The sequence below is a fragment of the Battus philenor genome, unplaced genomic scaffold (assembly GCF_028537555.1).
Source record: "Battus philenor isolate CCGP_79_NKW_IND1 unplaced genomic scaffold, ilBatPhil1.0.hap1 SCAF_4, whole genome shotgun sequence".
NCBI lineage: Eukaryota > Metazoa > Arthropoda > Insecta > Lepidoptera > Papilionidae > Battus > Battus philenor.
The window spans coordinates 13,254-157,432 of NW_027181704.1; the positions used below are offsets into that span (position 1 = coordinate 13,254).

Here is a 144,179-nt window from a genome sequence, read left to right on the forward strand (position 1 = left end):
CACGTGAAGAACGTGAGCAAGAAGGCACAGGGCCTCTATCGTCAGCTGTGCAGGGCTGCGAAGGTATCTTGGGGTCTGAACTCGGAGGTGATCAGAACGATGTATCTGGCGGTGCTGGAGCCGACGATTTTGTATGCAGCGAGTGCATGGGCGCCGGCGGCTAGGAAGCTGCTGGTCCGCAGGCAGTTGGGCGCGGTCCAGCGGGGCTTCGCGCAGAAGATCGCGAGGACCCACAGGACCGCGTCCCTGCACTCGGCCCTTATACTTGCCGGGTTGCTTCCCCTGGACCTTCGGGTCCAAGAAGCAGCCCGCTTATTTGAAATAAGAAAGGGTCATTCCCGGCAGGTGGTAAAGGACCGAGACCTGGAGGTACCGGTTAGCTACCTGAGACTACCGCACCCGTCTGGTCAAGTTGGTGTGGAGTTCTCCTGTCTGGGGGAAAGTGCGGAGGAAGTCCGACTTGCCACCGCGGCTGCCGATCTGGTAATTTATACCGACGGCAGCCGCATAGAGGATAAGGTGGGTGCGGCGTTCTGCGTCAAGCGGGGCGCCGTAGAGTCATACACAAAGAAACTCAAGTTGGGCAACTTCTGCACCGTATACCAGGCAGAGCTGCTGGCTCTAGCTGAGGCAACAGGGTACGCGGCCGGCGAGTCGGCGCAAGTCTGCGCCGTACTGAGCGACTCGCGGTCCGCTCTCGAAACTGTCGCAAGATCGGACACCCTCCATCCCTTAGCGTTAAGAGTGAAGGAGAATGTAATGAAAGCGAGAGAGAAAGGGAAGGATGTAAGGTTGTTCTGGGTGAAAGCGCACGCGGGGATGGAGGGGAACGAGAGGGCGGACCAGCTGGCCAAGGAAGCGGCCCTGAAGAGTAAAAGACGACCAGAGTACGAGAGATGCCCTGTTTCATTCGTCAAGCGGCAACTGAGACTGGAGTCGCTCGACGAATGGAACAGGAGGTATGTGGAAGGAACGACGGCTTCGGTAACGAGGATGTTTTTCCCGGACGCCGTCTCAGCCTACCGCGTGCTCCGCAGCATCGAGGTGGACGCGGTCTCGGCCCAGCTCTTCACGGGGCACGGGGGGTTCTCTGAGTACCTTCATAGGTTCAAGCTCAAGGAGGACCCCTCGTGCTTCTGTGAACCGGGCGTGGGCCAGACCGTGATCCACCTTGTGGCCCGGTGTCCCGCATTCGGGGGACTCCGGCTCGACTTCGAGTGCCGGTCTGGTGTTCAGGTCAAAGAAGACACGATACCCTCCCTGATAGGCGATAAAGCTACTAGGCAGGATTTTGTATATTATTGTAAAACAATAGTTAAAAAGATTATAGAAATAAATAAAACCTAGGTATAAGATAAAAGACTGTTATAAAATAAATAATAAATGTGCAAATATGTGATACCTAGAAAATAAGATATACAAAATAAAAAAAGGGATGAAAGAAGAGTAGTATAGAAGGGCACAAAAGAAAGAAATATAGCATGAAAGACAGACTAAAAGAATATGTGATGAAAGACTGATGAGTATGAAAATAAAAAAAAATATATGTGAAAAAATTACTGTAACAAAAGACCCTGTCCCACAAAAAGATAGGGGTACGAGAGACCCCCAATAGCGGGGGTCATAAAAAAAAAAAAAAAAAAAAACCTAACCTAACCTAACCTAACCTAACCTAACCTAACCTAACCTAACCTAACCTAACCTAACCTAACCTAACCTAACCTAACCTAACCTAACCTAACCTAACCTAACCTAACCTAACCTAACCTAACCTAACCTAACCTAACCTAACCTAACCTTCAATCTGAAGCTTGACAGGTCCCGAGGCACGGACGTCAAGCGGACCACACGGCAGTACACTACCCGTAGGGCAGACTGGGGCGAGTTCCATCGAACTGTCGCCCGGCTGCTATCGGATCGCTGCCTGACGTCTGCCGAGGTGAATCAAATCACCGAGGAGGGGGCGTTGGACAGCATGGTCGGTCGGTACGTGGAAACCGTGAGGGACGCTTGCGAGTTGGTCCTGCCGAAGGCCTCCAAGCGGAAGAGGACGGAATTGCCCTGGTGGTCCGAACAGCTCTCTCTCCTCAAGGCGGATGTCCTGAGGAAGAAGAGAAGGATCAGGGCCGCGAGGCCGGCTCGTAAGGAGCTGGTCTGGCGCGAGTACTGCGACGCGAAGGAGGCATACCGTCTCGAGGCGAGGCGCGCTCAGACCCATAGCTGGAAGCGTTTCTGTGAGAGGCAGGATCGCGAGACCATGTGGGACGGGATCCACCGTGTGATGCGTCGCACGGAGGTGAGGCGAGAGGACGTCCCCCTCGTCCAGTCAGGCAAAGTGCTGGACGCAGCGGGATCAGCCAGGTTGCTGGCGGAGGTTTTCTTCCCGGAGGATGACCCCGGGAAGGACAATGCGGACCACAGAACTGTAAGAGCAAAGGCCAATGAAGTCAATTCGGGGGACCATGACGGAACATGTGATCCCCCGTTTACGATGGAGGAGCTCCGATGGTCCGTATCGACCTTCAATGCCAAGAAGGCACCTGGCTCTGACGGACTCACCGCGGACATCTGCCGAGCGGCCGTCGCCGTGGACCCCGTTCTGTACCTCGCGCTCTCCAACCGGTGTCTCGCTCTTTCCCACTTCCCCACGAGATGGAAGGAGGCAGTGGTCGTAGCGTTGCGGAAGCCGGACAAGGAGGACTACACGCACCCGAAATCCTACAGGCCCATCGGACTCTTGCCGATTTTCGGCAAGGTCCTAGAAAAAATGATGGTCCGTAGGATCCGGTGGTACACTGCACCGTATGTCAGCAGCCACCAATACGGCTTTATGCCGCAGAGGTGTACCGAGGACTCCCTGTATGTCCTGATCCAGCATCTGCGAACTCGGTTGAAGGAGAAGGAGATCGCAGTGCTGGTATCATTGGACATAGAGGGAGCCTTCGATAACGCCTGGTGGCCTGCTATACGGTGCAGACTGGCAGAAACTCGCTGCCCCGTGAATCTGCGGCGCCTTGCTGACAGCTATCTTAGCAATCGCAAGGTGTCCGTACGGTACGCGGGGGCAGAGTGGGCCAGAGAGACCACCAAGGGGTGCGTGCAGGGATCCGTAGGCGGCCCAACCTTCTGGACCCTCCTCATTAACCCTCTCTTGGAGGAGGTGGTAAAGACCGGGACACACTGCCAGGCGTTCGCAGACGACGTCGTGCTGGTCTTCTCGGGGCAGAAGGCCCAGGACATCTCGAGTCGGGCTAATGCCGTTCTCGCCCATGTTCATGAATGGGGAGTCAGGAACAAGCTGAGGTTTGCACCACACAAAACAAAGGTGATGGTGCTTACCAATAAGCAAAAGTTCGACTACCCATTACTGAGCATGGGGGGCGAGCCGCTTAGCCGGACTGGGGAAGTCCGGATACTAGGCCTCACAATTGACGATAGGCTCACGTTCAACACTCACGTGAAGAACGTGAGCAAGAAGGCACAGGGCCTCTATCGTCAGCTGTGTAGAGCCGCGAAGGTATCTTGGGGTCTGAACTCGGAGGTGATCAGAACGATGTATCTGGCGGTACTGGAGCCGACGATTTTGTATGCAGCGAGTGCATGGGCGCCGGCGGCTAGGAAGCTGCTGGTCCGCAGGCAGTTGGACGCGGTCCAGCGGGGCTTCGCGCAGAAGATTGCGAGGACCCACAGGACCGCGTCCCTGCACTCGGCCCTTATACTTGCCGGGTTGCTTCCTCTGGACCTTCGGGTCCAAGAAGCAGCCCGCTTATTTGAAATAAGAAAGGGTCATTCCCGGCAGGTGGTAGGGGACCGAGACCTGGAGGTACCGGTCAGCTACCTGAGACTACCGCACCCGTCTGGTCAAGTTGGTGTGGAGTTCTCCTGTCTGGGGGAAAGTGCGGAAGAAGTCCGACTTGCCACCGCGGCTGCCGACTTGGTAATTTATACCGACGGCAGCCGCATAGAGGACAAGGTGGGTGCGGCGTTCTGCGTCAAGCGGGGCGCCGCAGAGCTGTTCACGAAAAAGCTCAAGTTGGGCAACTTCTGCACCGTATACCAGGCAGAGCTGCTGGCTCTGGCTGAGGCAACAGGGCACGCGGCCAACGAGTCGGCGCAAGTCTGCGCCGTACTTAGCGACTCGCGGTCCGCCCTCGAAACTGTCGCAAGACCTGACACCCTCCATCCTTTAGCGTTAAGAGTGAAGGATAATGTTATGAAAGTGAGAGAAAAAGGGAAGGATGTAAGGTTGTTTTGGGTGAAAGCGCACGCGGGGATGGAGGGGAATGAGAGGGCGGACCAGCTGGCCAAGGAAGCGGCCCTGAAGAGTAAAAGACGACCGGAATATGAGAGATGCCCTGTTTCATTCGTCAAGAGGCAACTGAGACAGCAGTCGCTTGACGAATGGAACAGGAGGTATGTAGAAGGAACGACGGCTTCGGTGACGAGGATGTTCTTCCCGGACGCCGTCTCAGCCCACCGCGTGCTCCGCAGCATCGAGGTGGACACGGTCTTGGTTCAGCTCTTCACGGGGCACGGGGGGTTCTCTGAGTACCTTCACAGGTTCAAGCTCAAGGAGGACCCCTCGTGCTTCTGTGAACCGGGCGTGGACCAGACCGTGATCCACCTTGTGGCCCGGTGTCCCGCATTCGGGGGACTCCGGCTCGACTTCGAGTGCCGGTCTGGTGTTCAGGTCAAAGAAGACACGATACCCTCCCTGATAGGCGATAAAGCTACTAGGCAGGATTTTGTATATTATTGTAAAACAATAGTTAAAAAGATTATAGAAATAAATAAAACCTAGGTATAAGATAAAAGACTGTTATAAAATAAATAATAAATGTGCAAATATGTGATACCTAGAAAATAAGATATACAAAATAAAAAAAGGGATGAAAGAAGAGTAGTATAGAAGGGCACAAAAGAAAGAAATATAGCATGAAAGACAGACTAAAAGAATATGTGATGAAAGACTGATGAGTATGAAAATAAAAAAATATATGTGAAAAAATTACTGTAACAAAAGACCCTGTCCCACAAAAAGATAGGGGTACGAGAGACCCCCAATAGCGGGGGTCATTATGAAAAAAAAAAAAAAAAAACCTAACCAGTCCGCCGTACGCTCCCGAGCAGAACGCACGCTCCCACGTGGCCTAGATCGCTCAAAATAGATCGATAAATCAAAAAGTGTCAGTAAAAGTGCTCGAAAATTAGTGAAAATAGTGTCAAAAAAAGCGCGTTCACAGCCCGAACGCTTTGACACCAAAAAAGTGTAAATTGGACATAATTTGGATTTTTAAACACAAAAACAAAAATTACAGTGAGCAAGTAAGAAAAGAAAAAATTAAAACGCTGCACGATTTTCAGTGGGAAATCGTGTAACGGCAACTGTGGCGAGGTGCGCCGTACCAAGGCCTCTCGTTTGACACCTTTTTTGGATTTTTACGACCACAGACGGAGGAGCTGCAGCCGTAGTAAGGGAATTCCAACTGGAAAACATAAAGAAAACCGGTTGGAACCTTACTTCGAGAATACCAGCGAACATCCGGGGCCTTTTAAGGGTCCGAGGACCGCGGAGGTTGCAGCCGGGAGCCGGGAGCGACCTGGACTTAGCATAAGTAAGATAGCCGCCGAGTATTACACGCATTTACAAAGCGTAATATTAAATAAATAAAGTGGTGGGTAATTACATTTTCTTTTTAGCCCACCACAAGGTTAAATTCCCTTTATAAATACTAGAAATTAAAATACTCGGCGGCTGTCACTGGGAGTGAGGTCTTTTTGACCTATCCCATAGTTTTAAGATTAGCATTATAAGTAGAATTAGACAATAGTTGCTGTTTATAACAAAGCACCTTAATAAAAATAAGCGGACGGTAGAAGGTAAAAAACATAAAACCGAGCCAGATTCGCGCCGCCGCGGCCGTAGCAAAACATCTGGTGCGCGCCTGAGCGCCGCGGAAAGGGATAGACCTACCGGGCGGCGCAACCGTCTCTCTCGCACGCGCACGCTTTGTCGTGCGCAGTTGCCGAACTTCGGGCGCGCCCCTGCGGCCGCGGGCGAGGTCAGCGAGCCGGGAGACGTTGCCGTCCGCACCGCGCGAGCGACGCGCCGTGCGTAGCAATAATAATTAATATTACAGGGAGTTAAACGGCGCGCCGCGCGGGGTAATAAATTTTACGACCGGTCTTTGTTATAGACAGCAACTGCAATAGAATAGGGGCCCTATTGCCTTAGTTTAAGAGTCTTTTTGCCTTGTTGCACTAGAGTTAAGTTGACATTATTGTTTACATTTTTAAATTTTGAACTGTAAGACTAAGTATTAAATACTTTAAACTTTTAATAACGGACGAAGTATATAATACTTCAATTTTAAATTAGAACAATTTAGGACTAAGTATATAATACTTTATTTTTGAAATTTTTAAATTTTTAAATTTTTAATTTTGATTTTAATTTTTAATTTAGAACATTTTAATTATTTACATTTTTGAATTTTAAAATTTTTAAAATTTTTACACTTCAGACGAGTACCCCTACCATGTACCGGACCCCCACAAAGACCACCGACGCGGGCGAGGTGAGCCAGGCAGGCGCCAGCCAGGCGTGCAGGGTGAGCACCTCGCCCATTAAGAGCGTCCGGAGGAGTGTGGGGGAATGGGAGGGACAAGGGAAGAAGCCCAGGACCTCTCCCCGCAGCGTCGCGCCGGCCGTCAAACCGAGGACGCGTGCGGTGCCGAAAGCGGTGGAGCCGACACCTGCTCCTGCGGCGGCCGGGCAATCCCCGAAAGGGGACAAGCCGGCGTCCGCAGATCGAGTGAAGGAGGCGCGAGCGTGCCTAACTAAGGCAAAACTGCACTTGGGCAGCTCGCGCAACCTGAAGACCGAAATAAAGGAGCAGGTAATCAACGCGATAAATCGGCTCTACGAGCTTTACAAGGAGGCGGAGCTCGCAAACAGGGGACGAACCCAGGACCCAAAAGGGGGTCCAGTAGAGGAGCCGGCGAGTGGGGCAAACCGGGTGGAAGTAGAAGTAAAGGACCCACCCGCAAACCCCCCGCCGGCGACCCATTGCGAGCTCCTAAAGAAACTAGAAAGCCACGCGAGACTCCTTGAAGCCAATACCAAGGAATTGGAGGGCTTGAGGGAGTCTTTCGTGGCTACAAAAACAACAATACAAGAAAAGGGGAAGCCTCCCGGCACGTACGCGAGCGTGGCGGCCGCCCCGGCAAAAAGGCCGCCACCGGGGTGCGAACCTAAGCACTCGGTGGCGGTCTCGTCGGGGACCGACACGGGCGAGCAGGTTCTGGGCAAAATTCGAAAGGCCCTAAACGCCACCCAGACCGGCATAAGGGTCGACCGGATCCGCAGGGTGCGGGACGGTCGCGTCATCCTGGGCTGCGGCTCAGAGGCCGAGCTGGAGAGGGTGCGTGAGGGGCTGAGGAGAGCAGGGAAGGACCTGAGCCTTGCCGAAGTGAAAAACAAGGATCCGCTGGTGCTGCTCAGAGACGTGATGGCCTATAACACGAATGAAGAAATAGTAAAGGCCATCAAAAACCAGAATAAACATCTGCTGGTAGACGTCTCTGAGGAGGATCAGCGGGCGGAGGTAAGGTTCAGGAGGAGGGCGCGAAATGTGCAGACGATCCACGTGGTCATGCGCGTGTCGCCTGCTCTCTGGGGACGACTGACGGCTGCGGGCTACATGCACGTGGACCTCCAGCGAGTGCGGGTGCAGGACCACTCCCCGCTAGTCCAGTGCACTCGGTGCCTGGGTTACGGCCACACCAAACGGCACTGCGCGGAAAGCGAAGACCGCTGCAGCCATTGTGGTGGCCGGCACCTACGCGCCGAGTGTCCGGATCGGCAAGCCGGGAAACCTCCCGCCTGCCGGAACTGCCGACAAGCTAAGGCAGACCGGTGGGACCACGGCGCATTCGACGAAGACTGTCCTGTGCGGAGAAAGTGGGACACCATTGCACGGGCGTCCGTAGCTTATTGCTAAGGGCACCCAGGTGACCCACCGCACTCTCCGCGCAGGGCACCACCAGTACCGCGTGGCGCAGCTTAACCTGCAAAGGTCCGAGCTCGCTACAGCCGAGCTGATATGCGAAGCGCCGAAGAGAGGCTGGGCGTTCGCATTGGTCCAGGAGCCGTATATCGGCGCTATTGGCGAGATGAGGCACTACCCAGGGACAAGGGTGGTACAATGTGTCGCGCGAGGCAACGGGGAGGTTGTCAAGGCGGCCATTGTGCTATTCGACGACACCATCGATATCACTCAATGTCCCCAACTCACGTCTGGCAACGTTGCCGTGGCCAGGCTGAGGACTGGGGCTTGGGAGATAGGGGTGGTGTCCGTCTACCTGGAGCCTAATACGCCCGTCGGACCATACCTGGACCGGATCGGCTCGGCCGTGGAGGGCTTGGGGACTGCCAACGTGGTGCTGGGTGGCGACGTCAATGCGCATAACACCTGGTGGGGTAGCCGGTCCACGGACCGAAGGGGAGTTGAGATCGCAGCCGCCCTCGACCAACTGGGGGTGCACGTGTTGAACCAGGGGTCTGAGCCGACGTTTGATACGTATCGGGGCGGTAAGCACTACTCCAGTCGCGTCGACATTACTGCTTGCTCGACCACCCTGCTCGATCGAGCGGTGGGCTGGAGCCTCGTGGACGACATATCCTCGTCGGATCACAGGGCAATTGTGTTCAATCTGAAGCTTGACAGGTCCCGAGGTACGGACGTCAAGCGGACCACACGGCAGTACACTACCCGTAGGGCAGACTGGGGCGAGTTCCATCGAACTGTCGCCCGGCTGCTATCGGATCGCTGCCTGACGTCTGCCGAGGTAAATCAAATCACCGAGGAGGGGGCGTTGGACAGCATGGTCGGTCGGTACGTGGAAACCGTGAGGGACGCTTGCGAGTTGGTCCTGCCGAAGGCCTCCAAGCGGAAGAGGACGGAATTGCCCTGGTGGTCCGAACAGCTCTCTCTCCTCAAGGCGGATGTCCTGAGGAAGAAGAGAAGGATCAGGGCCGCGAGGCCGGCTCGTAAGGAGCTGGTCTGGCGCGAGTACTGCGACGCGAAGGAGGCATACCGTCTCGAGGCGAGGCGCGCTCAGACCCATAGCTGGAAGCGTTTCTGTGAGAGGCAGGATCGCGAGACCATGTGGGACGGGATCCACCGTGTGATGCGTCGCACGGAGGTGAGGCGAGAGGACGTCCCCCTCGTCCAGTCAGGCAAAGTGCTGGACGCAGCGGGATCAGCCAGGTTGCTGGCGGAGGTTTTCTTCCCGGAGGATGACCCCGGGAAGGACAATGCGGACCACAGAACTGTAAGAGCAAAGGCCAATGAAGTCAATTCGGGGGACCATGACGGAACATGTGATCCCCCGTTTACGATGGAGGAGCTCCGATGGTCCGTATCGACCTTCAATGCCAAGAAGGCACCTGGCTCTGACGGACTCACCGCGGACATCTGCCGAGCGGCCGTCGCCGTGGACCCCGTTCTGTACCTCGCGCTCTCCAACCGGTGTCTCGCTCTTTCCCACTTCCCCACGAGATGGAAGGAGGCAGTGGTCGTAGCGTTGCGGAAGCCGGACAAGGAGGACTACACGCACCCGAAATCCTACAGGCCCATCGGACTCTTGCCGATTTTCGGCAAGGTCCTAGAAAAAATGATGGTCCGTAGGATCCGGTGGTACACTGCACCGTATGTCAGCAGCCACCAATACGGCTTTATGCCGCAGAGGTGTACCGAGGACTCCCTGTATGTCCTGATCCAGCATCTGCGAACTCGGTTGAAGGAGAAGGAGATCGCAGTGCTGGTATCATTGGACATAGAGGGAGCCTTCGATAACGCCTGGTGGCCTGCTATACGGTGCAGACTGGCAGAAACTCGCTGCCCCGTGAATCTGCGGCGCCTTGCTGACAGCTATCTTAGCAATCGCAAGGTGTCCGTACGGTACGCGGGGGCAGAGTGGGCCAGAGAGACCACCAAGGGGTGCGTGCAGGGATCCGTAGGCGGCCCAACCTTCTGGACCCTCCTCATTAACCCTCTCTTGGAGGAGGTGGTAAAGACCGGGACACACTGCCAGGCGTTCGCAGACGACGTCGTGCTGGTCTTCTCGGGGCAGAAGGCCCAGGACATCTCGAGTCGGGCTAATGCCGTTCTCGCCCATGTTCATGAATGGGGAGTCAGGAACAAGCTGAGGTTTGCACCACACAAAACAAAGGTGATGGTGCTTACCAATAAGCAAAAGTTCGACTACCCATTACTGAGCATGGGGGGCGAGCCGCTTAGCCGGACTGGGGAAGTCCGGATACTAGGCCTCACAATTGACGATAGGCTCACGTTCAACACTCACGTGAAGAACGTGAGCAAGAAGGCACAGGGCCTCTATCGTCAGCTGTGTAGAGCCGCGAAGGTATCTTGGGGTCTGAACTCGGAGGTGATCAGAACGATGTATCTGGCGGTACTGGAGCCGACGATTTTGTATGCAGCGAGTGCATGGGCGCCGGCGGCTAGGAAGCTGCTGGTCCGCAGGCAGTTGGACGCGGTCCAGCGGGGCTTCGCGCAGAAGATTGCGAGGACCCACAGGACCGCGTCCCTGCACTCGGCCCTTATACTTGCCGGGTTGCTTCCTCTGGACCTTCGGGTCCAAGAAGCAGCCCGCTTATTTGAAATAAGAAAGGGTCATTCCCGGCAGGTGGTAGGGGACCGAGACCTGGAGGTACCGGTCAGCTACCTGAGACTACCGCACCCGTCTGGTCAAGTTGGTGTGGAGTTCTCCTGTCTGGGGGAAAGTGCGGAAGAAGTCCGACTTGCCACCGCGGCTGCCGACTTGGTAATTTATACCGACGGCAGCCGCATAGAGGACAAGGTGGGTGCGGCGTTCTGCGTCAAGCGGGGCGCCGCAGAGCTGTTCACGAAAAAGCTCAAGTTGGGCAACTTCTGCACCGTATACCAGGCAGAGCTGCTGGCTCTGGCTGAGGCAACAGGGCACGCGGCCAACGAGTCGGCGCAAGTCTGCGCCGTACTTAGCGACTCGCGGTCCGCCCTCGAAACTGTCGCAAGACCTGACACCCTCCATCCTTTAGCGTTAAGAGTGAAGGATAATGTTATGAAAGTGAGAGAAAAAGGGAAGGATGTAAGGTTGTTTTGGGTGAAAGCGCACGCGGGGATGGAGGGGAATGAGAGGGCGGACCAGCTGGCCAAGGAAGCGGCCCTGAAGAGTAAAAGACGACCGGAATATGAGAGATGCCCTGTTTCATTCGTCAAGAGGCAACTGAGACAGCAGTCGCTTGACGAATGGAACAGGAGGTATGTAGAAGGAACGACGGCTTCGGTGACGAGGATGTTCTTCCCGGACGCCGTCTCAGCCCACCGCGTGCTCCGCAGCATCGAGGTGGACACGGTCTTGGTTCAGCTCTTCACGGGGCACGGGGGGTTCTCTGAGTACCTTCACAGGTTCAAGCTCAAGGAGGACCCCTCGTGCTTCTGTGAACCGGGCGTGGACCAGACCGTGATCCACCTTGTGGCCCGGTGTCCCGCATTCGGGGGACTCCGGCTCGACTTCGAGTGCCGGTCTGGTGTTCAGGTCAAAGAAGACACGATACCCTCCCTGATAGGCGATAAAGCTACTAGGCAGGATTTTGTATATTATTGTAAAACAATAGTTAAAAAGATTATAGAAATAAATAAAACCTAGGTATAAGATAAAAGACTGTTATAAAATAAATAATAAATGTGCAAATATGTGATACCTAGAAAATAAGATATACAAAATAAAAAAAGGGATGAAAGAAGAGTAGTATAGAAGGGCACAAAAGAAAGAAATATAGCATGAAAGACAGACTAAAAGAATATGTGATGAAAGACTGATGAGTATGAAAATAAAAAAATATATGTGAAAAAATTACTGTAACAAAAGACCCTGTCCCACAAAAAGATAGGGGTACGAGAGACCCCCAATAGCGGGGGTCATAAAAAAAAAAAAAAAAAAAAAAAAAAAACCTAACCTAACCTAACCTAACCTAACCTAACTGTAACCTAACCTAACCTAACCTAACCTAACCTAACCTAACCTAACCTAACCTAACCTAACCTAACCTAACCTAACCTAACCTAACCTAACCTAACCTAACCTAACCTAACCTAACCTAACCTAACCGTGTGATGCGTCGCACGGAGGTGAGGCGAGAGGACGTCCCCCTCGTCCAGTCAGGCAAAGTGCTGGACGCAGCGGGATCAGCCAGGTTGCTGGCGGAGGTTTTCTTCCCGGAGGATGACCCCGGGAAGGACAATGCGGACCACAGAACTGTAAGAGCAAAGGCCAATGAAGTCAATTCGGGGGACCATGACGGAACATGTGATCCCCCGTTTACGATGGAGGAGCTCCGATGGTCCGTATCGACCTTCAATGCCAAGAAGGCACCTGGCTCTGACGGACTCACCGCGGACATCTGCCGAGCGGCCGTCGCCGTGGACCCCGTTCTGTACCTCGCGCTCTCCAACCGGTGTCTCGCTCTTTCCCACTTCCCCACGAGATGGAAGGAGGCAGTGGTCGTAGCGTTGCGGAAGCCGGACAAGGAGGACTACACGCACCCGAAATCCTACAGGCCCATCGGACTCTTGCCGATTTTCGGCAAGGTCCTAGAAAAAATGATGGTCCGTAGGATCCGGTGGTACACTGCACCGTATGTCAGCAGCCACCAATACGGCTTTATGCCGCAGAGGTGTACCGAGGACTCCCTGTATGTCCTGATCCAGCATCTGCGAACTCGGTTGAAGGAGAAGGAGATCGCAGTGCTGGTATCATTGGACATAGAGGGAGCCTTCGATAACGCCTGGTGGCCTGCTATACGGTGCAGACTGGCAGAAACTCGCTGCCCCGTGAATCTGCGGCGCCTTGCTGACAGCTATCTTAGCAATCGCAAGGTGTCCGTACGGTACGCGGGGGCAGAGTGGGCCAGAGAGACCACCAAGGGGTGCGTGCAGGGATCCGTAGGCGGCCCAACCTTCTGGACCCTCCTCATTAACCCTCTCTTGGAGGAGGTGGTAAAGACCGGGACACACTGCCAGGCGTTCGCAGACGACGTCGTGCTGGTCTTCTCGGGGCAGAAGGCCCAGGACATCTCGAGTCGGGCTAATGCCGTTCTCGCCCATGTTCATGAATGGGGAGTCAGGAACAAGCTGAGGTTTGCACCACACAAAACAAAGGTGATGGTGCTTACCAATAAGCAAAAGTTCGACTACCCATTACTGAGCATGGGGGGCGAGCCGCTTAGCCGGACTGGGGAAGTCCGGATACTAGGCCTCACAATTGACGATAGGCTCACGTTCAACACTCACGTGAAGAACGTGAGCAAGAAGGCACAGGGCCTCTATCGTCAGCTGTGTAGAGCCGCGAAGGTATCTTGGGGTCTGAACTCGGAGGTGATCAGAACGATGTATCTGGCGGTACTGGAGCCGACGATTTTGTATGCAGCGAGTGCATGGGCGCCGGCGGCTAGGAAGCTGCTGGTCCGCAGGCAGTTGGACGCGGTCCAGCGGGGCTTCGCGCAGAAGATTGCGAGGACCCACAGGACCGCGTCCCTGCACTCGGCCCTTATACTTGCCGGGTTGCTTCCTCTGGACCTTCGGGTCCAAGAAGCAGCCCGCTTATTTGAAATAAGAAAGGGTCATTCCCGGCAGGTGGTAGGGGACCGAGACCTGGAGGTACCGGTCAGCTACCTGAGACTACCGCACCCGTCTGGTCAAGTTGGTGTGGAGTTCTCCTGTCTGGGGGAAAGTGCGGAAGAAGTCCGACTTGCCACCGCGGCTGCCGACTTGGTAATTTATACCGACGGCAGCCGCATAGAGGACAAGGTGGGTGCGGCGTTCTGCGTCAAGCGGGGCGCCGCAGAGCTGTTCACGAAAAAGCTCAAGTTGGGCAACTTCTGCACCGTATACCAGGCAGAGCTGCTGGCTCTGGCTGAGGCAACAGGGCACGCGGCCAACGAGTCGGCGCAAGTCTGCGCCGTACTTAGCGACTCGCGGTCCGCCCTCGAAACTGTCGCAAGACCTGACACCCTCCATCCTTTAGCGTTAAGAGTGAAGGATAATGTTATGAAAGTGAGAGAAAAAGGGAAGGATGTAAGGTTGTTTTGGGTGAAAGCGCACGCGGGGATGGAGGGGAATGAGAGGGCGGACCAGCTGGCCAAGGAAGCGGCCCTGAAGAGTAAAAGACGACCGGAATATGAGAGATGCCCTGTTTCATTCGTCAAGAGGCAACTGAGACAGCAGTCGCTTGACGAATGGAACAGGAGGTATGTAGAAGGAACGACGGCTTCGGTGACGAGGATGTTCTTCCCGGACGCCGTCTCAGCCCACCGCGTGCTCCGCAGCATCGAGGTGGACACGGTCTTGGTTCAGCTCTTCACGGGGCACGGGGGGTTCTCTGAGTACCTTCACAGGTTCAAGCTCAAGGAGGACCCCTCGTGCTTCTGTGAACCGGGCGTGGACCAGACCGTGATCCACCTTGTGGCCCGGTGTCCCGCATTCGGGGGACTCCGGCTCGACTTCGAGTGCCGGTCTGGTGTTCAGGTCAAAGAAGACACGATACCCTCCCTGATAGGCGATAAAGCTACTAGGCAGGATTTTGTATATTATTGTAAAACAATAGTTAAAAAGATTATAGAAATAAATAAAACCTAGGTATAAGATAAAAGACTGTTATAAAATAAATAATAAATGTGCAAATATGTGATACCTAGAAAATAAGATATACAAAATAAAAAAAGGGATGAAAGAAGAGTAGTATAGAAGGGCACAAAAGAAAGAAATATAGCATGAAAGACAGACTAAAAGAATATGTGATGAAAGACTGATGAGTATGAAAATAAAAAAATATATGTGAAAAAATTACTGTAACAAAAGACCCTGTCCCACAAAAAGATAGGGGTACGAGAGACCCCCAATAGCGGGGGTCATAAAAAAAAAAAAAAAAAAAAAAAAAAAAACCTAACCTAACCTAACCTAACCTAACCTAACCTAACCTAACCTAACCTAACCTAACCTAACCTAACCTAACCTAACCTAACCTAACCTAACCTAACCTAACCTAACCTAACCTAACCTAACCTAACCAGTCCTGCGCACGCTCCCGAGCCGAACGCACCGGTCCGTAACGCTTTACCGCACAAATTGCAAGTTTAAATTAGTTTAAATTAGTTTTGAGTGGGTTATAGTGTGAAAAATCTATCAAGTGATACATGAAAAAATCCGCCAATTAACACCGAACAAAAATCCGTGAAAAGTTTTAAAATCGGAATTTAATTGGATTTTTAAGAAGCAAAAGTTCGAATTAAGTGCGGAATAGTGAAAAAACTAAAAGGACCCGCCGCGCGCGAATAAGCGCTGTAACACAAACTTTTTGAATTGCTATCTTGTGCGCGCTTGCGTAAGCTTTACGAGCGTATTAACAAAAAATTTTTTGGATAAAAACTCGAAAAGTTATAGAAGAAAAAACAAATTCCAATTGGAAATTATCCAATTGGAAACAGTCGTCGAAGCCGGACACCCACTGCTAAGCGAGGCAGAGGGGTCGAGGGGTGCAGCCGGGAGCCTGACAACGCCGATAACGCGGGACAATATAAATTAGACAAGGTAGCCGCCGGGATTTGATTTCAAAATTAAAAATTTATAAGTGGTGGGTAGAAGTGAAAGACTGTCACGGACCCTGCGCAAATTAGCAGGGTACCATTTTTTAGGGCCCACAAAAGGGTAGACTATCACAAAACAAGAAAATCTCCACCCACCACAAAGGTCAAAATCAGATCATAAGATCGATAATAAAACAAAATTGGCTCGTATTAAAATAATAATCATACTCGGCGGCTGCCACTGAGATTGAGGTTTTCTTGACCCATCTCATAGATTTAAGAACTAGGTTAATTAGTTAGTTAAGTAGTTGCAGAAGATATAGCAGGGAAGTCTAAATAAAAAAGAGCGGGCGGTAGACGTTAAAATACATTAAAACGAATCAATTTTGCGCCGCCGCGGCCGTAACAAAACATCTGGCGCGCACCTGGACGCCGCGGACAAGGACAGCGACACCGGGCGGCGCGACCGTCTCTCTTGCACGCGTTGCGTTGCATCGGGAGCGCGCCGGCTGCGCGGACGAGGTCAACGACCCCGGGCGGCGCACCTGTCCGCATCGCGCGAGCCGCCGAGCCGTGCGTAATATAACGTAATAATAAAAGTTGAGATTTCCTTGCTATATACTGTAACATTAATCTAGTGGCCCTATTGCCTTAGGATAAGACGACAAAGCCCTATTGCACTAAGATTAAGTTTACTTTATAATTGACAAATTATTAAATTAGTTAAGCGGCCCTATTGCCTTAGGATAAGACGACAAAGCCCTATTGCACTAAGATTAAGTTTACTTTATAATTGACAAATAATTAAAGTAGTAAACGGCCCTATTGCCTTAGGATAAGAAGCGAAGTGACTACCTATCGCACTAGGGTAGATTAAAACAGACAAAGCGATAACCTAACCAAAAGAAATAAAGAAGCAGGCAGATTAAGTCATTACATTCAGTTTACATTATATTAAGTTGCCCCCGCCGCCCGCGCGTCGCACGTCACCCCTCACCACCGGGCCGCGCGCGCGTGCCGCGCCGCACCTGTGCCGGCGGTCAAGGCCGAGCGCTCGAGTGGAGCAATTAAGTAATTAAGAAGTCATAAAAAAAGAATTGCATAACGTTGACAAAAAAAAAGTAAACAAACTACAGGAAATTACAAAAAGTTATAGTGAAACTAAATAATAGGAGTCTAATTCCATTAGGTTATAAGATAGTTTATATATAAAAGATCGCCCTTTTGCACTAGGTTAGGACTTATTTAAATATTTAGAAGATAGAACTTATTTTATACATTGAGTTGACATATAATTATTAAATTTTAAATTATACAGACGCGTATCCCTATTAGAAATGATTAGGACCCCCACAAAGACCACCGACGCGGGCGAGGTGAGCCAGGCAGGCGCCAGCCAGGCGTGCCGGGTGAGCACCTCGCCCACTAGAAGCGTCCGGAGGAGTGTGGGGGAGTGGGAAGGGCAGGTAAAAAAGCCCGGGACCTCTCCCCGTAGCGTCGTGCCGGCCGTGAAAGTAAAGGCGCGTACGTTGCCGAAAGCGGTGGAGCCGACACCTGCTCCCGCGGCGGCCGGGCAATCCCCGAAAGGGGACAAACCGGCTTCCGCGGACCGGATGAAGGAGGCGCGAGCGTGCCTAACAAAGGCGAAATTGCACCTGGGCAGCTCGCGCAACCTAAAAACGGAGATAAAAGAGCAGGTGATATTAGCCATTAATCGGCTCTACGAATTGTTTAAGGAGGCTGAGCTCGCACATAGAGAGAGAACCCAGGACCCAAAAGGGGGTCCAGTAGAGCAGCCGGCGAGCGGGGCGAAACGGGTGGAAGCAGTAGTGAAGGATCCACCCGCAAACCCCCTGCCGGCGAGCCAGTGCGAGCTCCTTAAGAAATTAGACAGCCACGCGAGACTCCTTGAAGCCAATACCAAAGAATTGGAGGGCTTGAGGGAGTCTCTAGTGGCTGCAAAAGTACAAGAAAAAGTGAAGCCTCCCGGCACGTACGCGAGCGTGGCGGCCGGCCCGGCAAAAAGGCCGCCACCGGGGTGCGAACCTAAGCACTCGGTGGCGGTCTCGTCGGGGACCGACACGGGCGAGCAGGTCCTGGGAAAAATACGGAAAGCTCTAAACGCCACCCAGACCGGCATAAGGGTCGACCGGATCCGCAGGGTGCGGGACGGTCGGGTCATCCTGGGCTGCGGCTCAGAGGTCGAGCTGGAGAGGGTGCGTGAGGGGCTGAGGAGGGCAGGCAAGGACCTGAGCCTAGCAGAGGTCAAAAACAAGGACCCACTGGTGCTGCTCAGAGACGTAATGGCCTATAATACTAACGAAGAAATAGTAAAGGCCATTAAGACCCAAAATAAACACCTGCTGGTCGACGTCTCTGAGGAGGATCAGAGGGCGGAGGTAAGGTTCAGGAGGAGGGCGCGAAATGTGCAGACGATCCATGTGGTCATGCGCGTGTCGCCTGCGCTCTGGGGACGGCTGACGGCTGCGGGCTACATGCACGTGGACCTCCAGCGAGTGCGGGTGCATGATCACTCCCCGCTAGTCCAGTGCACTCGGTGCCTAGGTTACGGCCACACCAAACGGCATTGCGCGGAGAGCGAAGACCGCTGCAGCCATTGTGGTGGCCGGCACCTACGCGCCGAGTGTCCGGATCGGCAAGCCGGGAAACCTCCCGCCTGCCGGAACTGCCGACTAGCTAAGGCAGACCGGTGGGACCACGGCGCATTTGACGAAGACTGTCCTGTGCGGAGAAAGTGGGACACCATAGCACGGGCGTCCGTAGCCTATTGCTAAGGGCACCCAGGTGACCCACCGCACTCTCCGCGCAGGGCACCACCAGTACCGCGTGGCGCAGCTTAACCTGCAAAGGTCCGAGCTCGCTACGGCCGAGCTGATATGCGAAGCGCCGAAGAGAGGCTGGGCGTTCGCATTGGTCCAGGAGCCGTATATCGGCGCTATTGGCGAGATGAGGCACTACCCAGGGACAAGGGTGGTACAATGTGTCGCGCGAGGCAACGGGGAGGTTGTCAAGGCGGCCATTGTGCTATTCGACGACACCATCGATATCACTCAATGTCCCCAACTCACGTCTGGCAACGTTGCCGTGGCCAGGCTGAGGACTGGGGCTTGGGAGATAGGGGTGGTGTCCGTCTACCTGGAGCCTAATACGCCCGTCGGACCATACCTGGACCGAATCGGCTCGGCCGTGGAGGGCTTGGGGACTGCCAACGTGGTACTGGGTGGCGACGTCAATGCGCATAACACCTGGTGGGGTAGCCGGTCCACGGACCGAAGGGGGGAGGAGGTCGCAGCCGCCCTCGACCAACTGGGGGTGCACGTGTTGAACCAAGGGTCTGAGCCGACGTTTGATACGTATCGGGGCGGTAAGCATTACTCCAGTCGCGTCGACATTACTGCTTGCTCGACCACCCTGCTCGACCGAGCGGTGGGCTGGAGCCTCGTGGACGACATATCCTCGTCGGACCACAGGGCAATTGTGTTCAATCTGAAGTTTGAGAAGTCCCGAGGCACGGACGTCAAGCGGACCACACGGCAGTACACTACCCGTAGGGCAGACTGGGGCGAGTTCCATCGAACTGTCGCCCGGCTGCTATCGGATCGCTGCCTGACGTCTACCGAGGTGAATCAGATCACCGAGGAGGGGGCGTTGGACAGCATGGTCGGTCGGTATGTGGAAACCGTGAGGGACGCTTGCGAGTTGGTCCTGCCGAAGGTCTCCAAGCGGAAGAGGACAGAATTGCCCTGGTGGTCCGAACAGCTCTCTCTCCTCAAGGCGGATGTCTTGAGGAAGAAGAGAAGGATCAGGGCCGCGAGGCCGGCTCGTAAGGAGCTGGTCTGGCGCGAGTACTGCGACGCGAAGGAGGCATACCGCCTCGAGGCGAGGCGCGCTCAGACCCATAGCTGGAAGCGTTTCTGTGAGAGACAGGATCGCGAGACCATGTGGGACGGGATCCACCGTGTGATGCGTCGCACGGAGGTGAGGCGAGAGGACGTCCCCCTCGTCCAGTCAGGTAAAGTGCTGGACGCAGCGGGATCAGCCAGGCTGCTGGCGGAGGTTTTCTTCCCGGAGGACGACCCCGGGAAGGACAATGCGGACCACAGAACTGTAAGAGCTAAAGCCGATGAAGTCAATTCGGGGGACCATGACGGAACATGCGATCCCCCGTTTACGATGGAGGAGCTCCGATGGTCCGTATCGACCTTCAACGCCAAGAAGGCACCTGGCTCTGACGGACTCACCGCGGACATCTGCCGAGCGGCCGTCGCCGTGGACCCCGTTCTGTACCTCGCGCTCTCCAACCGGTGTCTCGCGCTTTCCCACTTCCCCACGAGATGGAAAGAGGCAGTGGTCGTAGCGTTGCGGAAGCCGGACAAGGAGGACTACACGCACCCGAAATCCTACAGGCCCATCGGACTTCTGCCGATTCTCGGCAAGGTCCTTGAGAAAATGATGGTCCGTAGGATCCGGTGGTACACTGCACCGTATATCAGTAGCCACCAATACGGCTTCATGCCGCAGAGGTGTACCGAAAACTCCCTGTATGACCTGATCCAGCATCTGCGAACCCGGCTGAAGGAGAAGGAGATCGCGGTGCTGGTATCATTGGACATAGAGGGAGCCTTCGATAACGCCTGGTGGCCTGCTATACGGTGCAGACTGGCAGAAACTCGCTGCCCCGCGAATCTGCGGCGCCTTGTCGACAGCTATTTTAGCGATCGCAAGGTGTCCGTACGGTACGCGGGGGCAGAGTGGGCCAGAGAGACCACCAAGGGGTGCGTGCAGGGATCCGTAGGCGGCCCAACCTTCTGGACCCTCCTCATCAACCCTCTCCTGGAGGAGGTGGCAAAGACCGGGACACACTGCCAGGCGTTCGCAGATGACGTCGTGCTGGTCTTCTCGGGGCAGAAGGCCCAGGACATCTCGAGTCGGGCCAATGCCGTTCTCGCCCGTGTTCATGAATGGGGGGTCAGGAACAAGCTGAGGTTCGCACCACACAAAACAAAGGTGATGGTGCTAACCAATAAGCTGAAGTTCGACTACCCATTACTGAGCATGGGAGGTGAGCCGCTTGGCCGGACTGGGGAGGTCCGGATACTTGGCCTCACAGTTGACGATAGGCTCACGTTCAACAGTCACGTGAAGAACGTGAGCAAGAAGGCACAGGGCCTCTATCGTCAGCTGTGTAGGGCTGCGAAGGTATCTTGGGGTCTGAACTCGGAGGTGATCAGAACGATGTATCTGGCGGTGCTGGAGCCGACGATTTTGTATGCAGCGAGTGCATGGGCGCCGGCGGCTAGGAAGCTGCTGGTCCGCAGGCAGTTGGGCGCGGTCCAGCGGGGCTTCGCGCAGAAGATCGCGAGGACCCACAGGACCGCGTCCCTGCACTCGGCCCTTATACTTGCCGGGTTGCTTCCCCTGGACCTTCGGGTCCAAGAAGCAGCCCGCTTATTTGAAATAAGAAAGGGTCATTCCCGGCAGGTGGTAAAGGACCGAGACCTGGAGGTACCGGTCAGCTACCTGAGACTACCACACCCGTCTGGTCAAGTTGGTGTGGAGTTCTCCTGTCTGGGGGAAAGTGCGGAGGAAGTCCGACTTGCCACCGCGGCTGCCGATCTGGTAATTTATACCGACGGCAGCCGCATAGAGGATAAGGTGGGTGCGGCGTTCTGCGTCAAGCGGGGCGCCGTAGAGTCATACACAAAGAAACTCAAGTTGGGCAACTTCTGCACCGTATACCAGGCAGAGCTGCTGGCTCTAGCTGAGGCAACAGGGTACGCGGCCGGCGAGTCGGCGCAAGTCTGCGCCGTACTGAGCGACTCGCGGTCCGCTCTCGAAACTGTCGCAAGATCGGACACCCTCCATCCCTTAGCGTTAAGAGTGAAGGAGAATGTGATGAAAGTGAGAGAAAAAGGGAAGGATGTAAGGTTGTATTGGGTGAAAGCGCACGCGGGGATGGAGGGGAACGAGAGGGCGGACCAGCTTGCCAAGGAAGCGGCCCTGAAGAGTAAAAGACGACCAGAATATGAGAGATGCCCTGTTTCATTCGTCAAGCGGCAACTGAGACAGGAGTCGCTCGACGAATGGAACAGGAGGTATGTAGAAGGAACGACGGCTTCGGTAACGAGGATGTTTTTCCCGGACGCCGCCTCAGCTTACCGCGTGCTCCGCAGCATCGAGGTGGACGCGGTCTCGGCCCAGCTCTTCACGGGGCACGGGGGGTTCTCTGAGTACCTTTATAGGTTTAAGCTCAAGGAGGACCCCTCGTGCTTCTGTGAACCGGGCGTGGGCCAGACCGTGATCCACCTTGTGGCCCGGTGTCCCGCATTCGGGGGACTCCGGTACGACTTCGAGTGCCGGTCTGGCGTGCAAATCAGGGAGGACTCGATTGCCTCCCTGATAGGCGGGGAATTCAAAAGTACATTCTTAACCCTCTGTAAAGAAATAGTCAAAAAAGCTACAAGCATTAACAAAACGCAAACATAATAAACAAATAGAAAATAGAAAATAAAGTGACAAAATGAAACATAAACCTGTGATAAATGAAAAATAATTATAGAGTAAGAAATTTATTGTAAAATATTAATAAATTGTTATTATTGTAAAATAAAAAAGGTAACATAAAAACATAAAATGGAATTAGTAATAAGAAAAGAGGAAAGAATGAAAGTTGAATAGAGCAAATGAGAAAGAAAGATGAATTGTTGAATGAAAGATAGAAAACAGACTGAAAGAAATGATAATGTAAAGAAAGAAAGACGAGTAAGAAAATAAAAACGTATGTGAAAAATATTGCTGAAAAGGTCCCTGTCCCAAAAATCAGATAGGGGTACGAGAGGCCCCCAATAGCGGGGGTCATATAAAAAAAAAAAAAAAAAAAAAAAAAAAAAAAAAAAAAAAAAAAAAAAACCTAACCTAACCTAACCTAACCCAGTCCGCGCCGCGCTCCCGAGCAATACACACGCTCCCACGTGCCCGAGATCGTTCCGTAAAGTTAGAAAAATTAGTAAAAGTGGTATAAAGTTAAGTAATATAGAAGTGTTATATATAGAAAAAAGCGCGCTTTTACGAGGAATCGATGTAATCGAATCGGTGCAAAGAAAATAAAAATCGGATTATAAACCGATTTTTAATTAAGAAAACAACGAATTAGACGCGGAGTGCGGCAACGAGAAAAGTGCGAACGCTGCAAATATTTGAGTGTAAAAGTGTGTAACGGCGACTGCAGAAAGTTGCGGAATTGTCCCCTCTACATCCCTGTGTAAATTTCATATTTTTAGTACAATAATTAGTGAAGTTATTAATTTTTAAAGCAGTTTTTCCTCAAGTTTTTACAAGAAATCAACGTTAAGTGCCCAAAAATAGTGGATAATAGTGGAAAATAGTGCAAAATTTTATTCAGCGTGCTACATCCTGTCCTAGGCTAGAGTTTAAGTGCCCTCACAACCAGCTAGAGGCAACCACCTGGCCAGGGCAGACGAAAATCTCAAAACCACGTGGCCACGAGGTACTGGATCCGGAGCCATCAGCGACCAAAACGATACATCACTGAAAAGGGGACACTGCGACGATTCTAAAACCGTGCGGACATTAAAGATAAGTGCATGCGTTGTTAAGTTATAGAGCGGCAAAGTTTGACAAAATTGACATTTGTTGCTAAGGCCAAAACTAATTAAATTCTTTGTAGTAAAAATCGCAAAAATAGTTCAAATTCATTTTCTAGTAACACTTTATTAAATTAGATTCTCAAACTAAATTATTTCAAAGGCACAACAAAGGTCAATTTACATTTCATATTACGCGAAAATAAAAAATTGTCAAAAATTTGCTTCTCTATAGTAAGTAAGCAAGAGCAGTGGTTTTTAAACCCTCTCTAATAGTTATAAGATTTTTATACGGTAAATTTGTAGTGTTTCACAAACTATTTAGGCGACATGGTGGTAAACAAGGGCGATGACGTACCGGCGAGTGGCCGAGCGATAACAACGAGAAAGGTAAATGTATCGCCCGCAATTGTAGATAATGGTGCCGGGGAAAGCACATCAGCACAGGGGAACAAGCCCGGTACCTCCTCCGAGCAGGTCAGTCCTGTTCAAAAACCCGAACAAGTAAAAAGGAGACGCATAGTGCCGGACAAGCCTGCAAAGGGTTTGCTTGTGGGGCAAGGGGCTGAAGAAACCCCGAAAGTGGTCAACCCAGCTCAGACGGATAGGGTCAAGGAGGCCAGAGCGTGCTTAAATAAAGCGAAGCTTAATTTAGGCATCTCTCGCAACCTAAAGACGGAAATTAAGGAGGAAGTGACCCGGGCATTGGATAAGTTATACCAGCTTGTTAAAGAGGCCGAAACTGACAGACTGAAGGCCAGTGGACATTATAGGACTGCGAGCTCGACCGCCGGGCAGACGAGCGAGATAGTAGGGAGGAAAGAGGAAGAGGAAGCCTCCCTTACTGCACCCCCGAGTGTCGGGCGGCCGGAGTCGCAGCCGCAACCACACACCGCGGAGCTCTTTAAAAGACTTGAGGAGCATGGGAAACTTTTGGCGGCTAACACCAAGGAGGTAGAAAGCCTCAAGGAGTCTCTCCATGCTATGATAGTTAACAAGGAGCAACCACTGGCAAAAGGCACATATGCAAGTGTAGCCGCCGTACCGGCAAAAGGACCGCCACCGGGGGTCGAAAAAACACACTCGGTCGCGGTCTCGTCGGGAACGGCAACGGGAGAGGAGGTGCTCAGTAAAATAAGAAAGGCACTTGACGCCACAAAAACAGGTATAAGAGTAGACAAAGTGCGAAAGGTACGGGATGGCAAGGTGATACTGGGATGTAGCACGGAAGCTGAATTGGCGAAAGTTCGCGAAAGATTAAGAACAGGGAAAGATCTTAATCTTAACCTCGAGGAACTGAAGAGCAAAGATCCTCTGGTCATTCTCAGGGACGTCATGGCATACAACACGAATGAGGACATAATAAGGGCCATTAAATCCCAAAATCAACATCTTTTAGGAGACGTACCTGAGAAGGAGCAGAGGATAGAGGTTAGGTATAGAAAGGGAACACGGAACGCGCTAACGACGCACGTAATACTCCGAGTGTCGCCGAAGGTATGGAGCCGTTTGACCGACACGGGTCTAGTGCACGTGGACCTCCAGCGGGTGCGCGTGTATGACCACTCACCACTGGTACAATGCACTCGCTGCCTCGGATACGGACACAGTAAAAGACTGTGTACTGAGACCGAGGACAGATGCGGCCACTGCGGAGGTCGTCATCATAGAAACGAGTGTACAGACAGGCAAGCTGGGAAAGCACCCACCTGTCGAAACTGCTGCAAAGCAAAAATAGATCGACAGGACCACGGGGCATTTGACGCCGACTGTCCAGTAAGGAGGCGTTGGGACACCATTACACGGGCATCCATAGCTTATTGCTAAAGGCACCCAGGTGACTCAACGCACCCAACATGCTGGGCTCCACCAGTATCATGTTGTGCAGCAAAATTTGCAACGATCTGAGCTTGCCACGGCCGAGTTGATTAGCGAGGCGCCGAAGAGGGGATGGGCGATCGCGCTGGTTCAGGAACCTTATATCGGAGCTATAGGCGAGATGCGGCATTATCCAGGGACTAGGATAGTACAATGTGTCGCCCGGGACGCAGGCGAAGTGGTCAAGGCGGCCATTGTACTATTCGACGATGCGATTGATATCATCCAATGTCCCCAACTCACGACGGCTAACATCGCTGTTGCTAAGTTGCGAACTGGGGCGTGGGAGATAGCAATCGTATCAGTCTATCTGGAACCAAATGTCGCAGTCGGACCTTACCTGGACCAAATTAGCTTGGCGGTGGAAGACTTGGGGATGGATAATGTGTTACTGGGAGGAGACGTCAATGCCCGCAACACGGAATGGGGCTGCCAAAGTGCAGACCAAAGGGGTATAGAAGTGGCGGCAACATTGGACCAGCTGGAGCTCCACTTGCTAAATAAGGGGTCTGAGCCGACCTTCGACACGTACAGGGGCGGGAGACATTATTCGAGTCGCGTCGACGTAACCGCGTGCTCAACCGCTCTCCTCGACCGGGTGGAGAACTGGAATCTTGCTGATGATATAACATCTTCTGACCACAGGGCAATCGTGTTTCACTTGAAACTTGTGAGGTCCCAAGGTATAGACGTCAGGCGAACCACACGGAAGTTCAACACCCGTAGGGCAGACTGGGAAGAATTCAATACGACTCTAACCCGGCTGCTAACTGACAGCTGCCTGACGACCGCCGAGGTGAATGAGATCACTGAAAAGGGGGCGTTGGACAGCTTTGTTGGTCGGTACATGGACACCGTGGGGGAAGCCTGCGAGCTGATCTTGCCAAAGGTCTCCAAGCGGAAAGGGGCACAGCTGCCCTGGTGGTCTGAGAATCTCACCCTCCTCAAGAAAGACGTGGCGAGAAAAAAGAGACGAATAAGAAACGCGAGGCCGGCCCGGAAGGAGCTGGTTGTACGCGAATACGTCGAAGCGAAAGAAGCTTACCGCCTTGAGGCAAAGGCGGCTCAGACCTCCAGTTGGAAACAGTTTTGTGAGAAACAAGATAGAGAGTCAATGTGGGATGGGATATACCGCGTGATTCGCCGCACGCAGACAATGCGCGAGGACGTCCTCCTCGTCCAGTCCAATAAAGTGCTGGATGCAGAGGGGTCAGCCAGGCTGCTGGCAGAGGTTTTCTTCCCGGAAGACAACCCCGGGGAGGACAATGCGGACCACCAAATTGTAAGAGTTAAATCCGATGAAATCAACGCGGAGAGTGGTGGCGAAACCCTCGACCCTCCGTTTACGATGGAGGAACTCCGATGGTCCGTGTCAACCTCAAATGCCAAGAAGGCACCGGGCGCAGACGGACTCACTGCGGACATCTGCAGGGCGGCCATTGACGCGGACCCAGTCCTATTTTTGGCTCTCTCAAATAGATGTCTCGCGCTTTCCCACTTCCCCACGAGGTGGAAGGAAGCGGTTGTCGTGGCTTTCCGGAAGCCCGACAAAGAGGACTATACGCACCCGAAATCTTATAGGCCGATCGGACTTCTACCTATCATAGGGAAAATGTTCGAAAAGATCATGGTCAAAAGAATCCGGTGGTACACTGCGCCTTATATCAGTAGCCATCAATATGGCTTTATGCCGCAGAGATGTACCGAGGACTCCCTGTATAACCTGACCCAGCACCTGCGAGCTCGCTTGGAGGAGAAGGAGATTGTAGTGTTGGTGTCACTGGATATAGAGGGAGCCTTCGATAACGCTTGGTGGCCTGCTATAAGGTGTAGACTGGCAGAAACGCGCTGCCCCGTGAATCTGCGGCGCCTTGTCGATAGCTACTTTAGCGACCGCAAGGTGTCCGTACGGTACGCGGGGGCGGAGTGGGCCAGAGAGACCACCAAGGGGTGCGTGCAAGGGTCTGTGGGGGGTCCGGCCTTCTGGACCCTCCTCATTAACCCCCTCCTGGAAGAGGTGATAAAGGGCGGGACATACTGCCAAGCGTTCGCAGATGACATTGTGCTGGTCTTCTCGGGGCAGAAGGCTCAGGACATCTCGAGTAAGGCCAATGAGGTTCTCGCTCATATTCATGAATGGGGAGTCAAGAACAAGCTGCGGTTTGCACCTCACAAAACAAAGGTGATGGTGCTAACCAATAAGCTTAAATACGACACCCCATTACTGACTATGGGAGGCGAGCAACTCGGTCATACAAGGGAAGTCCGGATACTAGGTATCACGATTGACGATAGACTGACGTACAACAGCCACGTCAAAAATGTCTGTAGGAAGGCCGAGGGCCTCTATCGTCAATTGTGCAGGGCCGCGAAGGTATCTTGGGGCCTGAATTCCGAGGTGATCAGGACAATGTATCTGGCGGTGTTGGAGCCAGTGATTTTGTATGGAGCGAGTGCATGGGCGCCAGCAGCTAGGAAGCTGACGGTTCGCAGGCAGCTTGAGGCGGTGCAGCGGGGGTTCGCGCGAAAAATAGCGAAAACCCACCGTACCGCTTCACTGCACTCGGCCCTTATACTCGCCGGGCTGCTCCCCTTGGACCTCCGAGTCCAGGAGGCGGCAGAGCTGTTCGCGGTAAAACGTGGGCACTCCCGGCGGATAGTAGGCGACCGAGAACTGGAGACACCAGAAAGCTTCCTGAGACTACCACACCCGTCTGTTCAAATTGGTGTGGAGTTCTCATGCCTGGGAGAAAGTGCGGAGGAAGTCCAACTTGCCACCGCGGCTGTCGATCTGGTTATTTACACCGATGGCAGTCGCATAGACGACAAAGTGGGAGCGGCGTTCACTGTCACGCGGAACGCCGCAGAGTTAAAAACCAAAAAGCTCAAGTTGGGTAACTTCTGCACCGTATACCAGGCAGAGCTGTTGGCCTTAGAGGAAGCAACAAGGCACGCGGCCAACGAGTCGGCGCAATCGTGTGCCATTATGAGCGACTCGCGATCCGCCCTCGAAACTCTCGCACAACCGGACACCCTCCATCCCCTAGCGTTTAGAGTGAAAGAGAATATAATGAAAGCGAGAGAGAAAGGAAAGAATGTGAAACTATTTTGGGTGAAAGCGCACGCGGGGATGGTGGGCAACGAGAGGGCGGACCAGCTGGCCAAGGATGCGGCCTTAAAAAGCAAGAAGAGACCAGAGTATGAGAGGTGCCCCGTTTCCTTCGTCAAGCGACAACTCAGGTTGGATACGCTTGACGAATGGAACCGGAGGTATGCGGAAGGCAACACGGCTTCAACAACGAGGATTTTCTTCCCGAACGCAGATATAGCATATCGAGTCCTCCGAAGTATTCAGATGGACACAGTTCTGGTCCAGATGTTCACGGGGCACGGGGGATTCTCGGAGTACCTGCACAGGTTTAAACTCAAAGAGAGTCCTTCGTGCCTTTGTGATCCTGCGGTGGACCAGACTGTGTTGCATCTAATCACCTGCTGCCCAAGGTATGGTAGATTGAAGTATGACTGCGAAATGGCAATGGGCGTTGACATACAGAAGAACACCATCTCCTCTATCATAGACGACGCATAGAGCCGTCCCGTATTTCTAGAATTTGCAGCAAAAATAATTAAAAAAGCCACAAAAGAAAATAAAGTCAGTCAGTAACAAAAATTAAACGTAAATAGGAAACAGATATTATCAGACAAATAAGTATAAACAACTGTAAAATAAATAGAGTAAGTAGAAAATAAGTAAAATGGTTAAAATTCGAAATGCATTGTAAATATAAGGTAAACATAGATAGGAACAAACATAAGTATAGAAATAAGAAATATTATTTAAGCATAGACTAAGTGAAATATTATAATTAGCATAAGAAATAAATAAATAGCGATGTAAAAACAAAAATAACCATACTTTAAGCGTAAGCAACATATATTAAATTAAATGTATAAAATTAAGATAGATAAATGATAAAACAGAGCCGGCGGTGGGGGGTTTTAGTCAGTAAGAGTCTGACACTGTCTGGGCCCTCCATTCCCAGACGTCCATTCGAGGATTTCCCCCCGCCGCCTAGAAATTGTAAACTAGAATAAAAAAGGCTCTGACCATGTTAGAGGTACTTTTGCATTGTATAATTTAAAAAAAAAAAAAAAAAAAAACCTAACCTAACCTAACCTAACCTAACCTAACCTAACCTAACCTAACCTAACCTAACCTAACCTAACCTAACCTAACCCGCGTCGACATTACTGCTTGCTCGACCACCCTGCTCGACCGAGCGGTGGGCTGGAGCCTCGTGGACGACATATCCTCGTCGGACCACAGGGCAATTGTGTTCAATCTGAAGTTTGAGAGGTCCCGAGGCACGGACGTCAAGCGGACCACACGGCAGTACACTACCCGTAGGGCAGACTGGGGCGAGTTCCATCGAACTGTCGCCCGGCTGCTATCGGATCGCTGCCTGACGTCTACCGAGGTGAATCAGATCACCGAGGAGGGGGCGTTGGACAGCATGGTCGGTCGGTATGTGGAAACCGTGAGGGACGCTTGCGAGTTGGTCCTGCCGAAGGTCTCCAAGCGGAAGAGGACGGAATTGCCCTGGTGGTCCGAACAGCTCTCTCTCCTCAAGGCGGATGTCTTGAGGAAGAAGAGAAGGATCAGGGCCGCGAGGCCGGCTCGTAAGGAGCTGGTCTGGCGCGAGTACTGCGACGCGAAGGAGGCATACCGCCTCGAGGCGAGGCGCGCTCAGACCCATAGCTGGAAGCGTTTCTGTGAGAGACAGGATCGCGAGACCATGTGGGACGGGATCCACCGTGTGATGCGTCGCACGGAGGTGAGGCGAGAGGACGTCCCCCTCGTCCAGTCAGGTAAAGTGCTGGACGCAGCGGGATCAGCCAGGCTGCTGGCGGAGGTTTTCTTCCCGGAGGACGACCCCGGGAAGGACAATGCGGACCACAGAACTGTAAGAGCTAAAGCCGATGAAGTCAATTCGGGGGACCATGACGGAACATGCGATCCCCCGTTTACGATGGAGGAGCTCCGATGGTCCGTATCGACCTTCAACGCCAAGAAGGCACCTGGCTCTGACGGACATCTGCCGAGCGGCCGTCGCCGTGGACCCCGTTCTGTACCTCGCGCTCTCCAACCGGTGTCTCGCGCTTTCCCGCTTCCCCACGAGATGGAAGGAGGCAGTGGTCGTAGCGTTGCGGAAGCCGGACAAGGAGGACTACACGCACCCGAAATCCTACAGGCCCATCGGACTCTTGCCGATTCTCGGCAAGGTCCTAGAGAAAATGATGGTCCGAAGGATCCGGTGGTACACTGCGCCGTATATCAGTAGCCACCAATACGGCTTCATGCCGCAGAGGTGTACCGAAGACTCCCTGTATGACCTGATCCAGCATCTGCGAACTCGGCTGAAGGAGAAGGAGATCGCAGTGCTGGTAATCATTGGACATAGAGGGAGCCTTCGATAACGCCTGGTGGCCTGCTATACGGTGCAGACTGGCAGAAACTCGCTGCCCCGCGAATCTGCGGCGCCTTGTCGACAGCTATTTTAGCGATCGCAAGGTGTCCGTACGGTACGCGGGGGCAGAGTGGGCCAGAGAGACCACCAAGGGGTGCGTGCAGGGATCCGTAGGCGGCCCAACCTTCTGGACCCTCCTCATCAACCCTCTCCTGGAGGAGGTGGCAAAGACCGGGACACACTGCCAGGCGTTCGCAGATGACGTCGTGCTGGTCTTCTCGGGGCAGAAGGCCCAGGACATCTCGAGTCGGGCCAATGCCGTTCTCGCCCGTGTTCATGAATGGGGGGTCAGGAACAAGCTGAGGTTCGCACCACACAAAACAAAGGTGATGGTGTTAACCAATAAGCTGAAGTTCGACTACCCATTACTGAGCATGGGAGGTAAGCCGCTTGGCCGGACTGGGGAGGTCCGGATACTTGGCCTCACAGTTGACGATAGGCTCACGTTCAACAGTCATGTGAAGAACGTGAGCAAGAAGGCACAGGGCCTCTATCGTCAGCTGTGCAGGGCTGCGAAGGTATCTTGGGGTCTGAACTCGGAGGTGATCAGAACGATGTATCTGGCGGTGCTGGAGCCGACGATTTTGTATGCAGCGAGTGCATGGGCGCCGGCGGCTAGGAAGCTGCTGGTCCGCAGGCAGCTGGACGCGGTCCAGCGGGGCTTCGCGCAGAAGATCGCGAGGACCCACAGGACCGCGTCCCTGCACTCGGCCCTTATACTTGCCGGGTTGCTTCCCCTGGACCTTCGGGTCCAAGAAGCAGCCCGCTTATTTGAAATAAGAAAGGGTCATTCCCGGCAGGTGGTAGGGGACCGAGACCTGGAGGTACCGGTCAGCTACCTGAGACTACCGCACCCGTCTGGTCAAGTTGGTGTGGAGTTCTCCTGTCTGGGGGAAAGTGCGGAGGAAGTCCGACTTGCCACCGCGGCTGCCGACTTGGTAATTTATACCGACGGCAGCCGCATAGAGGATAAGGTGGGTGCGGCGTTCTGCGTCAAGCGGGGCGCCGTAGAGTCATACACAAAGAAACTCAAGTTGGGCAACTTCTGCACCGTATACCAGGCAGAGCTGCTGGCTCTAGCTGAGGCAACAGGGTACGCGGCCGGCGAGTCAGCGCAAGCCTGCGCCATATTGAGCGACTCGCGGTCCGCCCTCGAAACTGTCGCAAGATCGGACACCCTCCACCCCTTAGCGTTAAGAGTGAAGGAGAATGTGATGAAAGTGAGAGAAAAAGGGAAGGATGTAAGGTTGTATTGGGTGAAAGCGCACGCGGGGATGGAGGGGAACGAGAGGGCGGACCAGCTGGCCAAGGAAGCGGCCCTGAAGAGTAAAAGACGACCAGAATATGAGAGATGCCCTGTTTCATTCGTCAAGCGGCAACTGAGACAGGAGTCGCTCGAAGAATGGAACAGGAGGTATGTAGAAGGAACGACGGCTTCGGTAACGAAGATGTTTTTCCCGGACGCCGTCTCAGCCCACCGCGTGCTCCGCAGCATCGAGGTGGACGCGGTCTTGGTCCAGCTCTTCACGGGGCACGGGGGGTTCTCTGAGTACCTTCATAGGTTTAAGCTCAAGGAGGACCCCTCGTGCTTCTGTGAACCGGGCGTGGACCAGACCGTGATCCACCTTGTGGCCCGGTGTCCCGCATTCGGCGGACTCCGGTTCGGCTTCGAGTGCCGGTCTGGAATTCAAGTCAGGGAGGAGACAATACCCTCCCTGATAGGCGGAGAATATAAAGAATCATTCCTATCCCTTTGCAGAGATATAGCGGAAAGTGCAATGAAAAGAAACAAAACGTAAATATAGGAAATAAATAAATAAATATATATTAAAAAATTAAAACAGAAAATATAATTATTAACTATTAAAATATATAAATCTGTAATAAAAATTATTATTGTATAAGAAACAAAAATGTGAAATAAGAATAAAAAAAAGCTATTGAAAATGTAAAAAGCAAGGGAAGAATGATAGATGATCAGAACAAAAGAGAAAGACAGACGAATTGTGGCATGAAAGATTAGAACAGAAAGAAAGATTATGTGAAGAATGAAAGAAAAGAGAATGAAAATAAAATAACTAAGTGAAAAAATTTAATGCTTGTAAAGTCCCTATCCCAACATAAATAGGGGTACGAGAGGCCCCCAATAGCGGGGGTATTAAAAAAAAATAAAAAAAAATAACCCAACCCAACCCAACCCAACCCAACCCAACCCAACAAAAAAAACATGCCCATAGAGCGCTCGCGTTTTATAACTGCACTGGTTGCCCGCTTCTAAACCTTAAGTACGTAAATAGTGTAATTCGAGATGAAACAAAATGTTCGCAAAAGAAGCCGCCCATGGGCCGCTCGCGTTTAATAACTGCCGCCCCTGCACTGGCTGGCCGCTTCTAGGCCTAAAATGTGTGAAATAGGTTTATTCGAGATTAAACAAAACGTTGCTGAAAAAAAGTTGTCCATAGGTCAATTTGCTTAATAAGCGTATTATTGTTTTGTAAGAAACTGTTATTATCACATTGATTAAAACAAAATGTAGTAATTGATAGCGTTTTATTAGCATTTTATATATTAATTGTTAGCATTTACTAAATAATTATTTATTTGTTTTATTGCAGGAACAAGCAGTCGTTCAACTATAGTTTTTCTATGAGAAGCTTCATTACAGACTTATAGTTCCCTTAACTATAAATTTAAACCCTAACTATATAACAAAATAACTGCTACACGTTGTAATACGCTCGCATCATCATAAACAGTTTAATTATAAGTACAGTTTAAATTCGTAAATCATGACCAATAATAATAATTACGATCAAATCTTTTCATTTTGACTTTTTATTTACTTTACAATTTTTAGATATTCCTTATACGATGGTAATTTGCTTTAAATTTAACGGCAGTTGTATAACTATTTATCAATTCTATGAATGTTATATTGAACAGTAGATTTGATGATTTGAATTTACTGTTTTACTGTTCCTATAAATTTACACAGACGATAGTTACAGAGCTTGAGTCTTATTTTTGGATGATAATCTACTTTGGTTCCAAAGTATGCCCACCGTGTTTTAGGTGATGGATTTTACAAATTGTGAACTAAAAAGATTTGTGTCGTTGAGTTTTACCAGTAAGCGGGGTCGGTTCGCAGGGATTCATAATGGTTTTTATAATATTTTTTCATCAGCTCGGATGAACACAAATTGTAATTTAAAAGAGAAATATTATGTAAGAAAAAGGAGATTTTTCACACTATTTTGAATGTGACTTTATTATTTTCTTTTGACTTTGACTCTTTTTTGACTTTTGCAACTGACTCTGGCAAATGTATAGGCTTTTGGGAGATGAGCAGGTGCACGCGTGCTGTGGAACATCCCGCACGCAGAGCAACCTAGTTAATAAAAAGAAGGAATAGAAATAAAGAAAAAACAAGCAATTAAAATGTAAATAAACATGAAAATGTAAATTTAAGGATAGTAGTAAAGAATGAGAAAGAGACGAAGACGAAAAAATACGCTGAATGGGAAAGGTTGATGGAATTTGTGAAGTACTTCCTACTATTTCCTGAGCAAGATCATGCGAAAAACTAAAAAAAAAGAAGATAGAACAAAGGTGAAAACTCGGGGCGTGCGAGAGGCCAGAGAAGGGAGCCAAGAAAAAAAGTAATATATTATTATACCTTACATAAGGTTCAGATTAATTTGAAACTATAGTTTCAAATTGATCTGAACCTTTTAGGTAACTATCTTGTACATCTGTGTTAAACTGACTGGTCGCGTGCGGGTTAGTAATGTTTTATGTTACCACCCTTTAAGTGGACTTTATTTGCGGGGCGGTTGTGCAAATTACGCGGTATGAAATATTATGTTCTACAATTTGTTACAACAGGAAAGAGAATAGTAAGATAGGAAGACAAGGGCCAAGGAACTCACCATGTCAACATTAAATCCTTATTCTCAGAGTGTTGAGAGCGGCGCGAAACTCGATTCTCGTTCTAGCACTAATTGTTTGTTTTACAGAAAATAAAACACACGCGGCGTGGATGCGGTTATTATCCAGGTTTGCGAAACAATAATGGCTGGCGGAATAAAGTTTTGTCGCGGTTTTTAACCTATGCGTCAATGTTGCCACTACACAGCACAGCTTGTTCCCTCGGCGTATTGATGCGTGAGTGGGAAAGGGATGGGAACATAGGAAATGACAAACTGACAGCTACATAGGTATTTAATAAATTTCGCGTGTGAAATATGAATGCGAAAAAGTAAATGTATTGATAATTAGAATAATTGCACATAGAATAAGAATAGAACGGCGTAAACACTGACTCTATATATTAGGCTTAGGTTTGTTGCCGTCTTGAATGGATGTTTCATTTAATCTCTGTACGAATTTATTAATTTTCTTTTCTTTTACGTTAATGTTGCCTAGTGACGTCTAAAATAATATTTGCCGGACTCAATTTCGAGTTTCGCATTCCGTAAATTATATTACAGAAAATTCACTAGACGGTGCTTACTACGATATTGGATAGAACTTCATACAGTTGCTAGCGACACAACTAGATGGCGTTATCCTCAACATGCGTTGTGCGGAAGAGTCAACGTTGTACAATATTTCTTGCTTTTTGATTGGCTGCAATTTTGTGTTATTTTTGGTTAAATATTGTATTCATAGTTTTAAGATTTCGTATTGTCACTATCTCCAAGGCAGCCCTAGGAATAAATCCCACAAAGTAGTATCGATGAAAACATAAGAGTACGTTTGATCTTTTTTATTTCCCTGCCGGTCGCGTGTAAGCGCACCGGCTGACGACTCGACTGGAGTTTTAATTCCAGTAAGTAAAATAACTAGTAACATAAGCAACTATCAGTTAATAGCAAGCTATCCGGAACCAAGGGAGTCATATAAATAAATAAGTTCCTTGAGGAATAAAGTAAGTCGCATGGGCTGCGTTGTTTCATTTGACAGCTGTTAGGACTGAGTAGGGGTGACTTACATTGCGCCGCGCGTGCGCAGTCGTTATTGTTGTTATTTATAGCGGACTCGTCCCTCGCTTAAAAATAAATACAATATATTTACACTATTTATTCATTACACGTACACCTATAAACTTCGACAGTAACATGAACACAAACAACAACAAAAAAATAAGGAATCCCGCGCGGCGAGGTAGTCTCGCTGCACCCGCGGCACTTGCTCACGCGACTCAACTTTGTTGTTCTTCTTCTTTTCAGCCGATGGGACGCGCGCTGCAAAGCCCAGGCCTCCCGCAAAGATCGCCGCGATCGCCGGTCCCGCGCTGCTCGCGTCAACTGCCCGCGACTTTAACTTCGTCGTTGCTCCGCCCAGTGGCGGCGCCCGCCGCACTTTAGAATCTTTCGACCCAAACGGCTGTTGGTTTTTTTCTACGTAACTATGTTTAGTTACGGTTTCGTCCCGTATGTTAAACCTTTCAGCGCTCACCGCTTGTATACGGTGCCGTATACAAGTGTATAGTAGCAGTGCCTACCACTCGGGCGTTGCTTTAATTATATATTAGTGGTAAAAATTCGGCATTTGTAGCGAGAGAGCATTGTTTTAACTACTCTGATAATATGGTTGACTTTTGGAAACTAATATTGGATTAATTCTTACAATGTAATAAAGATTTGTTGACCATTAAAGTCATCAGCTTGTAAGCGCCAGATCCAGATGCGAGAGTGAGCCAGATCGCAGACCTTTTATTGAACGTACGCTACTGCAGGCCGCGTGCGGTGCCGGCGCTGCGGGAGTCGATGTGCCAGGTAGTTATGAGCTCGAAAACTCACTTGCGGATCAAATATCCACGACATTAGTGAATGAACCGTCACCATCCACGGCACTCGGGCCGAGTACTTGGCAACCAGGCGTGATTTTTACCGACCTCTCGGATCCTAGTAATGTTTATTATATTAAAATTAAAATAACAACAACTTAAAGTCGTGCACATTTTCAAACATTCGTTTGTATTTAATCAACATTCTTTATAAAAAAATACCGTGTTGATATAGTTTTAAATACTTGTGAAGTTTTATTCTAACACCACTACAATATTTTTTTTATTTTTATGATTACCATTATTATCATCGCCTCGTCATCACCATCACTATCACAATCATACCTGTCGCACACGGGTCGGGCAGCCACGTCCCCTCAAACAAATTTTGAAGCCGTCTGAACAATTTCATTTTAATTTCCTCCCGTCGAATATCGTCGTTGCTCGTTATTCCTTCTAGTGCGTAACACAGTGCTGCTGCACGCTGCGTGCATGCTGCTTATGTAACTAGTTATGTTTTAAGACCAACAGCTCAAGTGTGCCAGAGATGAGTGTTAACATTATACAAAAACACCGCTTCTTTTTGTTTTCTTTTTATATTTATTTAACTTGTATAATGTGGTTTAATGTTTCTTATATACAAAATATGGGATAAAAAACCGAGAGATATTGATGATATATTACTTGACAACTGAAATTACGAAGAAAATATGACACGTTGGTTGAGCAGTGCAAGCGGAGCACGTCGGCCGAGGGGCATTTGCGACAAAGGACACGTCTGCAAACATTCGTTTGCGTTCGTTCGGGGAGCAACTAAAACAACAAGGCGAGTAGTGATCATGAGTTTAATTAGTCGCGTCAAAACTTACGTAACAATCGTTAAACAGAATGCGACGGCGCTTTACATATAAAAATAGATTCCTTAACATCAGTCACTAGCCTAGGAGGAGAACGTTTCATAAATGCAGATTAGAGTTATGATATGAAACTAGTCGGAGCACCATTGTACGACGTCCGCCAACACCCGCCAACGTCCGCTCACCGCGCACGCTTCTGTTCACATTCAATCATTCTTGTCCTTTAATTAAAGAATTAGCTCGTCTGCTGCAGGCGAGCTTCGGGTGGGTGTAGGCGGACTGCGCGAGCGCACGGCGCTCGAGGAACAGATCGGTTTGCGCACAAACGTCCGCGCGCCGACGCCGCGCACGCGCAGATTCCTGCTATATACATACATACACAACACTTGTACATGCGCGCCACGTCGCGCCACGTCGCCAGGTTAAGGCAAATCATTCTTACAACACCTATCTAAAGTATAGAGTTCGACGGAGGTGCGCGGTTCACACGCGCACACACCCCCGCCTTCCACTAAATAACACTTCACACAATCACAATACCGGCACTCATAAACTTTATTTAAAAATATAACAAGTTCACTTCAGCTTTCACAGAATATATTTACAGGGTGCAGTCGTCTTCACAGCGGCGTCGCACAGTCAATGGAATGCTTGGGGTTGCCGCGGGGGTCGCGCCGGGGTCGCGCCGGGGCTTGCGGCGGGCCGTGCTAGGGGCCGCGCGGCGGCGGGCGCAGGCGCGGGGCGTGACGTCACACGTCCGTGTGCCGCGCGACGCCGCCCGGCTCCTCCGCCTCCGAGTCCTCGATCTCGCAGAGGTGCGCGGACAGGTCGCTGCACGAGCCCGCGCCGCCCAGCAGCGAGTGCCGCTCCTCTGCTGAACATACGCAAGTTGCGATGAGCGCTCGACGCGACTTCGAGAAAGCGAAACGTTTTCTCGGTCGAGTCGCGTGCGCCCGGTTGTGTGGACCTACCGAGCATGGTGATGAGGCTGGCGGCGTCCGGGTCGCGGCGCATGCGCAGCGGAGTGCACTCCGGCGCCGGCAGGTACTCGTCCGGGTGCAGCAGGTACGATGACGCTGTAGATCAATAAATGTATGTCATATTCTTATCCCCATCTTTTATATGAGCCACTAACGTAGCGATCGCAACGCGTCAGGAATTGAGTGTATTGTGAGGGGGTGGCGGGGGTAGTACCGTCGGTGTAGCGCAGCGTGTCGGCGTCACGGTCGAGGTCATCGGCCGCGGAGTCGGTGTCTGTGAGCGCGGCGGGGCGGGCGCGTGCGCGGCGCGGGGAGCGGTGCGCGCGCGGGGTGCGCGGCGGCGGTGAGGGCGAGGGCGTAGCGCGCTCGGCCGGCGACGGCGCATCGGAGGAGTCGGGCCGCTCGGAGCCGGCCACCTCGCTGATGCCGGGCAGCCCGCCGCCGCCGCACCAGTCCGAGCAGTCCCAGTGGTAGCCGCCCACCAGGTGCGGAGAGCCCGACACCGCCGCGGGTGCCGCTCGGACGCCGCTCGTGTTCCGGCCGGTAGCTCCGCCGCCCGAGCTGCGCTTGGAGCCTTTCAGGTCTGGTATAAATATTGACATAATGATTATCAGAAACTATTGTACAAATGTAGATAGACGTCACGTGTGATAATTAACACAATTACACGCATAAAAAATAAATCAGCCCCGTGTTTCGGCGCAGACGTCGGCCTACCGTTGTAAATCTTGTTGTCGACGAAGGTATGCAGGTGCATCTGCTCGGACCAGGGCTTGCGGTCGGGAGCGTCGATATTGAGGTTGCGTAGATAGTCGGGCGGGATGCCCTCCAGCTCGTCGCCGGCCGAGCCGTAACTGCGCAGCGTGTCGATGTTGTTGAGCGGCGGCGGGTCGGCGCAGGAGGCAGGCCGCTCACGGCGTACGGCGTCCAGGTTGGACAGCTTGCAGCGCGGCGGCGGCACCTTGTCCAGCGCGCTGTTAAGCGGCGCGTCGCAGTCGCGGCGGGCACGAGCGCGTGCGGCTCGCCGCCGTAACGCCGCCGGCGCCGCGCACGCCGCCAGCAACGCCAGCGCCACCAGCGGGCCCGCGGCCAGCGGCCAGCGCGCGCGCACCGCCCATCGCCACGCGTCGCGCAGTGCTCGCGCCCCGCCCGCCTCGCCCGCCACCACCGCGTCCGAGTACAGCGGGTTGCCGCAGTTCATGCCTGGCGACCGACGACCCAAGGGTTTACATGACAATCGCTATAAGCTTTTCATTCGTTCCATTCTCGAATTATTCATACGCGAGAGCTGAACGAATCAAAACTGTTACCACAAACGACAAAAAGAATTATTTATTTGTATGGAAGATTATAGAGAAGTTAAACTGCGGACGATTGCAAGACTACTCGTAGCGTTACATCGGGCTACTGATATAAAGTCAAATATATTTAACGACGTTGCCGAACAAAACTTAGGGTTGGGCACGTCGTCGCCGAACGAACGGTGGCCGTAAAGGACGCATCGCGCTGCCTGCAGGGGCTTCGAAAGTTATTATCCGCTCGCACAATATAAATAATTTGCCTTCTCAGTCAGTGGATGCATTAGCTACACAAATGTGCATTGTGACCAAGAGCCCGAAGGGTTTTTAAGCCACAGAATCAACGTAATGTGATAAAGGAGTCTGACAGCCAGGTCTCTTGCGTCTCCACATGTTGGTAAGACTCTAGGTGAAACGAGCAGTGTGTGCAAGTGGTGTGCGCGAGAATGCTGACCGGTTTTGTCGGGCGGGCACAGGCAGCGGAAGGAGCCGGGCTCGTTGAGGCAGGTGGCGCCGTTGAGGCAGGGCTCGCCCGCGCACTCGTCGATGTCATACTCGCAGCGCGGGCCGTAGTAGCCCCGGCAGCGGCACGACGGGCCGCGCTCGCCGTCCTCGCAGGCACCGCCGTGCGCGCACACGCCCGCCGCGCACCAGCGCCCGCGCTCGCAGCGCACGCCCGTCAGCCCCGCGGCGCACGCGCAGCGGAACGCTCCTCGCTCGCGCGAGCAGTAGCCGCCGTGCAGGCACGGCTGCGCGGCGCACGGGTCTGTGTCCAGCTCACACAGGCGGCCTGCGAAGCGCGCGTGGCACGTGCACGCGAACGCTTCGGTCCCGGCGTCGAGCTCCGCGTCGCGCTCGGCCGGCGCCGCCAGCGGCCGACACGTGCCGCCGTTGAGACACGGGTACGCGTCGCAGGCGGCCGGCGACGGCAGCGCGGGACACGCGGCACCGGGGCGCGCGCGCACGCGCCGCGTGAGCTGCACGCGCCCGTCCTCCGACGTGCCGCCCTCCTCCAGCGGCAGCGCGCTGTTGCCGATCTTCAGGTCGGCGATGCACCCGTGGAATCCGTAAGTAACCTTGTTACAATACTTGTGCTTAGTATTTTCGGTGCCAAAATATCGTAAAACAATGACCGTAGTTAGCAGTGCTTCTCTATTTGATTTGATTTGAATTAACCTGTATATACAGAAGCATCGGGAGACAATCACTTAATTTTGTATAAGAAAGTCGTTATATGACCGGCGCTATACTGCTGACGATAAAGGGCGGGTTGCGTGGCACGATACCGCGCTCAGTCTGCGCGCAACACCGCCCACATAGCGTTTTAGTTATGTCCCGGTGGGATCACATTTGCCGTCGTCCGTCAGAACTATTTGTGCTTTGTCACGTCCAACCTTTTGGAGCTTTAGGAAAGACAAAAACGTATTTCTATTCGGCGTAGACAGACCTGGCGAAGAATTTTAAACCCGCGACTTTTAACACTATGCAGACAAATGAAAGTATAACATCCGCTGACATAAGCTCCTACGGCATGACGAGAAAAATTATATTGGAAGGCGAGATTTGCAAAGTCAACAAAATTCTGACACTTTTACGTGCCGCGCAGCTGCCGCAAACTATTTATGTTCCAAGTATTTTTCTCTGAAAAAGTATTATTTTAATAATTGCTTTCAGTACTGTGAAGCAATATTCTAACATGGACTAAATGATTAAACCTAACATGCAATAGGATGACGTGCGTGCATAAAAATAGAGATCCGCGCATAACCATAACAAAAGACTGAGAAACAAACGAAAAATTATTTATGACTGTTCATCGTCGCCTCCTTTCTCTAAGCATAAATATAGAATAAAACTGGCGCCCCGGTCTATTGCCAGCACTCTCTATATATTATAGTTCGATTACCTGCTCTGGAGCCAGGGCGTAGGCGTGTCGCAGTAGTGCCGCGCCCACCAACACGCGGTCGCGGCGCGCGTCCAACACCTGGTCGCGTGGCGGGGCCTGCGCGCGCGCCGATCGCCTGTCCACGGAAAGACGCACGGCCGCTCCGCGCCGCTCCACGCGCACGCGGTGCCACTCGCCATCCGCCACCTCACCGCCCGCGCGCAGCGCCACGGCGCCCGCCCCAAGCTCCATGCGGAACTGCACGAATCCCTCTACCACCTCCAGCACCACGTACTCCACGCGCCCCGCCGCGTGTAGGAGAATGCCGCGCGAGCGCCGCGTGCGGAACCGCAGCGATAGCGTCAACTCGTCCTCCAACAGCCGCTCACCGTCGACCACTCCGCGGTCCAGCCGGTACACCAGGTACCCGTCGCCCGGGAAGAACGTCACGAGTGGCGGGGGCCGGCACTCGTCGGGCACGTCGTCGTCGCAGCAGCGGTAGCCCGGCGGCGCGGGCACGGACTCGCAGCGCGCGGCCCCGCACTCGGCGCACGCAGCTACCGCGCGCTCGCAGCGCTCGCCGTCGTAACCGGGCGCACATACGCACGCGGCGCGCAGCCGGTGTGGCGCCACCACCAGCGCGAACACGTCGCTGGCGACGGCGCGCGCGCCCTGGCCCTGCAACTGCACGCGTTCGGCGCACGCGCCGTGCACGCAGCCGCCGCAAGTCGCGCGCACCATCTCTTCCACCACCAGGCCCGCGCTCTTTTCCAACCGCACCAGGTGCGCGTGCAGCCCGCGCCGCAGCGCCTCCGCTGAGAGGAAGCCGCTGCCGTCACCGGAGCGCACCGCGAAAGCGACATCGAGGTCCTGCGCGACCTGGCGCACGCTTCGTAATGGGCGCGGCGACTCCGGTTCGAAGGGTGCGTCAGATGGCTGCACACCCACTATCACCACATCGCTCGGCTTGCATTTGGTCGCTTCCTGGACGGCGCGGACGAATCCCTTGCGATGACTAAGCACGAAGTCATGGTCGGTCACTTCCCGGAACCGGATGACGATAGCCTGAGCCAGCATTTCGTCCGACACGAGCACCACTGTGACGTGCACTACGGCGAACCCGAGGAACTTGCCGTCGTCGACGGTCACGTTGAGACGGTACTCGCCAACGTCTATGCGAGGTGCGGCGCGCAGCGTACCCAGCGCCGCGTCGATCTCGAAGAGGTCCGTGGACGGGTAGGGCGCGCCGTCCACAGGCGCCAGCGCGTAGGACAGGGTGTCGTAGGCGTCCCGATCTGAAGCGAACACGCGCCCTATGACTCCGCCCGGGAACTCGTCCAGATAAGAGTTGACGACTATTTCGAGCGGCGTGACCACCGGCGGGTGATGCGACTCCTCGATGACTTTGATGTACACCCACGCGTCCGAGAACAGCGGCGGCGTGCCATTGTCGAACACGCGCACTTGCAGTATGTAGCGGTCCTTGATGCGGTGGTTAAAGCGCGTGGCCGAGCGCAGGTAGCCGTCTTGTTCCAAACGGAATGCCCCCATCTCGTTGCCCGATTGGAAGTCGAAAGTAAAGGGCGCAGCGTTAGGCGCAGTGTCGGCATCCTCCACCTCGAACTTTAGAATCGTGTGACCCAGCGGCTTGTCCTCTTGCACCACCGCGGTGTAATTGGTCTGCGCGAAGAGCGGCGGGTTGTCGTTGGCGTCGAGCACCTCGACGTTGAGGAAGGCGGTGCTCTCGAGGGACGGTTGGCCACGGTCGCGCGCGCGCAGCTCCAGCACGTAGGCGGGCGTCGCCTCGCGGTCCAGCGGCGCGGCTAGCGACACGTGGCCGGTGTCCGCGTCCACGGCGAAGCGCGCGTCGCGGTCTCCGCGCACGATGCTATAGGTGACGCGGCCGTTGGCGCCCGCGTCGGCGTCGTCCGCCACCACCTGCAGTACGGGCGCGCCGGGCGCCGCGTCCTCGCGCACTTGTGCGCCGTACGATGTCTGCGAAAACACGGGCGCGTTGTCGTTCCCGTCCAGCACCGTGATGTTGACGGTGGCGTGATCGCTGAGCGGAGGCGTGCCGCCATCTACGGCCTGCACCGTCAGGAAGTACTCTTTCCTGCGTTCGAAGTCTAGTGGGCGCGCGATGGTGAGAGCGCCCGACGAGCGGTCCAGCGCGAAGTCGTCGCGGTCGTCGCCGGCCACGAGCGAGTAGTAGACGTCGGCGTTGACGCCGGTGTCCCGCGAGGTGGCGCGCACGCGCAACAGCTCGGTACCGACGGCGTGCAGCTCGGGCGCGCTGGCGCGGTACTGCTTGAGCTCGAACTCGGGTGGGTTGTCGTTGACGTCGGCGACGGTGAGACGCACGGTGGCGGTGGCGGAGCGCGGTGGGCTGCCCGCGTCCACGGCGCGCACGCGCACGCGGTGTTCAGCGCGAGATTCGCGATCCAGCGCCGCGCGCAGCCGAATGATGCCGCTGTCGCTGGTTAGCTCGAACGCGTCGCCGCCCTCGTGCTCGTCGTCCTCTACGAACGAGTAGTGAACCAGGCTGTTCTCTCCCAGGTCTGCGTCCGTCGCGTGCACCTGCAATGAGAGGGGGTCACTACACATGCCGCCGACGAGAAGTGGAGGAGTGTGCCCGTGCAGGGGAGCGCGACGGTCTCACCTTGGCGACGAGGGTGCCGACGTCCGCATCCTCGGGCAGCGTGACGCTGTAGGTGTCGGTCGAGAAGCGCGGTGCATTATCGTTGACGTCGTCGAGCGCGACTTCGAGCTCAGTACTACACTCCCACTCGGGCCGGTCGCGGTCCTGCGCGTGCGCCACAAGCTTGTACTCGGCGACCGTTTCGCGATCCAAGTCTTCGGCGACCGTAATTACTCCGGTTTCCTTTGTGAATGTAGAATACAAATATAAATAGGAGTGGTGGACAGCTGGTGAACGATGGTTAGTTCGAGATGGGGCCATACCTTGTCGATGGCGAAGTGTTGCGCGTTGTCGCCGGTGAGGTAGAAGCGCGCGCGGGCGTTGTGCGGCTCGTCGGCGTCGTGCACGCGCAGGGCGGCCACGCGTGCACCGCGCGCGGCGGCTTCGGGCACGCGCGCGCGCATGCGGTGTTGCACGCAGTACGGCGGGTTGTCTGCCGCGGCATATACACTTTGTTACTAATTAATGCATTTGCCTCATGACGGTTGCCTCAGTCATAGTATTTCATTAAGAAATTCTTCTTATAACTTATTCAAGTTTTAACTAAAATTTTGAAAATTGGATCATCGTCAAAAACGAATAACAAAGGACATCGCGCACGTCGGCATTCGCCGCTCCACGTCTATTAATAATAATAATAAAGCCCTTTATTCCGAAATTAGTACTTACAAAATAATCTATTGCTACACATTTTAAAACTAAATTTATTTTTAAAATATGTCTCTAATTTCAGTGTGCCTGTTGGCATAGGCCTCCTCCAAAAACTTCCATTGACTTCTGTCGTTTGCAACCCTTCTCCATTTTACACCCGCAGTCAGTTTTAAATCATCTTCCCATCCTATTTTTTGTCTTCCTCGATTTCTTTTTCCGTCTCTCGGGTACCATTCTGTTATGGCCTTGCTCCATTTCCCATTCTTGTCACGAATCATGTGACCGGTCCATCGCCACTTTTGCTGGTCTATTCTTTTTAATATATCCGTCAGTTTAGTCTTCGATTTTACAATGGTATTTCTGATCCGATCTTGTCTTCGTATGCCTGTCATACTTCGCTCCATTGCTCTTTGACATATGGCTAGTTTTTCCCTGAGCGATCTGGTTAATGACCAAGTTTCGCATCCATAAGTTAGACAAGGTAGTATGCATGTGTTAAAGGTTTTTCTTTTTATTGCCATTCCAAGGTCTTTAGACAGCATTATTTCCTTTAGGGCCCAGTACTTTCTCCATGCCATAGCTATCCTCAGATTTATCTCTTTTGTATTTTGTTCCTCGGTAGAGATAACCTGCCCTAGGTATATGTATCTTTAACATATTCGAGGTATTCATGTCCAATTTTTATGTTCCTCTGTTGATTATTAGTCATAATTTTCGTTTTTGGGGCGTTCATTTTTAATCCGACTTTCTGACTTTCCTTATTTAGACCTTGGATCATGATCTCTAAATTATCGGCTTTTTCCTCGAGGAGGACTAATTCGTCTGCAAACCTGAGGTGGTTCAATCTTTTACCGTTTATATTTAAACCATAATTTTCCCAGTCCAATTTCCTGAAAATATTCTCAAGAACTGCGGAGAACAGTTTGGGTGAGAGTGGGTCTCCCTGCCTAACTCTATTCTCAATGTTAAATTCGCTGCCCAAGGACTCTAATTGGATTCTAGCTTTACTGTTCGAATAGATATTTGCTATGATATTTATATATACTGCCGGTACTCCTTATTGTTTAAGTGCCTCCCATATGTACTCGTGTTTTATACTATCGAAGGCCTTGGCATAATCTATAAAGGCGATATATAGGGTTTTGTTGTATTCATTGTATTTTTCCAGGACTTGTTTAACTGTGTGGATGTGGTCTATCGTCGAAAACCCTTTTCTAAAGCCCGCCTGTTCGATCGGTTGCTGCTCATCTAGCATTGGGGTGATTCTATTAAGTATAACTTTTGCAAACACCTTGTATACGTTTGACATTAGGCTTATTGGCCTGTAGTTTCCAATGTCTTCTTTATCTCCCTTTTTGTACAGTAATATTATATGGAATTCTGTCCATTGTTCTGGGATACAGCCGCTTGTCAAGATCTCATAGAATATTTTGGTTAAAACTGGTGCTAGCTCTTCCATTGTTCCTTTCATTAATTCGTTTGTTATTTTATCTGGCCCTGGTGCCTTGCCCATCTTTTGCTTGCAATGGCCTTCTCCACTTCTTTTGGAAGAATACTGGGGATGGTTTCTTCGTCGTCTGTATTACTACAGTTTCGATTTTTGGGTGTTTCTGGTTCTTGTTTTGCGTATAACTGTCGGTAGAAATCTGTGGCTATGTCTTTAATAGTTTTTCTCTTCGCAGTGGTCTTCGACCTCTTTCCAGTCTTGGTATCCACTCTTTGCCTTTCTCTTTTAATTCATTTAATGCTTTTTCAACTCCTCCTGTTTTTAATATCTGGAATCAGTTTTATGTTTTCTTTCCCTATTTGGTTGAATATTAATTCCTTTCTTTCATTTATTAGTTCTAGAGTTTGGTTGCTAAGTTGATACTTGTTGTGGGTTTGGTTTTCACTAGTGGTCATATATTTTTGTAGTTGTTTTCCAAGGAGACTATACTTTTCCCTTACATCAATTTTGCCGCTGTTTACTACGTTTTCCAAGTCTTCTAGATAATTTTTGCTGCAGCTGCTATAGTCTACTTTGAGCTGTTCTGTCACCAAGTTTTTAATATGGGGTATTTGGGATTTTGTATTGGGATATTTGGGTATTTTCTGAGAGAGCTTCTTACCATACGATGATTTGTTGAAATTGAGAGTAGATATGACTGTGGTGTCTGTAATTGCTTTAGGGTAGCTACTTATTACAAAGTCAATCTCGTTTTTGTATGCTCCATCTGGGGAGATCCAAAACCACTTATTCTTGTTCTTTTTCTTAAAAATTGAGTTCATCAAGGTTAAGTTATGTTCCATGAGAAAGCTGATTAACTTCTCTCCGTTTTTACTTCTTTTTCCTTGTCCGTACTTTCCAAGAACATATTCTTCGTTGTTTTGCCTGCCACCCACCTGAACGTTAAATTCTCCCATCAAGATTATGTGCTTATCTATGTTAGTTTTCACTCTTAGTGAAACTTCCTCGTAAAACGCGTCTACTACTGATTGTTCCGCTTGTTCCGTAGGCGCATATACTTGCATTATTGTCCATTGCTTCTTGTATCCTGGGAATTTTATGATCAGTAATGCCAGCTTTTCAGAGATCCCGATCAGGTCCTGTATATATTGTTTCAGGGGTTTCTTGATTATGAAGCCCAATCCTCGTTGGCCTACCGTTTCTCCCTTTTGAAATAGAATGTAATTTTTATGCTCTTCAATTCTTTCTCCTAGCCTTCTCATTTCACTTATACCCAGTATGTCAAATTTTATCTCCTCCAGCACTTTTTCCAATTCCATCAGGCTTTCATGTGTCCTGAGGGTTCTCACGTTTAGGGTAGCTATATTGAATATTTGACATCTTTTGATTTGGAGAATCGGGGGCTCTACAGGGCCATTTTGATTTGTGTTTAGTTGCGTTTGTGTCTGTAAACTGCATGATATGTTGTCGTTGTTGTTATTTGTGTTTGGAGGGTTTCGGTCTACTTCTCCCACGGTGACCGGCCGGATTGGGATGCTGTTTTTGTTAGTTAGTTTTGACAGAGTTGTGGTTTTTCTAGTGTTTTGGTTCCAGGTGCCTATGCCCGTCGCTAGTTTTTTGTTGTTTCACCAGGTGAGGCTGATCTCCCACTGTTAACGTATTTAAGTATGCTTGGTTTCATTATTTCTTTTGTTAAACTGCCTGCCTGTGGTAGTACAGATTCATTTTCTATTTTTGTCTAATGTTTTTCTCACTACAAGTTTATCATAGTTTATGTAAGCAATATTTCCTTTCTGTCTCTCTTCCTTAACTTGTCCCTGAAGTTGCTTCCTCGTTTCCAATACTTCTTTGGGGAAGTCCTCATTTACATATAACCCTGCTGGGAATTTCGACTTATTTTTCAATATTGTGTGTTTTTTCCAAGTAGTTGTGATGGTGACAACAACCGGGCGGTTTTTGTTTTTGACCTTTTGGCCTATTCTGTATATATTGCTTATCTCTTGGCTATCCATATGTGTTCCGGTTTTAATTATGATTTCTTTAATGTAGTTAACTAACTCGTTTTCTGTTTTACCCATTTTGTCTATTCCGTAGAATAATAGATTGTACTTCCTCTTATCTTTTTCAATCCAGTTAAATTTTTGTTTCAAAGTTGCTACTTTAGTTTTTAGAGCTTCGTTTTCTTCTGTGAGGTTTTTCAATTTTATATCTATTCCTTCCATAACGCTTTTCGTCACTGCTGTTGTTATTTCCAGAGTTTGTTGTTTCATCTTCTCCTCCATTATCTCTAATAATAATTCTATGTTTACATCCATATTTAGGGTAAATTCAACTTTTGCAGTGGCAACACTAGTTTTGGTAGGTTTTGAAATTTGATGCTGGCAACACCACAAGTGACTATTTAATACGTTTGTCACTATTTAATGACAGATGACAGATGTTCTCTTGTCTATGTTGTGATCGTGATTATAACTTTTTAGGTTAGAACTTGCCGAATGGAATTCGTTTTTTTTCTTGCCGAAGCTTCTATATTGCACTTTGTTCACTTACAGTTATTAATTATTTGTGTTTCTGTGGTATTTTTGTGACTCGACATAATTGTTCAAGCACTATTTATCACTGGTTTAAATATTTTAATTGCGGAGCTTCGTGACGTACTTGTTTACAGTATGGACACCGGAACCGGAATCTCACGTCTATTATGTGCTATCAATTTAATATTTTCAATTAAGATAACTAACGATATTTTCAGTGTTTCTTTAACACGTTGGGTGCCACGTGGTTTCATAGCGATTTCCCCGTCAAGTCGCGTGCGCAATACTGGCAAATTAGAATATACTCGATGGAAATTTTAGAACGCATTAGCGTCAATATTTTGCGGCGTATTGTTCATTTCATTATTACATTATTTCAATAAAATGTTCCATTAAAATGTTCAAGTCGGTCGCCGGTGACTGACGCAGTACTCAACGTGTTGACGATGTTTTTTCAGCCTTCAGTTGTGCGTCACAACCGCAGCTGCGTTCGTCTGTACGAAGCGGTTCGGTGAGCAATTTATCAATTAAGTCATTGCCCACTGCGTGTTCAAAGAAAAAGTTCGCACGTTTGAAATGAGTTAACAAATTGCGGTATAACCTTTTCGTGATTATAATGACGATAGAAATGCAAGCACCGTTGCACTAGGTGGAACATCTTTCAGGAAATATTGAAGAATTTCTCAAAAACGAAAAGAAATGAAGGTAATCAAAAGGTACCGTTGACGTCGAGCACGGTGAGCCGCACGCGCGTGTAGGCGGTGAACTTGCCGTCGGTGGTGGCCACGCGGAGGTCGTAGGCGGGCGTGCGCTCGCGGTCCAGCGCGCGCGCCACGTACAGCTCGGCGCCGCCAGCCGCCGCTCGCAGCTGGAACCGCGCGCCCTCGTCGCCATCAGCCACGAAGTAGGCACGCGGCGAGCCCGCAGCACCACCCGCCGTGCCGCTCCCCGGCGCGTCCGCGTCCGCCACGCGCAACCGCACCGCCACTGTGCCCGCCGCCGCGTCCTCGCGCACCTGCCGCGAAGCGCTTTGGCGATTAAAATAAATACACGACCGAGGTCGCGGGGCACGAGCGCCCTTTGGTATATTGACGAAAACAAAATAGAGTAGCGTCCCGTTTCAGCTGTACCTCGGCCTCGTAGATGTCCTGCTGGAAGGCGGGCGGGCAGTCGTCGTAGTCGAGCAGGCGCACGACGAGAGTGCCCCGCGAGGAACGCGGCGGCGCGCCCGCATCGCTCGCCAACAGAGGCACGCGGTACTCGGCGCGCGCCTCGCGATCCAGCGCGCGTGTCGTCCGCACCCACCCGCTCTCCGCCTCCACCGCGAACGGCAACTCCTCCGCCGCGCCCTCCTCCGTGCTGTCCTCCATGCCCTCCGCCGCACCCAGCGAGAACCGCACTTCGCCGTTGGAACCGGAATCCAGGTCATCGGCCATTACTATACATCACAAACTAATATTCTAAACATAACTGATATTCTAAATTAATTTGCTTGCGGGAGAAGGTGCGTGCGGAAGAAAACAAAAGTTAGATTGCGCAGAAGGATACCTATAAATTGTTGACTTACACTGAACCACGTAAGAGTTGGGCGGCGTGTTCTCGGCGAGATGCACCACGTAGGGCTGCGAATGGAAGGTGGGCGCGTGTTCGTTAACGTCCAGCACGCGCAGCCGGGTGCTCACCATGACGGCCGGCGCCGGGCTGCCCGCGCCCTCCGCGATCACGCCTACACACACCGCACGTATAATTGCATCGAGCGCTCCGGTGCACTATGGTGCGGTGCGCAGGACAGAGGAGGCGGGGGCAGCGTACCTATGTAGTGGTCGGCGGCGGTCTCGCGGTCCAGCGGCGCGGCCAGCACCAGGCGACCGGCCGCGTCCACCGCGAACAGGTCGCGTGACGGGGCGTCGGCCAGCCGGTAGCGCGGCGCGGGTTCGCCCGGCGCACCCGGCTCGGCCAGCTCTGCCACCAGCGTGCCGGGCGGCGCGTCCTCGCGCAGGAACAGCTCGGGCGGCGGGCGCTTGAGGCGCGGCGCAGGCCCGGGGCCCAGCACGTGCACGGACACGGGCGCCTCGCCCACCAGCCCGCCGGCGTCGCGCGCTCGCACCCACAGCTGCAGCGTGCGCCCGCCTGCGCGCACAGCTGCCGTTAAGCGAAGCTAGGGTCGCCCGGTGAAATTTACGGCACCGCGAATCATCAGACTACGCCCACGACTCGAAACGCAATTGCATCGAACAACTCGGACGTTATATATGACGTAAGCGAAGATAGCGGTCCTGCCGTTACATGTCAGCACATTTACAATCGTCATGGTAAATAATATAATTCTAGTTCGAGGGATGTCCTAAACGAAAGTATTTTCTGTCGTAAAAGCGGTAGCGGCCGCAGTGAGCGGGCTATTTCGGACGATTGGCAGCTTTCCTCGAGTGAACCCTGGCTTGCGCTGTGACTCGTCTAAACTAAAATAAGCTCCCGGGAAATCCCCTTAACTTTAAGATCCATCTTTCGGAGGGGGTTAATATCTTAAGGGAGTAGGCTGAGAGAGCATTACTTCTCCATTCGGCAGTCGGGTTTTTTCTTGTCCTAGGTAGGACAAGAAAAAACCCGACGCGAATCCAATAATAGTAGTAGGTAGGTAGGGTAGGTACCCTACCTACCTACTACTATTATTGGATTATGAGAAGGGTGGCATGGTAGAATATGTCTCCCCTTTGAGGATAAAGAAACTTTACAGAAGCCGAGATGGGACGATTTGATTTCCGAGGCCAGGCGAGGCGTATACGCGTCGATATCGGGAAGGCTGTCGGCGGCGGGTCTTACCGAAGGCGGAGGCGTTGCGCGCGAAGGAGAGGGCGCCGGTGAGCGCGTCCAGGGCGAAGAGGCCGGAGGCGTCTGAACGCAGGTCTCCGTCGTAGAGCGAGTAGGTAAGGCGCGCGTCGGCGGGCGCGTCGGCGTCGTGAGCGTGTAGCGTGAGGAAAGGCAGCGCGGGCGCGCGGTCGGCACGTGGCGCGGCGCGGTACTCGCGCAGAGGGAAGACGGGCGCGCAGTCGTTCAGGTCAGCCACGCGCACGCGCACGGTCGTGTGCGCCAGCCGGCCGCCGCCGTCCGCCGCCATCACCGGCACCTCCCATTCGGCGCGGCGCTCGCGGTCCAGCGGCACGCGCGCCGTGAGCGCTCCGCTGCGCGCGTCCACCGCGAACGTGTCGCGCAGGCGCGCCGACGGAATGGAATACGTGAGCGCGCCGTACTCGCCGGCGTCTTCGTCGTACGCCTTCACCTGCGCGCCGCGTGTTCGGTTACAGTTCAGTGTGCAGCGCAGCAGTCAACATCAATCAATTTATAGATATTGCGGTACAACATTCAGGGTTAGGCACGGCACCAAATGACCGGTGGCCGTAAAAGAATATCATGCTGATTCTGATGTAGGAAGAGAACCATCTAAATAAGACTTATACCTATAAAATTGTTGTAGGAGGGATCCTACAACAATTTTATACAGCTTTTATTGTAGGATCGCATAATATTTGTGCAAAAGACGTAACAACTTGTTTGCAACATTTAACACTTGGATTATATAATTATTGACTAAAGTTACGTTCATAACTATTGAACGTTCTATTTTAAACCGCGTTGAAATGGATCGATGGACAATGCATATTGGATGTGAGTTGCGTACCGTGGTGAGCAGCAGCGGCGGCGGCTGGTTCTCGAGCGCGCGCGCCTCGTGCACGCGGTGCGGGAAGCGCGGCGCGGCGCGGTTGGCGGGCGCCAGCGCGAGCTTGACGCGCGCGAAGCTGGCGTGTGCGCCGTCCGACACGGAGACGTTGAGCGAGCGTCGCGCCAGCGCGGGCACGGCCACCAGCGCGCGGGGCTCGGCCAGCGCCAGCAGCCCGCTGGCGGCGTCCAGAGCGAAGGCGCGCCTCTCCGCCGCGTCACCGGCCAGCGCGTAGCGGAGGCGTGCGGCGTCGCGCGCGTCCGGGTCCCAAGCGGCCACGCGCGCCAGCACCGTACCGCGCGACGCCTCCTCCGACACCAGCGCCGTCAGCACGGCGCGCTCCATGCGCGGCGCATTGTCGTTCACGTCGTCCACTGCGGGAACACAACACACTCGCGATCCGGGCCCTGCTCGCCCCGCGCTGACTCACAGTCAACCGCTCAGCGTACCAGCGATGAAACATGTTTCACTCTGAACACATTAGCTGATTATAATTTAGTGAAAACATTTTTGCTACAAATTGAGAGAAACAACCACGATGGCATCTTTTATTTGATAACATATATTTCTTTGTTCATGACGACTCGTTTTAATTACTACACGTAATGTGCTGAGTACAAAATGATGATCTCGACGTAAAGTCAGCCGGGTGAGATTTCTTTGGTACATCGCCATACATGTTCTGTAAGGAAGTGCGGTGACACGAGAAAAAACGATAGGTGGTCAGAAATAACTACAAATTGATTTATTTTTGCAAGAAAAGATCAAGAATTAGACTGGCCAAGAGATATAGTATTGACACCATGAAAGCTGCTAGAAATTCATAATCAAGGTCGGCCAGATATAGACAACTCTGAAATAAGACGGAGGAGACAGTGAGAACACCGTGTAGTGAGAGGTGTATAGAAGAGGTGACGCACCGGTGATGAAGATATGCGCGGTGGTGAGAAGCGCGGGGCGACCGCCGTCGCTGGCCGTGACCAGCAAGTGGTACTCGGCGCGCGTCTCGCGGTCCAGCGCGCCGGCCACGCGCACCGCGCCGCTCGCCGCCTCCACGCTGAAGGGCAGCACCTCGCCCGCCGCCTCCCCCGCAGCGCCCCACCACGACAGAGCGTACGTCACGTTGCCGTTGGCACCTGCGGGGAGAGCTAATGTTCAAAACGCTGGCACTTCTGTCACTTTAATTCTAGGAACACTTTATGCAATATATAATATTATTTTTTACGGAAAAACACATCTACTGTCTTTTGGGGAACGTTTTGTTTACGTTCTGGTAAAATACGTTCATAACACTCAAAACTGTTTTTAATTGTTTGACAGATGGTCAAGACACATCATCATTATTGTCTATACTCTGCAATATGTCCAAACCTGAATAAATTTTTGAAAGTGCATTTTGTATTCCCTCTGAAAATAAAACTTTCTCTTCTAATTGTTATTCCTCATCGTAGATAGGATTATTCTGTAACTCGATCAGATCTTCATTGCTGAGAGGATCGTCGTGCGTTGCTATAAGTTCTACTAGATCTTCTACCGCGACATCTTCAAGTTCAGACCCCTCAATCATTGCAGCAATGTCTTCAAGCACTTGTCTCTGCATCTGGACAATTCTTCTAGGTGCTTCCACTACATCTGGCCAAAGATTACGCCACACCCCATTCATACAACTCATTTTAACTTCCTTCCAAGCCTCTTGTATGTTGTGAATAGACTTCATAATGTTGTATGACTTCCACCACTCTCGCATAGACTGTCTTCCTTCCCCGTCAGTTTCATGAATTAGTTGGCTAAAAGTGCGGCGATGGTAATAAGTTTTGAAGTTTGCTATTGCTCCCTGGTTCATAGGTTATAATATTGACGTAGTGTTTGGTGGAAGGAACTTCACGTACACTTTTAAGTCTCTGGGCGTATCAAGTGAGGTTGGATGTCCTGGAGCATTGTCTAAGAATAATATAACTTTAGGTTAAGCCCATTTCTGTCACAGTATGATTTGACTGATGGGCAAAAACTATTAGAATACCATTCTAGAAAAATTTCCCGTGTAACCCACGCCTTTCTGTTTGATCGCCACACAACGAGTAGACTTGTCTTGTCTGTGCCTCGCATTGCACGGGGTGTTTCTGAATGGTACACTAGTAAAGGTTTTAGTTTGAAATCACCAGTGGCATTACCACCCAGCAGAAGTGTTAGTCGACCTTTCGCAGCTTTGAAACCACTGGCTTGACGTTCTTCCTTAGAAATGCATGTTCGATATGGCATTTTTTCCAGTAAAGTCCGGTCTCATCAACATTGAAGATGAGACAAGCAGGAATTATCTCTCGTCTAATGAACTCTTGAAACTTGTCTGGAAACTCAGCTGCAGCTTGAATGTCAGCGCTGGCCGCCTCGCCTGTTATGTGGATATTGTGAAGATTAGAACGCTGCTTGAACCGATGGAACCAGCCTATGCTGGCAGCAAAAGACTGAGTGGCACTCGCTTTTTCTTCTTTTGTTTTCAACATCTCATACCAACATTTTGCTTTTGTGTATATCAGATCTTGACTTAGTGGTGTGTTCTTGTTATTCAAATCTTCGATCCACACTGACAGTAATTTCTCCATTCTTTCTAAGATAGATGATCTCGAACGAGAAAGTTTTGTTGCACTTATAGATGTTGAACTTTCGCAGGTGATTTTAATTTTTTCTCGATTTTTATAAATCGTTCTCACAGTCGATTCTGAGAGTCCAAAATCTCTCCCAACAATTGTTGCTTTGCCTCCATTTTCCATTCTTCTTAACACTTTCATCTTCAATTCCAAAGTGACGTTTTTACGCTCTTTTTTCTTTACAGGCAGCATTTTTAACGCAGGGTTAAAATATGTATGTATCTTAAATAAATGTTAAAACACAACTGCCAGCCGACCGAACTAACATCACGGAACAAATCAACAAACGAACGAGGAAATCTCCGTACAATAAAGTCGAAGGACTGGGAATTCCCGATTCTTCAAAGAAAATATTCAGAGGAAGCGGGAATCTCGCGACCTTAGAGAAGTTGATGACTACATCATATTTATACGCACTCTTTCGCGTAATTCGAGGCATTTGAGCGCAAAATTTGCAATTCGCGTTATAGTGAAACTGCGTATAACGGGGTCGCGTAAAGCGGGGTATTACTGTACTCCGCATGACGACAGTGCAGTGTTGTTTGGACTAAGCGAAAGTATACTGTGTTAAAGTAGGGTGATCATCTAATTTATAAATAAAGGACTCCTCGTAGATCAGTGGTGTTTCATTTCGAGTCGGAACCTACGGTACGTAACAATACTTTGAGAACTGTTGGTAATTACATATTTCATTTACGTCGACACGTTACCGACTGAATGCTTTGCCTACACGTGAGAATAATTGAAACAAGCACTGGCCTATATTAGCTTACTATCTAAAACATACGACTTTGTTTTGTAAATCGTTAACCACCCGATTTTATGATATACTAGCTGACCCGGCGAACTTCGTACCGCCTAACAGACAATGTATGTCGATTCGTCAACATAAACACGGCCATTACCGATAGTCAACAATTGCTTCGAGAAATCATCAGCAGATAGGTCGTTCAACAATGCAACTCTCATATTTACAGACAGTTGAAGTTTCTTTACAAATCGCCACAGATTTGATGCTTTGAGGCAAGCGTTTATTTTGTCGGCAGCAGTAGATCTTGGAATGACTGGTAGTGTTTGTCGGAAATCGCCAGATAATAAAATCATTGCACCACCAAAACATCTCGAGTCATTGCGCAGATCTTTTAATGTTCAGTCTAGTGCTTCCAATGCGCGTTTGTGCGCCATTGTGCATTCGTCCCATATGATTATTTTTGATGCTACTAAAACTTTGGCCATTGCGGAGTGTTTGGAAATGTTACATGTCGGTTGTTCAGTAGTTTGAAGGTTTAACGGCAATTTTAATGCTGAGTGAGCCGTACGGCATCCGTCTAACGATGTGGCCGCTATTCCAGAAGAAGCAATTGCTACCGCAATTTCGGATCTCGCACGTACAGTGGCCAAAATCAATAATTTCCGCCCCAATTGAAGTCATTTGGAAATAGACATTGTATTTTTGAGTGTTCGCTAGAAAATATCGTGGTTCTAGTGTTTCGCCATAAAGCAGGGAACGCAATGGCTCTGGTGGCGGGACCAATGATGGCAATGTCGCTTTACCGCTAAAGGAAGACAAACCAGGCGTTTCACCAGCAAAACCTCAATGCGCCACAATGCTGGCAAACAACGTCCATAGCACCAATGCAAACTAAACGATGCGAGCTGTAGTCAATGGTGCAATCATATAGAAACGCTGCTAGATTCAAATCAATACTTGAACCATGTCTTCGCAGTTTTTTTGCACTTCGAAGATTATTCCTCTGTTCATCTGTACGATAAGCTCGACTATTTCTCGTTTCTAACCTTGGTGTTTCACGGGCCGCCTCTCTTTGCTCTTGTGTTTGAGCAGCACGAATTAAGGCTCTTCTTTGTTCCATACTAGCGCGGCGCTCTTGTCGTGCAATTTCTCGTTCTTCGTCAGATAATTGACTCGCGTTATTCCGTTGCCTAATTGCATTACGGCTCCGCTGGGAAAGATTAGACCTTCTAGGACGCGGCATTGTTATTAATAGTAATACTGAATATGCGCTCGCACAAAACATCATAGACAACCTATAAAAAGACATTTACACTTTTGTTAACCTATAGAATAAATCTTAGGTATTATTTTCGGAAATAAAAAAATTGAATTAATACATAATTTACACAAATTAATGTCTAAAACAGACAAATATAACAGTACCTGAACTTTCGAGACATTTTACACAAAATAAATTTCTGAACGCACACATGAATAGTTGTTACAATATTTGACAGGATTGGACAACAAATGTTTGACATGTAATAAACAAATAAGCATTTATTGAAATGATTAAGTATTCATTACACATATCGAGTTTTCATTGTTTTTAAGATGTGTTCTGCTATTCGGGGCGGAGACAAATCTTCCGAATCAATAACCATGAAAATTTACTAAGCAGATCTCGAGTTATAATTTTTGTAACAAACCCGTCTTTGTTATATATATATATTTACATATATATATATATTTATATATATATATATTTATATATAGATATATATATGTACAGAGAGACAGTACAGATAAGATTTTTAGACAGTACAGATTTATTTTTAGCAACCAATCCACGCGGGGTGGCGGAAAGGCGAAAATGAGAGTTTCGCTTCCACAACTCGCAGACACGAGTACATAGGAGTTAAACATGAAGATATAGTCGGGGAGGGCTGGAAAACAATGTTTAATTACTTAACATTACTATTGAATAGCCCGTTTTTTTCATTAATTCAATGCTAGTATTAATATATCGATGTTAATAATAAGTAGCAAGTTGTGATGAGCGGCTGACCGGTATCGTTGTCGGCGGCGCGCACGCGCAGCACGAGGTCGCCTGGCTCCGCTGCCTCGGACACAGCGGCGCGGTACTCGTCATGCGCGAACTCGGGCGCACAGTCGTTGACGTCGAGCACGTGCACGCTGACGGCCACGTCCGCAAAGGTGCCGCTCACGCCGTCCGTGGCGCGTACCACCAGCCGGTGCTCACGCGCCGCCTCGTAGTCCAGGGCGCCGCGCGCCACCACCGCGCCTGCGGGACACACCGGCTGTAGCGGCTGCAGCGGCTGCCTGGTGGCTGCTACTCAAGCGTTAATGGAAAAGCGTGCGTAATGAGCGGCGGGTGATCGCGGGTGGTCGCGGGTGACGGCTACTCACATGGAGCGTTCCCTCCCTCGGGCGCTGCGGGACAAAACGCACGCGTTAGTAAACGTTTGGTTCCAGTTCGGTTCACATGAACTGTCGCCACGGGTTCGAGGATTCCTTGCGGATGTGTCGGACCGATACGGTCGATACGGCGAATGTCAACAAAAATAACGATTCGAACCTGTATCGAAGTGCACCTCGAAGAGATGTGCGGGCCCATGCTGCAGCGTGTAGATGAGCGCGCGCCCGAGCGGCGAGTGCGCGCGCAGTGCCGGCTGCAGCGCGCGCGGCGCCGGGCCCTCGCGCACGGTGAGCGCGTAATGCGCGCGCGCCCATCGCGGGGCGCCACCGCCGCCCCACACGCGCACAGACACCTCCGCCTCCGCGCCGCACGCGGGCGTGCCTGCGCACATATACACACATGCTCATTACGTGTTCTCTGCAGCATTGAACAAAAATGTTGAAATTATATACAAATAATCATTAATTAATATACATATACCGCCATCTATTGGAACATAGATTGTATAGTGTTCCTACCGTCATTGTTATAAACTGAAATGTAGGTATGTTTCTGAACGTAAATAAAAAGTTAGTTCTGTTCGAATCTCACAACCGGCGTTTTATTATAGGTTATGGGCCCAGTCGAGTTATAAAATAAACTGTTTTTCTCGCGAAAAGACTTGCACAAGCGTGCCGATTAGTCTTCGCAGATTGAGAACTATACGTTTTGTGAACTGTGAGTTGTGATATATAGTTAAAAATTAAAAATGGCAAATAGTTATATCGTGAACGTGCCTAAGCTGAAAGGTCGGGAGAACTACACAGAGTGGGCTTTCGCAGCGGAGAATTTTCTCGTGTTGGAGGGAACTTTTGATTACATCAAAGTTACTAAACCCGAAGAAGCCGCAGCCGACTTAAAAACTAAGGCGAAACTGATTTTAACTATTGATCCATCTCTTTATGTACATATAAAAGAATCTAAGACTACTAAGGAGTTATGGGAGAAACTCAAAAATTTGTTTGATGATTCGGGTTTCACCAGAAGAATCAGTCTGTTGAGGACTTTGATTTCTATACGTCTAGAAAATTCTACATCCATGACTTCGTATGTCACTCAAATAATTGAAACTAGTCAAAAGTTAAGTGGATCTGGTTTTAAAATCAACGATGAATGGGTCGGATCGCTACTTCTAGCAGGATTATCCGAAAAATATTCACCGATGATAATGGCGATTGAACATTCAGGGATTTCGATTACCGCGGACGCCATTAAAACTAAGTTATTGGATTTGGAGGAAGGCAGTGGCGACGTGAGTGGAGCATTTGCGAGTTTCCGTAAAAACTGTAAGGTTGGCAGCCTTGTCAAAAAGGGGCAAGTGTCAGACTCAAATGTGTCAAAGTCAAAATTGAAGGTTATAAAATGCTACAAGTGCAAACAAACAGGACATTATCGCAATCAGTGCACCAGTTCCGATAAAGATTCAGAAAATAACAAGTCTTGTAAACGTAAACAATCAAACGCATTTAGTGCTGTGTTTTTAAATGGTGCCTTCTCCAAAAATGACTGGTATATTGACTCCGGAGCGAGTGCACATTTAACCGCCAATGAACACTGGCTCACAAATGTTTCTGTTGAGCATTCGATCAAAGAAATTGTGGTCGCGAATAAAGAAAAGGTGTCGGTGAAATGTTCTGGTGACGTATCAATAACAACTTTAACAGATAACTGCGAGTATGATATAGTTGTTGAAGGTGTATTGTGTGTTCCTAGTTTGACCACTAACCTAATTTCTGTGAGTCAACTAATTGCTAAAGGCAATAGAGTACTGTTTAACAACAGTGGCTGTGAGATTTATAATAAATGTGGTGAATTAGTTGGTACTGCTACATTACTAAATGGTGTCTACAAGCTAAGAATGCCTGAAGTATTGATGGCAGCTATGATGAATTCGAGCGATATTTGGCTTGGCCATGTCAATAGCAACTATCTAAATAGAATGGAGAATGCAGTGGAAGGAATCACACTAGATAAAAAGGCAAATATTTCAAAATTGTCTTGTAGGGTGTGTTGTGAAGGTAAGCAAAGCCGCTTACCTTTTCCACAGAATGGCTATAGAAGTAAAGAACTTCTGCATACTGTTCATACAGATGTATGTGGACCGTTCAATGCTTCGATTGGAGGATCCAAATATTTTATATTATTTGTTGATGATTATAGCCGCATGATATACATCTATTTTATGAGAAACAAAAGTGAAGCTTTTAGTTGTTTTAAAAGATATAAAATTCTTGTAGAAAACCAACTTAACAAGAAAATAAAAATTTTAAGAAGCGATAGTGGTAGAGAATTCTGTAATAAAGAATTTGATGATCATCTCAAGTATTCTGGGATAATTCATCAAAGAAGTAATCCTTACACGCCCGAACAGAATGGCTTGGCAGAGTGCTTTAATCGTACTGTAGTAGAGAAAGCTAGATGTTTATTATTTGATGCTAAACTTGATGAACAATTTTGGGCTGAAGCATCTAACACTGCAGTCTATTTACAAAACAGGACTGTGTCATCAACTCTAAATGGGAAGACTCCATTTGAGTTATGGACACAAGAAAAGCCAGACATTAGCCATTTGAGATTTTTTGGGAGCATTGTGATGATACATATTCCTAAGGAAAAAAGAATGAAATGGGATAAAAAGGCTGAAAGAGGAATTCTTGTAGGATATCCAGATGATGTGAAAGGATACCGTGTTTACAATCTGAAAACTAAGCAGATTACAACCAGCAGAGATGTCATCATTGTTGAAAAACCACTAGTAGCTGATGAAGTTTCTGTTCCAATCCAAGAAATACCTGCAGACTCCTTAGAGGTATATGAAGATTCAGTGGGGGTTTTTTCAGATTGCTCTGAAAATGAAGATATCCTTGATGAGACATATGTACCAGAAGAGGACTCTTCTGATAGCTCTATGGAAAGTATTGTAAGTGTCGGTAGAAGAGATGTTGCATGTAGGCAGAGACGACAACCTGACAGGTATGGGCTTTCTAATGCTTGCATCGGTCATAATATAGAAGATAATAGTGAAATTTCGCTTGATGAGGCTCTAAAAGGACCTGAAAAAGAGCAATGGTTAGAGGCTGTTCGTGATGAGTTACAATGCTTTGATAGTAACAATGCGTGGGAACTTGTTGATATGCCTAGAGACAAAACCATAGTACAATGTAGATGGGTTTTGCGTAAGAAGTGTGACAGTGAGAACAATGTAAGATATCGTGCCAGGCTAGTTGCCAAGGGTTTTTCTCAAAAGTATGGGGTAGATTACACGGAGACATTTTCACCTGTTGTTAGACATACTACCCTACGACTATTGTTTTCATTGTCAGTACTATTGGAACTTCATGTTACACATCTAGATGTAAAAACTGCATTTCTCAATGGTGATTTGGAGGAAACTATTTATATGCAAAAACCAGATTATTATGATGTTGCTGGTAGCTCTAATAAAATATTAAAATTAAATAAGGCCATCTATGGTCTGAAACAGGCTTCAAGGGCCTGGAATAAGAAGGTAGACAGTTGTTTGTTAAAAATAGGTTATTGTAAATCAAAGTTGGAACCATGCATGTATATAAAAAATGTTGATAATTTTAAGACTATTGTTACAGTATATGTCGATGACTTTTTTATATTCTCAAATTGTAAGAGAGAAACTGAAGAACTTAAGAATGTATTGTCAAATCAATTTCAAATTAAAGATTTAGGTCAAGTAAAACAATGTTTGGGAATGAACGTTAATTTTGACAAAATAAATAAGTCAGTTACTTTAAGTCAAGAGAATTATATTAATACTTTGTTAAGAAAGTTTAATATGACAGATTGTAAGGCTGTTGATACACCTATGGAGAGTAAATTAAGTGTGAAAGACAAACAAAATATTAATAACCAAGTACCTTATCAACAGCTCATAGGGAGCTTGATGTATCTATCTGTTTTAACTAGACCAGACATAACTTATGCGGTTAGCTATTTAAGTCAATTTAATCATTGTCACACTAGTGAGCATTGGGGTTATGCTAAAAGGGTTTTAAAATATTTAAAAGGGACTATATAATATAAACTATGGTATAAAATATTGTGCAAATGGAAGTTCTGAGATAAAAGGTTTTGTTGATGCTGATTGGGCAAACAATCGTTTGGATAGACGGTCTTATACTGGGTTTTGTTTTGTACTTGCCAATGGTATAATATCTTGGCAATGCAAGAAACAGAAAACTGTGGCTCTATCAAGTTGTGAAGCTGAGTACATGGCTCTCTCAGTCTTGTAAAGAAGCCATTTATTTGCGGGCTTTACAGTTTGAAATAACAAATAAAATGTATAGTTTTTGTTTATACAATGACAATCAGAGTGCACAGAAGCTGTCAATAAATCCTGTGTTTCATAATAGGTCTAAACACATTGACGTGAAATATCACTTTACTAGAGAATGTGTTTCCAATAATATTATTCAATTAAAATATTTGTCGACAGCTGATATGCCTGCTGATATGCTCACAAAGAGTTTGTGTTCTAAAAAGCATCACACTTTTATGAATGTATTAGGTATAGTTGTAATATAGATAGTTCAGTTAACATATTGTCATTATGTGATTATTTGATGTAGTGGGGGTGTTGAAATTATATACAAATAATCATTAATTAATATACATATACCGCCATCTATTGGAACATAGATTGTATAGTGTTCCTACCGTCATTGTTATAAACTGAAATGTAGGTATGTTTCTGAACGTAAATAAAAAGTTAGTTCTGTTCGAATCTCACAACCGGCGTTTTATTATAACAAAACTATAAAAAAGTGTGCAAGTTAGCTAATTGCGACAATTGTTACGATTTGAAAATCATTTCACTGATGTTCCCCGAAAAATGAAAGACGACCTTCGTATAATGAATAAATATTCAATTAAATTATATATCGGTCATTCTGATCCAACAACTTTTGCCATATTCTGGTAGTTGCTGCATTTCATGCTCATAAACAGTTTGCTCTTTGCTGGCAAAAAACTGATCCGGGTGAATTTCGACGTGCTCATTTGAGGTACAGATTTTATCGTCCAAAAATTTTTGCAGTGACCGGAACAAATAATAACCCGAAGGGGCCATATCTACAGAATATGGTGGGTACACAAAGCTGTAAAAGCTTTTGGCGACTGACCCAACTTGTATGAGGCCCTGCATTATCTTGGTGAAACTTTTACCTACACTACACCTTTTCTGTTGAAGCGCATCATTCAGTTTGTCCAGCTGACGACAGTAGATTTCCTAATTAATTGTTGTGTTATCTGGTAGAAGCACAAAAAAGTGACTGCTTTTAAATCCCACCCAATATGCATTGCCTTTTTTGATGGATATCAGCTTTTGTAATGCTTTGAGCCGGGTATATACAACCCATTTATCGTGACGTTAGAAGAGTGAAGCACGAGTTGACGTCTCAACGCGACGACACATATTTCTCTCCGTGGGGAACCCATATATCGATCTTCGAGGTTAAACCCAGGCCTTTCAGGTGGTCACAAACAGTGGAATTCGAAAAATTTTACCTCTCACTGATCTCAAGTGTTATTCGCCGGTTTGCATCAACTAATGCCTTTATCACGTCTTTATCAGCTTCAACCGGCCTTCCAGAACGTGATGCTTCTTCTTCAGTTCTGGCACTGGCGTATTGTCAACACTTCTCCATACACATCGGTTAATTTTTTGGCTTGAACAGCATTTTTACCTTTTCTACAGTAAAAAAGTAAAATATGACGAAAATGCTGCTTATTGCTCTGCATATTTGAAGGGCACCGACCTAAAACTACTGCGTAAAAACAATTGGACTTATTCACACACAAGCCTTGCTTTATCAGCTGTCAGAACATATAATGACAATGCGGCTTCAATGTGAAGTAAGCTGTGAAAAAATACAATTAAATCCTCCAGAAGTACAGCCTGTATGGGGTACTACATAAGAGTAGCAATAGAAAAAAGAAATGCTTTTTACATGTTACTACCACTAGTGAGTAAAACAAGACAAACACTGAGCGAGCCGAGGGTTCCAAGTAAGCGATACCAGAGAGAGTGAAGGATCACCTCCGTCGAAGGCGGCCACGACGAGGGTGTAGAGCTGGTTGTGCGCCTCTAGCGTCTGCTTGAGGCTGACGAGGCCGGAGCGCCGGTCCACGCGGAACAGCTCGCCGTTGCCGCGCTTCATCTCGTAGCGCACCTGCCGCACAGCGTACCATTTTATTTACGATATCTTGTCCGCGATATTTTGTGGGTTTGCACGTTGTGTAGCACGGTCGCACCTCGCCGTTGTCATTGGCGTCGGCGTCGGTGGCGTGCACGCGCAGCACGGACGTGCCGGGCGGCTCGCCGGCGGGCAGCGCGGCGGCGTACGGCAGCTGCGTGAACACGGGGCAGTTGTCGTTGAGGTCGCTGACGGCCACGTGCAGGCGGGCGTGCGCGCGCCGAGCGCCCGCCGCCGCGCGCACCAGCAGCGTGTAAGCCGCGCACCGCTCGCGGTCCAGCGCCACGCCGCCGCTGCGCACGGCGCCCGACGTCACGCCGATCTGCGGCCGGCACAGGCTCACGTTACGTTAGGTCGGCTGTGGTCCCGCACCGCTGCGCGTGCACCATGTATCGTACTGACCTCGAACCCGTCGGTGGGGTTGAGTATGGAGAACTCGACGTGCTCGTTCAGCGCGGCTCCTAGCACATTGAGCACGGCGACCGTAGTGGGGCGGGTGGTATTCTCGAGCACGGAGGCGTAGTAGTCTGTCTTGTGGAAGGCCAGACCGGCGGGGTCAGGCTCGCGCGCGCGCACCGTCACGCGCGCCGTACTGGCGTAGCGGCCATCCGACACGCGCACGCGCAGGCGGTGCTCTGCGCGTAACAACTCTGCCACCGCCACTACGAGCTCGCCGGACGCTGACAGGGCGAAAGCCCCTTCAGGGTCGCCGTCCAGCACGTCAAACGTCAGCTGTGCACCGTGCGGTTCGTCCGCATCGCTGGCCACCAGCGACAGCACGCGGACGCCCGCGACCGTGGGCAGCAGGACAGTGGCTTCGTACGCCTCCTGCGAGAACTGTGGCGGACAGTCGTTTACGTTGGTCACCTCCACGCTAACCGTCGCCGTGCTGTCTGACGGCAGGCGAGGGGTGCCCATGTCGACCACCTGAAAGACGATAGATAGGTAAATGTATATAAGTTCATAAATGATTTTTTTTTTGATTTAAAGTAATACCACTACAACTATGAATCTTTTCATACTTTAAAAACATTGTGAGAAGTAATGGTTTCACTTTACCTGTGCGTTTTCGAATCGGGCCAGCTACTTTACCACCTTTATTCAACAAACGTTTACTAGCTTCTTTTATTTTTGGTTACAAATGAAAATCAGAAGATGTTTCGATAGTCTTTTTCGCTACGTTTGTTCACCTTTCATTTTTTTAATAACTCTTACACCTACTGAGAGCATTGTTATGATCCTGAAAGGAGGAGACTGAGGGATCGCATCTTTGAGGAGTGGCTCCGGGGTCGCTTACGGACCTTGACAGTGAACACGTGCAGCGCGGCGCGCTCGTAGTCAAGCTGTGCGGCCAGCGCCAGCGCGCCTGTGGTGGCGTCGATGCGGAACAGTGCGGCGGCGTCCGGCTCTAGGATCTCGTAGGCGCGCTGCCGGTTAGCGGGCGAGTCAGCATCATCGGCCGCCAGCACCAGCGGCTCGCCCAGCGGCGCGCCGCCCGCCGCCGCCACGAGCGCGCCGCGCGCCGCTGCCTCCGACACGCGTCCGCGGTAGGCACGCTCGCGCAGTCGCGGCGCGAACTCGTTGCGGTCCAGCACGTGCACAAAAACGCGCGTGCTCGCAGCTCCACCGCCCTGCATGAAAACATCTCATTACTCGTATGCTGCGGCCGACAAATGCGCGCGCTCGTGCCGGAGCACCGACCATGTTGAGTGCCGTGACGGTGAGGTTGTGCAGCGCGCGGGCCTCGTAGTCGAGCGGCGCCGCCAGCGCCAGCACGCCGGCGGCCGGGTTCAACCGGAACAAGCCTTCACCGCCGTGAAGCGCGTACCACACGGCGGTCCCGCTGCGCGCCTCGAGCGTGCCCAGTACTGTGCCCGCCGGCTCATTTTCGTACACTTCGAACACCGTGTCTTCGCTCGTGAACCTGCGGCGCGTGTCGACATTATATTATTAAGAGTTGCCATATAAACAGTAATATGCATGCGCGAGCAGTACCGCACCTGGGCGGCGTGTCGTCGGGCTCCACCACGATGATGTGCAGCGGCAGCGTTGCCGTGCGCTCAGCGGGCGGCGGGCCTGCGGCGCGCACCAGCAGCGCGTAGTCGCGCGGTGCGGCGGCAGCGGTCGGCAGCGCGCGCGCCAGGCGCACGTCGCCATTGTCGTCGATGGCGAACTGCGCACGCGCGTCTCCCGCGAGGGAGTAGCGCGGCGACGGGCCGGAGTCGCGCTCGGCGGCGCGCAGGCGGGCCACGAGCGCGCCGGGAGCTGCGCCGCGCGGCACGCGGGCTGTCACTAGCCGTCGCGGCCAGGTGGGCGCGTGCTCGTCGGCGTCGTGCACCAACACGCGCACGCGCGCAAAGGCTCGCGACGCGCGCGGCGCCTGGTCGCGCGCCCACACCGTCAGCTCGTGCTCCGCCGAGCTCTCCCTGTTCGCCGCAGTTAAATGTAATGTTTGTTAAAGACAAATTACCGCCCCTAACCCCTAAGCGTCTGTAACCAATCACAGCCCGGTCTCTTAATTTTCACATTATTTACTCTCAATTTTACAACCGGAGGAGTCGTCACTAACAAAGATCAAAAACATCCACTACATGGAATACTCTAGGTTATGTTTTACAGTGTTAGGTCAACATCATGCTTAAAGAAATGCATCGGTGACACCGCAATCCCAAAATCCAAACGAAACGTTTGTACCTGTCCAGCGGTCGAGCCAGCTCCAGCACGCCGGTGAGCTCGTGCAGCCGGAACAGCGCGGCGTCGGCGGGCGCGCGCGTCGCGTGCACGCCGTACAGCAGCCGCTGCCCGGCCGTGTTCGCAGCACCCTCCGCGCCCACCACCGCCGCGCGCAACGCCAGCAGTGTGTCGCCCACGCGTGCCGCCTCCGACACTTCCACGGTGTAGTTCTCGCGCTCGAACTGCACGCCGCCCTCGTTCGCGTCGTTGATCACTGTTACGTTCACCTGTAATACGATCGTTGCGGCCTGAGGGTGTGCGGGGCGGTGAGGACCCGCACGGGGCGGCTCGGCTACGCACCGTGGTGTAGACGGTGTGCAGGCCGTCGGTCACGGAAACGTTGAGAGCGTAGTGCGGACGGCGTTCCCACAGCAGGCGGCGCGCCACCACAAGGCTGCCGTCCTCGCGCCCCACCACGAAGTCGCGCTCCGGGTCCCCGCCTGAGCTTAAATACGACCCCTGCGTTATTCATTATCGCTTGCTGTTAATTACGTCTTATAGGCAATAAATACGACTGCGGAGCAAAGCAACGTCGCGTGCGCCACCGACCTACGATGTCGTAGTAGAGTGCGTCGCCGTCGGGGTCGGTGGCCTGCAGCAGCGCCAGCAAGAAGCCGGGCGCGTCCAGCTCGGCGGCCTGCAGCGGCGCGGGCGGTGACAAGCGGGGCGGGCGCCCACCGCCCGGTGGAGCGCCGCGCACGCGCGCCCTCGATACGCTGCAGCGCGCGCGCACTCCGCCGTCGCACGCGCGCACCTGCACCCACACGCCGGCGTTACAACACCCGCTCCACGCGTGCTCACAAGCACTCGCAGCGCGCGCGGGGCGACACTTACGGCGAGGTCGTAAGCGCGGCGGCGCAGCGGGAGCGCGCGCGCGGCGTACAGCCGCCCGGTGCGCGAGTGCACACGCAGAAGGCCGCGCGCCGCGCCGCGGGCCCGGCCCGCATACCGCACAGTGCCGTTCTCGGCCGCGTCGGGGTCCAGCGCCAGCACCTGCGCAGCACTCCGGCTCAAATATGACATAATAATTTAGAACTGTAATCGCCAAATCGTCCGTACGGCCGCCTAATAGGTGGGTTTAGTACACATTATGATACGTAGATTATTATATATTTTGCGTGCGCTCCTACAGTGGAAAGGTATGAGATGTGCGAATGCCCTGTGCTCAATATCGTAAGGGGACACATGCTTTCCTCCTTCAGAAAGATGACGAAATACCTTCATTTTTTAATATTATATTGGATATGAACTGACTAATTCTTAGATTTTATGCAAGCCCTGAAAGGTTAAGGTTTCATATGGTTTTTGTTTTGGATGTGTTAAATAATTTTATAACTTGTATCTAGGAAATCCATTCCAAAATGAAAAATACTGGGAACGACGGGCAGACTGAGGTGCGCGGCGCACAGCGCGGGGGAACACGACAGCAGTAAAAAAGCAGTGGAAGCAGACCGTGGCGACGTAGACGCCGCCGGCTTCCGGCTCGTCCCACTCGTCCCACACGAGGCGCTCGTCCTCTTCGTCGGCCTCGCTGTCGCTCTCCGCTTCGGCCTCCGCGTCGCCCTCCGCGCTGCTCTCCGCGGCCTCGGTCGTCTCATCCTCGTCCTGCAAACACAGCGCGCCCAGCAAATCAAACAGAAGGCAGATACCCTGACCGACGAGTACGGACCGAGATCCTGCGACGTTTGCGCTGGAACTGCATTATATTGTTAAGCTCCTGTAACGTAAGACCCATAAAGATGGCAAAGCACGCGGACGGGGGCTGACCTGGTGGCGGGGGACAGGCACGCGCACATCGTAGAAGCGCTGCGTAAAGGCGGGCGCGTGGTCGTTGATGTCGTCGAGCTGCACGCGCACGCGCACCGCGGCCGCCAGCTCGCCGTCCCACGCACGCACCTCTAGTGCGTGCGAGCTTGCCGCTTCGCGGTCCAGCGCGCGCCCCGTTGTCACAATCTCTCCTGCAACAGCCCACGCCAATATTAGCTCGGCGGCCAGGGTCCCCACGGCGCCGGGTGTCGCAGCTACCTACCGGTGTCCTCGTCGATGGCAAAGAGTCCGTCGGGGTTGCCGGCGACGATGGAATAGCGGACGCGCACGGGCTCCGGCGCCGCGTCGCCGTCGGGCGCGCGCACGGCAGCCACGCGCGTGCCCGCCGGGCAGTGCTCGGGTATGCGCGCATTGTACGCGGCGCGCTCCGGCCACGGCGCCACGTCGTTCACGTCCTCCACCTCCACGTACACCTGCGCGCAAACCTTTCAGTAGCCGTGCGGCCCGCGGCAGCGGCGCAGCGGTAGCGCTTAACGCACCTGTATGCAGGCGTGGCGCGGCACCAGCCCGTGGTCCTCGGCGCACACGGTGAGCCAGTAGTGCGTCGCGCGCTCGCGGTCCAGCGGGGTCAGCGTGCGCACCAGCCCTGCGCACACACCGCCGCCGTAAATGTCACAGACAAGTTTGAATAGCATTAACTAAGAGAACGGGCACTGCGTGGTCGCTGAAGTGTGATTTGAGTTTATATACCGCATTGCTCACTGCGCTCTCAGCACGCGCTGCGAGCGTTGGGATGCGGTGGGACGAAGGAAAATGGTTTCCAATGTTTATTCTCGATAACTACATCACAATTTTTATCACTCTCCATCACAGTTTTTCAATTTTACGTTTTCTCCTTTTTTTCGCTTGCCCCACTTATTACGTTTTTTTAGTCTCTCCTGTCACCTTCCGGCAGAACTCCAGGAAGGTCTAGCAATTTCCCACTTGACTTACCGTACCAATAAGGCGATGTCACCTCGGTTTTATTTTTTATGCAAACTGAAGCTAGGATTCCATTTTCCTCGTTTCAAAAAAGGGACGACCGGTGATCACCTGACACCCAGTCGGTGATACCTTGATGCTTTCCATTCGCCAAGCGTATCCTGCCCAAGTTTTCTCTTGACGAAGTAAATAGGGAAAATCTCATAATCAGGACTTCTTTTACTCTTTAGGGCCGCGACCTTGGTCAGTTGATCCGCATTCTTGTTTCGCTCTATCGCCGCGCGCTTTCACTCAATACATCTAAATATTCTTTCAGTCGTCAAACAACAGTTGGATGTTATTGTTTTGGCGGAAACATGGCTCAGCTGCTATTTGATAACGAAATAAGACAGCAGACACATTAGTTTGGATCTCGGTCACAGTACTTTTAACTTTATTTACTCATTTTGAATTTTTTTTAAATGTTTGTTTTAAGTAAGTAAAGAGTTAAATAGTGATGAATGAGGGGACGCTCCAGGGAGCGCGCGTACCGGAGTCGTCGACGGAGAAGTGCGGCATGCCGCCGCCATCCAGCACGTAGTAGGCGAGCCGCGCGTCGCGGCCGGTGTCGGCGTCCGAGGCGCGCAGCGTGCCCACGCGCGCCCCCGCCGCCGCGCCCTCCCGCACGCGCAACGCTAGGGCGCCGCGCTCCGCGAAGACGGGCGCGTGTCGGTTCTCGTCCACGTCGCCCAGCTCCACCAGCAGCGTGGTCTCGCCCCAGCGCGCCGGCCGCGCGCCGTCAGTGGCACGCACCGTCACGCCGTACACCTGCGCAGCACCAAGCATCGTGCCTCAAAAGAAAACTACATACTCAAAAGATACTTTTCCTGCCACGTCTAATTTTGTGAACCTTAGTTCATTCAAAATTAAAAACGATTAAACTGAATTGAGACCAAAATTTAAAGAAAATGGAAAGCCGTCACTGTTGACGGAAAAGTACCTGTTTCTCCTCGTAGTCGAGCAACTTCGCGGTCCGCACGGTACCGGAGGTGCTGTCGATGGTGAAGACGACGTCGTCGGGCGGCTGGTCGGGCAGCGAGTAGGTGACGACGCCACCGGCGCCCAGGTCCGGGTCGAAGGCCTCAAGCACAGCCACGGGCGTGCCGAGGGGCACGTCCTCGCGCACGCGCGCGCTGTACGAGGGCAGCGCGAAGCGCGGCGCGTTGTCGTTGACGTCGTCCACGGCCACGCGCACCAGAGCCTCCGCGCGCAGTCCGCCGCCGTCCGTGGCGCGCACGGTGAGCTCGTAGAGCGCGCGCCGCTCGCGGTCCAGTGGCGCGCACACGAACAGCGCGCCCGTGTCGCGCTCCACGCAGAACTCGCCGTCGTCGGCTCCGCTCAGGCTGTAGTGCACGCGCGCGAACAGCCCCGTGTCGCGGTCGGTTGCGTTGGCACGAAATATCTCGGTGCCATTGATGGCATTCTCGGTCACACGGAAGCTGGCCAGCGTCTTCTGGAACCGCGGCGGGTTGTCGTTCACGTCGAGGACCGTGACGGGCAGCAGCCGCGAGCTCGAGCGCTGCGGCACGCCCAAATCGAACACCGTCACGTTCAAGTAATACTCGCTCTCTCTCTCGCGATCCAGATACCCGATGACCTTAAGATCGCCCGTGTCCGGGTCGATTCGGAAGGCGGAATCGGCGTCGCCGCCCGACACCGAGTACACCAGCAGCCCGTTGTAGCCCAGGTCGCGGTCGCGCGCGTGCAGCCGCACCAGCGACGTACCCAGCGCCACGGACTCGTTCACTTTCACTTCCACCGGGAAGTCGACAAACTCAGGGATGTGCAGATTTTCGCCATAGCGGGAGGGCGCCGGGGGAAAGTCTTCGGCGACGTCGACGGGGGCGTTGCTGCGTTCGGCCGCCGCTAGCATCTCCACGAGGCGGCGCGCGACGCCCGTGTCGCGGCACTCCAGTGCACTGCCGTCTCCGCCGCCGCCGCTCACCAGGTGCAGGGTGAGCGAGGCGGGGTCTGCGAAGTGGGTGCCGTCCGTAGCGGTCACGTTCAGCACTCGCGTGTCCGCGCGCACGTCGGCCAGGTCGCAGGAGAGACTCACGACGCCAGTGCCGGGGTCCAGAGAGAAGCAGTTGTCGTCGTTGCCGCCTATGAAGCGGTAGGAGACGACGTCGCCGGAGTCGAAATCGATCGCGGACAGCGTGACGATGTCGTGGCCGACGGGCAGGCGGCGCGGCAGGTAGCCTACGCAGTCCACGCGTTCGAACTGCGGTCGGTTGTCATTTACGTCCTGCAGGCGCACCGTGAGCCGCATCTCGGCTTGTCGCCGGTAGGGCAGACCCCAGTCGCTGGCACGGATGCGCAACACGTACTCGCGCCGCATGCTCTCGTAGTCGAGCAGCTTGGTGGTGCGCACGGCCCCCGAGAAGTGGTCCACCTCGAACGGGATCGGCTGCAGGTTGGCCACGCTGTACGAGATGTACGCGTTCTCTCCGGAGTCGGCGTCCCGTGCAGACACGCGCGCGACCATCACGCCCGTGGGACCGTTCTCCGCCAGCGCAACCTCCACGTCGTCTTTGTCGAACACGGGGTCGTTATCGTTGGCGTCCACGATGGCTATCTTGACTTTTGCCGATGACTGCTTGCGGGTACCGGCGTTCCCTTGGTCGATGGCCGAAACTGTGAGCGTGTAGAGCGACTTGTCTTCGGCGTCGAGCGGCACCGCGGTGTAGAGCACGCCGGTGTCGGGGTTGACGGAGAACTCGCCGCCCTCGTTGCCGCCTACGATCTCGATGTAGACGCGCGCGTTGGAGCCCGCGTCGCGGTCGCTGACCTTGAGCCGGATGACGGGCGTGTTCGGCGGCGCGGTCTCGGGCACGCTGGCCTCGTACACCTCGCGGCTGAACACGGGCGCGTTGTCGTTGGCGTCGACGAGCGTTACGGGCAGCGTGAGGTACGAGGAGCGTGCGGGGCGGCCCGCATCCGTGGCTCGCAGCGTGAGGTTGTACCCGCGCGGCGCGGTCTCGCGGTCGAGCAGCGCGTGAGCGACCACGTCGTACTCGCCCGGCTGCGCGGAGGGCCGCACCCTGAAATGCCCGTCCGGGTCACCGTCAACAATCTCGAGGCTCGCAATACGACCATGTTCCCCGGAATCCCGATCCGTCACTTCAACGATCGCGTAGACTTCTGCGGTAGAATTTTCGATGAGTTCGGGCAGGCGGCGTGCGCGCAGCTCGGGCGCATGGAGGTTGACGCGCGCCACGCGCACGACGAGTGTGGCGCGCGCTGCCGGCGCGTCCCCACCGCGCGCTAACAACGAGGCACGGTCGCGCGCCAGCAGCGTCACCTCGTGGCGCGCGCTCTCCGCGGCCACCAGCGCGCGCGTCAATGTCACCACGCCGCTGGTCGGGTGCACCGCGAACTGGTCGGTGGTTTCGGCCAGACTGTAGTAGATCTCTCCATTGATGCCCACGTCGGCATCCTCGGCCGTCACGCGAACGATGCTCGAATGCAGCGGCGCATCCTCGGGCACGAGCGCCTCGTACTGCGTCGGGTAGAACAGCGGACTCAGGTCGTTCTCATCCGTCACCTCGACGAATAGCACCACGTCGGTCTCGAGTAGGACGCCGTCGGGCAGCTGCGCGGAGGCGTGCACGTCGAGTCGGTACGCGTCGCGGCGCTCGCGGTTGAGTACGTCGGCGTGGCCGGCGCGCGTGCGCAGCAGCAGGAAGCACTTGTCGCCGACCACGCGCTCCTCCGCCTTGAAGAACTTGTCGCGGTCGCCGTGTCGGATGCGGAAGCGCATGCGCGCGCCCTCCGCCGGCAGCGGTAGCGCGGGCTGCAGCGCGCCGGGCGGCGGATCCGCGTAGGTGCGCGGCGCAGAGTTCTCGGGGATGGTGAGGTTGTATGAGTCGTGCGGAAACTGCAGACGGGGGGGCCCCGGGCCCGCGGCGCACCACGCGGCCGCGGCCAGCAGCAGCGCCGCGCAGCGAACGCGCCGCGCGCTCGCTCCCGCCATGCCGCCGCGCTGACGCGCGTCACGTGCGCGGTCTGCGCATGCGCCTTCTGCAACTGAAATATTTGTAGTCATTATCACAGAGTCGGTCGCTTCGGAGAGACGAAACCAAGCGGCGTGTAACCGGTTACGGCAACATCATAGCAAATCAAGTAATTGTTAGAAAACAACGACGTGCTCGCCGCCGTCGCACGTTGCATTGACTTTTTTTTGGTTTCAGGGAGAAATGGATTATTAAGATACTCTGTCTCTCGGGAGAGGACAAAGTTATGCTGGACTCATACCGCTATAATATTAATTCAGAACCGTTATATTGTTCGTACACTTCATTATAAAATATTTGCCTTTATCCATAATTTTCAAACGAACATAGTAATACAGTAGTGAAAAAATAATTTTATTTCTCGCTAAGCTGCCGGTCCGATTTTGTGACGATAAACATCAAAAACGTTTAACTCACTTCGCCGCCGCTGCGTGTGCGCAGCGCTTCAGTAAATGATGTTGTTTTTGCTATTAACCCTTTCAGGACCATATAAGGTTACGGTACCTTATTTAATCAATTTAGCTAGATGTAATGAATTAATAGGCATCCTGAAAACATAATTTATACTAAAAATTCAAAAAACTTTCATGGTCGCTAAGGGTTACTTTCTACTTCAATATCTAAATTTTAGTTTACTTGTTGGTAAGTCTGTCTTGTTGTAAATAATGTACATTTGTTACTTCGTGTACTTTTTTTTACTTATTTATGAATAATATAAACATAATAGGGCAAGTTATTTGGGACACTTGGCGAAACAATTCCTGTTGTTAGTGTAGCAAAGGTGCACTTTACACAAAACACAAGTATTATTTGTGCGGTTTTTTTTTGTACTTGGCACAATGTATGCACCTCTTTCTGGCATTCGACTTTTGCATTGGGTGCGATGGTAATTGTCGTTTCACTGCTTTGCGTACTACACTACTTCTTGCAGTTGGGAAGCCTCTTTGTCTGTTGGTGAAACCATTTATCAAACTCCAAACAACAACTTGTCTTAATTGCAAGGTCGATAACAGAGATCCTTCAATTTTTTTTCTTCATGAAGCTTAGTGTAGATGGTATTAGCATTATTGACCGATATATCTAACAGATCAAAAAATAGGCTAAGATATTACTTTATTTTTGATCTCCTATCTATTTCATGGCGCACTTTTAGTTGATCCATTAGGTCCACTCCGGCCATATTTTTCTTATAGTTTGACACAATTTTAGGACACTCTCATGTCAATTTTACCTGCTGAGCCAGCCTGCTGTCGCTTTACGTTATCAGTTTCTACAGATGACAGAAAGTTGGTCAGCAAATACACCGCTTTATTATCCATCCATTTCACGTACGATATACCTTGAAAACTTGTGGTGTTAATGTCTCCACGCTTCATTTTTTTATCCGCTGGTGCAGATTTCGGAGGATGTTTTCGGTTAGTTGGAACAGTCCCACATGCCTTGATATTCTGGTCAATCAGTCTGTACTGCAACAAAGGTGAGTTGAAGAAACGATCAATGTAAATTTCACAGCCCAAACCTTCCAGCTTTGTCGTAAGTTTCAGCCATCCATCCAATCCATACTCAGTCCCTGGAGTTCGTTTACCGGTACATAAATCGAATTCAAATAAGTGACCCCTTGCCGCATCACATCTGTGCCATAATTTGAAACCGCACCTTACTGGTTTATTTTTTATGTATTGCTTCATTACGTTGTGGCTCGTGAATTTGATCGTATGCTCGTCGATGGTTTATTTTTTTTTTGAGATGTTGAAGGTTCAGGTGATTCTTGCCGTTGAAGAGTCGTCGTTCCTTCAATCTCGACATCAAATACCCCTTGGTCATTATCCTGTACTAAAAGTCTTTGGTCTTCGTCATCAAGCACTAAGTCATCTTCCTCATCGCTATTGTCACCCATCAAAATTTGATGAATTTTAATTTTTCGAGGTTTAAAAACTCCACGTCCCTTACGAAACATATTCTGCAAAAAATATGAATAAGAAAATGATAGCATTTTGGTATATCACCAGGCCAAAAGTTAAGAACTTCCGTATAAAAAGTATCCCTTTACGCCGACAGGGACATACGAGTCCCATAATTTTTATAACGATTTATCACAAAATACAACATAAATACATACATAATAAATAACACTGAATAAAACAAACATAAATAATACTGAATAATTAGAATAACAATTTATTTACTAGGTAACGATAATTTGACACTAAAAACTTGGAAAGCACTTTTACAATATTAATTATTTATTCCAAACAGCAGATCATTCGCGCCAAAAGAACTCTAACGTTCCGGTGACGATAGACAATAAACGGTGTTAGTTATCATGTATTGCTAGTAAAAAATAATAAAAAGGTACATTCCGAAATATTAAAATAAAACAAATTATTTACAATGGTTACGTAAATATTTAATTAATCCATGATTTTTGCTCGGGACTTCAGCGTCCCCGTGGTCGTGAAAGTGTTAAACGTGTCCTTATAGTCCGTACGGCGCGGCGGCGCGGCGGCGCGGCGGCAGCGCGGCGGCGACGACCTCTTTGAGTTCAAATTTGCCAGCTCGCCACAGAGCCGCGCCGCGAGTGCAACGACAAAACCGTACAAATGAAACGACCGCCGCCGCACTCGTCAGTGCACGGCCGCTGCGGGTGCTGCTGGTGCTTGTGCCCGCCGCGCCGCACCTTTGACCGCCGGGAGCTGTCGCGCCGTCCAAAGGACGTCACGCTGTGCGGCGCGCACGTGTGCCGCCACTTCATTTTCCTTCTTTTTGGTAAACATTTTAATCAATTATGTGATTTACAACTACGTTCGTGGCGTGGTTCATGAACAAGCAACGTCTGCGGCGGTCGGGCCGGCGCGTGTCGTCACGTTTTGCTGTTGAACGTCCAGCTAACTCAGCCGCGGCCCGTCACTTGTTCGCGCTACACGCACTGAACTATCTTTAGGAAAACGAACTGGTTTTCTCGCGAGAATTCTTCCGTTCTCCCCTTGGACGGTCCCGTACCTCGTAATATCCCGGTTATTTATTTCACACAATGCTAAGACTAAGGCACTCGGTTCTCACAACCGGCTACATCATAAGCGCAGGTGTTCCCGGGACTTGCTAACTTTCATTAATTTCCATCCATTTAGCTCGATCTGGATGTTGTCCGGGAGGAGGCCGACGAATAGTTTACGCGTCGTTTAACAAACGGCGCTGGTCGCGTTCCAGACCGCGCTCGTTAATATTTTCATACAAATGTTCAGAAGGCGCGGACAGGGTCCTGTTGTTGGTATGATCTATTTTCACTGCTGGCGTAATTCTGTTCATAAGGTCAATACTCCTGTGAACATTTCTTTAGTGTCAGTATAAATTGTTCTTCGGTGGTTAGCTCCGTGTTACTCATTAGCAGCTCGGTGCCGTGGCTTGGCAAAGTAACGTGCCTGAGTGTTGTCGGTGAACTCAGTTTTTTCGGGCACATCGCTCGGGTCGCCCACTGGCCGCCCACACTCTCAATCCTGCTAATGAGGGAGTGTACGGGTCGGCTGTTCACCCGGTAACGTAACCCGCAAGCCCGGTGTTGTGCTCGGAAGCAGGTGGCACAGAGCAGGGCCAGCTCGGGGCGTCGGGTCCGGCGAGACGCGTGCAAAGTAAGCTCGATTGTACACCGTTAAGAAAGCTCTGATGCACGACATGATCGCCAGGAATACGAGTGGAGGAGTAGGACCTCGCCGGGGCTTTACATAACTGACTCCAACGAATAACATTTGAGTTGTGCAACAGTCTCAAGTGTGACTTGTTTTTTTTATTTCAACGTCCAAGTCGTGCGTGGTGTTATAGTCGACGAGCTGTCATCGGAAAAGGAATAGGCGTAAGTACTGAGCGGCAGCTGCACCCGTGCTGACGTCATGGGCACGCTACTCACGGCGGAGCAGTACGTCGCAGCCTCGCGGGCGATGAGCGACACGCGGGGAGGGGCCGCCCCCCGCTCGCCCCCCCACGCCCCCGCACGCACACGCACCGGCGCGCCGCTGCGTCGCTTCAGTTAACTCGTAGAGCGAGTGTCCGGCACAGTCGGCGTGTACAGTGAACGACACAGCTCGCAGAGCGGCACGCCACGGAGCGACAGCCGGAGCGGTCTCGCAGCTCGGCGGCTCCCGATCCGGTGAAGTAGCGGCCCGAGTGCAGGCTCTCCTTTTTTCGTTTAATTGAATTAAGTTTAAATTGAAAAAAAATAACAAGGTGAAGTCATAAATGTGCGGGGAACAGATGACAATGTGTAATCCGTCCTAGCGTTTGGTTACTTGAAAGAACAGTTCGGCATAACATAGTTCTATTTCATTTTGTCACGAGATCTCCATTTGTTTTATTAAAAGTAGCACAATACCTGGCACTTTGGGTTGTTTTACACGGTTTCGTTTTAATACGTTTATAAAACAGTAAAAAATTTTGTACACCTTACTTCTATCGCGACGTAGCTTGCTGAAGTGCAGTTTTGCGTATTTTTTTGGATTTGATTTACTTTGCTTTCTTAGTGACATTTGCAGATTCCGCAGGTTCGAGAGGGCACAACAATCTAACAACAATTCAAAAGAGTCCTGGCCCTGGCCGCCGCGTGCTCCTTTTTCACCGGACTGAGAGGCCGCCGAGCTCTTGAACCGCTCACGGCGGCGCACAGGGCGGCGCTGGGCTTAAGGCGCTCTCGAGAGGAGCTCGACTTGCAGCTGCGGCCCGCTGACCATGCTCGATCAGCAATCCGTCGCGAGGGCGCCCGAGAGAGTCAAACTGGCCTGGTTAATAACACCACTACCGCTTCGGAAGGTGTTCGCGCTGAGAGAAGTTATTATTAATTATTTAGAAGGCAGCCCCCTCTTTTTAGACTTGCACTGGCTCTCATACAACGCGGTTTCACAATTTTCATCTATGAGGGCATCTCGTGTATAGAGTTTGCATTCGACGTTTGTTTACCTTTGTTAGATAATAACCTAAACCCATGAAGTATGTTCACAGACAAGGCGCTGGGCGAGTAGAAGCGCGAGCGCTGCCGGCGGTGATGACGTAATGAATTATCATTTCTTTATGCTTGCGAGTATTTTGTGCGCAGTGCAATCCTGTCAACGGTCACTAGTTTCCATGATTTGTTGTCTATCATGACGTATTTCAGCTGCTGGATTTTCAGCAAATAAAATATGTTGTATCAAATATTTACAATATTTTACCTTTGTTAACATTTGCACTGATCGCTCAACTGGAGCAATCGTTTCATTAATTTTTATTGTTCAACAGGTTTCTAAGGATACACCACCGACACTAACAACTTGTTATGAAAAATATATTGATTGGTAAGGTTGTGGCCGTGCCGTTATTCTTCATTATTAACTAAGAAAAGAAACGTCTAGGATATCTCGTGAAACTTTATAATGTTTGCGTGCACTCGAGCCCACGAATGATTTGTTAAGATTTGAAAGAACTTTGAAATCGTTTGCGTGTATGTGCACCGGCACGAGCTCGACGCGGCCGTCCAGGGGTCTGCGCTGGCGTCACGAGCATCGCAAGCTTTTCCGGAAGCTCGCGGTGTTAAGTTGAAGGTACGGCCGGCAAAGGCAGCGCGCGGGGCGACGCTCGCGTGGGCATCGGCTGGGCTGGAGCGAGCTGGCAAGGAATCGCGGAGTCGCCACTTCGCTTCCAGGGTTAGCTGCGCGCGCCACCGCGGCGGCACACGCCAAGCCACTGACATTATCTAGACCGCAGCTGCCGTTCAGTCCGCGGTGCCCGCACTTCCTCGTGACTGTGTCATTGTCGGGAGATTATGTCTGCGTTTTCTGCGTCACTTTTATTTATTTATACACGAGTAGTAAATATTTATCAATTCTGAGAAAAATGTAACAGTCGAGGCATCCCCTTTGCAACTAAGTATTATAAATATGTACGAATGGCAAAATACGTCGCCAAGGACAACATTCAAGTGCGAGTAGACTACTTAGAGTATGTCACGTTTGCGGCCGGCACGCGGAACATGTCTACAACAAACGGAGACAAAGCGGGTAAATTGCGAGATAGCCAGTAGCAACGCTTCTCTTGCTGCTGGTGCGGGATTGCGTCGGACATTACGTTTCGATAAAGCGATGCAATTGCTTAGAGACATGTTAAATCCACCTCCGCTGTTAGAATTCATTCATTGGCTACCAATTTGTAGCTCTGGTGCTATCGTGGGCGTGGGGGTGCAATCCCAACGCAGGCTACTCCACGAACAGCGCCATCTGACCTCTGCCGCACACAACTGGCAGCGGCAACGAGCTGCACGGCATCGCGGATGGTGTGCCAACAGGGTGTTCGTAATTTCGTTTGGTAATATGACATTCATTCGATATAATGACAGGCAACGGGACAATGTGCCGTCTATTTGTTTACAAAGTACTTGTGTACAAGCCGGCGGCCGGCAGCTCGCTCGCGCGCTCGAATCAACTGGTCCTGTAAGGCCTTTGACCTGATTTACTTCGTTATCTTCCGCCGACGACCTGCCGGCGCCGGCTAACGCGCCCTCTGGTGAGAGCATATGTGTTCTCTCCGAGAGGAATGGCTGCTGCGACAAAACAATAACACGCGATCTTGTAAAACGAGCGATCACATTTCGAGCTGGAACAATGTTTGCGATGGCGGCTTAGATAAAAATCATTTTTGAAGTTTTATAAACACAAAAGCTTTTAAAGTTCCAAATGTACAATTGCGTGAGGCAGAGGCGTACATGACACTCCGTGTACAACGTCGCTGCGGGTACCGCGCGACCGGTTCATATGTTTGAAAAGCGCGCTGTCGGCGCGGCTGCGGGGACAAGATAGAGGCGCGCGCGCAACGGGGGGTGGAGGCCGCCGCCGCGCCGCCAGCGGGCACGGCGGCTGTCCCGGCTGCAGATTAGACCATCTACAAAAAAAAGTGTCCGCGAAACACTTTGCGCCTGAAAGCTGTTTTTTTTCTGTTCATCGGAAAAGCTAAATTTCCCCGGCTGTGGTAAAAATGTAGTGCTAGATAAATATGACTTGCTATATAATAACATTTGCTCTACTAAACTATTGCAGCCAAATGTGTATGCGACAAGGATTGCGAGAAGGTTCACTATGAAACTAAAATACCAACACTCGGCTCCCGAATGCGCCAGCTGGCGGCGCGGAACGCGTGGTTTTCCAGCTAAACTGTTCAATGTACAAGTGCACACGTATGAGTGAAACTTTTAAATGACTCCGAAAATGTATGCGCCAGTTTCTCTGTTTGATTGATAAGATGAAGAACTGCGAAAGCCGTCTCTTAATGTATATTGAGAGAGCAGGCGCGCCGCGTGGAGGTCGCTGCACACCGCGCCGCGTGTGCGCGCGCGACATTCACAAACTCGTTTCGTCGCAAGCGGGCAGTTGTTTAGCAATGTCTCCGTTGCACGAGGCGGCGCCGCGTGTGCGTGGGTGCGCGGCACGGTCGCTGCGCATGCACCGACCGGCAGCTGGTGGCCACGGGACCGCAGAGACATTCCGCATCGTGTCCTATGGCGTTGCACTGTGCCCTACTCAAGGCGAAATACATCGTCGTCGCCGGAAAACGCCCGCTCGCTGCGCAACTCCCGGCACAGCGGAGTGAAGCGGCAAGCGCCCGCAGCGACCGAGGAGTCAGCTGCCCCGCAATTGCGCGCAATTAACACTCGCGCCGCCTCAATTACTAGCCCCGCGCACGCGCACCAACGAAAAAAGGTATTTCATTACTCGATCTATTGTTTCGAACTGCAGTGATAAGCAGAGCTGAAGCTCAATTTGCAGACAGTAATAATAACGAGAAATAATAAAGAAAATCATGCACCGACGCACTCTCTTTGTGTCGGTTGCGTTCACCGGCTACGCGGCGTGTCACGCGCCGGGCCAATTCCAATTTACTTTGTAAGTTCTCGTCTTGGTTCTTTTGATTCTCGGAGCATCTTTAAAATCACGCCACATCCTTTATATCGCCTCGCATCCCAAAGGGGTAAGTGTTGAACAAATATTATAAAAACACTAATATTAGGTAGCGTTTAGCTATAAGTTAAAGCTCAACATTTTGTCTGTGTCTATAGTTCCATCCTCATGTATACCTTATTACATTTCAATTTGATTATCTCTTATATTTTTGTTTTACAATGTTTTAAATTTTGTAACTCTGATCTGACAGTAAACACTCACATCAACTGCTTTCGGCTTCTTCCCTTCCTTCATCGCCACCTTGGGGTTTACTGTCAGCGGAGCAAATTATACATATATTTATATATGTATATTATAACTGTGACATTTATTCACAGGTGCGAGTTTTATACTAAAAATAACCTACGGTCCGTGAGGTTGAATATATTCGTACTTCGCGCCGGAACGAACGCATCCTGTCAACTACCAGCGCTCCCTGCTCTCGAACAGCTGCCGCCTGACCAGTGCTGGGATGGGCTGGGACCAGTGCTGATCGTGCGGCTGCTTACCACCACCATCAGGGGAGTACCTAGCTGCGGTGTAAAATCAGACCAGGCCTTCTGCCACCACCCTTTTGATTTAAATATATTTTTATTTTGTTGCCGAGTAGCTGTTTTCTTTTCTTGTTACAACTTACAGCTAAATACGGTACAAGAGTATCAATGAAGCGCATACATTACGACTGTACAATTTACAAAAAACATTTTATGTCCCCGAGCTCCGTGTAGCGGGCGCCGCCGTGTGACGCTCTGAAGTCCACGTCCGCGAGCTTGACATTGAGATATTGTAAGAGATGGAACTACTCCGTACAGAAGGTCCAGCAAGCAGAGCGTTCCCAAGTTGGAACAGCAGTGGTTAAGTAGTGGCCTGGAATAACACGCAGCGTCGACCTGCAAGGCAACGGGCAGCGACCCATATATATAGCGTTAATGTTTGCGAACACCGAAACTAAAAAAGCGTGGCCGTGGCTTTAACTAGTTGTTGTGCACCCGCAGGGAACTAACCAGCGGCATGACTGAATTATAGTTTTGCTTGGCAAGGCGCGGGCGCGACTCCTCTCCAAATATCTTTTAGATATTTGCTGTTGTACGTGCGGAGGAACACGACAATCGATGTTGACCACAAGGGAGATACTTCCATTGCGATCGCGGTTGCATGTCACTTATGTATGCACGCAAATAAGTCTGGCTATATCCCTTACGTGCTCTCAAATCGGAAAAAATCCAATGGCGGCAGATGGTTCCAGAAAGACGGCGGCGCGCGAGGCAATTGGCGCGTCGCCCCGTCACTTGACTCCTGACTCGCGCCGCGCCGCAATGTTGGGCGGAGAGGGGGGCGCGGGGGGGCACTCCGGACACAGAGTAGTGGATGGATTTCAATCTTTCGTAGTAGAAAGGATACGATTTAAAAACATATGACACAAGTTTGAATGCAAGTCTGCCGAGGGACAGCAAGTTTCGAATTGTGAGAGAGCGCGGGCTGACCGATGTTTTAGGTCCAAGTCCTTCTGCACTTAAACAGCAGTCACACAATGTAGCTTCGTTCAGTTTATATCAGTGTTATTGCTATACGCGGTTGGCAGCTGTAGCTCCACACGGTGAGCTTGCTGCGTGTGCCAACGACACGGGCGACAGCATTTAAGGGCAACGCTACTGGTCGGAGGCGGCGGGCCGGGCTGCCGGTGACGTCACGCGCACGGAACAAATCAACGTTCACGGAAGCGCACACTGCGTTTCAGTCAAAAATAGCCTCGTGTCCGTCGGCGGGGGCGGGGGCGGGGGAGCGTCTGGTATCCATCGCGCGACGGCTGCGTGCTGCCGGGGCGCGCGGGCGACGGAGAGCGGGGCGGAGGGGCTCGGCAAACGCGTGCGGCTCGCGGCGCCGGCTTGGGGTTACCGACAATTATTATTAATATTTACAGGCTCAAACTGTGCGCGAGATAAAAAAGAGGTAATTAATAAAATACTTTACGATAAATAACCGCAGCATCAGCAGCGAGCGGAAGCTGGCAGTGCGGTGGTCCGAAACCAACCAGAGAACCCTAGTGCGAAGGCGCGGCTCCCTGGCCCGTGCCGTCGCAGCTCGCGACAGTGTTTTGTCACGTGTGCAGCGGTGTGAGCGGCAAACTGTGTTTTATCACCACCGAGCCGCCGCGTGTTCGCAGCGATGTGTCGCTGACCGAAGTCAGCCTACGGCGATGCGGTCTAACCAGCGTACCGCGGCGATTGGGCAGGCTCCGGGGCGCGGTGCAGCGCGGTGCAGCGCGACCGCGGGGACGACGGGCGTTTAAGTTAAGAGAAACTAATGCCTGGTGCGCTGGGCACCTCTTGCTAAGCCAGCCGAGCTATTTTTTGCCGACACACGAACCGTGTTCGACACACGGAGCCTGTGAAAGTAAACCTAACAAAATGATTTATAGTTTCGCGTCGCACATAAATATAACCGTACCTGTCGCTATTATACACCTTGCATTTGTTCCGCGCGGAACATTCGGGCCGGTTTTTGTGCTGCAACACACAAGTACCGCCCCCGGGCCGCGGGGCGAGCTATTTCCGTAAGGGTCAAGATCTCGCGCGGCCGTGCCCCCCGCCCCCGCCCGCGTGCGACGCCCCGCTCACGTCCGCGGCGCCGATTCATCGTATAACAGCTTCATTCAGTTTGTTTGTTTATGCGTGAGCAGTGCGTTGCCCGCTGAGACGTGCGCTGGCGGTGCCTCCGCGGGGCAGGGCGGGGCACGTGGCATGAGTGCGATGCAGGTCGAGGCGGCCACGCCGTCGGTGCCTTACAAATGGTAATGCCACGCGCACCGGGTCGCACCACTGCAGCGGCTCATACCAGTTCTAATTAAGTTTTCTTCCAAGTAGCAGCCGCTCAACCACACGTTGGGGTACATAACAAATTTTCGTGAAGACCGTGAGAATTGCCGCGGCAGCAGTACGGAGGCACGCACGCGCACCGTTTGCACGGACACTGCGAGCGTCAACAGCGACAGATAACACACTGCAGATGCCGAGTTAGTTAGCAGCCGAGCTCTCCCAACACTCGGCTCGCACTCAATGCCCCAACGCAGCGTGCGCGAGTGAGGCGAACCTCGACTGAACTGCAGTGACGAGCAACAACCACCAGCTGCTGCGTCACTGCAGCCGCCCGTGAAGCTTGTTACGTTGCTTCAAGTGCGGAGTTACGGAATCTCTCAGGTCGTCTGCGGTGCCGCCAGCGCGCACTCTCGACTTCCGGTTAGCGGCGAATCAATATATGCCGGCACAAGCAGACCGCCAGGTCTGTGCAAACATCAGTGCTAGGTTCCGCGACGAGAAATCCTTTACGCGCGCGATGTGGTTGCGTGCGGGCTCCGAGCGCAGGTCCGATGTATCTAACGATTGAACCCGAGTTTCCAGATGTCATTTACCTCTGCGCTCAAGGACAAACATTACCTGTTATTGCGAGGTGCTGTCCTGTCGTATTGCCAGAGATTAGGATTCACCGACACGAGTGCTGTCATGCGAGTGTGTCAAGGTCACATTAATTGTTTTGCAACGCCAAGGTACTGGAGAGGCGAGGTATCTTTACATGATGCTAAGTTGGTGGGTCTGATTGCAGTCTCGCTACGAACGGAAGGCATTTGCTCGCCTCCGCGGCTCCTTACGCAAGCGCTCGCGTCGCGCGGGGCGCCGGCCGCACACACACGTGCGCCGCGGTGACTCACCGCGGGCAGCCGCCGCCTTGTGTGCGGGTCGCGGCGCGGCCGCGGGGGGGGGGGAGCGGGCGTGACGTCGCGCGCGTCACCTACATGCGCTATAAACTAGATTCAGTAATACGTTGAACATTACGGACTTAGGTAGCGCAAGCGTGCTGCTCGGGAGCTGACGTTTATGTTGCGATATTTTTTTAACTTTAAATTATTTTAATGTCACTTCGTTAGTGAACATAAAATTTTAAAATTTTAATCGAAAAACTCACTGTCGCAAAACTGCCGAGAACACTTTCCATCGAGATCATTGGACCGCGTCAGCGACGGGAAGCACCCGGAAATGCAGAGAAAACAAAAGTAAACGAGTAACGAGAGCCGGCCTGTCCGCGGGTCGCGCGGGGGGGGCGCGGGGCGGCGGCGGCCGCGGGGCACGAGCAAAAACTACGAACGTGCCAATCTGCACTAAGGACAGTTGCTGAATGCATATTATTATCTTCTTTTCCCGCCGGCCGTCGATGGACGCGAGCAGCGCGAGGCCACCGTGAGGTCATCGTGGCAACTTTTGGAGAAGGCCTTGCACAGAGGTCTATCGGCTAACATGAAAGAGATTAATTTTCTTTTAATAATAAAAAATACCTTTTGGATACGATAAAAAACAATTCAATTGACAGAAATTATTTTAAATTGATTAAAAAAAAAAGAAAACAAAAGTGCGCCGGGCGAGCGTTTCTCACATTTAAAAATCCCTGCCTAATAAAGCAGATTAGTCGCGGTGCGAGCGGCGCGGCGCGCAGAGAGAGAGGGGGAGGGGGAGAGGTGGCCCGCGGCCGCCATTTGCAAGTTATTTCGCGGGTTTTATGCAAACTTTGTTTAAAATTTGCATTCGCCTTTTTAGCAGAAACTTGCTAAATGGCCGCCGCGAAGTGTTCCAGATTGCCCGGTTTATTTGCAAAAGGAAACAATACAATCCGGGAACGCGCTGCGGACGCTGCGAAGGTGAAAATGTCACACTGGAGGCACACGTCCGAGCTTATGAAGTTCGCGAACTTGCTCTGTCGTCGCTCGCGCTGTTCCGCCGCGCCTAGCGCCGGGCCGAGCGCCAGGCCTGGTCGCTTCGCGCGGCGACTTCCGCGCCCCTGTCATGACCTGTCATTATATTATCGGTTGCTGCTATAAAATTTAAAACTTATGGTATTCAATATAATTCTCTGTCATCTCTACTTTCGTTTATTTAACAGTTTTATATGTTATTTTTACTTCTCATCATACGGTTTGCATTTTCTGTTTATAATTGATACAATTCATTATTTCTTAACTTTATGAAAAGTCACCTTCAAATAACTTCAACTTCTTGGAAATTATTTGTTTCAAACAAAAAATGTCTTATATAACCATTTGAATGCATGATATGTTTAAAAAAATGTTTGATGTTATGTGACACGCATGTCATGTATTAATTGGTGCATGCATTTCAATAATAAAAAGATAAAGTTAAAGTTTACCAGAAAAGGCCTTTACATCTGAGAGTAGTAAGAAACAGAGACACAAACGAACACGACAGACGCGCGGATCGATCTGCTCACATAAAGGAGGGAGGAATTAAATACAATAACTGATAATGTCCACTGAGGAACATGAAACGAACTGCAAGCGCGGCACCGGCGCGGCACCGACACCGCGCAGCCGCTTCAGGCCGACAAGCAGCGCGGCGGCTCGCCACGGGTGCGACCCGGACGCGTTACGAATAAAATTTTAAAGCAGTTGCATCGCTGATGAACTCGTGGAAGGATTTTAAACTGCGTGTCGTAGGAGAAGGTCACGTGTCACGAGAACTTACTCGGACGTCTGTCAGCCCCAGAGTTCACCTGCGCGGGCGGCGGCAAAACCAACCCCGCTTTTGTTTGGTTGCCGCTTTGATTATAAGTACGGTCTGCAGGCGGCGCGCGACGAGCCGCGGTTCAGCTCGGTCAGCTCTGTTGCTTTTACCCCGTGCACGGTGAAATCAAAAAAAAAATATTCTGCATGACTGGACCAAAACACGTAACGATGATGGCGCCGAGAGTCATTACGAGTATATTATGCTAATGGAAGAAAGCAGTGAGTATTCGGTTTACAGCATGTAAAAGCTACTAAAGTGAGCGCGGGCGCGGGCGCTGCATGTCGCGGGCCGACGTGTTGTGAGTCAACAGCATTACGTATCAACGGCACCGATTTCCTAACCTTTTGCAAACGTCAGTGTGACTTTTGACAATAATAGTTTATCACATAAATAGAAATATTTTTGTGAATTAATTAGTCTTAAATGTGAGCGCGGGAAACCACGCAACTGAAGTTAATTTCTTAATAACGATATCAAAAGTCACGCGAGCGTTATCCATGTTAAGCTCGGAATTATAAACAAGAATGGAATTAGAAACCCGCGTCGCTAGGGTTGTCTCGGGTTCATCTAGGAGTACTACTCGTCTTCTGCAGTTCAGGGGTGGCCCGGCGAGCGAAGCTGGGCACGAGTCCTCGCGAGGGTCGTGGTGTATCAACAATGTTTTGTTCTTTGTTGCGGGCCAGGCTCGACGGTCTCGCCTGTTCACGGCAACAGCGAAATGTCAATCGGCTAATGTCGCGCGCGCAATTTTCTTGAAAAAAGTCCGCGAGCTCCCACAGAGCGCTTTCGTTGCGATTGAATTTTGTGGCGGCTTTGATATCAAGCGAATTTAGCTGGTGTCGATAGGCAGCCGTTTGTTTGGGGATTTGACGAGGTTAAAGAAATAGAGCCGCCCGTCGCCCGCCGGGCGGACCGGTCGATGCGCGCGCGCTGCCCGGCAGCGCGCTTTATTTGACGCGCGACGTCGCCAACTTGTTGCTTCATACATTACTGTCGCCTGACCGATTCCGGGGCTGGCGGACTCCGTTTTGTACGGAATTTCAAAACGGTTATGAAATTGAATGAATGCGTGCTCACTGCCCCGTACGGCACGCAACACGGCACGCAGCACTGCCCGAGCTGTGAGCGGCGTGCAGACGTCTCTGCAAAGGTTTACGCGGGTGGTGGGTGGTGTGTGGTCGGTGGGGACAGAAAAGTCCGCAACCCTGGCTCGGAGAGACAGCCTCACGACACGACACAAACTGCAACTGCACTTGACAGTTTTTGCATGTACGAAGCCGTACCTGAGTGTATTTATTGTTTTTATTTAAATACACGCAGTAACTCCCCAGGTTGGCGATGTATTCGTTACGGTTATGTAATTTTCATTATTTTTTTGTCCTCGTAGCACAGTCACAAAACTGGAGATGGTTAAGACTTGAGCACAAACAGTTGAAAGTAAACTTGGATATATGAAGATCGTTTCCCATGAAACTGTCGGCGCGCGAGTCGGGCCCCGTTGTCAGTTCCTGTGCGACGGTGTCTGTTGCAGCAAATACGCTTCGTCGCGAAGTGAATGGGAGGTTCTAAAAGTGACCTCAAGGTGAATAGAGTCCTAACGGTAAGAATCAGAAATTCTTGAAAATAGAGGTAAAATCGATGCAAAAGCCCAAGGAGTGTCCTAACTCGGGCTCTAGTGACAAGCGTAAAATTCGTTTATTCAACATTGAAACTTTTAATAGAGCTCTTATTGATTGTCAATATTTTTGGTTCCGCTTCCCATGGCGTTGCAGTTGTGGACAAGAAGCAGGAACCAATTAAGAAGCAAACTCGCACACACACATCTTTTAATAAAGTTTAACATAGATTTACACATATACACTTGATCAGATATAGCCTCAATGAAATCAAAATAGTGAAGCGGCATCGCTGCCGAGGCTTCTTGTCGCTTAAATACACTTTTATTGAATGTTTTCAAACGGCGGTCCGATGTGTCGCGGAATTATATCAATAAATTTGATTCCGTTTATTACAAATCAAATAGACTAATTGCAGTCGAAACTTTGTGGTGCATTGTAAATACACTAAAGGCGCCCTGTTGTTTGGAACTCTTTCTGATTATTAATCAATGACAAGTTATATGTATATATATATATATCTATATATATACACATATATATAAATTTATATATATATATATTATATATATATATATATATATATATATATATATATATGTATATTGATTACATATCAAGAGCCCGACCAAATTTGTTGTGATATCTCAGTCCACAACACGTTTGACACGTTTAGCCATCTTTTTTAAGTCGAATGTTATTCACATTGCTGATCATAATGAATGTGGCAAAGGGAATTAAACAATAAATAATAAATGTAATCTCGAGATAATTTTCAAGTTTTCTCTGGTGCAATGTAGAATACAAGAGAAACTAGTTGGGTTGGGATTTGCGTTAAGAAGAAATTGGTAGGTGTTGCCGGTGGGGGGCAGCGGGGCGCGGGCACGCAGCCTGCGCGCCAGTTGGGGACACGCGCTCAGTGCATTATGATTAACATTTCTGTGTGAGTGGCGGTATATCCTGGAGGCGTATTATATTATGGAAGAATTTCTCATTTGACAATTGTAACATGTACTTCAACAACAACCCTATACAGGCACGGCCTCTTCCTTTGCTCCGTGGCAATGGCAATGGCAATGACACCGCGTTGCTCGTCAGTCGGTGCTCTTGCGTTAAGTTCTCATCTGTACATGAACAGTCATGCCATTTAGCCTCTGTCCCGCTGTTGATGCCTGCAGGCGCTGTGACCCTGAGAGCGATATCTGGTAAAACCGCCAGAGAACTTAATCAAATCTGCTCCTAGTTATGTATGGTATTCTGGGGTGGAAAGCCAATTTTGAACTGCCCTGTGTTATGGCACGTACAACTGCGGACTTAAAATCCATCCTCGGGGAACGTCGGACGGAGTAGCGGCGAGGACAGAGCAACGCGCGGGACTGCAGCGACACCAAATAGAGCGAGCAGGCAGACCACACGCGGGACGGCTACCAGACGACGCTCCAACACGTCGCGCGGGCGCGCCTGCGCGGTGGATAAAAATGTTTTTGTAGTATTTCGCAATGGAACTAGGAGCTATTTACTTGTTATCGCCGACCGGTTGTAATGGATGCTGGAGTGATGGTCCTCGGACAGGGACAGCCGCCGCCAGCTGACAGACCAGCGGGTAATCTTAACGTTTTGTAGGTATTTGTTAAAAACGAGCGCCGACGCGCGACGCGCAAAGCTTAGGCTCGTCGCGTGGCGCGTGACGTCGCCGACAGCGGTGTCAGAGGTGTCCTGCGGCTCGCTGTTGCAACGCGCTCACTTCGTGTCGAACTTTACGCGCGGGTAATTATTTACTATGCAAATTGATATAATTAATCATACGTAATAATAAATTATGATGTATTCAGTTTATTAAATATAATATATTAGGAGGTACTGTACATCAACTCCAATCTAAATTATTATTGTAAGACTATGTACAATATTTAATTATTAAATAAAAATCTAATTTCGGGGAACTGACGAAGTTTGACGAACACGACGACATTGCACCAACAGCGTTACAACGCGCTGAGAGCGCGGAGGGAGCCGGTGCGTCGCTGTTCATGGCCGCCGAGCAACACCGCTTGCACGTTGCTCTATCCTCAACAAAACATTTTACTGATCTTGTGCTGTCAAAGCATGTACTTAGTCTACAAATCATTTTTAATTCGCAAGCAAATTCACATCACAGTTACGCCCGACACGTATATGAAAATTCGACAGAAAATCTTGAATGATGAAAAAAACAAACTTACGCGGGCTGTGCCGCAGTATGGCCACGCAATGGCTAGATCTAAATATAAAATTTGCTAATGATAGCTTTGCAAGGCTCGGTAATCTATGAAGACGGGTTTATCTTTTAAGTTGCGGTTTATCGCGCCGCGCGGTGACACGAATACTCTACCGAGAAGTTGATTCAGCGCGGGCTGAGTCAGCGGCCCGACCTGCGCCGCACCGCACTCTGGCAGACTGCTGCCCCTCGCTTACTGGACCAGTCATTCGGTTGGTCACAGCGCGCACACTCGGCGGCGGACAGTTCTGACTGCATGGTATCTGATCTGGCAAGATATCCGGTACCAGTTTGTACAAGTTTAAGTAAGAGTATCAAAGGCAACAAGTGAGAAATGAGCTCACAATATTGTGCAATTGGTGGCCCATGACGGCGTTTGGGGTTCTTTCCCTAACATCGACAATTTATTTGTGTTGGATACAGTTCCTGCAGCGCGCGTATCGCCGAGTCCAAGTGCGACGCGCCTCACTTTTTACTGAATTGTCTAAATATTGCTGTTGATGTCGGCAGCCCTAGAACGCCACACGGGGTAAATCGGTCGCAAATTCCTTGTGTGATTTGTGACAACGCCGTCATCTTATTTAGCGACAATGTTCCAAACCTCGGCTTGTACTGGAGAGAGCACACACGCTCACGGGGACCTCAACTTCAACATATTAGTCGTAATGTCTTTACGTTCGCGGCGTCCTTGGAAAGATTACGCAAATTCCTACCGCCGGCTACTGAGGCTTCACCGACGCAGTCCCCTTTCCTTCCTATTCTCGATTAAGCCGATGGCAGCCATGTCAACATTACTGAACAACAACGTAACTAACTCGAGCGCCTTCAGATTTCTGTGTCAGGTTCGCATCTGGCAAACAGACCATGTTTCTGTGTTCCCGACGATCGCTTCGAGCGATACAACCGCTTGTTGTACTTGTGTATGAATTGTTTAATTTTAGTTACTATTTATGTTTTCGGCTGTTACATTCATTTTAAATATTTTTTTGAACAAGTGTAAGAAAGTAAATTACAAAAGTTGTGTTAAGAGCTGCCGCTGTCCACGTGTTTGGGTTCTTTTGGTCACTTTTTGTCGTAGCGGTATTTAAAGGCGGCAGGCGCTGATGGCGCTTAACTTATAATTTGCTTCTGGTCTCCACACCCTGGGGTTTTTACCGGCCAGCGAGGCCAGCGAATCTCGTGTCTTAGACATTTCGACTAACGTCACGCGGAGCGAACAGACGCAAGCCGCCCGGAGGAGGCCGCTCGGCTTCTTGACAAATCCTTCTAGAATCTTAGTGTACGCATGTATGTGGTTTAGGTTATATTTTAGTTAAGAAACTTTTTGAATTTAGTTACTTTTGTTTGAAGATGACAACACACTGTAAAAGAGTTGAAGACCGGCCTGACGTGTCTGTGTCTAAGGATGATAATTTAATAAATATTTAAGTGAGACTCGCTTCGAATTTCGATTTCAAATCACATCCCACGTGTACAATAAAGTTTCATAGGACATCTTACACCTACCTTTTTCTAATTTGATATTTGAAAATAAATGTGTTTTATTAACATATTAATATTAATAAAAAAATTAAATACAGCCTTAAACAGTTTTTAGTCGATAGCAATGTGTGGAACTTGGTAAGTTTTTTTTACACGATCGATATATGAAACGGCAAAAATTATTACATTTCGTTCAAAAAGAGCAAGCTACACGGTGACTTACTACTTGTAGTGTAAAAAAATAATATTAAATTCAAAGGTGCCTGCAAATGCCTACTTGTATAAAAGTATTTTTTTTTTCATTTTGTTTAGTTGGTGCAGTCGTGCTGCTGTTAATATGTCGTCGCAGCCCGTTGACGCCGGAGGAAATGCTTCAGAAAACACGTTTATCAGATTTTAGTTGGTGACGGCCTGTTGGTCCACACCGCGCAGAGGTTGCCGACATATGATTACAGCGCAGCACTTGTTATTGTTGCGTTTTACAGCTGCAATGCAAACTTATACAGTGTAAGTATGTCTACGCGCGGAGTGATTACTCACAGGTGTAAAGGTGAATGCAGTTCGCTTGTCAGCGCGAGCTTGCAGCTTCTGCCTTCCGCCCTTCCAGCCAGGCGACCTTGTGTGACGTGATCACTATCAGCTATGTCACAATTATTGATTGATTCTCTTGGAATCATTATAAAGAGTCGGCGGGGGCAGGTTTAAACAATAATTAATTTTAATGCGCGGTCGTTCCAATTTAAAAAACGCTCTTTGTGCTAAACTATCTATTTATTTATTTACTTTATTGGAGATAGACAGTAACAAAAGGCAGTAAGAAAGTACAAACTTAGAAGCTTCGAATAAAAAATTAGTTACAGTTGTTACCTTATAACTATCTCACTGAGAACATATAATGATTTATAGTCAAACAATGAAAAAACAAATAGAAATAAAAACATTACTGAACAGGGATCAAAGACTATCGGACGGTTTTTGTTGTTTGCGAATTTCCGGACAGGCGACGTTAGACATGAGTTGATAGTGAACGCATTCACCGCATCAGTGCTTTTAGAGCCATAGTCCATCGTCTTATACATTGCTTAGAATTGGCGGTGAAGCGATCTCCTCGCTGCTACTTCTAAGGAAGTAGGAATTCAGCACGTCGTATGTAAAATGTGAGAAGCGCAGAGTATTGTATCATGGTCTACTACTGGTGGTGTACACCAGTGATTCCCAAAGTGGTCTATATCGACCCCTAGGGGTCTATGACAACCTGCAAGGGGTCTACGTCAGCGAAAATAAATTTGGGGGTCCATGAAATGAAAATGGGGGTCCACGATAGTGGATCTCATCACATACACTTATAATATCAAAACATTTACATTATTTAAAAAAATTGTTATATACGTTCATAAAATTGTGTAAGTTGTAGGATGTTAGTATTCGCTTTGTGGTCGCAATACATTTTGAACTTGTAAAAACCTAGTGGAAAGGAGGTTCAGCGCTGTTACCAATCTCCTAACGAAAAAAAGAAACAGACTGGACATCATTAGCCGAGGAGATTTAAGATTAACCCTTACAAAATTGACGCCAAATGTTGATAATTTATTATTAAAGCATCAGGTTCATCCTTCTCATTAAAAATATTGACTTATTAATTATGTTATTTTATGTTTATTTAATGTTACGTATATTTTACATAACAGATACAAAATTTTATTTTGAGTAGTTTTAATTTAAATTCAATTAATGAATGTTTAAATTAACATGTGTTTTTACTTTAAGTTTTTAACATTAAACTTCACTACAGTTAGAAATTTACAGGAAATCAATATCAGGTAAGTAGGGGGTCTTCTCAACACGGAAACACATGACAAGGGGTCTACGACACAAAAAAATTTGGGGAACTCTGGTGTACACGGTCGTTGACACGGTCCGTAACGCCGTTCAAAACTTTATATCGAGCCTCCAACGCGTGCATCCTGTGGACCATTTGCAGCAGGAGGGCTATCGATGTTTGGGATATCAATGTAATAATGGCTTTAGGACCTTCAGGGGTTTACCCCGCACCGCAGTGCGTCAGGCACAATATACGTAAATTTCTATGCAAATTCGCGCAACAAGTCTGCTTTGACGCCTAGCCCGGTGCGAGCTGGGCCCAATCGAAGTCTAATGATTTTTGTTGACATGATTAACCTCTTTCGTACCATTGTGTGCACGTCTCCCGCACAAGTACCACTAAATAATATTGTATAGACATAGAGGCTGTGACCGCGGGCGTCACCGGCCAGCTGTTGCGCAGCGCTCGTGGCCGCGGTCGACGGGCAGAGCCATTTCGTGAGATTGCGGCGGCGAGCGGTGCTCGAGAGGCGCTCGAGTTGGCAACTAAGACACTCGGTAGGGAGATAGCCGCGCCACTGTACACAGCTCCACCGACACGTCGCACTTTAGTTTGTAATCTTTTTCTTACATCCCGCGACACGGAGCCGGCGACACGGGCGAGGAGCACTGGTGATACAAAGTGATCTTGCTCTCTCGTACTGATCCTAACTTGAGGTGAGTTGTGCGATAACTGTGCACGTCAGCCTCTGGCGTGATGATGTGTATGTGATATGGCAGTGACCACTGTGATTGTGGCAGGTGGAACTGTGTGGGACAAAATCCTTCGTGATGGCAAAGCCAAAATTTACTGCAGGAGACAGAAGCACTTGTCCTTGTGAGTAATTATTTTCCTAGTCCCCTCAGCCTCTGAGAGACGGGCGCCTGAGAGAGATGAGGTCGAGAAGGATGCTTTCACCTCCAACTAAAAAGGAGGAAATGTTTAATAAGGCATGGCTTGGCGGGGAGTATATTGTGTTTTCACCTAAAGAACCCACTGCGAAGATGGTACAAGGTGACATTCTTCATTAGTACCGCATTACTTTGCACTATATCTCCCTTACCTGATACGCTCAATTGACAAATGTCCCGCGGGTAGGTGGGCACTGCTCCCGCGACACCTGCGTCACCCCGCGCGGCGCTGCAGCAGTGTGTGTGCCGGCCTGGGGACGCGACGCGTTACAGCAAATGGTCGGCGAAAAAAACTAGTGCAGCCGGGTACCGCCCGAATAAATTAATCACGCGTTAATTCATTTAAGCGGTGGATATGTTTCACTAACACTACAACGTTTCCTTTTTTATCTGACGTTTACTGGCACAAATTGTTCTCTTCGTGTGAATGTATTTCGCAGAGCATGGCCTATACCGACAGCAAGACTTCAGCCTGTCGCCTGACGAAAACAACTTTCAGGAGAATTATTCCTTTTTAAGATGATACCATCTCACACAGCTCTTTTTCGTCACGAATTGTTTGCGGGTGGGGCTTGTTAATTGACAGGCGCGGGACAGCCGGTTACAATCAGCTCGTCCCCGGCGGAGGGTCCCAGCGGGACACGTCCGCCCTCCGCCCCATGGTATTCATAAAACGAGGAGCACACAAACGTAACTATTTTTGAACGTACGTGTAGACATTGAGGCGCTTTATGCCATCGACTGTGCCGAGCGAGCGCGCTGGGGCTCGTGTCCCAGCTGCACGTTTCGGGCGTAACAATTAGAAGTACTCAGGACAGAAGAGGTACGGCGCGACATATTGTCACATAGACTTAAAATTTTGCTCTCATGCTTTACGTGTTTACGTCTATATAACGTTGTCAATGTGTTGAAGCAAGGAAAATAAAAATTTTAAAACAACAACACGGACACACAACCGGTGCGCGCGGCCGCAACCTATCACCGGCCGGAGCGTCGAGTCGGCCTTCGCTTAATGGCCGCGTAAGTTCGAAAGCGCCGGCCGAGCGAGCGAGCAGATGGTTCTCAAACATCCAGCACAGCGCGGCGCTCTTTGTGCAGCGCCGCCGCGTCCTCTCACTAGAAGCACGTCTGCTCGGCGCCGGGCCCGCGTGTGCTGCTTCAAGTTGCAATCGGTCTAAGTAATTACCTGTTGCGGGAGCGGGTGCGGCGGGACGCGGGCGGCGCGCGGTTCGCGGACACCGGGCGCACACACAACACAGACGATCACAGCCACTTCACAGTCACTCGCGACGTTTAATCTTTACGTAAATCTGTTACGGCTCCTCGCGACACGTGCTCCCCGTCGCGCGACCGGCGGCGTACTAGCGCGGCGGCGGGGCGGCGGGGCGCGCGGCGGGCGGCGCGCGGGGCCCTTCCCGCGTGCCCTACAAACTTGCTTCCCGCCAACGCGGCGTGCAGCTTGTGAAAGGCGAATTGCAGCGGCAGGTAGCCGACCGACCGGTCCGCAAGTGGAGCGCGCCGAGCTTTGGCTGACTCAGCGCCGTTTGCGAAGTTTCGAGCGTGAAATAGTTTAGCGTGCCATTTGGCTTGCGAGCGAGCGAGCGGCCGCTTACCCGAGTCTCCTGGAGATTTAATGATCGCAATTAACGAGGCGACGAGAGGAGCAGTCCGCCCGGCCTGTGATGTCTCCAGGCGAGCGGAGAGTGCGGCGCTCACTTCCGCGTCGCGCCGTGAGACTCGGGGTCGCTCGGCACGCGACGCTGCAAGCCAAGTGCTTGACTGAATTCTCAAACAAACCTTGCATTGTATACTCGTACAACATACAATGTTACAAAATAAGTCCCGGCGATGCGTTGACTGCACCTTTGAAATTGAAATATTTGTTTTGTTTTAGTTGGGAACCGGGTTAGCGTGTAGTGACCGCCGCCTTATCGCTGGATAAGGCGTCGGGTGATAAGGCGCGCGCGTCGCCGCCGCACTCTGCCGCTCAGCGGCTACGAGCAACAGCTAATGATCAGCGGACAGCGCGGCTAGCGCGCCGCGGCAGCCCGTGCCGGTCGCTTCTGTTATATAGCATTACAAAACGGTATAACCGACCAAAAAACTAAATGAAATTGATTTCATGGGAGGTGTATATTGAGGCTGCAAATATTTGCGCTGCGCAGTTTCGTTTGCTAGATCAGCGGACGAACTCTCTCGGAAACTCTTGTGTCAGTTATGCCATAAGGATTCAAAAACTTAGGATCTGCTTAATCCGGGTAACTATCCAATGTAACGGTGCCAGCCGACGCTCCCTAGAGAACTCTAGTTTCGTCACTTTGTAGAGTTAAAGGTTTAGGTGAAACACCCCCCGCGCTAGACCACCAGAAACCGGGGGAAAGTCAAATGTCAGCTGCATTCTTATAACAAGATGAACACGTTGGAAAGTTTAAATATATAATGAATAATATTGAGATTAACACGTCAAGAAGCACTTGCGCCCGCAGCGCGACCGGTCCGCATATGACTCTGTTACTCTGCTCTACTCCGTAACGTAATTCCTGGACGTTGTGAACAACCAGAGGAGCTGCTGCGCGTGTGCGTGTCATGCGGACGCCTGTGGCACGAGCTCCGTACTCTCTGTTTACAAAAATCCTTAAAAGTTATCACAGAGTCCGTCTACTCGCGTATTGCAACAAATATATAAGCACCAATATGCTCACGTGCGTGTTTAAATTATATAGTAATTCATTTGGTTATGGCTTTGCGGTTGGATCCGGTATTGTCTGCGTGCTAAATATTGTACTTGAACAGATTACTGCGCTACTGTCATATCCGCAATGAGCTCCATACCTTCCGTATTGTATTAAGCCAAAATAAGTCTGCGCTCTCGACGGAGGCAAAAGAGATCGCTATAGTAGGCGACGTGAACCCGTTCTCCATCGATCGCATCAACTTGTTGCCACTGACGTGCGACACAGGGGAAAAGCCCTGCACCTAACTCGCACCCACGCCGAAGAGCTAATCTACAGCACAGAAGCAGTTTCAAGAATGCCCGCCATCCACGAGGCTCAGGGGCTAATAATGAGCGAGGCGGTCATCGTCGTTTGTCGAACAACAGACACTCTCGTGCTGTACAATAGTGTCCGTCACGCGGCGGTACCAACATCAACAATACACAACATTAACAACATTAACAACATCAACTTAGTTTTAAATAGTTTACGAATTCAGTTATTAAAGGTTCAACAACAAAAAAATAGTAAAATTAAATGTAAATGTAAAAACAATGAAAAAAAAACGACCGGACAGTCGTCGTTTATTAAGGATGGACAAGTTGTGAAATAACAATACACAGGATTTATTTAATATGAAGCCGTAGCCGTGCACTTGCCCGGCCGCGCTTCACTGGCGCAGCTGCACAGCTGCGGCGCGGGGGGTGCGTCGATAAGCGCCCCGGGTGTACGCCAAAAGGGAATCAAACCCTCGCGCCACGAACGCCACCAGTCCAGCCGCCCGCGTGAGTGAAGGCCTGCAATCCTGATGCGTGAGCAGGCCGGCCGCCGAGCCCGGCGCGCGCAGCGAACTCGGCCGACACACTTGACTGACAACAAAATGGTTTACTCATCAATCAAAAGACAATCAAAATACAAATAGAGTTTGTTCGTCAATCGTCAATGCCCGCTCCAACAGATTTGATTTTAATACGATTTACAAAATAGATGCAGAACAACAAAACAATTAGCAGACGCGCGCCCTGTACACCGCTGCCGCTGCTGTTGGCATCTGTCGCACGCGACACCACTTGCGTGTGTTACATAACGGCATCAATTACTTTACCCTTTACTTTACGTTGAAATAATTTGTGTATACAAAAAAAATATTACTTGGTGTAACTTTTCTGTTATTGTATTATTATATTAATATTAGTATGTTGTATTGTTATATTATATAAGTATAGTATATTTCAGCTCATTCCCATTGAGTCAGCAATGTATAGACGATATTGGACAAGTATACAAAATTGCGTTGGATTGGTTTGGAATAGTATCAGTGATGTTGCAAAAGCCGACCTCGCGCGGCTTGGACTTTGAAGCTATTGCTTCGATATTTATTGATTGACCGAAGCGACAGGGGAGACCGTTACTGATGACAAACGAGAAGTAGCAACAGTGCAACGTGGAAGCTTTTGCGGGAACATAAAAAGTGTGCCAGCGCCGCATGATTATCGACGACTTTTGTTACACGGCGTGCTGTGTCGCCGCGGCGAGCGGCGCGGTTAAAGTCAATGTTTTTATTTGAACCGTTTACACGTCCCACTTGTACACTACTAGTACTACTAGTAGCAGCAGTAGCAGAAGTAGCAGCAGTAGCAGAAGTAGCAGCAGTAGCAGAAGTAGCAGCAGTAGCGGTTGCGGGCCGCCCGTGCGATTACATTATTTGTTTATTAAGGCACGTCAACAGGTAGGACTACCGTACTAAAGCGGGGACAGACCTCTGGCACCAGCGGGGCGGATGAACACTAAGCAGCACAAAGTTACGTAAGTCAGAGTCGATGCGCGGGCGAGTACTGTTTAAGCGTTTCACTTGCGTCGCACCGGGAGATTCGTTTTTATAACGTACCAAGACTATCCGTTTGTTCGTCAGCGCACTTTTAAATGGGGGAGCGATGTTGTCGCAGAGCTCTGTTTACTGCGTCTGCGCTGGAATAAAACCAGCTCGCGGTGCAGCCGGCAGCGCTCGGCAGATAAACAAATACACACTAATACGTTGAAGGTAAAGTTTTTTGTTCTGTGTATCAAAAGTTGTAGTGAAATCCCTTTGGTTCGCTGTGGTTGGGTTTGGTTTTGGTGCCATTAGCGGATTTAAAGTATAAATAGTATTACAAAATGGTTCGAAGCTTCTTAGACCGAGTGGTTCAATACTAAGGCAAGCACGCTCCGGTTGATCTGATGCGGATATAGTCGATACGGTTTGTGCCGTCAGTAAAGTCATCGGTTCGGAAGTCAACTGACTACGAGTGGCTCGCGGAGTGGCTCGCGAAATGGCTCGGAGGTAACGTCCGGCATCACGCACTGCACAACGACAGCACTCCTGCCCCGGAACAACGAGTGCAGTGCGGCGAGCGGTCGGCTTAGTTTAGCTCCCCGAGTGGCCGCGCTCCCGGCGACAAGCCGCACAAGAAGAGTTCGACGAAGTTGTAAGAGCCCCACAAGGCTAACAACATGTACATCAATCGGAATACAGACGGTTTCCGTAGTCCTAAGAACTAGTAAAAGCCGCACAAGCGCCGCCGACACCGACACCGCAAGGGGCTTGCGTTTCGGTCGACTCGTGTGGCTTCGGAAATACGATAGTCGCATACTGCGTGCAGCTTGCAGGCGCGGGAGCGCGACCCTGCCGCGGGGCCGGCTAGCGCTAGGCTGGCAGGCATCGCGGGTTATGAACGAAATTGAAACGATGCAATGTTATTTAATTTAATTAGCTTACGGCTTATTTTTTATTTTCTTTCTCTTCTTTTATTCATCACATTAACTTTCATTCGTCATCTTTCTTCCTTTACATTAGCCGTCTTTCTTGCTTCATTACCTTATATATCGCCTTTTATCTCTCATCACTGTTTCTCATCATAGTTTGTTTTTCTTTTTGTTTCTTTTTTGTCATGAAATTGCAGTATCACAGACAAGTGCTAATTATATATTTTAACATAGCATCTTTTTATTTTACTAGATAAAACGAAATTCTCCAAATAAATGACAGTCGGTCACCAGTTCCACCACGGTCTGGCCACCGCAAGGACGCAGAAGCACGAGGGACTTTCCTTGAGTTTAAACCTATGTGGGTACTTCGACAATTCCTCGCGCCTCATTAACGTTTGGACCAGAACCGTGTCCAGCTCCACTTGGCGCAGCGCGCGGAGAGACAGCGCGGCGCTGCGCCGGCTGGACGACGCAGTTGAAAAGAGGGTCGCGCGCCGATAAGACCAATCGTCCTCACAAACATTACAGTGGCGGTGACGTAGAACCTTCTCCGATAGATATATGAAAACGCGAGCGCGCGCCGCTGCTGTCGGAGACATCAGCGTCCGCTGACGTTCCCCGCTCTGTCTTAATGTAATGCGCTGCGACTATATTTTGCTCCGTTCATAAATTAACAAAAGCTTTTGGTGCGAACGCAGCGGCGCCCGGCCGTGCACGTGGACGAACATCGTGAGGTATACTAGAAGTCCTTGGGCCGCCGGCAGCCGTACTCAGGAAATATCGGGTTCCCGAGTTGTGTGCGTACGTGGCGAGCATTCTTTTCGACCAAATCGATAGGTCATTTCCACATCGCGTGCGCGCGGCTCGGCGACGGCTCGTCGGTCTTCGCCGCCCAGTGCTGCGACCCGTCACAAAATACGAGTAGCGTAAATTTAAGCGCCGCTTGTCGGAATTCGACTAGAAAGAAATCGCTGCAAAACTCACCGACAACGAACACGAAGCGTGGATGTTGTGAGACCTTATCTTCCTTAGCTTCTCCAGCGAAGCCACGATCCACAAAAATCCACGAAATGAGTTCGAACGAAAAGGAGCGGCCTCGCGGCATCTGGTTGGAACTATAATTTCAACTCAATATTTCGGTTGTCGCGGCGAGTTTTCGCAATAGCTGGAATAGCGGCGGCATCCGGTCGGGCCGGTGCGGACGGCCACTCCGCGTCCTCGAGAGGTTCACGCGGCAATCGATAAGTCATTTCCTCATCGCGTGCCGTCGCAGCGCGGCGGCCTGCTCCCTAATAACTAACAGCTATTTCTTAACGATACATAAAAAAAAAACAACAAATACAAGTGCAACAAAATTCGTTGCAGTAACAGCAGGTTGGGAAAGACGACAGGCCGCCTCCACGCACCGCTTACCGCTCTGCGGTTGTGAGGCTAAATAGCTTTAGCTTTAGCTGGTTAACCAGCTTAAAACTAACACCATGCTCGGCCCGCGGCGTAGATATACCTACCATATGGTTGTTGGTATTGCAACACATATGTGGGAACGTGGTGGTGGTGAGGCTGGGGATAATAAGAACATTATGAGGTGTTACTGAAAAAAGGAAGGTTGTTAAAATAATAGTGTAAATGTGAAACATCACGACATTATTAATTCGTTTGGAAGTGTTGGCGGAAATACATTTGACTTTTTGCCATCGCTTTACAAAGCAATTTTAGTGTTGCTCTCGTTTGAACAAAACATAAAGGTCTAGTCACATTGTTGTTTTATTTATTATTTAGATTCTCTTCTTTCCTTTTTCCTTTCAGCCGATGGACGCTCACTGCAAGGTGACCGGCCCCGCACGGTGGCGGGATTTTTATTGTCGCCTCCACAATGTGCGTGACTGGCATTTACAGATTCCGCAGGCACGAGGGGGCGGTGACTGACTCACCCACGACTCAGAGCCGCTCTTCTCCTCCGATGAAGATCTGCTGATTCAGAAACATCCAGAGCCGCAGTAAATATATCTTAGTCTATTACAACACAAGACAACAGGACACGTTGTGGAGTTTACAAGTTCTTTGACAGCTTGCAGCTCTGAAAGCTTGTAAGATTAGAAGTAGTCGACGCCAGACGCCAAAATGAATTGCAGCTCTGCTATAGTTCCTTTCGTTTGACTAAATGTGTTTTCCTGATTATCTGAAAGCAATCACAGCGCAATCGCCTCCGACCGCGGCAACTCTCCTGTTGGTAGTTTGCTGGCAGGTTCGTTTGCGATTAAATCAACTAACTTTATTCCTCAGAGTCACATTGGCGTTAAAGGCCCCGACATTGCAGTCAGGAAATTCATAATATTTTACTCTGCAACACTATTGAGGTCATTTCATTGCAGATAAAAACGGTTCATTATCAGTTGAAATAAGAAAAAGTTTGTTTAAAACTTATAAAAACTTTGCTAATATTCTTCGGGAATGTCGCCGTTAATGTAATTAAAATAGCAAGGAAGCGAGGAAAGTTCTCTTCCCTCCCCCCCCCCCGCGCCCAGCGCTGCCGCCGCCGCGCCGGCCGGCACAGCTTGACCGTTACTTTACGTTACGCGGGAGAAATACCTTCGCGGACTCTCAACGGGTACGACCGGACTGGACAATGCTGCGTGCAGACTTGCTCACAATACCCACACCCTGTACTTTCTTCCTTCTTCATATTTCCATGTGGCTAAAAAATATACCCTTTCTCTTCCAAGGAGGGGAGATTTTACATTAATTACATTCTTAAACCTCCGCGAACTTCGGATTCCGCAGCGTTCATTACTATGAGGGCCAAGAGCATTCACAAGCGTAGTGCCCAGCGAATGATTTCCCACGTAGAGTAAAAGAGCTTTCATAGCACAGTGCTCTGATAACTTGGTTTGCATGTAGAGCTATCATCGCCATCATCCCAGCCGACGCATGCTCAGTAAGGCTCAGGCTTCCCGCAGATATCTGCGCGCGGCCTGCCCGCACCTTGCGACTTCCCGATGTCGAGCAGTAGAAATTTATTGTGTTTATTAAAGGTTAGTATTTCCGCCGCGCCAAATTAAATATTGGATATTTAACCAGTTTGGGTAGCGTCTGATTAAGCTTGTTTGTCACTTAAATAAAAACTCTTTGAATTACAAAACCTGCGAGGTTACGTTCTGCAAATGTAGGACGAGGTTGATCCGCGTGCGGGCAGGAGCTGCAGTCAGTTATTAAATCGATACGCGGCGCGACGACGGCGCGGTGGCGGCACGGTGACGGTGACCACCCGCGCGCGAGCTACCTTTTCAACGAATGTTTTTGCCCCCGTGCCTTGCGCACCGCGACTCTTGTGAGGAATTGTATAGTTGTTGTGTCGGTTCTGCAGACGGCCGATAACGGACTACTTTATAAACGCTCTTTGAATATTCATGAATGTGGGCTACCAAACTTTATCAATTTATGTACATAAGTACACAAATATAGCCGGCGCAGGCGGGTGGGCCAGCAGGCGGTGCGGCGGTCGCGCGCGGTTTGATCGTGTCCTGTCAACAACTGGAACTGTGCTATGCCGGCAGATACTCTAGTCAGAGCCGTGCCTTTTATTGTGGCTCGACGCGGCTCGACCGCCGAAGTCCTTAGAACTCCGTTGACTTTTGGTACTACTGTGTAATGTTTGACTGCTGTACTTCATAGCCGTTGGCCAAAAGGGCAGCTTTGTTGCAATTGATATTAGCCTAAGTTTGAGATTCGTGTGCGAAAGGCGAGCGGATGCGAGTGGACGGTTGGCAAGAGGCGTTGCTCGGTGCCAAATTCTGGGAGAATTCGGAGAAGCGACATCAATGCATCGCTACATCCGTGACACCGGCAACATTCTGCCCCTGCACTAAATTTCCAAGGTGGTTGAACCAAAAGTCTAAATATATTTTGATTTTTTTCAATAAGAATTAATTTAAACTTTGATTGTATTTCGTTTGATTTCTTCCTTCTAATGTTTTTTTTAAAGTGTCACGCAGGAGAAGTGATGCGGCTGGTCGAGTTTCTATAGGAAGTAAGTGCGCGAGCGCAGAATGGAAGACTTCTTACAGTTATTTTGCTGAAATGCATTCCTACAAATATCGGTGACGACGACACACTGACAGCGACGTCTTCACATCTTAGAGTTCGTAAATTTTATGAGACTGTCGTGTCACGTGTACCGCGGGAAAGAACGTTATTTATAAATTTTTGGGCGGGGCTTATTTAATGACAAAAATGTTGCTGTAAGTGCAGCACAGAGAGAGTATAACAGCCGCTAACACTCCGCCGTTAGTACTCTTTGTAAAGAAACTGCTGCCCGGTGAATCGGCCGAAGCTTCCGAAGTGAAAATGTCACTTTGAAGTCATCGTGTACGGCGCCTAGTTAAATGGGATATACACCAACCAAAGAAGGTCATGTTTAACCGTTTGGGCGCGGCACGGTACACACGTCCGGGACGCCGGTAGCGATTAAATCCGAAATTTTGGTGCACTGATAAGCCGGTGTAATCGCCGAAAACGAAGAATATTGGAGATAAGTTGACAGCGCAAACACGGCGCCGCGGCCCGGGAGCTAATGGCCGATTGCACGCACTATCGGAGGGATCATCGCGCGATAGCACACCCCTGCGGACGCACGGGCCGCGGCCGTCGCTGGCTGGACAACAATTAAGTACGATCTGTCAAGTTATTCTTAGTTCTTGTAGTTAAAACTTGGACCCTCTGCTGTTAACTCGTGTGCGGCAGATTAATATCTCCTGCAGATTTTCATGACATCGCGCTGAGTCATAAGTGTTGCGTCGCACATGACTTATTTAATTTAGAACTAAAAGACCTGCTGGAACTCGCTACGTTGTTAAGACAGAAGAGTTTTTCAGTTTCTCCTGCGAGATTCTCAAGATAGTCGCCGTAACTAAGGATAATGCAATACGCTCTCTACCACTTGCGGAGTTTCATCGTTCGGGCTCCAATGATACCTTTCACTAAGTTGGACGTCAATATAGTGCTAAGCTACAACAGCAGCACGGCCGAGTTCGATAGCCCATAAATTAAACATTGCACGTGGGAAGCAACCCAAGGATATGTTTACAATCACAGTGGTCTACTAAATGTAGACGCAAAGACAGAAATTATGTTGTGATATTAGGTTAAAAACCGCTCATTAGCGAAATACTCGCGAGGCGTGGGGGCGCATTGTCCCTCATGGGCGACTGGACCTCCCCGCGCCCTCCGCTGGATTCGTCCGCCCAGGATCTCTGATTGTCCTCGCGATTGACACGCACCTGCTCTCACATCAATAAAAGGCCGGGCGCATTAGCACAATCCAGTTCGCGGGCGTGCGCAGATCAAGTTTGAGAAGAGCGTCCATGACACGACCGCGATTGATATTTTTAATAAGTTTATAAACAAAGGGTTTAATTCTTTTGCACAGTCGAATGCTCTGTAAGTGTTTTGAGCTCACTTTCGCAGAGGAACCGTGCATCACCATTACTTGAAAGTGATGAAGTGTCACGGCGTCATCTGAATATACATAAGTAGCTTAACTTTGTCCCTGGCTCCTTGCCACTTCTAGTGATGTGATGGCGTGTTGCAAACGTTGTCACTAATTTTGGACAGTCCTTGGTACCGGTGTATTTGCTACGGTGGTACGCATAGCACAGACAGCATCCAAATTTTTTATTTTGCAATGAGCAAAAGGCTCGGCAGATGTATGTATAACCAAGGTTTTCTGGGTGTCAATAACGAATTTAAGATCCGACTTTCTACTGAGATCGATTTGCGGATGTGTTATTAAGTCGTTAGAAATTTGCACGTGACGTCAGGAACCCTCAGTCGTTAAATCTGACGCCGTGTGCATATTAAAGATTTGGTCGCTCTGTTTTGATATAAACATGAAAACTTTTTACTGCCAGTATTATGTTTACAATGGACTTGTATGAGCTTATTTAGGAATAAGGTAATTCTGGGTTCGGCCGGCATGAAAGCGGGCGTGTGGTTACCTTCCGCCGGATGTCGTGAGTTTACTTATTCGTCTGCAGCGTGGACCGCGGCGGAGGGTGAGGGACAAGGGAAACCCGGGCACTTGGCTGCAGCCACAATAATCTGTATGAAAATACGTTTACAATTATTTTGCATATTTACCCTTTAAAATAGCAATACACCAGCAGACTAAACTCGCGGCGATCACAGCTTACTTCATTAACAATTTCAACATGTGTAATTGAATTTTATCAACTGCTCCAGAGGCATTTTTTTCTAAATATTTAAAAAATACTAAGTAGTTGACCTCATTGCCAGTGTTTGCGGTAGGTGAAGTGATAACAGCAAATGATATCACACGTGTGCGGGTGTGCTTCCGAGATGTCGTTATCTCGCAAGAGTGTTTACAAAATACTTCTGTTAACAAAATAATTTATTTATTCACATTAATATTCACCGGAGCAATCATAGCGATCGACGCGTTTTGTATGAAACTAGTATCACACTGAGCTCGCGCGCGACCTCCAACTTCAAGCGACGTAAGTTATTAAGTGTTTGAATCTGAAAAGAACTCGCAATGAACTGGGACGGTATTTTAATCAGCACTTTGACAAATACCTCTGAGACGATAGTGAAAGCTTACAAAAAGATTTAAAGCCTTGGGTTGTTCGACAATTCAGTTGTAGGAGATGTTAGATACTGAATGCGACTGCTGGAAGCTATTACTAAAGGGTTCGCTACGATTCGAGTACGCTGCAGTGTCGTGTCTTTGGGTCGCCTTATGTCGTTATCTCATGGATCGGCAACAACACTACGCCGAATTAAAGCCACGGCGTTTCCAACAACCGAATGAGACCAATAACTCGAAAGGCTCATGGCCTTACAAGAATAGTGACACCATCACTGCGCTCGAGGAGAACTAAAAGTAGATTGCCTCGCCCGTTACGGTTGGATTTGGGTTCAGCAGCGTTCGCTGTGTGTGCAAGAGCTACATAATGTTAATTACAGCTGTTCATTCGTGTCATGTTTTTGTCTTCAAGTTGTGCTTGCATAGGAGCTAAGCCGTCTGCCCGGACTCTCAGCCAACCCAGAGCGGTACAGGAACAAGTTGGGTGATACGTATCGGGGTAGACAAAGTAACACTAAATAGACTATCTAGGCTATACTGCGTATGAATTATTTCATTATAAATAATATTTAATTACACGCGGGACAGGAATCCGTGTTTGGCTATCACATAATAACCGGCAGATGTGGTCTTACGTTCGTCGTCTTGTGTGATTTCGACCAACAATTTTTGAGCAACGTTTCAACGTTGACTCAGACGGCGGCTATCCTAGCCGACACAACGCGAACGAACCTCCCGTCGAAACAACAACTCGCCGTGTCGCTGCAACACTACGCCGGTGAGAAGGTTGTTGCCGCTGTGCGCGTGAATGTCTGTGTTCCTCTGATCACCTCAATGTTATAGACAGATCTCATAAGCAACCTTGTGGTCCGGTGTCAGAATGCATTCGTTTGGACTTTTACGTACGATAAGACAGAAAATAAGCTAAGTTGAGAAATTACTTCCGCAATTTTTCTCACAAGAAAGTTTTTGCTCGTTTGTAAAATATAAGGTTTCTACAACCTGACATCGTCGCTCGGACGTGCGCTGCGTGCGCAACGACGATGTAAAGTGAGGTCCCACGCGTGCGCAGATGCGCGCAATGTGCGCTAACACTTGCAAGGGCGCCGTCACAAACGATCGGACGCGCGCGCACGCTGCGGGAAACAAGAGCTCCCGCGGGGTTATTAAGCTGACTTGCGCTTTGCAAGGGGCGCGCGTACAATGCGCGGCCCTTGTTTTGTTCTCCAAACAAAATATATTTTCATTTTGTTTACAATCAATGTCGAGCACATGGCGGGCAGCGCGAGTGCAGAGCGTAATTAGCGCAACAATAAGATATGTTAATTAATATTTTGGCAGCGCGGAGCGTGGCGCTGCCGCGAGCGGTGCGCTTGTCGGAGTACAGACTGATAGTCAATCGAGCTGACGCCGCGCACGAGAGACTTGTCGCTTCGAAGCTTCTATTACTTATACTCTAGCGCACATCTGATGCAAATTTTAGTAGTGTAGTGCCAGCACTCGACTCGGCACAGAGTGGACGAAAAGGTAAGGTAACAGACGAAAGTAGAGCCGGCGAGAGATTTTACTTTCGTCGGTGACAGCATCGGTATAAGTTATTTGTGCAATAGTGCTGGCCGAATGACTTTAGACGCGATGCGGGCGCGGGGTCCGAACAACGGGATGGCGTCTTTTGTTCGCGACCTCGCCCCTCCGCTTCCGTTAATTGTATTGACTCGCAAACACGGGGACAAAGCGGGCCGTTAATTAAAACAATACATTTTTGTAGTGCGGCGCGGGCGCTGGCGTTTGTGCACAATGGAGCGGCCGGGTGCGGCGCGGCACGTGCGTGTGCCTTCGAGTCGCCGCGCAACAGTCTCAAGAAGAAGCTGCGCAAGGCGGCTGCTAAAATAAAAAAATTGAAATAGGCAAGTCTCCAGGCAGCGCCGCCACGGCAGGGCACGGGGCTGTGACTTTGAACTCGCTGTGTGGCAGCAGCGTGTTGTGCCGCGCGGGTGACGTGCCGGTGCCCCGAACACGGTTTCTGGAGCCAGTCTGTTTTGACGACGGACGTTCCCTTGTTCTGCTCGCATGATGGCTGCTGAGCAGTGGTTGAATTCGATGACTAAGATAGATTCATTGAAACGTTTTCATTGGAATAATCATGAAGATTTTTTAAGGGGGGATTAGTTTTCCTGGAACGTGAGGGTGTCCGTTGGATACCGTCGACGACGGAGGGGCACGGTGGAAGTTTTAGTCGATACAAGTCTAGTATGAACCGACAACGGTGTGCTTAACCTTCATGAAAAGAATAATATCGCTGCTTTCTCCGCAGGTATAGAAGAAAGTATTATTGTTATTATTGCTTTAGCGGTTTTTAAAGTCTTCCTGCAGCGCGTGGCTCCCTCATCTCGTGGAATTCAAAATCAGGTATTTAATTATCATCATTCAGGTCAGTAGAGTAATTAATCACAGGGTTAATAAACTGTTATTTAAAAGTAACGTTTACTCCACGTGGGAATGATCTCACTTTTTCAGTGTCGGCAATTCTGAAGGATGTTTATTTATTTTTATGCTTATTATAATTAAATATTAATGTCTGTATAATATTCAGGAGTTACGTTTATCCATCTGTGCTGGACCCCGTTGCAGTCTGCGCGCAAAGTCCTCTTTCCTTATTCATAAGCCGATTTGAACATTTAAGCTCATTTCAATTCAGCTCCAACTCGACGACGGGCTCCGACACTTCGCCGCCCGCGTGTCTTTTTTGTTAATTTAAAATATGTTAATAGAATTGTTCCAACCCGTGTTACATTTAGTCGTATAAGGGGTTCTGTATCTGCCACTACGCGAGGTGGACTGTTATTGGCTATTATTTGGCAGCGGCCGCCTGGCGCGCGTTTGACGATGAGCCAATTTGCAGACGCATAGACACTGGTGCGCGCGCAGTGCACGTGCTCGGCGCGCGGTCAGGGCGCGACTCCAGGACGTCAAGCGTTCCATAGTGTTCCATATTGTTTCCATAGTGCGCTTCGTCGTCTTTGGCCCTGGCACTCTTAGACCTCAATGATGCGCTTTCTTATTTATGGTTAGTTAGTTTAGTTTATTATTACTGCACAAGATTTTCCCTTAGCGTTAAGAGTGAAAATGAATATTATGGGAGCGAGAGAAAATGGGAAGGATGTAAGTCTATACTGGGTGAAAGCGCACGCGGGGACGGAGGGGAATGAGGGCGGATCAGTAGGCCAAAGACGCGACCCTGAAGAGTAAAAGGCGATGTGAGTATAAGAAATGCCCCATCTCATTCATCAAGCGACAGCTCAGACTGGAAACGCTTGACGAATGGAATAGGAGTTATATGGAAGGCACGATGGCGTCGACGACGCGGAAATTTTTCCCGGACGCCGTCCCAGCCTACAACGTGCTCCGCAGTATCGAGGTGGACGCGGTCTTGGTCCAGCTCTTCACGTGGCACGGGGGGTTCTCTGAGTACCTTCAGCAGTTTAAACTTAAGGAGGACCCCTCGCGCTTCTGTGAACCGGGCGTGGACCTGACCGTTGTCCATCTGGTATCCCACTGTCCCGCGTTCGGAGGACTCCGGTTAGACTTCGAGTGCCGGTCTGGTGGAAAAATCAAGGAAGAATCATTAGCTTTCCTGATTAGAGAAGAAAAAACAAAAGAAGACTCCCTCTTACTTTGTAGAGAAATAATTAGTAAAGTGATAGATAAAAACAAAAGCTTATAAAAATGTAAATAAATAAAATCAATAAAAATTATGTAAAATAATGTGATAATGTAATAATGTTATATAGAAATAAAATAAAAATATAAAATAAAAAAAATGTAAATGGGTAATGAGGGATGGTAGGAAAATCGAATGAAAGAACATAAGATGCATGAAAGAAGAGTGAGAAAATAAAAAAGTTCGTATAAAAATTAATAAATTGTAAAACAAAAGTCCCTGATTGTAACAAATTATGGGTACGAGAGGCTCCCAATAGCGAGGGCCATATATATATATATATATATACGAGTATATATATATATATATAAAACATTTTAGTGGAGATGATTATTTACCAACCAGTTTTCAGGAGGCGGGTGATGTACACCTTTATATGCGTACTCGTCATCATTAAGTTATTAATATTCCAAAAAAAAGGAAGAAAGATAAAGTTGTTCTTACGCGCACCTCACGACATTCCACGGTACCAAATTAAAGATAGAAATGACGAAGCGCTCCGACCTTCAAACTTACATTTTATATGAAACATTTGCTGCGCCTTCTTTTACTGTGTACTGCCTACCAACACTTCCACGACATCAAAATAAGTTGAAGAGTTTGTATGTCAGTTAAACAAGAAGAGGCCAAGATTATACTCTAAAGATAAGGTGGCTTTGAAAAGGCGGACAATTGATACAAGGTGTCTGTTCGTGCGTACCAAGCGCTGTGATGGACCGCGGGTCTTGCTTTTCAAGTTCTTATCCGCTTCATAATCAGTTAATTTAAAAAAAAAATACGTAATCTTGTTCTATCTGTAGTGATCCACAGTCCACGCTCGCAGAGGTCCCGGTGCACCGGCTCTACGCGCGTGATGGTCGGCAGCGACTTGCAACGAAGCCTACGCCGCCCACGACGACCGTGACTGCTCTGAACGAACAAACTCAAAGAAATTTTATAATAAACCACAGAGAACTAATATCTCATGTAAGAAAAATTAAATAACCGTAGTTCAGCCTTTTTTACTACCCGCTTCTGAGTAAGCAACCGCTGTCTAATCTTGTTTATTTTTAGTGATTATATGCGGTGGATTAGACAAAAGCTCTTATTTGAGAACAGATCGATCGAGAGTTCCCTCGCGATCTTTGTTATGTGTCTCTGGGTTACGAAACGGTTCAGCTTTTTAGTCGTTTGAGTGTAGGCTCTTTGGGGTGACAAGGTGCAACGTCCCTATAAAGGGGACCACGACTTGGATTGTTACTCAATAAGTATTTGCATTCAGTTATCGAGGCTCTTGTTTTATTTTGTCCTGTCTCTGCGCTGGTTCTCGCAACCAAGCGGCGCTGCGCCCACTTTGCGTCGGCGTTAGCCTTACTCAAGCTAACCCAACTCCTTGAGAAATCCCAGGAGACTCCTGACGTCGTCGTCGATCTCAGGGAGGCACTTCGTCATCGAGACTAACATAACTACTACTTCCGGCAGCGTTAGCGCTGATGGCGAGTGAGTGGCGGTAGAGCCTGTTGCAACGCATCTGCAGCTGAAGCTGGAGTACACCTGCCGGTATGTGGCGGTACTTCGTGTACACTATCAGTCCTTCCAAAAGACAGCGACGTTGTGTCGGCCTGTGAAATAAATAAATTTTGGTTCGAGTTCAACGTTTAGCGACTTTCAGAAAGACGAATACGTGGCGCGGACTCAGAACGTACATGGCTGCACAGCCCTGGCTCCTGCAACATCTTAAAGTTGCACGATTAGATAGTTCAGTAAGCCAAACGACGTGAATTTGATAGAACTTAAAATCTAACTGAGCATCCTTCCCTAAAACGACATTCATCAACTTAGAATATAACTGCGTACCTAAATCCTTCTGAACTGAGAACACCCTCACAAGAAACTAAACAAGGTTTTTATAATAATTGTGTACCTTGCCTGACGACATTTTGTATAAAAACATTGCGCTGTAGTACCGGCCGACCGGAGTGCTCTGGAGATGTTATCGAAGGATCGTCCTGCGTAAACACAGTGCAGCAAACTATTTTAAATTTATTTCTTAACATAGAAAAGGTTTCAAGAAAATAGAACCTTTTGGGGAATTTCCAACGACAGCTCGACCAACAACACGCATAAACACGCACCGCGCAGTTCGTACAAGATTCTGCCACCCACGCATTTTTTGTTAATAATTTAAGACATGCGTTGAACGAGGGAATAGTTGGGTGACGATGACATCAACGTCTCGGCAGGCGGCGACCGGCTGCAGACTCTAGGCGCCGACACTTCGCGTGTCTGCTTCCTTCGTTGCAGAACTTCGGCAGAACGAGTCCAGCGCGCCGGGACATGTTGTTACTTATATGAAGAGATCTTGAGTGTCGTAACCGGGATGCCTGGTTCAGATTTCTAAAAAGAAACTTGTCGAAGATTTCAAGCATTTAGTAACAGAGCGTTGTTCGGAGAGTAAATGTCCTGTCCGAAATGCACAGACACATCGAATGCTTGCATCGGTTTAAAATTGATATGTTTATTGCTCATCGACTCATCTGATTATTGCTTGAACTGACGGAACCAAAAGTGCGGATTTTCCGTGCGGGGAATCGACCCTTTGAATGGCGCACAGCTGGCCAGTCAAGCCATATGGAATAAATTTAAAACCGACAAAAAGTTACTAAATGTAAGTTGATATCTAGGGGGCGCCGCCTCGCGCTGCACGGCTGAATGTGAGGTCAGCGGGGGACGGAAATCTCGTTAAGGTGCAGGCGCGGCGGCCGGCGCTCGACCCGCAGATTGCACAAAGGAGCCCGATCACTCGCAATCGCTGCGACGCTCCGGCGCCACAAAGGCTGACTTTATATTAAAATGCACGAATCGGATTTGTCTGTCGAAAGACTCCTGACGGCTCCTCCTCCTCCTCCCAGCTGCGCTGATGCAATCTAAACAAATTGGTTAGTTCATTAATATTTAGCAACCTTTGCGCCGGAGAGAAAATCGCAAGATGATCGTTTGACATACTTTCGCCGGAACACAAATCTCTGTCCGTCCTTCGTCCTCTTACTCTAGTTAACGTCTGTGTCGGTCAAAGATCTTTTCTATAATCCAGCGGGAAATTTCTTTGAGTTACTTACGTTAAATTGTTTTCGGTAAATTTTATTCTCTATCGAATTTATGGAAAGAAAATTATGAACCATCAATGAATACACATAGCGCCGGTTGGTCGAACGCGTGTCAAAACATGCAAAGGAGGTGCATTGAATATACAATCCGACGACGGCCCAAAAGAAAAGAGAAAGGACAGCAAGCGAATATGAAAACGGCTTTTAATAAGGTGTCTTATTGTCCAGCACAGCAGTCGCTGGCAGAACTCTTGTCAGGAAATATGAGGTCTGGTGCAATAACAGCGACGTTAATTCTTATAATTATGTTAGTGGGAGCCGGCATAGTGTAAAAAATAAATAAAAAAATAAATACAATTCCGATTTATTCACCACACGATCTGTGCTCGGCGCCCGGTTCGTCTGCAACATGCGACAAGTGACAGCGAAACGAATGGCAGGTTTAACTACGATTAGAGATTCTTAAATAAGGCCGTGGAATGCCAATGCCGCAGCTTTTGTTAGCGGTGTTTGGAATTTCATTAAATATTGGGAAACAGGAAGTTAAGGAGTCCCACGGCAGATGCAAAGACGCTGCTGCGGATGGGCGCGGAGCGCGGGGATGAGGGGAGGGCAGAGGAGGCAGGTATCACAAACAAGAATTCCGTGAGGGGGTTCATTTAAAGTTTAATAAATTTACGGGGGCCTCCGCCCACAGTATATGCAGACACCAGCTAGCTCTCACGACAGACAGTGTGTGTTGGTTTTTGTTACTCTGTTCGTATTGTACACGGCAACAGTCAGAGAGGATTTTTTATTCAGCGCTGAGCACGAGTTGGCAAGTACTCGTAGCGCTCGGCGTACCTGACCGTTCTAGCGACAGCTGACAGGTTTCTTGTGAGACTCGCGAATACTCGTGTCTTAACTACTTACAGCAGTCAGATTGTTTTTACTAATACAAAAGAAAATTAGACACAGTAGCTACACAACGAAGTGAGACAGTTAATATCTCGGGCGGTGTTCTGCTTCCTCCAAGATTGTCCAGCGTGCCTTCAGCTGCGTCAGCACCGCTATTAAGTCCTAAAGGTTCGCGCATTCGACGTAAAGTATGGCTGGAGTTTGTTTTTCATTTTATCACTCCACCACTACGACGGCTACGAATGCAGTACTTTTTTATTTCGTGGCGTCTGTGAACCGGCGTGTACCTTCGTCTGCGCGCGGGTAGGCTTATAAAGTTCGGAGCTTTCCCAAAGTGCCTCGTTGTTGTTCTCGTCCGTGACAAAGAAGCCTAAAAGTTCGGCCGCGCACTCGCGCAAGTCGCTGCAGTTTCTGGGGCGAGCCCGGACAAATAAACGACGTCGCGTCTTAAAGGAAATGTGCAGAGCGCTCTACAAAAACGAAACTTTTAACGGCTATTAAATACAAAAGTAAAACGGAACTAATGATGAGTTAGTTAAACATGTTCTGTACAGGTATAGAGTGAGCTGGAGCAGCAGCCGGCCCGAGTCTCGACTTTTTAATCTATTTAACACAGTTTAACTTTTAAAATTATTTAGTCTCTGCTATAACCGACTTGTAACACGTGGACACAAACCGCTCTACCTCGGACCTCCTCTCTAGCTTTGGTTTATCTCAGGAATGAAAACGTTAAAAGGTCACTCACAATGTTCTGAAGAGCTTACAGCGCAGATCATTATATATAGTTTAACTTCCGGTATAAGTAGCAGCGGTGAGGTGTCATGAATGATTGCGGTTCGTTTCTTGCTCGCCCAGAGCACCGCACCGGCGGTAAAGGTTTACAATCCTCTTCTTCTCGTGTTGTCGTCGCTGTGCCGCTGTGCGCGTGCGCACCGTATAGTACCTGTTAAATGTAACCTCCTAAGTTATTCGTTGAAAACACCAGTGTTGTCTGTTTGTCAACAATAATAATGTTCCGGCGCAAGCACCCCCCCCCCCTGGCCGGGCCCTGCGTCGTTACAGCGGATCATTCAATTGTCAATGTACTGACGACCTGCGAGCGGCGAGTGAAATTAAGAACCTCTTCAAAAAACCTGACAGTCGGTAAGCATCTATGAAACATAATGACACGTGTTGCATCCCGTAAGTGTGCGCTTTGAATTAAACTAATTCATCGCCAGCAATGTATGTCGAACAAAACAAAACAATATATAAGCGCATAGGTGTACGCGGTCGTAAGCGATGTGTTAATAATTAAATACTACTTATACATTACTGGTATTATACGACAGACAGCGGTGTTTGCGAAGCCGCGCTTGGCTTCACGCGAGGCGCGATATAATACTCTCTAATGCCTTGGAAGTTGAACCTCAATATTTTTTTCTTGCGCTGCACTAAGAATAAAAAATGTGCGTTTGCGAGCTTAGCCTTAGGGGTTCCGCCACTACGTGAAAAAATGTTATTTTTCGAATTTTTGAATGGTTTTGGATCCGTATTAAAGACAAAACTAGCCAATAGGTAACAGTGTTTATAATGCAGGATCCAGAACTACTGCGCGCAGCAATTTAAGCGCGCAGTAGTTCTGGATCTGGACGCGTTGGAAGTACGCAGACCGAGTCGGATTAACGATCGGACGTTTGATCGCCGGTGGATTTTCCTTCTCGCAGTTCATTAGAGAATGCTTTGTATATTGTATTCGGACATCTCTTACCTATGCAATAGCTTCCGGCGAACGGAAGTTCTTTTGCGCAAAGCAGTTAGCGCAGTTATCACATTAGCGAACTTCCGGTATTCTAATAAGATTATTTCACCAACACAGAAATTTATTGTAAAGAAATACAAATATTTATGATAGAAGCAAAAATAAAAATCGTTGTAAAGTTGCTCACCGACGTCCGACCTGTAGACAGAGCAAATGTAGCGTATGTTACTTGTGAACATACTGTCTCTTGTTGCGAATGATATTAAAAACTTATTTTAAGCAATAGTTGTAATATTAAAAAAGGAACTTAAATATAGCAACTTCCGCTATGCAGCAGTAGTCATGCAATGAAGTGCACCGTCCGCCCGCCCGCTGATAAATGCGCGTGCGGTAAACAATGCGAAACACAATTATGCAGCAGTAGCTAGATATTAGTTTCTTTCTTAGTTAGGATGGAATTCGGAGAGGTAACGCCTGATTCTAATAGATATTTAAGATCAGCATGTTGTAATATGAAACCAATAAATAAAATGAAGAGTCTGGAATAGTTAAATTTAGATATATTTTTATTACGACAAACCGATACCTGTTGATAACACGGAGCGTGTCAGGGCAGCAGGTAATGTAATTTTCTTTCGCTTCAGTTGGGACTTCTTCGGAGATGAGTCGAGTCATCATTGGCTTGCGATCAGTGTGATTTTGGTTAAATGAAAAGAAAGATAAAATGTACTTAGTGAAAACTTGGAAGCGCTTTCCAAGTCCCGAGGTCCCCGCGAGCACAACCTGCCCGCAATCTCCGCGTCACTTCCGCCTCGCTGACGTCGGTGACGGCGAATGCCTCACTTCCGCTGCACTCGACTCCGCCGACGATTTAGTTGCGAAATAAATAACGAGCGCACACACTGTCCGCACGCGCCGCACGGCGCGGGCATTCGGTACCACTCAACTACCACTTTAGCTCCTTGAGGTATTTATTAAATCTTTATTTTTAGGTTTAGGATTTTGTCCCCATCAGGACATGTCAATCCTACTTCACACCATCATAAATGTTCACCGTTAAACCATTTAACAACGCCGATCTGCAAATTTGCTTAGCCTCTTCTTTTTTTAGTTCCGACGAATTTAGTGTGATTGCGCGGTGCCAATATCGCGCGAACCAAATTTCAATTAATTGTACAGAGCCATCCAAAGTCCTGAAACAAAGAATGTGTTTCATATTAATATTACCTTAATGCGTTGCTACGCGGGCCTACGAGGACAAAACGTATCGCATTGTATGCCGCGTAGCAGGGCTGCGCGTGTGCGTAGCGCTGCGCCGCCTCCGCGCGACGACTGCACGAGTGTTGCTCCGAGTGTTTCACTCGCGCCCCCTTCGCCACTCGGCATAACATTCACTCAGTTTTCCATCATCTAAGTAAGAAAAAAGCCAAGCAGTTGATTTCTTATTCATTTATTTAAGGGACACTTGTATTTTCACGGTAAAAATTACGAATATACATTTTCAGGTTTATAAGAGCGCTCGAGTACTAATACACGAGAGCCAAGTATATACAGATGACTTTTGCTACTCGCAGAATTCTTCTCTAACATCACATTTCAGACGATCGCTACGACCCCGATTCTCTCTCTTTTAGCGTTTACCATATCGATAGTCCTCGTGCATTGTATATATCTCGGTGCTCGCCGGGCACTGTGCACTGTGCTCTGTGATTATCTTTGTCAACATAGGACGCGGTCGCCGTAGTTTCTCCATGCGAATACGTGTGCGTGTGCGTGTGCGTGTGCGTGTGCGTGTGCGTGTGCGTGTGCGTGTGCGTGTGCTCGTTAGCGCGGCACCGGTGACGTAACTCACTAATGAGGTTGTATGTAAACCTACACAAACTCGAAGGAAACTCATCGTATCGCGCACGTAATTACGCGGGAAATCTGTTCGTGTACTCGTTGCGGAGTTCAGTTCCAGCGAGACGCGGGGGCCGCGGGGCACGGCGTGCTGCGGAGGCGAGGAGGGGGGGGGGGGGGTTGAATGGACTAGTATCGCGGGAGTACGGCGTGCCGCCGGTGCGACCGCTGTCTATCTAATGTGTTCGTATGCGTTAATGTTCTCGTGTCATGTAATCGGTAGTGCGTCGCGTCATAATCGGATTCCTCCATAGCGAGTCCACTGACTGCTGGCAGCGCATCAGCAGCGCTGATGGCGGGCAGCCGGGTCACCTTTCCTTATACTTAAATGTTCGATTGTAGGAGATCATGGGCAGCGGAGCCAGTTACAGAGTTTATTGGGTGAAGGGCGGTACGGAAGGTTTTATTCCGCAACCAAAAACTGTACAGCGGTGTAATTGTGTCGTTTCTTTGAAGATGTCGCTGAAAACGATACCGATTCCAATTAGGCTTCGTCGAATGATCCAGCTCGGCTTTGTGCTGCAGCCGCAGACGCACCGCGCGCTGCTCGTTAGCCACGAGCGCTGGAGACTTGTGACGTATGTCAACGCGGTTTAGTTACTCAACGACGCCATATTGGTATTTGGTTAGGCATAGCTGTGCAAAAACTATATAGCATTAGGTAATTTTATAAAAGTTAGCAATAGCTCGGTTAATGAACCGTGTTCATAATTATTCCGCTTCGATTTATAAGACTGTTATAAAGTAATGTATATCTGAATAAAAATGAAATAAACGAAAAATATGTTAAAAATGTGTTGGCATGTTAACAGATCGCATCAACCTTTGTGCAGCCGAGCTAGTTCGTTGGCTCGAGCTGGCGTTGCGCCTGCGGTTCCCGAGAGCGTCTCCATAGTTTTGACAGCGGATACGACTCGCGGCTACACGCGGACGCGCGCCCCCTCGCCCCCTCGGCCACGACGCGCGCCCCGCGGCGGACCCTCATGCATTGCACTGTGAGCAGCACGCGGACGGACGCGAGCTGATGGCGGCGCTTACGGCTACCTGTGCGTACGAGCGCGAGTAACGAAACGATTTGTTCTGTTGTTTCAATCCGTATTCGGATTCCTCGAATAAATCATTATCGGTACTCGTTTTTTCATTGCTGTTTATGTCATTCGTGATCTTGGGACAAGACTACGCTTCAGTCAATGTAAAACTGTTAACCCGCGGGCCACGACGAAGGCACGCTTTCAGCGAAGTCGACTTCCTTTCAACAACCGTCGTGCTTGGCTTGTAACTGGTTTTGAAGAACACCTCCACGGACACCGCGCTTTGACAAACGTTGCCACAACAAACGCGTGCCATTCAATGCGCCGCGCGATAACTGGAACCATTTATGTTATTATTTCGTCGAAGTAATAATAGCCATGCGTTTTTTAAAATACGAGTATTATGTATGGCACAGCCATGCGATTTAGGCATCAGTATACTGTAGTAATCGTGTTATTACTTGTATTGTGTAGTAAAATATTTGAAATTGAATTTGAAACAAATTTCTTTGCAGAACTAGCTTACAGGGCCGTGTATGTGCAACGCATAGAAAGTGAAAATTATCTTAATTATCTTCGGCGTGTAGCACCTATATAAATATAATATAGAAGTAACAATTCGCATTAAATTACTTATTTGTTAGTTTTAATAAGTTTGCTAAGTACTTGCACACTAACCGGATAACGGAAGCTGCGGTCATATCAATTATATATATATATAGTTTTATTGCAGCGCCTGCTCGTGTTTAGCGGCAAACATCGCTCGGCGCAACGCTCTGCGTCCGGTGCGCGGACAGGCGTCGGGGCGACGGGGCCCAGGACAAGACAACGCCGCGCGTCGCACGCGTGCAATCATTAGTTGACTTACATTCCTCGCGTGGAAATAATATCTTGCGCACTTAAACTAAAATTGGTGGCATTCGCTACTTTGCAGTTTGTGCTCATGCTATAAACTACAAACCTATCACTAATTTGTTCACCCGCGGGTCGGTTCGGTTGCGCGAAATTTACTCGCTTCTTTTGTTTTGTGTTTGCGGGTTGGTTTCCGTCGAACCAGGTGACATTGAGCGCGTTTTGCCAAGTTTGCTCCTTTTAAGGGACCACCTTATCGACTTACTTTAAAAAACATAGTCGTAACCGACTTCGCGATTCAAATAGCAGCGCCAACACGGACACCGTACTGTGACAAACATTGCTACAACAAACGGCGTGCCATTCGATACGCCGCGCGACTGACGGAACACATTGTCATTATACATGCGAGTGCATAAATACATGCCATTTTGTCTACTAAAGCAGTCCATAAAGAGCAGGTCTGCTTCACGCAGCGGTGTTGTACTACAGTTAGGAGAGAAAACCTCATTACGTCAACATAGTCTGAAGTCCATTCAGGTGGTCATCCTTTGAATCTTACAACCATTTTAACTACACGCTTCTTTATCTTAACTGACACAATCCTATTCATACAAGAGAGCGTCACTAGCCGCTCTGGCCTACTCTCTCAATCTCACGCATCGTATACTTGTGTCCTATTCGTGTTTAACCTGTGTGCGACAATCAGCGGCAGCGATTGTCTAGCACACTGGCGAGGCGGCGCGGCGGCGCGGCCACAGCTGCGTAGCCGTAGCCGACTGTAATCGCCACAATGTTTAAGTCTTTATCGCTAATCATAAAATTGACTACAATTTAGTTTTCTCTAAAAATTTGCTGTGCTGTATTGACTCGGTCGTTTACCACGGGCTTTACAAGAAGGCCTCAGGCTACCTCGAGAGCAATGGATGGATCGATGCGAGCAGATTAGCTGCGAGAGTGAATCAGAAATAAGTGGATTTGCACTAGAACTAGGGTAGCCAAGGCTCGTAGAATCGCTAATCCGAAGTGGCAGTGGGCGGCCCATTTACGACGTACAGCCGATGGCCGTTGGAGCCGGCAACTTCCTGTATGACGAATGAAAGCCCCTACCACTTACTGTGAACATGGCGGATATTATAGAACCGTGCACGGCATATAACTTCTTCAGTAATAATGCTTTCCCACACAACAAACACTTAATTGAAGACGTATTTAAATTCGTAAGTGAAACAGCGGCGATTGTGGGCAGCGCGTGAGTTGTCATAACTGCGTCGTGAATATTTAACAGATCGTTGAAACGAAGCCATCCTTCAACGTAATTACAGTTTTAAAAACAATTACAGGGACCGGCGGCCGGCGCTGTTGCTCGTAATTATTTTCAAGTACACCGCCCGGATTGCTGAAGAACGAAGATTAAATATAAACAGCAGTCGGGCACCGGGCAGAGTGACGCAGCTGACTCGGTCCACATGTTCACTGATGAGTGGTCCATGGTAACTATTGAATAATTGTTATGCTGTACACGTGAGCGGGACGTGCCGGGGAACCTCAAAACAAATAAATAAATAAGAGTTCGTTACGTCTGCTCGACTCACATAAGAAGGTTGCAGTGTTGTGGTTATTTCGTTAATTTATTCAAAACGTCATCCACCTGGGATCAACAACAGCGATCGCTCGTGCCGGTCATGTCTAGACTCAAAAGAAAGCGATTCGATAGAAACTGGAATCAAATTGGGCTCCCTTATAGGGGTGTCGATTAACATAATGTGATGAACATGAGTTCCAATAGCTGAAGACAGCTGACGTGGTTTTTTATATCACTTTCATAAACTGTTTAATACACAATTGAAAGCAATTTTTTATGAAACATATTATCACTATAAATTTTTTTGTCGTCGTTTTGTGATTTTTAACGAGTTTTTGTTAATTTTTTTTAAATTCATTATGTATTCTACGACGATATTATCAGAGACAGTTTTATTATCCTATTAATCCTTTCTTTCAAGCGGTAGACTGCAAATAGTTGCATTGGACTGTTGCTAGAGCACAGCAGTGGAGCCGTGCAAGCGCAATAGCAGCCTTCCATGACCTACTGAAGCCTCGAGGCACTGGTGACGCTTGTCGTATCAAAACATCAAACGATATCTAATGTTCTGTTCTTTTAAAAGTTTGTGTCGGGTCAGTGACCCCTGCGCTGGTGAACAGAATTTAGAATTGATATTACAAGGAGTAGTCATTCCAACGCTCGCGGGTGGCCCTCCGATTATCATCTATTAGGTAATAAAATAGTGACATACATGTGCACAAGGGAGTGCGCTGTACACACACAAAGTGTAATTTAAAAGAATGATTGAATACGAGAGCGTGGCAGTTAATTTGCGTGGGCGTATGTTGGTGTAAGCTCAACAAAAGGAATTGTAAAAATCCCGCGCGCAAACTTTATTTAAAAAAGCTCGCTGAAAAGTTTCACTATTTACGTGCTGAAAATAAGGAATTTTATACTTTCACTGAAATGCGAATGTTTTTATATATTTTTAGTGTTTGCCTGCACGTATTTGAGACTTGCTCTTACATTTTGGCTGTTGTCATGCTTTCGGTGTATAGCGCGAACAAGCCTTCTGTGCTATATCCTTCTGTGCCGAGCTTACCCAGAACAAGTTTTTGGGAATCAATCAAAAATAGCTTTTAGCTTCTATGACGTTTAAAGAATACATGTCACAGAATATTTAAAAATAAATTGTATATGAAAGTCGCGCGGCGGCGCCGGGGCCGCGCACAAAGCGGACGCCGGTGGTCGGCGCCGGCGAGCATAAAGCCGTTTGTATTCAGCGCGCAAATTCAATATGAGCCATTCTTTGCCCCTCCCCCCCGAACCTGCACATCCGCGCCCACCGCCCACGGGCGATATTGCATTCAACGAAATAATGAGAAATACTGGGCAGGCATGCCTCGTGTGGGGCGCATGCTCCCGCAGGCCGTCACTTGACCAAACGAGCGGAATTTTGTCACAAGAAGCTTCTCGAAAGCGGCAGAATAATGAAAAGCTACGCGTAGCGCAATGCAAAGGAAAATTGTAGCCGCTGGTGCTCGGCGCGCGGCCGCAACCAAGTGCTGGTTAGACGCCGCGCTCTGTTTGCTGACGGTTGCGGATTTTTGGATAGTTTTGTGTCCGGCACGAGCGCTGTGATATTGAAACAGAAGGTGAGTCATCTACAGTTCGGTTGCCAACAACAAATAGTTTTTTCTTGTTATGAAAGGTCGCTGTTTACGTTAGTGGTTTCCGCGGGTCACTCGCACTGGAAGGCCGATGTCGCGGCTGGAGCGGTCATTCAGTACGCGAGTAGCATTTCGGGTCACGGGTGCTCACATTCACCTGATCTATGACAGCACAAGTGTTGCGGATCTTGTTAGCGCGCGGGTGATATTCCAGCAACGCTTCTGGCTACGGCCGGAGAGTGACCACTCGCTACGAGGCGGTGTCGCGTGTGGTCTGTGGTCCCCGCCGGCGAGGTCCGCGTGGTTTGTGTGGCACTGAACTAGGCGATTTCTGTTTGAGAATGGAACACACAAAATGAGTTTCGTGCTAACTGCACTGCGGTTAATTTTAATAATTGGAAACATTAAATAAGAAATAATAAGACTTGTATGTGAAACACAACTGCGTTATTATTTTATACCAGACTGATGACTAACATTATTGTTGGTCTTCTTTTTGTTCTATTTAGAATATAGACATAAAAAGCGATCAAAGTGCGAAAAAAGCTCAACAATTGCACGTGGAAATAAATAACGTTGTCAGAGCGCGCATTGCCCGACGTGGTCACGACTGGCTCGATGTCACGAACAAAATGTTGAATCGCAATTTTCTGCGAGCTTTCTTGCCACAGGATCTCAGGGAGTAGCTGGATACTTCGTTTAACATCTTAATGTTTATAATTCAATTTAAAAGTATTGATGATTATAATAATACACCTCACAAATCGTATCAACAATAATCTAGTCATACTTTAGATCAAAATTCAAGACGAACAAATACAATAATAAAAACGAACCACCGCGGCCCTCTCGAATAATTGCCTGCTCGCTTACAAATGTGGAACGAGTTCGCGATATCAGTTAATATGACGAGTTAATAAATTAGTACAAAATCTTTACCGAAATTAAAAACTTAACCAGAATTTTGCGATTAATACAAATGAAATAATATTAGTTGAATGTTATAAAATCATTCTATGTGTGAGATGACATGTGTGTGTGTGTTTGTTTGCGTAGGAATTAGTCTTCAAAAGCAGTTAGTAGCCAATAATTCAAATGATTATAAAGTTAAGAGAAATAAGGAACTTGTCAGGATCCTTCAGCGGCTGAGTTTTAACGTTCTCCTGTCGTCGGAGCGTCGTCGGATAGTCTTTGGAGCGTCGTCGGAGCGTCGTCGGAGCGTCGTCGGAGCGTCGTCGGATAGTCGTTGGAGCGTCGTCGGAGCGTCGTGGGATAGTCGTTGGAGCGTCGTCGGAGCGTCGTGGGATAGTCGTTGGAGCGTCGTCGGAGCGTCGTCGCAAGCTCACTTCATTACGTAACTGCGGCCGACGCAGCAGCCCGCGCTGATTGCGAAGCCCGGCCGGAGCCTCTTATCTGCTCTCATTTGCATAGGAATTGCTCCGTTGAAAATTTACACGTTTCGCTCTCGTTTATGTAACTGTTCTGTGTGAGATACGGTCGGTAGTTGCTAAATTTGCGGCCAAAACGGCGACCATCTCAGGGTTTCCGAGTCGTCATTCTGAATTCATCGCTGTTAGTTACACGACACTGCTCGCGCATGTTTACCGACTCTACCGCGGGATCGGTTCCTGCGCGGCGGACGAGCGCAGCCGGGATCCGAGCAGACGATGACTCGGCGGCGCTCGCCGGAAGATTAATCCGCCTAATATTTGTCAGCCCTCGGCGCCGTCAAAGCAAATTCAGGCCATTTGTCGTCGAACTGCCGAAGAAAATGTGTTCAAAAATGAATTATATTCCTATTCTTTTGTGTGACCTCCGCGGGCCTTAAAATGGAACGAAGACAAATTCGGCTCCCGGCGCGATTCGTTTGATAGTGAAGTTATGGAGGTGGTTAAAAGTTCAGAGGTCGGTATTCCAATATCCCATTTTACATTTATTGCCCGTAATAAAGAGTTAAACACGACCAATTTATGAAAAGGAGATGATTTACAAGAATTCGCAGTAAAACCACTCGTTACGTAGTACAACTATTGATGAACACTTTTGTCGTGACGGTGTCGAGCCCGCTAGAAAGTTGGGGAAACGCTGTAGCTGCTAAAGAGCACTACTTTGAATAATGTCTTTCTCACTTTAATTATTCCAACAACCACTTACTGCAACCTATACCTGATACAATAGTGTGGTGCATTTTGGCATTTTTATAAAAAAAAAAACAGAATTTAATTATGCTTCTAATACGTAGTAGCACGTTTGCGTTCGTCACACGGAACAAAAGATGTTACGATTGACCCTTGTGTTCAGCGCAATAATTTGAACCGCGGCGTCGCTCCGGCAGCCGGGACACAATGACGAGTGCGCGCTGTTCGTCAGCAACGAGCGACGCGGGGGCGGCCGCGCAGACCACAGAGACACTGCCTGTGCTCGTCGTCTCGAAACAGTCCTCAAGCCCGATGCAGAATGCCTTATTTCCTCGGTTTATACATCATCAAAAGGTTGCACCTTAACATTGTTTTGTTTCAAATTGAGAACATAAGCTGGCGTAAACGTCGATAAATGATGGTACATGTCTAACAGAACGCAGTATCGTTTAGGTGTTTAAACACTGCACAAGTACACGTAAAAATGTGTCGCCAAAACGCGTAGCAAACAGCTTTTACTCGTAGGTAATTCTATAAAAATAATTTAATACAAATATTCAATGCCCCGCTACAGCCCGCCCGCTGAGTGCTCCGTGAAGCCGGGGTAATTTCCCGAAATACTGTTGCTGTTTTAATTGTTAAGCGCTACCAAGTTCGCCGGGAGCTTGCGGGCAACAACAATAGCTTTGGGCGAAGAAGGTTACGTAAGAAATACTGCACGCTCTGTGCCTATTTCTCTCGAACCGTGTGAATGCGCGGCTAATTAAACATTTCCTGATAATATATGCTTTGCAAATTTACTGCTTGTTATACTAAAGTTATTTAAGATTATTCATATTTTCACTACAGTTTGCCGACATTAGTTCATATAGCGGTCCAACGTCACCGACGTACCTCGAAGAGATGCCTTTCTAAAGTGGCAATAGATGCAGCACATCGCTTTTGCAACCGATGGCTGTTGGGACGAAAGGCGATAACATAGGTTCGCGGGAAGTTGCGTGCCGGTCGTCGTCGCTATCCTTCGAGAGGCCAATTCCTTTCCGTGAGTATGTAACGGTTGATGACAGTGATGATTGTTCGTAATTAGTAGTCAACTGCAAGCCGTCATTGGACGCGTCATCATTAATAACCACACATAGTTCACGGCTGTTAACAATTAAAAAACTGTTGTAAAAGTATATACAATGCACCTAGAAGATTTGCTAACTCTATGAAATCTTAGATACAAACAATATGTTTTTGCTTTTGGTCTTTATATTTTGAACGTTACAGTTACATGGGTAAAGCGGTAATGTTCTGGTGGACATAAGTACAATTTTAAACAAGTATAGAGAAGCAAGAGGGAGCGATATTTTATATAAAATTATGTCTAGAAGATGTTTTATGATTAAAATTATAAATAGTCCGAAGAGTTCTTTTCGAATCGTATTTGTTGTGTAGTATATGTAGTATGACATAAGACATAATACAAAAAAAAATATTAGTGCCGATATAAACTATGCGAACTGTTCCATCACACGCGACTGATCCGACGCTGCCGAGCTGTCTGTCCCCCAGCCCACTGACATGATGGCCTCGTTGTAACATCACCCACATTGCTATGAGCTCCGGCAGAAATTTGCATTACGAAACAGCAGCACCTTTCGTGTCATTCGCTTGATATGTTCGGACGCGTGTCTCTTAGACGAGATGTTTTGAGTAGATACAGTCACTACACACTTCGCCGGCGCAAACGTCATTAGATAAGAGTAATGAGTTTGATATTAAATCGATCAGGGGTTTTCGGATTAATATTGACATTATTGAAAGAAATTATGTTGTAAAAAGAGAGCAATAATTTTTAAGAGCTTACAAATCATTCTATTTATCATTCATTAACAGGTCAGTTTTAAATAATTAATTTCTAATGAAGCTTAAAGGTAATCACTTCTATACTGTAGCGATGTGAAAATACATATTATTTACTTGAGCTATATGGCGAGTTAAGGAATAATAACTTTTTGATCAGAGCACGAGCCGGTGCGGCGGCCGCGCCGCGACCTCTTGCCAATAATTACGTTTACAAAATAATACGTGATTTTCATCGAAAATAAATTTTATTTTCTTTCAATTTTGTTTCGAGCAAGTTCGTGAATAGTAAGTAAATAAAAATATAAGGCTCTCTTTTTTGTTAACGTGTAATAAAAGCATGGGTGTCCGAGTAATGGCCGAGCGGCCGCGCGCGGGAAACTCCCGTGTCTCGACAGACTCTACCGACTGAACGGGGCGGGCCGAGTTCCCTGCGACGCGTTCCTTGAGTACTTCAGAGTTTTTGCAAACGACTACCAGCGCAATTTAAACGTACACGTAAATTATTTAAATACTTGGTTCGTGTAAAACGCAAACAAAACTGCGTTATTGTGCTGCTGGTGAGTACAAGATATGTATAATAATAATGTTCGGCTTTGGACTAGCGGACGTTGGGCGCCTGGCATAAAACATGCATTTTTTGTTTAAAACCGCGCTGATATTGAAATATGATCTTTGAATTAAATTTCAAATCGATTATATATATTATATATATTAGATATATTTACTCACCCTTCTGTCAGTCTGTCTATTCAGTTTTAAATGTCAGATGCCGCAAGGTCTGGATCCGGATCTGTAGAAAATGCTCGGCTTCGTGGGGGAGAGCAGACGCTTGCGGGAGACTAAAACCCTGTTGTTGTTCGTCATCTGTGCTGGTGAACACTTCAGGTAACTCTCTCACTCTCCAGAAAGAGTATCAATCAAATAGATAGCCCATCCCATGGTATGCATTTATGACACTATGTTTGGGATTCTTGTCGTGCTATTGCTATAGTTAAATGATGCATCAGGGTGCTTCAGGTGCCCTGCTCTAAATACCCGTGCTCCGTGCAGTCCCTCGACGCGTTGTGTGGAGACTTGCTGGCTGTTTTCTATCAATTTAACTCCATTAATGGATTTTATGATAAAACCGTATTAGTGCAAAAAGAACACAAACATTTTTGTCGACGCGGGGCACGCGCCGGCGGACATTTTTCACGTTTGTTGTTTTATTCGCGCGCAGCTCTGCGCCGCAGTAATCGCCGCGACGCGAGTCATTCGACGCAACAAATTTAATTTCCAACGAAATGTCCCGGCAGGCAGCTCAGGCTTACATCAACAGTACGCAGCCTGCGTTGAAAGAGCTTTCTATCTTTTTATACTTAACTGCTTCCCCAACAGATTTTGTACTGTTAAATATTTCTCCACAGTTCAATAGAAGAAAACTACATAACATCTTTAGAGTGTTCACTTCATTTATTGATTTAATGTCTTAAAATAATCAACAAGAAAAATTAATAAAAATAGGTCTAGTTAAGTTATTTCTTAGAATGCAAGCCTTCAACAATAATATCATTATACATTCTGTGTTATCGTCCATGATGAGTTTCGTGTAGTTATGTCCTAACCAGCCTTAGCAAACTTAGTTTTCAGCGCTTCTGTTAAATAATGAACTGTTCTAATGCGGGGATGTCAAAGTCAAAAACTAACTAATGTTTTATCTTAGGTACGCCGCAAAAAAATAAAAACAATAATTCAAAAACATTTTATTTTTGTAATTGTAATAATGTACCTAAAATTTAAATCTTGTTTACGTACTGACATTTGACATATCTTCTCTGATGCTAAGTTTCCTATTCCGGGAGAAATGTCATTGGCCACGACAACTTTATAAATTGACCCGACTGATACATTGACTGGGAGGCTTATATATTTATCTGATGAGCTTCCTGCGGGCCGCGAGTTTGACATCCTGTTCTAAAGTTTCCCCCGCGGCTTGCAAACAAGTGTGCGTACTTTCCTTTATTAAAGAGCTAACGCTTGCAGTTGCAGTCTCGTCTGCGCGCACCGGTCTTCGGCTAAGCGGGGTCGCCGCCGTACAATTAAAATACACCAGCATCCCTTATCAGCAATGACAAAAGAGAAAGAAATACATTAACTCCCCTGCAACACGTTACCGTAACATATGAAGCGTTACGTACAGATGATCGATGTTATCTTTTCTTAAAGGAGGTTTAAGTCGAAAAAGGGTCCCCGTATAAACTAAATACGTGGTTTTTATTCAAATAAGAACAAAATTAGAATACTAATTTTATAAAAAAGTTAAATTAAGTATTATATAAGTATGAAATACCTTCGTAGATTTAGTATTTTAAATACGTATTTAATCCATATAAACTCACCGAGTACTTTGGATTTGGTTTTGGGCAAACGGATTATATATTTTATAAGTCTGTACACGTTCACACAAAATCGTTTATCGTGTCTAACTGTGCGTAGATACGATAGATGCACACGCGCACGGCGAGCATGTGTCCGCGCCGCGCGCGCTTGATGCGTTTCCTTGAAAGTTTCCGCTACGCAACCGGAAGCTCTCGGCAACTTCCGACGTGCGATGGCGAGACGACTTGTGCTTTATTGTTTGCATATCCGACCGGGAGCGTCTACCTCGCGAACTTAGTCTTTTGTACTTAAAGTAGTAGTTTTATTGACACAAGACATTGGAAGGGAGGTGGTCACATAGCCGGCAATAATGATAACACTAACTAAGGAAGACGAACGAGACGCTACCTGCAGGTCAGGTGAGCGCACACAGAATCAAAGTAATACGTCGAGGCTGGTTAGGCGCTGGCAAAAACGAGCACATATTGCGAACTATGGAGGAGACTTTCGTTCGTCGCGGTCGTACTTCTGTATAACGAATAACTTGCTTATCATGTAATCAATTCTTCTCTTTGAAATCCAATTACATCTTAATTAGCGTGTAAATTCGATTTATAAATTATACAACTAGTAATATAAATACAAGTGTATATGTATGTGTATATAATGCGACATTTTCAACGTAATAATTGGGAATGAATTCTTACGGAGTTTTTTGCGGTGTACGTAGCACTCAGAATTGTAGCAGAAGAACTTCTCCACCAGCTGCTGAATTTAGGCCGGTCGAGAGCGAATATCAGCTCATTAGTGGAATGTGCTTCTGAAGAACTATTAGCAGGATCAAGTAAGGTTAAACTTGCTTGGGTAAGGAAAGGAATTTCTGACACCTCTAAACTTGCTACGCGAGGGACTGTGCGCAGGCGCGCCCTGCCCTTGACGCGGAGGAGCCGCCAGACGCGCGGCTAACACATGGATTATTTGTTTATTGGATTATAATCATTGTCTATTTATAGCCACACTTATTTCGTGTAAAGTAATTAATTTCCATTATGTTATGTACTTATTTACATGGAATTTTAATAAGAAATTATCACAATAACTGATTAATTTTTTTACACCCTAGTTTTATTTATTTACATTCATTTAATTGATCAGAACTGATAGGAACTAAAGTTACATCGACCGGATGATCGATAACGTGGATCCGGTAATGACGTCACGGGTCAGCCCCCTGCGAACGCACGCTGCAGCGGGTCAGAACATTCAATAAAAACACGCTCAGACGAGTTTCAACGAAAACTCCGACAGATCGCTGAAGGATACTGAGAACTATTCCCGTGGTATGCCGTCGGGAACAATGCGCGCTACATTTGGCTGTACATTGAACAATATTTACTTTTATTTTAATACCGTTTGTAGTAATTAGTAATGTTTGTCTGTGATTTGTTTAATTGTTCGTCTTGTCGTTCTTATTATATGCAATCTTCTGACTCCGCGTCGTTTCGCTGGCCACAAACGGCTGCAAATGCTCATACAGATAGGTTTTTTGTGTAAATCAAGGCACGCGTATAAACTCTAAATGATGAATACAGCAAACCGCGCACAGTGTATACAACGCTCACGCGTGGGCCCAGTGGTGAGCAACAATTAGCACGATATTGCATGCATTGTTATTGATATAATCGTAGCACATACAAGCTGATAATACAAGCTGATTTGTTATAGGTGAAATGGTTTAAATGGATAAATGTATATCTCATGTCTCAGCTGTATGATGCCCACAGCTGGACAATAGCCTCCCCAAAGATTTCTCATAACACCGGTTGAAAGTGTGGTCCTTCGTTCTCCGAAGGATATCGATTACAGCTTATTATTAGATGACATAATAGTAAATTGGTTGAAACAGCGTTATGTAAATTATATAATAATTCTTTAGTTACGCTCAGTAATATTTTCAATTGGCGTTGGCCAGGTACATCTTCGTCCAACACAAGTCTCATCTATTTCTTAATACAGTGTCTATAAAATTGTTAGTCTTATGTGTCAATAAAGATTGAATTTGCAACGTAAGCGCTTAAAACAGAAGTAGTTTTCAGTAGCATGAAGCATGTCAGTTTATATAAGGGAGGACAACTACTCTCCTCCAATATTTTTCTAGGGAAATATATTATCTGGTTACATATTTCGCGTTGTACTATTTTTATTTTAAGCTTAAAGGAAAGCATACAACTTTATAATAGATAATTAAATTCACGTGTGCTATAAATTTGCTGAAAACAAGCTTACATTTATTTCATGTATTTAAGCCTGTGCCCACAAAAATAATTGATGTTAAGAGTTTGAAGATAGTTAAGGATAAATAGACACGATATTAGTGATATGCATAGTTGATTTTAGTTTAGAAATAAAGACCCGAGTTCAGTGAGCGCCGCGGGCCGGGCGCGCCGCGGTCTGCGGGGCGGCGGGGCTACGCGCGCGCGGCGGGGGCTGGGGTCCCCGCGTACTTGTGCCACGCTCCGACGCCGGAAGTGGCGGCGAGTGCGCCGGCCGGCCGTGTGCTCCTAATCCGCCCGAGCCGAGCTCCTACAATTTCTTTCAACCTGAGTAGTTGTAAGTATTGCTTTTGTGTGCCGAGTATTCTTATCCTGTTTTATTGGTTTTGGTTAAACGCAAAACGGGTGCATCTGCAATCGCCCAAGCGCGGAGGCCGGCCGCAGCTTCATGTATTTTACAATTCAATTAACTTCCGCTTTTACGCTAATGTTAATAATTATTTGGCGGAAACGTTCGGGCGTGGGCGGGCGTGGGCGGGCGGCGCGGGTCGCGGGCGGAGGGCGGGCGGCGCACAAATACTGCGAAACTAATTATTCATTAGCGTTGGAAGTCAGTTTTAAAAAGCTGCAATTGAATTATCAACTTGTTTAATTTTATTTGAGAGCGAGCTTTTGTCTGAGGCAATGTCTGAATACAATCCCATCAGCCATTTTTTCATTAAATCGTCTGTACATTTTTGGTCAGTACCCGTCCATTAATTGAACAGCTGGTGTGTAACAAAGTATGCCCGCCTGGTGACAGACTGTCACACTTGCACTTAAAGACTCCCTCCTACTACTCGACCACTGATACTTTTTTGTCAATGACGGATTCTGTTTGCTATTGAAAACAAATTCACTGGACTCGAGGTGGCAGAGCGCTGCAGGCGCGTGGCTTAGGCTTCTTAATATTAAGTACGGGAAGCTTTCCAACGCACCGATTCATTCCGAACTGTGAGTGTGAGTGAGTGGATGCATCGTGAAATGTGCTCCGTGTGAACACTTAAAGTTCCAGTTATAATTGCGTTATAATTGCGTACTCTTTTTAATTTTTAACAAGTCGTAAGTACATTATATTATACATTTTGAGCAAAAACTATACGAAATGAACTACAGGTGAAACTAGCAGGCGACAGGTTTGTCTTGAGAAAGAATGCAGTACATTCGTTTTATTTACTTGATTCTCTACTCGGAATATGCAACAGAATATAGATGTTAATTCTAGCACAGGCCGGAGAAACACGGAATGCATCAAAGCTCTGATGTTATCGCGTCAGTACATTAACAAAATCTATAAAGTAGACAATGTTATCTCATATCCTTAGAGCAGAAACATTTTCTGTTCTCTAATCGGGTACCAAGTTTGAGAACCTCTATTTTATTTTGTCTGAGTTCAGGGACATCGACTAGACCAGTGTTTTCCGACGTGGGGCCCACGCCCCTCGGGATGGCAACTTGATTATTAATGGGGGCAATCCGAAAATGCGTTTAACCTTTTCGATTTATTATAAAAATTACGAATGCTACATAAGATTTTTAAGGTGGGGCACAGTACAAAAAAGGTTGGGAAACACTGGACTAAGCCATTAAGAATTTTATCGGTACATATTCCTTGCGGCGCACCAGCTCACTTTGAATGGTTGTCTGTAAAGTAAACACACAAAATGAATTCTTGTGTTGACGTACACAGGCGGTCGCTGCAGGTGATATCAAAATAAAAACAATGTGAGAATATTAATAAGATAATGTCATAGATGATATTTATTTAAAATGTGTGTAAATTATAGTATAAAAATATAATTTAAGTATAACAACAGTAACTTTAGCAGCCAATTTTTGCTTCTAAAACAGAAGTGTTTACACCTGCGTAGCTGCAATGAATTTCCTCAAATGGAGTAATGGAGTGAACGTTGCGAGTAGCGAGAGCGTCGGGAGGTCGTGAGCAAGTCGAACACTTCAGCGGAAAGAAGTCGAATTAAAAGTGTTTGAGTGGCGAAGAAATGAGATTATATCACTTCTGTCATCACATGTACCTGTACACGATTATGTAATTCAATTTTCAAGCCACGGCTGCAACAAATAACACTAATAGACTGCACCGTATCATTATGAGGAGCACGTGTGGCGCTACATGTCTAGCTGCAGTTAAACTCTGTCTTTTTATATGGCAAGAAAAAAAGTAGAAATTGCTGTAACAAATCGAGAGGCAAAGAAATATACATGATTCACAAAAGTCTATGGGGTCTGCATTTTGCTGCAAGCTGAGAAAAGACTCACGTCATGGAAGCAACGAACTTCACGAGAGATCGAAGCCATCCCTCGCGACCGCGGCCGGCACACCGCGGCTCCGTGACCTGGAAAACTTTCCGGCTCACAGCTTACAAGTGACTTTTACTTTAACTTTTTTAATAAGGAAATTTCACTTGTTAGAAAGCGTCTAAGCGGCTTTATTCGGGCGACACGCAGAACACGAGCCGCCGGCGTAAGCCTTATTACATTCTGCGCGGAGAGCGCCAGAATTCTTTGTCACGGCGTTTATTCATATTATTTTTCACTTTGAATACTTTATTTTCTCGTGTGCGTCATAGGTAAAAATGTCTGTAGATATCAATTTGGTCAAACTAGAATCAAAATGAGCCTCCTGTAACGGCCTGTAAGTGCAAGTGTTGACTTTTACTTTCACAAAGTCGCTTAATGCAGGTGGTACTTTAAAAATATGATCATGCAGTGCTCGTGTGTAAATGAATTATACATTTGTCTGTTATTGGCATGGGAGGATTTGTATTAAGTTAATATTTTTTTTATAAACGTGCCGATTAAGTATATGACCAGCAGCGTGCGCGCGAAGTGGTCTTCTTCAAAGTGGCAGTCTTCAATGTCGTCTACTGTGTCCAAATGGATTGGTTAGTGTTCAGCATTTGCATCGTATGTATTGATTTATTCACATCATCACAACTTAAGATCATGTGTTTGTCATAAGAAGTATATTGGAAAGGTCTAATTACTTGGAAATTGAGTTATCACTTAAAAATGCAGTACTCACATCGCAGCGTAGAATCTCTTACAAGTTTTTGTTTGGTGATCTCATATTTCATCACCATCACACAACATCACGTCACCATCATGTCAGCCGACGGACGTCCACGGCGAGGCATAGGCCGTCCCCAGAGGTCGCTACTATGACAGGTCTTACGCCGCCCTCACGACCTTAATTACTATGTTGTTATACATCTTATATTTATCACATGATAATATGTTATACGGCGGAGTATTGCTAAACAGTTCCCAGCTGGCTACGCAGAGCTGTCGTTAGGCCCGTAATTATATTCATGAAACTAAATACTCAACCAATCAAGTTGGCGACGCGTACACGGCGCGAAGCCTTGATTACACGAAAGCATTATCAACGCTCTCAATTAAATTATATTGCGAATGTATAAAGCGCTCTATACACGTCGGTGGTGCGGGTTGGCGGTTGTATGTGTAAAAGCCGGTCGCGCACCGCACGGCGCAACGAATTCAAACTTCGTGGATATTTATATCTAAATACTTCCTAAGAGTCTCACCCCCAATTGTTGCTACAGGGTAAACATAAGATTTCGTTTACAGATCTATCGCTAAACTAATAAATATATTAAAAAAAATTATTACGTGTATATACATTTGATAGATAAAGTTCGTTCTGCGGTGCCAACGTAAATGCTTTACTGCCGGCCGTTGGCTGCCTTACTCGACGTAAGGACGTAATCACGTGGTCCCCGTAATCCTTTCCTGAGTCCGAGGGCTGCGTTACAAACGAGATTAAGTAGTTTCTTCGGTCGTTCAACTGCAGCCTCGGACCGCTGCCTCTTCGAACAGACACTGTTTTTCTGCACTAGCGATAAACAATAAATGCGGGAACATGCACATAAGTGCTTGAACTGTTTGTGATGTATATAGCGAAGCAAACGATCGATTATCAGTACAGTATAGATGTCGGAAACGTGCGCAGTGCTATTCACCTGTATTTTTCCGTAATGTATAAAGTTTTTCAAATTGAACTATTTAAATTGTCCCTCGGTCTTTATCAGCGCGTCTCTCATGTGCTCACCTTCTTTATTTATTCGGTGTTATCATTGTCATAATCTAAGGCGATCCAGTGCGTCGATTAATCCGTTTGTACGATTTTTCTTGTTGATATTGTTGATTGAGGAGGAACCCGCGACGGACTAGCGCAGTCGCGGAATCAGCTTCAGAGAACTAGCTCTTCGTTTGAATCAAGGTTTGAATATTTCGAGGAAACATGCGCTACCAACGAAGTAGCCGAGATGAAGAGTGAATAGCTGCAATAGAACGCAGATGTCAAATGGAGACTACAAGAGTATATTGGCAGTCCACTTGGACGGTAAGAGTCGTTATGAAAGACATATAGGGCTACGGGGTCAGACATAAATATATATAAATATTACTTTTCTAATATTCCCTATTGCATTCCGTATCGAGAGTGAATGCAACAATGATATATTTGCTACAAATGATAATTTAATGATAAATTAGCTAATTGATATATTTGCTACACAGATCGCACACTTTGACTGTCGACGCATGGGGATTTGTTACTTGGCTAAGACGTTTCCACATTGTTGGCGACGGTTACCTTTTCTTTCTTTCTCGTCTAGTGAATGGTTGTTTATCGCTATTAGCCAGTGGTTATATAAAGGTAGAGCGGGCAGCACTGTGCTTTGCAGTTACCTACCTCTGCTACTAACTCGCACGAACGTGACCAATTCCGTCGGGCGCCGCGCGTCCGTTTCGCTCGAATATTTGTACGTTTTCTCATGGCTTAGAAAGCATTTACCGCGAGCGTTATTTCTCTTCGAGTTAGCCGGGACGGCTGCGCATTGTATCGAACAATGAATAGGTGCTAACGGAATGTGTGACCCGAAAAGATGAAAGGGAATTAAAGAGGAGGGAAACGTAATTTCGGTCGGAGCTGCAACAACGAGGCAGCCGCCTGCGTGCCGCCTGCGTGCCGCCTGCGTGCCGCCTGCGTGCCGCCTGCGTGCCGCCTGCGTGCCGCCTGCGTGCCGCCTGCGTGCCGCCTGCGTGCCGCCTGCGTGCCGTCTGCTTGCCGCCTGCGTGCCGCCTGCGTGCCAACTGCGTGCTTTCATACGATTGTATCTCGCTTCTACCCAACTGACACATTTTGGCGTCTCTTGTAGTACATATAATACGAAATATAAATAGTTTAATAAATACTTGAAGCTGCTTAGATGTAGTAGGAGCAAGCTGATCATACTTGTTATTTATGTGAAGGGTGATTTAATTGGTTCAGCTGTACAGCGGTGAGCGGCAGACACAAAGGCGAGCCGAGGCGCGCACGGCATCGTCAGCAACTTTGCGCGATACCTGCACGGCTCCGGCAGATCGTGGCCAATATGTCCTCACCAGCAATAACGAACTTAACAATATACTTCAAAGGTGTTAATGCAAGAAAAATTCAAATGACAACATCTAGAATTTTTCCAAAATCAGTGATAGTTTTAATAAATAATAGCATGAAATCGTGACCGTCAAGTATTCTTATTTTTTCTCCTAATTTTTATTAACAAAATCAATTATGTAAGTAATTGATCAGGAATTCTTTCGTTGCGTTTTTCATATTCTATGATACTGTTCTTTTTACTATTTATGATATTTTTATGCACGAGTTATCTTCTCGAGAAAGAAATCTCTCTAGACGAGTATTTCCCACCTATTTGTGTTCCACACCCCAGCTTAGCCTTTCCAAACTTCTTACCCCCCTCTATGTAACGTACGTTACTCCCACTTTGGAATTGACCCTTTAAAAACCAAATTGCCGCCACACGGGGCTCGGGATCCGCGTGGCAAAACACAGCTTGAGAGGAATTACTCCGACAATAGTAACTAATGAAGTCGCGGTGCAGTCTCCTCGTACATTTTTGTTCAGGTTCCTTATTGCAGCTATTGCATTCCACAATATTCTACAGAGCGGATGCATTAGAGAGCCTAAGAGTCCAGTGACCTTCCAATGCAGTGCTTTCTATACAGCGATCGGAGCTAAGGTTCTAGAGGAAACCTAATCTACTCACTAACAACGAGGTCGACACTTTGCTGGGCGTTTAGAAGTAGGTTACTCATTACTTTTAGCTTCACTTGAAGCGCATCGTCTGTTAACGAAACAGGTAGGCTGTTGGCAATGCACACGCGCGTTCATTGTTAAAGAAGTGGTATTAATCTAACATCTTGAGGCTCTAAGGCTTAATGTTACTCTGTCTGTTCAGTCCAAATGAAATAGGCGGCTGAAAGTTGTATTCCGACGACGTCATTGCGGCGAGTATTAATTACCGATACACAAGTTATCGAGCGTTCGAGAAAAATGTCGCGACCCGTGTCACGTAGCGCGCAATTTAGTCGCTCAGCGTCGACCCCGCACACGTAGCGGCGTGTGCGATTAAAACGTGATCATCCACCGGGGCCGGCAGCTGCTGCACGTGCCCGGGGAGACAAGCGGCAGGCTCATCCTTAAGACTCCGCCCATCGTGCGCGAGGCTTCACGGATGCCGTAGCTTTCGGCTTAAAAATAACGTACATGTATTTTGTGTACTTCGAAACGACAATAAAATTGACTTAATAAAATCTTCTAAAATGATATCAATAAATTTTATTTATTGAAGTAATTTTGATCACATTTGGCGCCGATGCCCGCGCGGCGGCACATTCGTTGGCTCTCGCCTCACTCGGACCGGCAGTCGCTTAAAAACACGAGCCGCGCCACTCGCACCAACGTATCGTCATACTTTATTAAGCGATCAAGTCATCACCGTTGGCAATACAAAACGACTCGACTTTGTTGTTACTGGGGATTACTTTTATAATTCATGAATTTATCTTTAATGTAAACGGACACGCTGGCACACATGAAACTCAAGAAAACGCTGAACTCGCACCTCCCGGCATCAATATTCGGACGTAATCTACAAAAACTCAAAACAGTTAAAAGTAAATAAAGAAGAATATCCGTTGGTACCAATACAAAGGAAAAAAAAATAACTGCACAAAAACTAACATTTACAGATTACAATTTTGTATTCAGTTCTTGTAGGAACGCTATATTTAAAGTAAATAGATCTTCCTCTAGCATTTTTAAAAATTCGGCGAAAAGTTAACATGAAGATGTAAAACGTATTGGTAATAAAGAAAGTACACATCAGTCAGGTCAGATTGAAACTTAAGTCAATATCAAGGGCTTTACAAAAGTCATCAAACTGTTCCCATGCAAAATCCAACCTGTAGTATATAATATTTTAATTAAATCGCATCTGGAATATCTTATTGCAATATGGGGATCGGCTGTTGCTATTAGTCTGAATATTCGTAGAGATTAGATTACTAGGAGTTGCGATTTCCATCCTCCATTAGCGAAAGTCACGTAAGCGAGAGACATTTTTCAATTTTAGGATTTCTCTAATAGTGCGCATGCATTTATTACAAAGTAAAAGTGACCTTTATTTTTAGATTGTTTGTGCTTCAAGCTCATTGGATTCTAAACTTCATCAAATAACTTTGAACAAGTTTACCCTTTGGTGTCGCGAAGGCGGCGCGGCGCGGGCTCGGGTGCATTACAGTCTGAACAGCTGCACTCGCGTCGTGATGAATAATGCATCGCCGAATACAAGCAGCTGCGTGCGCGTGTGTGCGTGTGTGTACACATGCGTGGCTGTGTGTGCGGCGGTAAATAATTCGCGGAGCGTTTTGCGAGGCGCCGGGCGTTACAGTGCGTGCGGCGCCTGCTTATTTGTCGCTGCAACTTCGGACCACTGCACTGAAACCTTCAACGTTTACGTACTGTCACGGGGCTCATCATCATCATCTCCTACGCAGCAACTATTTTTTCTTTTCAGTTGAATACACTTGCCGATGTCTTCGTCGCGTGGGTCGTTGTATGAGCCTTCTCATGAGGTCCCCCAATTTGTGTTCTTCTTCGGGACACTTTGCAAGATCCCTGCTTCAATCATTCCTTTGCAAAGCGAGCTCTGGACCTTCAGCCATTCACTTCAACTTGGATAAAAAGACTTTCCACAGAATTTTTCTTTCGTATCACATTGTTTCTAAATCTGTGAGGGTACGATTGTGCACGAGCTATTGTAGATCTCCAGCTCCGGGAGACAGCGCCGTGCCGTTGTTAACGGTGACATTTTACTTCAGAGTTTTCTCTTTCATAAGATCCATGTACCTACACTATGCAGCGCTGAAAGCACAGCAACCATAAATAGAACTGATTCCTTAAGTTATCACGAGAGTTCAATTTCATGCGATGACACAGCGCGTTGTTTAGCGGATTTGAATAAATCTGATCCTTATTCCTCATGTGGTTCCGCCAGAGTTGTTCAGGTAACGATCTACTGCAAAGTAGCATTAGAATTGTAGCATTTATACGATTTCATCGCAGCGATGATAAAACATGTTAGTTCATGTTCAGATGGTTCAATTCTTGAAGTGTCGCAACCACGGACACCAAGCACTTTTGCGGCAGGTATTTGGTTTAGAAAGTCGGTGCCGCAGGGAGCCATTATGTATGTATGCGCTGGGTTGTATGTGCTGGCTGAATCAAGAAATTGTAAAGATAGGTCTGTAAGCGCTGGTAGCTTTTTTGAAATCTATATTTGATGTTACATACGGAGTGTGGATATAAAGAGATAGAGAAAATAATGCTCTTCATCTGCCAAACACATTGACGTCGGAGAAAGATGTAAAAAGCTTGCACTGGAGAATACACTGTTTGGCATGAAAGAAACAAAACAGTTGTCGGAAAAGAATTTTCCGTCACTAATAAACAGAGCTTTTCCTGTCCTCCATTTTCGTTAAATAGTTTTTGGTATGTATCGTGTACTGTAATAATAAACACGGTTGAACAATCTATGGAGCCTTCTACTGAAGTGAAGTAGATAAAGTTTTAATTCCAAGCGCATCGCATCCACACCTTAATGCTAATGGGAAAACTAAAAGACCATATTCTACGGCATTTTATTAAGAATCCTTGTTATCTCTACGATACGTTCCTGCAGCGAATGCTTTATAATAACATATTATTAATTTAACATTACTAAGGATAACCGTTATAATATATTATAATTCGTTTGCTGTTGATGAGCTAGAGCGATGCCGGGGGCGAGTGTCATAGCCACAGAGCGAGTGCGGCCGAGGCTCTGGTCGGTAGCTTCTCTGAGCCCCCCCCCAGCTGTCCCCCCCCCGCAGCGCCGTCGCAAGTATCTGTTGCGGCCGCACGGCTTTATGAATAACAATTAAATGCTGAGCTAACGAATTACACCGGCCACTGGGCCCTTTAATGGAATTAGTCGGCGCCCGCCCGCGCCCGCCCGCGCCCGCCCGCGCCCGCCCGCGCCCACGATTTGTGTGATGCGGTCAGTTTATTAAAGCTTCATTACTTCGTTATCTTGTGCACGCAGCTCGCCCCGCTGTTTGCTGAGCGCACACGCGTAGGAAACAATCGGTGTATAACAGTTTAACCGGCGTATCGGGGCGTGCGATCTTACTGCGCGGCATCAAGCCGGCGGCCGGCGGCCCGCGGCGCCGCGGCGAGAGGATTATATACTCATATTTCTGGTGATCCAGTCGGAGCTCGATATAAACGTTTATACATCTAACACGCACCAAGTTAATATATAAGTGATAGTACCACATGGACCTGCGAAAAGCCAGTGATAATAACTATTCAAGTGGGAGATGCATTGTAAAGCCTGTAGACCATTTGCAAATGTAGTCGACTGGGAACAAAAGTTTGTTGAAGTTTCATTATCGATGTAAGCTAAAATTTAATGTCCAAATGTGTAGCGAACGAAAGTATTGATGGATAAGGTATGGATGCAAAGAAGAAAGAGAGATAACAAGGAGTAAAAACATTACTCCTTTTCCTTAGACCGCACAAAGTAAAATAAAACATCAGTTTCTAGTTTTCGACTATTTGACTTCGAAGAAAATTAAAAATGCGTGTTAGAACCTAATTTAAAAAAACTGTGTACCATAAAGCGTAGTAATGAAAATATAATCACATTAATTCTTAAATCCTGCCGTGAACGAAACAGAAAACTAATTTTTGTAAGTAATGCTGTAATTGTTTATTATTTGGATAGTAAATAAATAAAAAAGCAATTACACTGAAATACGCCCCATTTCTTTAATTTTAATTGTACTTCAAAAGACCTTTAACTTTCGACAGTACTAAGTTGGTCGATACAAAGTAAACGTTAATAAAAACATGACAGCAAATCAAAACCAAAAGCTTAATCCATTGCAAGCGCATAAATGATTAAATAAACACCACAGCTATAGCCTACACTTGGGCGCCGGAGAGCGCGGGCGGCGGCGCGTGCGGCTGCGTCGACGCTATTTGCAATATCATTGCCGAAGGACGGTAACTCATAGGCTATCACTCAATTTTGACACAACCGCGCGGTGAGCTGCAATAGTAATGTCCCTCATAAAATTTGGAGAACATTTTCGAGAAACTTAATAGTTAAAAGTATTGAGAGAGTTTAATAAATCAAGGTGGTCAAATAAGAATAAAATCGGGCTACTTTTCTGTAGAGTCGCGAGATTTTGAAAACACGTGGTGGTGGTGTGTGGCTGGCCAACCAACCAAAGACCAACACTACAATACAAGGGCAATTCACAAAATGCAGCGGCAAACAACATATAAGAGAATATACGATATGCATAATACGCCGTTCGGGAGGCTGTAATTACATATAACGTCGATAGATGGCGCTGGAAGTCATTGACGAGCCAACTGATTTGGCAAATAATAAAGAGAAGAATAGTTGCAGATCGAACAGTTATGTATTGTGTACATTATAATGCAAACAAACTTATCACAAAGAATATCTGTATACAATAAAAGAGAGGCTCCACAATAGCACAAACATTTCAAATCAAATGAAGACAAAGAGAATAGTATCTCTAAATTGTAGTCTGCGACGGTAAGGACGCCGCGCACAAAGCGAGGGCTGCCGGCTGCCGAGAGCGGAACAAATTGTGTTTGTACGGACAGCGGCGCGCGGAGCCGATCACGTCGTCAGGCGCCGAGGCAGAACCTTCAACTTGATCTTCTCGGTATAATTCTTTAAGTTAAACATTAAAGTCCTAACCTTACCGAGCTATTGACTCTTTTATGCTTCAGAAGAACAAACTTCACTGC

The 144,179-nt window shown here is 48.6% G+C and overlaps 1 protein-coding gene and 1 pseudogene across 1 annotated transcript; both read right to left on the bottom strand.

Moving 5' to 3' along the window:
* Positions 1 to 37,370: 37,370 nt before the first annotated feature.
* kug (kugelei) lies at positions 37,371 to 97,139 on the bottom strand. Its single transcript, XM_068771912.1, has 36 exons — positions 96,986 to 97,139; positions 71,078 to 74,163; positions 70,629 to 70,905; positions 69,657 to 69,763; positions 69,380 to 69,590; positions 69,118 to 69,308; positions 68,803 to 68,955; positions 68,185 to 68,343; positions 67,900 to 68,104; positions 67,651 to 67,790; positions 67,312 to 67,577; positions 66,618 to 67,043; positions 66,319 to 66,541; positions 65,919 to 66,248; positions 65,020 to 65,544; positions 64,676 to 64,939; positions 64,461 to 64,593; positions 58,511 to 58,732; positions 58,342 to 58,365; positions 57,980 to 58,216; positions 54,022 to 54,165; positions 53,454 to 53,669; positions 52,495 to 52,907; positions 51,639 to 52,095; positions 50,631 to 50,948; positions 50,386 to 50,544; positions 49,949 to 50,256; positions 49,539 to 49,833; positions 44,450 to 44,619; positions 44,148 to 44,369; positions 41,510 to 44,065; positions 40,058 to 40,679; positions 39,023 to 39,508; positions 38,520 to 38,888; positions 38,297 to 38,401; positions 37,371 to 38,199 (listed from the first exon to the last, which is right to left on the bottom strand). Exons 2-36 carry the CDS (start codon positions 74,108 to 74,110, stop codon positions 38,075 to 38,077), a joined length of 14,091 nt encoding a protein of 4,696 aa, XP_068628013.1. The 5' UTR covers positions 74,111 to 74,163; positions 96,986 to 97,139; the 3' UTR covers positions 37,371 to 38,074.
* On the bottom strand, positions 45,636 to 47,965 carry LOC137928745 (craniofacial development protein 2-like; annotated as a pseudogene).
* Positions 97,140 to 144,179: the final 47,040 nt, after the last annotated feature.

Excerpts from the sequence above, each read along its gene's own strand:
- kug (XM_068771912.1), bottom strand. The coding sequence starts at position 74,110 with ATGGCGGGAGCGAGCGCGCGGCGCGTTCGCTGCGCGGCGCTGCTGCTG. Across the intron at positions 67,044-67,311 it reads CTGGCTCGACCGCTGGACAG|GGAGAGCTCGGCGGAGCACG; the intron begins GTACAAACGTTT and ends TGCGGCGAACAG. Across the intron at positions 58,733-64,460 it reads CGTGGCCGCCTTCGACGGAG|GCACGCCCGCGTGCGGCGCG; the intron begins GTGATCCTTCAC and ends ATATGTGCGCAG.